At 53.1% G+C, this 104,961-nt stretch overlaps 2 protein-coding genes across 5 annotated transcripts; both read right to left on the reverse strand.

Annotated features, from left to right (window-relative positions):
* Positions 1 to 2,232: 2,232 nt before the first annotated feature.
* Positions 2,233 to 30,083, reverse strand: TEX264 (testis expressed 264, ER-phagy receptor). Of its 3 annotated transcripts, none has more exons than XM_080672749.1 (6): positions 29,968 to 30,083; positions 29,066 to 29,141; positions 26,268 to 26,559; positions 16,440 to 16,661; positions 5,941 to 6,109; positions 2,233 to 2,813 (listed from the first exon to the last, which is right to left on the reverse strand). In XM_080672749.1, the coding sequence occupies exons 3-6, from the start codon at positions 26,523 to 26,525 to the stop codon at positions 2,521 to 2,523; spliced, it is 942 nt and encodes a 313-aa protein (XP_080528875.1). In that variant the 5' UTR covers positions 26,526 to 26,559; positions 29,066 to 29,141; positions 29,968 to 30,083; the 3' UTR covers positions 2,233 to 2,520. The 3 variants fall into 3 exon arrangements, with proteins under 3 accessions (XP_080528875.1, XP_080528877.1, XP_080528876.1); XM_080672751.1 differs by having other exon boundaries at positions 29,749 to 30,044; XM_080672750.1 differs by having other exon boundaries at positions 29,623 to 29,993.
* A 6,567-nt stretch (positions 30,084 to 36,650) lies between these two features.
* Positions 36,651 to 91,154, reverse strand: RAD54L2 (RAD54 like 2). Of its 2 annotated transcripts, none has more exons than XM_080675332.1 (22): positions 90,985 to 91,154; positions 69,029 to 69,221; positions 56,867 to 57,068; positions 55,800 to 55,939; positions 55,245 to 55,361; positions 54,764 to 54,990; positions 53,819 to 54,001; positions 53,554 to 53,687; positions 52,019 to 52,215; positions 50,668 to 51,010; positions 49,871 to 50,048; positions 48,478 to 48,729; positions 48,161 to 48,279; positions 46,749 to 46,867; positions 44,958 to 45,057; positions 44,107 to 44,312; positions 43,552 to 43,724; positions 42,867 to 43,063; positions 41,589 to 41,788; positions 41,073 to 41,162; positions 39,391 to 39,483; positions 36,651 to 38,076 (listed from the first exon to the last, which is right to left on the reverse strand). In XM_080675332.1, the coding sequence occupies exons 2-22, from the start codon at positions 69,165 to 69,167 to the stop codon at positions 37,082 to 37,084; spliced, it is 4,404 nt and encodes a 1,467-aa protein (XP_080531458.1). In that variant the 5' UTR covers positions 69,168 to 69,221; positions 90,985 to 91,154; the 3' UTR covers positions 36,651 to 37,081. The 2 variants fall into 2 exon arrangements, with proteins under 2 accessions (XP_080531458.1, XP_080531459.1); XM_080675333.1 differs by having other exon boundaries at positions 37,624 to 38,076; positions 41,073 to 41,137.
* Positions 91,155 to 104,961: the final 13,807 nt, after the last annotated feature.

Below are 104,961 nucleotides of genomic sequence, written 5' to 3' on the forward strand. Positions count from 1 at the left end.
CAGCCTCATGTGAGAGCTGGGGCCTGAGTCACTCGGAGGAAGAGATGGGGGGGGGGGGCGGGTCAGAGGAGGATGGGGCCTCCTCTTCCTTCCTGCAGATGACCTTCAAGCTGCTACCTCCCCCCAACACACCCACCCCCCAGCCCTGACCCCCCACAGCAATCCTCACCCTCATGTGCAAAGGGGAAGGGGGTCTGTGGGCCAGGGACTAGGTCCCCCTGAGGGACACGCTGGGGCTGGCAGGGCATCTGGGAGGGAGAGGACTGGGGAAGAGGCTCCTGAAACAGGCGGCTCCGTGGGAGGGAACAGGGGCTGGCGCCGGAGCAGAGGGAGGACAGCGTCGAGATGCTCTGGACTCTCCTCCTGCCGCAGAAAGGGGAAGGCGGCCCAGGGTACCGGCCCAGGGCTGCGTGGGGGACAGGCTGCAGCGCCAGCCTGTGCTGAGGGACTTGGGAGGGGCCCGTGGACCTGCCCCAGCGAGCACACGCACACTAACACGTGCTGAGGAGCACGGCAGCCCCACACGCTGCCCGGGGGCTGCCCTTCCTTCCACAGGTGTCAGCAGAGGCCAGGCCAGCTCAGACACAAGCTAAGGAGCACATGCCAAGCCCAGGCCCTCAGGCACACGCATTTATGTGTGCGTGGCAGTTGGGGGCGGGGGGAGTGTTGGCACGGAAGGACAGGCTTTTGCCTGCACACGGAATCCCGATGCCCCACTGCTCTGGAAAGAGCACAGCTGTGAACACACAAACACATCAAACCCCAACAAACACTCCATGGCTGACGGGAGGCGATGGGGCAGCGGGTGCGGGTTCAGAGCTGTCAGACAGCTGGGGAGGGAGACAGGCTGTCTTCCCGCTCCCGCTGCTCTCACCTCACCTTGCAGGCTGGCTCAGGGACTGCTCCCTGGGGTGGGTGAGCCATGGGCCAGGCCTGAGCAGAGCCGTTGACAGCAGCAGGACGCTGAGGTGAGAGGAGCCGCTCACCAGGCAGCCTCACAGAAGACGCTGGGCGTTGAACACGGCGCCCGCCCCAAGGCAGGGCCTGCGGCAGCGGGCTGCATGCGCTGTACAGTCCCACGCAGCACACGGACATGCTGTTACACACCCAGCCCTACGGAGCTGCACATGTGGATGCGGTCATACGTAGCAATACATGGAAGCACAAACACTCAGCTGTACATGCAGACACGGCCATAGTACACAGCTTTATTTATTTTTAATATATTCTTACTGATTTCAGAGAGGAAGGGAGAGAGAGATAGAAACATCAATGATGAGAGAGAATCATGGATCGGCTGCCTCCTGCAGGCTCCCTACTGGGGATCGAGCCTGCAACTTGGGTTTGTGCCCTGATCCGGAATTGAACCGTGACCACCTGGTTCATAGGTTGATGCTCAACCATAGTGCCACGCCGGCTGGGCCATACATAATACACAGCTTTAAATGTGGACACACGTATAGCTGTACACATGGACACAAACATATGGCCATACAGCACGTCATGAATAATAGAGCCACCCCTGAGGCTCGTTCAAACTGCCCTCTGCCCTGTGTGGACACACAGAAAAAGACAACTGCACATGTGAACACACAACCACACACACAGCTGTCCAGACACAGCCACACACACAGAGCAGTGTGTGGAAAAAGCCCCCGGTGATGCTCCCCCCGCCAGCCTCACGCCCCGTCACACAGCATCCACACGAACACAGCCACCCCCAGCACATCACAGCCTCATGCCCACTTGGCGCAGCCTCCCCAGCAGACCCATCCAGGGTCACACACAGACTCTGAAGCGCGAGCACGTGCGCACGCACACAGGCACGCACACAGACGCGGGCGGGCACAGCAGGGACCCCTCACCTGCGGGGCAGATGCCAGCATGAAAACAGGCACACTCGAGCCACAGACACGAATGCATCCCTTGCAGGCAGGTGAAGGCAGGCCGTGAGCTCCCCACTTCTGAGCCTGGGGGCCCCTGTGCCCAGTCCCCACACCCCTCGTCCTGCTCTCCAGCAGCTGGGGGCCCTCTGGCACTGCTGCAAGGGAGGGGCAGTTGCACTGGGGCCGCAGAGCAGGGAGTGGAAGGCCTCCCGGAACCCTGTCTGCTCCCCACCCCAGGGTGCTGTCCCCCTTCCTCTTCTTGGGCTGGGGGTGCTCCTGCCCACTCCCCACCTATCTGCACAGGGCTCCCCAAGGTAGAACACACAAATGCACAGCACAATCCCAGTTGAAACAATAAAATCTTTTGCTTTATTCTGGTTCCTGGAAGCTCCAATGTGGATCTGAAAAAAGATGTAACAGAGGCAGCAGCCCGGGGCTGGGTGCAGGGAACAGTCCCTGCTCCTTTGCCCAGGGAGCCAAGAGGGCAGTGAGGACAGGGCTTGGCTAGAGGCCGGGGGTCGAAGTCAGGTCCCCTGAGACCCCTGGCCCTCGCCTGGGCCTGGAAGGTGGAGGAGGAGGCTGAAGAGTCTGGTCAGTTCCTCAGTGACTGTAGCACAGAGGATGGGGCCTCGGGCTACTCCTCGCCTTTTTCAGGGGTACTGAGCTCGCGGGGCCACTTGGGAGCTCCCAGAGGCTCAGTCTCAGGGCTCAGCCTGGGCTCCCCCAGGGGTCCCTCGCCCTCCAGGTCCAGCTCCTCAAAGGATGAGCCGCTGGCGCCCGACTCGCTGTAGCTGTGCTCACTGCGGGTGTCACTGTCGTCCCAGCTGCGGCTGCTCACCCCTGGGGACAGTGTGGCTGCCGACGTCTCCCGACTGCCAGGACCCACCTCCAGGCTCACAGAACTCCCATCGCTCAGCGTGTCAGCTCCTGGGCCAGGAAGAGAGAGCACAGGTTAGCCAGGACCCCGCCCCTCCTCCAGAGAGAGGTCAGAGCTCGCCCACCAGCTCAGCCACTCAGCCTACACTGCTCATGAATAATAAAGCCAGCCCAGGAGGCTCACTCCAGCTGCCCTCTGCCCTCTGCCCTGACCCACTGCACTGACAGGGCAGAGGGAGCAAGGAGGAAGGGGGGAGGGCAGCCTGCTGTGCACGCCTCTCCCTCCCCCGAATTAGCCTCAGCTCCCTGCACTCCCAAAAGCCTGCCCCCTCCCCGACAGTCCATTAAGGATCACGGCCCTGAGGTGAGAAGCCGAGGGTAGAACAAAGAGTCCCAATTGATGGCCCCCTCCACCCCCATTTCAGGCTTGGAGAGAGGTTTGTCCAGTGACTGAATGTTGCCCAGAAGGCGTGAGGACGGGAGACTGTCCCTCTCCTCCCATGGAGGGCCCCCAAGGAGCAGCCACATGTGGGAAGTCAGCTGGCCCCTGCTTCTGGCCCGGCTGAGCCTGACCGGAGGAGGAGGCCGGGCAGGAGAGCAATGGAGTCCTGCGGAACCCTCTCCTGGCTGTTTGAAGGAGGGTGCTGGGAGGAAGCTCCCCTATGCCCGGGTCACCCCAGGGGAGCCCTTACCTACCCCAACCACTGTGGTGACCTTACCTACCCCAACCACTGTGGTGACCTTACCTACCCCAACCACTGGTGGTGACCTTACCTACCCCAACCACTGGTGGCTCCTGAGCCACAAAGCAAGAGGGGACCGAGAGCACTGCTGGCAGCCGGGAGCCCGGGGCCAGTCCCCCCAGCCTGCTCCTTCACCCCCATGTGCTCCAGGCAAGCAGCCCTTCGTCTGCCCTGCTGAGGAGCACCCCTCAATTCATCTCCCAGATCAGAGGCACTGACAGCAGCTGGGGTGGCGAGGAGGGCAAGGCACAGGCCCACCTTGAGCGGGAGCGGGACTGAGAGGAAGCTGACAGGCCCTCTCCTATGTGAGGGGGGGGGGCGGCTGTCCAACATCACAGAAGGTGAGGGGGGCCAGCATCCCAGATCCTGTCTCCATGGTGATGGAGCCCAGAGCCAGGCGCAGCTGGGACGCCTGGCATTTGGACTTGGCCTGGAACTTTGATTAAGCCTCAGCTGGAATCGAAGGTGGGGTGGGGTGGGGTGGGAATTTGGGGTCTGCCCTCCTCGTCCCCTGGGCCCCAGGAAAATGTCCTCTGGGCCCATGGCAGAGGCGCAGTGAGCCCTGGAGGGACCAGGCTGCTGGCCCTGTGCCTTCTTGCTGGGACCCCAGTCATGGCTCCCCTCCTTGTGCAGGCATTCAAGAATGAGCCCAGGCCGCGCCCTGATTTAGGGGTGGTTCCCTCGTTAGCTCCTTAAATAGGGATCAGCGCCCCAGGGCTGCAGGCCTGAGAGGAGCAAGAGGCGGCCCATTCGATTCTCAGGACCTGGGCAGGAAAGCTCTCCTGCTCCTGGGCTGGGCGTGGTCAGGGAAGGAGCCCAGGGGAGCCTTCAGGCCTCCGAGGGCAGCCCTGGGAAGTGGGGACGCCTCTGGCAAAGGAGCACAAGGCAGGGAGTCAACACCCCATCTGCCTCCCCAGGGCTGCTGGGGCAGGGACGAAGCTGCCACCTTCACCCCAGGCCCCACCTCCTCCGCTGCCCACAGCCAACGCAAGGAGATCAAATACGCATCGCCTCTCTGGAGCTGAATAATACATCAATGTAATAACAGGCACAGGCAGCTAATCACCCCTTCCCCTCCCAGCCCAAGAGGGGCCCAGCAGGGAGGCAGGCGGGACAGGCCGAGCCTTGGGCGGCCAGGCTCCCAACATGCACTGCTATACAAGTGTCATGCACCTGGCAGGCAGACACCCAGAGCCGCCCCGGCCCCTGGCGTCAGGGCAGACCCTGTCAGAGGGGGGCAGACCCCACGGCCCCCACACCAGAGAGTGGGCGGGCAGGCTGGTGGGAGGACAGCCCAGGCGCTAGGGGCGTGGGCGCTGGCTGTAGCCAGCTGCAGCGGGTGCCAAGCAGTTCCTCAGTACCCTGGCAGGTGGTGTTTGGGAGGGAGGCTGGGTGGGTGGGCCAAAAAAGGGGGGAGGCAGCCGAGGGGGGTCGAAGGAAGGTCAAGGCAGTGCCCCTTCCTGCCCTGGGACTGCCTGGGCCCACTGACCTTGGGCCACATCCTGTGTGCACAGTCAGGCACTGGAGCGTCTGCCAGCACTACAGGAGGGTGGGAGTGGCGCCCCAGGGAGGTAATTAAGCAGCAGATGAAGCTAACTGTGCCGGACGCAGCCCCTAGGGAGTGGACTGCCGCTCACACCCCCACGACAGCACAGGCCTCTCCAGGTGACCTTGGCTGCTGAAGGGACTGACAGAGGGAGTCTTCTAAAGAAGCAGTGAAGAGGGACAGCCACTCTCCTCCCAGCCTGCACCACTCCCTCAGGGGCTGGACCTCCAGACCCACACGAGGCTCCACATTCATGGCCACGGGTCAGACCCCTGGGACCACTGGGATGTTCCCAGCAGGTCTCTTCACTCTTGGGGACAGTTCACGGTCTAAGAGGTCATGGCAGGAGGGAGAGCTGAGAACAGGCAGCAGCCTCTGGCCTGGACCTGGGTCTGAGGACTGGCCCTGGTGGGAGGGGCGGGGCACCGATCCCCTGGCCCCTTGCCCGCTTTCTGGCTGCTCCTCGGCAAGGAGAAAGCAGCTGGCTCTGGGCGGGGCCGTGGACTGGGGGCAGGAGAGCACCTGTTCCGCTGATCTGCCAGGTCCAGTGCCAACCTTACTTCCCGTGGAGCCCCGCCCTATGGCGCCTTTCCTGAGCGCCCCAGCCCCTCCCACGCGATCCAGCTGCCTGTGAGCTGTGTTTCCAAGGGTACCCCTGTGGCCCCGGAAGGGAATCAGGCAGAATCTTGTATCTGTGCTGCCAGGGTAACATGTATGAATCCACACCTACATGGCCTCACATGTCTGGGAATAGCCAACTCTGCCTGTGGGTCCCGGGTGGGCAGGTCTTCTTCCACCTCGGCCAAGCTTCACCTGGACACCCACAGGCAGCCCACGTGCCCAGAGTGAGGGCTCCAGGCAGGCCCACCTCGCGCCCCGGCCCTTGTACCTGTGCCATCCATTGGGGCATCACTGGCCTCCGCAGGCCCCCGGCCTCTGCGCTCGGTCTCCTTCACCTCAGGCACATAGAAGTCTCCCTGCCGGGCCAGCGGGCACATGAAATAGATCTGGTCTTGCTGGTAGATCTCCAGCCGAGGGTGGGCACACAGCTTCCGCTCCTTGCAGACAGGGACAAGAGGAGGAGTGAGCCCTGCATGCCTCTTGTCCCTGAGTGGTTACTGTGCGTTCCTTCCCAGGGCCGCTCTGCCTCGGGCCCCAATCTCCCGCAAGTTCCCAACCCCACACCCCGGGGGCAGTGGTCCAAGGACCCAGGAGTCCTTGAGGCAATACCCTGGGACAAGTGCTGCGAGAGCCCAGGAGCCTGTCCCTGTGAATCCTAGTGCAGGGCTGGGACCAAAGGCTGTTCCAGAAACACTGGTCTCAGCCACGCAGCCTCACGCCTCACACCAGACAGGGGCCCACAAACCACGGCCCGAGGCGCCCAAGCCAAGGTCTGACTTGCCAGACTTTCTATCCCAGGACCCCCTGCCCTGACCTCCTCTCCACCCTGGACAACACTGAGTGACCCACAGAGACCAGGAGGGGCCAGTGCCCTGTCCTTGCAGGCATGTTCCTGACAAACCCTGGACAGGGCTCCAGGCCAGCTGGGCCTAAGCTCCCCTTCCAGGCCTGTTGCCCTGCAAGTTCAAGTCCATGCCAGCCTCTGAAACTATCAGCTGTGGTTGGCTCCCAGGCCTTCCTGCATCCGGGCTCAGAGTTTTAGCCGAGGGGGAGGAGCCAGACCCTAGGCTGGAGGGGCAGGCAGGACAAGTAGATCTGACACCGGACATTACCCCAACTCTCCAAGGGGCCCCAAGTTTGAGACAGGCACTCGCCTCCCCTCTGCCTGGACCCAGGCCCAAGACTCCCTATCCCTCGGTGTGGGTGGAAGGGGCACAGACTGACGCCCGAGTGCCCTGAGGCGGGAACAGACCAGGACAGGGCCAAGTGCATCCTGCTCCTGAGCCCGCCCCCTCCTGCGATGGAGCACAATTACCACTGAGATGACCAGAGGCTCCTGCCCTGCCCCTGCTCACCCACCAGCCTTCACAACGTGGCTATTTATAGCGCCTGCCGGCTCTCGCCACAAGCTCTGAAATGAGCCTTCCACTCAGCAGTAATGAGAGACCCGGCGGCCGGCGGGCAAAAGCCACTCCAGGCCTCCACTTGTCCGCCTGCTGGCCGAGCCCAGGCTGAGGGGCCCCTCCATTAAAGCACGGGAAGAGGGGAGAGAGGGGGGGAGTGAGGCTGAAAGCACCCGGGAAGGCCTGTGTCCTGGTCCCCCTGTGCTCGAACGCAGAGTGGGACAGCCGAGCCCTGACTCCTCCAGGGACAGTGAAGGAAAGTCATTGTTTTTAATAGTTGGAGCCAATCTTTCTGCCAACCTGGGTGCCCTCTGGGCCATCTCACGGGCCATGCCCCGAGCTCCTCCCATCGCTGAGCACACGCATGGCTGCCTCGCTTCTCCTCCCGCCCACACACTCTGCCCTGGCCCCTCAGGAGGGGGCTGAGCAAGGACACTTCAGGCAGCAGGAGCCACCAGGCCTTGGGACCCTTCCAATACCAGCACTTGGGGTGGCACCTGCCAAACCTGAGCCCCCCTCAGTGAAATGGGCCGTCACCAAGGCCAGGGTGGCTCCTGAAGGAGGTCCCGGTCCCTTCCTGGCAGCCAGAGGGAAGCAAAGGGAAAAGGGCCCCCGGACCCAATCAGGACGTGGCCTTCCCCCGCAGCCCCATGCTCTGGGCATTCAAAGGGTCCACGGGGAATGCCTTAGTGGCCATCAGTCACCTGGCGGCCTGGTTTTGGGGATGCCCCTGGAACCAGAGCCTGTGCTCACCCAGAAACTCCAAGGATAGTGGAGCCCTACCCCTGCCTACACTCGAGCCCACTTAGCTTCCCTTCAGGAAGTAACGGGGATGTTAAGAGGGAAGAGTGCTCTTTCTACCCTCCTTTCTAAGCTGGGCACCAGGGTGGGCAGTGCCAGGCAGCCACCTTTGCCACCTGCTCTGCCATCCCCCTCATTGGCAGGCAAGAGGCAGCTCTGTGGCTGCTCTGCGCATCTGCCTCCTCCGGAGAGCCGGGCTCTGAAGTTGCCTGGCTGTGGACAGCCCTGTTGCCATGGAAACTGCATCCTCCATCCCTGCCGTCGCCTTCATCTCAAAGCCATTGGGGAGAACAGAGGAACCAGGGAGACAGAGGAGGGAGAGAAAACTGTGGCCTGGCCACACAGCCCCTCCTTCTCTGCCCAGCCCTCCCTCCCTCCTCGCAGCATCCTATATAGGACGCACCAACTGCCCAAGCCTGCCCCCAGGCCCAGCCCACCACCTGGAGACCCCTGGCACTCCCTGTTGGCAGGAGGTGCAAAGCTCCTTGAAACCTCACTGACAGCTCAGCCCCGAGTCATTTTAACACATGCTGGGCCCTGTCAACATCCAGACACAACGGCTTGAAGAAGGCAAAGGAACAAACTTCCAACCCAGGCCCACAGGCAAGGGTCGGGCTGAGAAATGTCCCCCAGCTCTCTGTCCACTGAGCAGCAGTGATCCAGGGGCGGCTGGGGATGGAGGGTGCGGGACAGGCTAGCCCTATGCCCTGTCCCTAAGTGATCAGGCAGAGGACGAGGCCCTTCCCTCCCAGCCTCTGAGGGAAGAGGGGCCGCTCTCAGGTCCTCGCGGCTCAGCAGGAGCTGTGGCCCAGGCAGCATGCCCACGAGCTGGTGACCATAGGAAAATCAGTGAAGGAAGGCAAGGGCAGCTGCCTCCCCCTCAGCCAGCCCCTGGGAGCCCTCGGAGACAGACTGCCAAGAGCCAAGGACACGAGGTCAGGGCCACGCTGGCTGGTACTGCTGGGCGAAGGGGCCTGAAGTCCTCCCTGCCTGGGCACCCCTTCCCACAGCCCGGACAGCCAGAGGCTGGAGGAAGCGACACTGGGACAGGGCGCCTGCTCTGGCCACTGGCCATCTGATCAGGCCACCACCCAGGGCAACTCACTCCCACACACGATCTCAAGGGGCCCCCGGGGTCCCCTCCAAGGTGGGGGAGATGCAGGCCGCCAGGTGCTCCCCAGCTAACAGAAAGCAGTCAGCCAATCTGGCCAGGGCGCCGCCAGGAGCTGCTGGAAACTGGACGTAGGCGTTCTAGTCCCTGAGACTCACCTCCAGGGTTCCCTCCCTCCTGGACTTCCCACAAGCAGAAACAAAGGGGGACATGGGACACGGGGGTTTCTAGGAGACCTCACTTCCCTGCACTCACACCGGCTCACTCACCAGGAGCACGGCAGACAAGGGAAAGAGCAGTGCACCCAGGCCGCCGCGGTGCCACTGCCCCGCTGCCTTGGGACACGCCACACTTCCTGGCCTCGGGGGGTGCTCACCTCCTGGTTGGGGCCAGGCATTCAGCCCACGCAGCTCAGGGCCCCTGCAAAGGGGCCAACCTGGCCCAGGACCCACAGTGCTCCCCTGGAGTCCTTACTGAATGAGGGGAGGGGAGGTTGCAGGGGAGAGAGAACTACCTGAACTGCCCTCATCGGATGTTCTACTTCAGCCAGGGTGGGGGCCGGGGAGGGAGATCCCACCCCCAGGCAACCTAGAAGCTAGGTCTGCTCAGAGCTAAGTGACCTCAAATCCCCCAAAGGACGAGGCACTGGGTGCAGGCCCAGGACTGGGTCACACATCTCCTACATGAGCTCTAGGCCCAGGAGGGGATGAGGTCTGCTCTTCCGGCTCCAGCCAATCACAGCCCCTTACCTCCTGCCTCAGTGGGGTGAGGGGCCCTGGCCCTCCCTGTTCATCCTGAGCTGCTCAGTCCTACCCGTCCATCCACACCAGGCCGGACAGCTGGGCAGCCACACAGCCAGCACACAGCTGTTGCATCGCACCTGAGGTGGTGGCATCTCTGCACTGGGTGAAGCGAGGCATGCTCATTTTTAATTACACAGACACCGACGCGCACCGCCTGCACGCAGCGGTCCCTGCAAGTGGGGGCTCCGGCCCAGGAGGCCCCTTAGGCAGCTGGTCTGAATCGCACATGCAAAGTGATGCAAAGGAGGGGGGAGGCGTAGCAGGGCTGCTGCTGGAATGTGACATGTTGTTATTATTCTGCCCGGGAACTTCTGTCAACTCCCCCCTCCCTCCCTCCCTCTCATCCCCATGGGGCCTCCCAGCAGCCTCTGGCCAAGAACCTAAACCTGTCTGTGGGGCTGGCCCTGACAGCAGGGAGAACCTGAGAAGCTGGTGAGCTCCCTCCCCTCTGCAGCAGGAGGGCCCAAGGCTCTGAAGATGACAGCAAAGGAGACAGGAGTGAGAGGGGCTGCCAGGGAGGGCAGAGAGAGGGCAGGGAGGGAGGGCAGAGAGAGGGCAGGGAGGGAGGGCAGGGAGAGGGCAAGAAGGGGCCGAGACGGTAGCAGGAGCTGGAGCCTTGGCCTAGCTACTGACAGATGGGTGGCTTCTCTCTGGATCAACCCCCCAACTGTAAGATAAAGAGATCCAAAGAGAGGATCTCAAAAGAAGTGAGGAATTGGGAAAGATGAATAAAACACCATTACTTAAAGATCAGGCAATTGTAGACTTGAAAACCCCCAAAAGAATCCATGGAGACACTGCCCCAAACACTAAGGCCAGTAAGTAACACAAGCACAGCGCCTTTTCTGGGCATTAGTCAGACAGAAAACATAATGGAGGGAAGAGCTGAAGGCTCTCTTGGGAAGGTCAGCCCCTGGGTGACCTAGAGCCTGGAGGACTGAGAAAGGGGAGTGTGAGGGAGCGGGGCGCTCACTGTGCCTACTGCTGCCACTGCCTGAGACTTTTCATTTTCACCTCAGAGCTGGCAGCGTGCCACGCAATTTACACCTCTGCTCATCTTCCTGCGCCCAGGTCCTGGCTTCCCGGGCGGGCGGCCCATGAGGAGGGCCTCGGGGGCGCTAGAGACCAGGGTGCGCTGGGGCACCGAGGAGCAGGGGAGGGTGATTTGCTCTGAGTAGGCTCAGGGACTCCAGCCCTTAAGCACCCCAGAGCCTGGGTGGGCTGGGAAGCCATCCCCAGGCCCCACACCTCAGCCCAGCTCTGGCCGGGGAGCCTGTGGGGGAGAGCCCCCTAGGGAGCTGGGGGCGCAGTCCTGGGACCCCACCACTCTCCCTTCCAAAGGTGCGAGGGCGCCAGGGCAGGCCCACAGCCCCCCAGGACAGCTGACAGCTGCTGGGGCGGGCCTGTGCAGTCAAGGACCTGGGCCCGCCCCACCGGGACAGGCCCACGGAACGCGGCTGACTGATTACCCAGCAGCAGGAAGGCTGCTCGGTGCCGACGGGCAGATGGAGCTGTGAAGCCAAGCACCTGGGAGCCAGAGGAACCAGAAAGTGCCAGAGAGCAAGGACAGGTGGGTGAGTGGGACGGAGAGGAGGGGAGGAGCGGGGGGGGAGGACTGGAGGCGGGGAGGAGGAGGCCCTGATGTCTCCTCTCCGGTGGCACCTCTGACCTCTGGCCCCTCGGGCAGCCCCTCCCCAGGAGGCCCTCTCCTGCCCCTCAGCAGACAGCGGGCTCTCCTGATCCGAGGGCTCTCTGAAGGGCAGAGCTGCTCGCTCTCGGGGGCCAGCCCAGCCTCCTTGTCGGAATCCCAAGCCTTCTGGCGGAGAGCACAGGATTTCTCCCAGGGCCATCTGCCTGGGGAAGAGGCTCCCTTGGATTGGTAGCCGCCCAGCCCACAGCACTCCCAGACGAGCCTCAGCCCCCAGGGTCCGGCGGGGCTGCCAAGCGCACAGACCCGAGTGGTATTTTGAGAGTGGTAGCTCCCACGCCCGCCCCAGCAAAGGCTGGCTTTGTGCTTTCGGTCCCGGGGTACGGGAGTGGGGAGGGGTGAAGCCAGAGAGGCTGGGGAGCAAGCTCCAGGCCTAGGCTGACAGGGCGGAGAGGCCTGGCCTCCTGTGGGTCCCCCCACATCTCAACATCCAGGGACATGGCAGGGGGTCTCCTCCTAGTTTGGGGGTGTCTGGGAGTTGAGTCACTGCTCCTCTCAGCTGACTCCTTACCCTCGGTCAGAGCTCGGCTGTGGCCTCTGGCCCCTCCTCCCCACCTTCCCATGTCCAGTCCTGTTCCCGAGGCTCATCTGCTCAGACGCCCGGACGCCACCCAGCCTCATCTCCTGGGCCCCAACTCTTGCTCCTCCTGACTCAAGCCACAACGGGTACACAGGCCATGCCCATGTCTGTGCCTCTGCCCACCTGCCATCTGGCTGGAGAATGCTACCTAGCCTTCCAGGCTCAGCCCAAAGGCCACCCCACCCCAAGGCTGCTCTGCTGTTCCCTGTGAAGCCGCCCGCCCATCGCTCTGCACCCACTCCTGCTAGGCGGGGCTAAGCCTGTGGCGGGGACTCCGGGGGAGAAAGAGCCCCAGGTCCTGGCGCTGCCGAGTGCCCCCCTCTCTGGGCTGGGCAGGCCGGTCAGCAGGTGGCAGCACTGGCAGGTGAGCCGGCCCTGGAGCTGCAGTGAGGGAGGGGGGGGTGGGACAGAGCTGCTTCCGCCTCACTCAAGGTGAGGACCCGAGGCTTTCTGGGCATGTCTGCTGCCAAGCCGCCCTTTGCCCTTCGTGGTGCCTGCTGGGGAGCGGGCTCTTCCTGCCCTTTGCTCCTGGCTCCCACCGCCTCCCAGACCACGGCCAGAACCCCCGTGGGGAGCAGCATGGCCCTGGCAGTGGGCATCCGGGTGAGGATGCCCCAACGCTGGGGTCACCTCTCTCCACGTCTGCCGCCTTTGCTGAGCTAACGTGGAAGGGCTCCAAGCTTTATTTTTAGTAAGGGAAGCCCTCTCCACACCCCAGCGCAGTCATTTTCTCCTCCAAACAAAAGCTCCCAAGGTCATCTGGCCTGAATACCAGGGGCAGAGCTACGCCCTCATCCCGGCGTCCAGCCAAGGGGCACCTCAGCTCAGCCTCTAGGCTCCCCAGAGCAGGCTGAGAACTGTGGTCGGGGGTCCCCGCCCACTTTCAACCCGTGGCAGGACAACTCATCAACCCAGCTGTCCCTTTTTTGTATTCATTTAACAAGCAGTTACTGAGCATCTTGCTGGGTGCAAGCTAAACTAGGACGAGGCATATAAAGAGCTGAGCAAAGTTGGTAGCATGTTGGAGGTGTTGGGTAAGTGGCTTTTTGCTCAACTGAAAACCTAATATGCAAATGAGGTCTGCTGGCGGCTACTGCACTCTCCAGTTCCTCTCCAGTTCTACGGAGAAAGAGCCAGTGTCTGACCTCCAGGGCCTGCTGACTTCCCAGCCCATCAGCCTCCCCTCGGACAATGGCCTGAGCCAGGCCCAGAGCTCAGGGACCTCTCCCACCACGGCCACACCCGGGGCCCGGCCGCTCAGTCCGGCTGCTCCACGTGCCTGACCTTCTCATGAAGGCGGCTCCACCCCGCGGTGGGTCTGGGCCTTTCCCAGTGCTCTGCGCTGACACCTGGGCCTCCTTTCCTCTGTGGCCCAGCCCCCTCTTACAGCTACCAGGTCCCCCTCCAGGGTCAGGGAGTGCTCTCTCCCGCCCTGGAGGCCACCTCCCTAGCCTTCCGTGGACAGAGCAGCCTGACAAAGCTGGCATCTTCCACAGACTGGCAGTCACGCTGCCCACAGCGCTCAACCGAGGCCCCAGTGGTTTCCTCAAAGAAAGGCTGTGCCCCAGCCCCTCCAGCCCCTCCAGCTTAGCCTGCCGGGCTGCCGGGCTGGGGAAGGCGGCCGGAGAGCCAGGGCTGCCACACGGACCACAAAGCTGCGACCCAGCCATCCTCCCGGAACCCCCCGAGACCTGACAAGTGATTCTCTCTGGGCTCCTCACAGTGACCCCCAGGACCCTCGCTGTCCCACGAGACCAATCCTGCCCAGGCTCAGCCCTCTGCGACGGCCAGGGCTTCTGAGACCTTCCCCGCCACCCTGCCTCCTCCTAAAACAGAAACCCCTGCCATTCCACGTGAAGCACCTCCACGACCCAGCCTTAGACCCAGAGAGAAGTCAGAGAGGCGGAGAACAAGGGCGTGTGCTTGCTCTCTCTCTCTCTCTCTCTCTCTCTCTCTCTCTCTCTGTCTTCTCTCTCTCTCTCTCTCTCTCTCTCTCTCTCTCTCTCTCTCTCTCTCTCTCACACACACACACACACACACACACACGCACACACGCACGATTACAGGCAGCCAGCTGTCAGGGCTGCGAGTCAGAAGAGCCAGAGTCTCATTAGCAGCCTCCTTTCCCTGGTCCCAGAGCAGCGGGACGAGGGCAGCGTGGGAGGGAGCCTTATACTCTTTCTCTTCTGCCTCCTGGGCTGAGAGACACAGGACCGCCCTGTCCACTGCGGGCTGAGACCAAAAGCAGAGCCAGCCCCTTCCTCATCTGTCACCTGGCTTTGTTCCCCAAGACACCAGGTCAGGCTAAACCAGAGGCAGAGGAGACCTCCGCCTCCAGAACCCAGCAGAGCACCTGGGCCGGCCACTCCTCCCCTGTGGGCAGCCTGGTATCTCTCCCGGCTGGTGGTCAGGCCCAGATGCCTCAGACATCCCTGGAGAAGCCCCCTGCTCCCCCTCTCCCCCGGCCTCCCTGTCCCGGGCAAGAAAGAGGATGGTACTGAGCCCCCCTCCAGCCCCACCCCAGGAAAACCAAACCCAGAGCACAGCGGACAGGCTCCCACGAGGGGAGGAGGGGGCGGCACTGGAGGAGGGAGGAGGAAGAGCTTTCATCGAAGAGGTGACGTCAAAACCAGGCAACCTGTGAAGCTGTCAGGGGCCGGGAAATTTGGACAAAGGCGTCTAAAAATAAACCCCGAACCAGGAAAAGGCTTTGGTGGAGGAGTTGCTCGCCACCTCGCCACATGCCACGCATCCTGCTCTGAGGTGGGGACCCAGGTGCGGCTCCAGACTGGCCCTGAGGTGGAGGGTGACACAGACAGAACTGGGAACACCACCACCAGCCTCCCTGGGCGGTCCCCACCCGGGAGACGTGCTGCGGCCTTGGGCACTGACCTCTCCCTTTCGGCCCTCACCGCCAGCCAGGCCCCCAGCTCCTGCCGCACCCTAACCCTCGGCCTCCGGCCCACCCCACAGGCAAGCCCACCCTCCCCAGCCCCTCGGCTGTCACCCCAGCTCCCAAAGGAAACCTGTGTGCTGCCCTCCTGCTGCTCCTCTTCTTGACCACCAAGGCCATGGCCGGTCGACCAGGCCCCATTCCCGGACTGCCCCCTCGGCCCGGCCGGTCTGAGCTTCCATTTCCATCACAGAGGCCCTGTCCCTCGGCCAAGCTGCTCTGGAGAACAAAGCCACCAGGTCCCTACAAACCCACTGAGTTCCCATTCCTGCTGACTCCTCCCACCCGCTCTCCTCCCCAACATCCCATTCACCCTGGGTCCCCCAGTTCTCCCCAAGGACAGTGAGCATCCGCCTCCTCTGCATCTCTAGGGCCACAGCCAGCCCAAGCCCGAGCCAGGACCGGTCCCTCCGGCCCAGCCCATGTTACTTTCCTGCTGGAACAGCAGCGACTCCCACAGCCCCTCTCCGCGCTCCCTCCCTGGGCTCAGAGCCCTCTTCTCCCTCCCCAAGGGCTCCTCTAGAATTGTGCCCAACGTTACTCCTCCGAGAGGCTGTCCCTGGCCACTTGGTCCACGCTGGTCCCATGGTTTTCTCACCGTTCTTGTCTGCTATGCCTCCCATTCTTGTCTGACACCTATCACTTATTACTATCTCCACACCTCTCTGTAAAGGCCTATCTCATGCACAGCATCTCCCATCGTGTCCAGCACAGCGCCTAACACACAGACATTCGATACACACAAGCTGGATGGGTGACTAAGCAATGGCTTCCAAGCCCAAACTGGGGTCGCTGCCCTAGCGCCCGAGTTCACAAAATGTTTTAGAGAAAGAAGGATGTGCAACAGGGAAAGTTAAAAAAACCCTCCTGGTGGCTGGCTCTCTGGCTTCCTCCTCTCAGACGGTCCGCCAGCATTGCCAACAAGCAGATGGGGAACTGAAGGAGGCGAGGCCGTCCTGGGCTCAGGAAACAGGGACATGATCCCATAAGAGGCAGGGCCAGAGTCAACACATGGACCCTGGCCTGCCAGCCACCGGGAGCCGCAGGCCTCCAGCACGATGGGGTCAGGTGGCCTGTCCATCCTTCCGAGTCTGGAGTGGGCGCTGAGCACTGAGGATGTCTCTGGTCCAAGCCACAACTGAACTGACCAGCCAGGTTTCTGCACGAGCTCGCTATGCTCCTACCAGACACTCCGGTGCCCACAAGGTCTTGGGCATCGAGAAGAGATGCCAGCAGCCTCTGCCCATCTTCCCGCCCCACAGGCACCTGCCCCACAGGACCCCAGGGTGCTGTCCTCCCAGTAATCCCTTTTCCTCCAAGCTGCCAAGTCCTCCCTGGCTTCCACCCAAAGTACTGGCTGCACCCCGCCCCCCCCCCCACACACACACACACTCCAGGCCTGTCTCACCTTGATGTAGGCATCCAGGGCAGGATGGACGCGGCGGGCAGCCAGCCAGATGGACAGGGCGGTGGTGTAGGGGAAGGTGGCTGTCACCACGTGGCTGGGTGCCGGGAAGGAGAACACCTTGAAGCCAAATTTCTGGTAGAGCTGGATGAGCTCCGAGGAGGGCGACTCCTCCCCTTCACTCAGAATGCTGCCCACTGCACAGCGGCACTTCTCGGGGGGCACCTGGGAGGGAGAGCAGGGGTGTCTGTGTTGAGCAAAGGAAGGAGGTCCTCAGACCTGGGTTCTGTGCCAGCTCAGGCCTGGCAGAACCACCAGCTCCAAGAGACCATGCAGCCCCAGACACCAGGATGGAGAGCGCTGCTTTCCTGCTGGGACCCGTTCATGGCCCCGGCCCATGGCATCCTGCTTCAGGACGCCCCAGCCCTTCAGTCATTCCTCCAGAAGTATGCCAGGCCCCGTGCTGGCTGTAGAGGGGCTGCAGGAAGCGAGAGCGTGTGGAACTGTGGGCTGATGAAACTGTGTGAGAGCCCTTCCCCGTTCCCTCGGGCCTCCAGGCCTCTTCTCAGCCCACACCTGGCCCGGGCCCTGCCCCTTCCTGGCTAGGCCAGAGTGGCTGATCCCTCCGAGTCTCTCTGGGCCCCTAGGACCAGCATTCCACTCTGCTCCCCCATCTCCCACCAACCCCACCAGGTGGGGTGCCTGTGTGATTCCCTGACACTTCCTAGGCCTGACTCCAGGCCTGCAAGGCCCAGAACTTGCTTCTCCTCCTGCCACCTGAGTCTGTCCCCGCCCTCGGGCTGAGCCCCCAGAGGCGTATGAGTTTCTGAATCAGACACTAACCACAGACTGCGTGCTCTCAATCCCGGGTGGTCCTTGGTCCCGGATGACAGGGCCCGCTGACCCCTACATTTAAACTCTACCCCCACTTGCTCCTCTCCCAGCCCACCTTCTCAGCACCGTGAAGTCACTGTCACCTGTTCTCGCCTCTGCCCTCCCCCCGGCCTTTCCAAGCCCTGTCAACGGCCCTGGGACCCCGCAGCTCTGCTCTCCTTTCTACTCTGGCCACCCCAGCCTGCCCTTGGCGGCTCACTTTGCCTGGCACTTGGGCACCGACTCCAGGCTCTCACCTCCATGCAGTCCCTGGGGGTCACTCCAGCTCCCTGCGGCTCCGGTTCCTTGCCGCCCTTGAATCCCAGGGCATTAAGCCTGGCTCAGGGCTTTAGTGGCAGGAAACATGGTACAGTGGTCAGGACCACACCTCTGGAAAGAGGCAGGCCTGGGCGTGAGTCCTGAGTCGTGTGATTCCGGACAAGTTCCTTGGTTTCCTGGAGCCCAGTCCCTTGATATCCACGTACAGAACTGTCATAGTAAAGCCTCTGCGTGAGGCCCGAGGCCGGGCCAGCACTCAGCAAATGCGCCATAACTGCTGTCGGTTATTAGCAGCTGTGACACAGGCCAAGTAAGTGACCCTTGGCCTAGAATGCCCATCCCCCCAAACCTCTGAACATGTTCCACCTCCCTGCCCATCCTTCAGGTCCAAACACCCTCCCAGGGAGCCTTAGGGAGGCTCAGTGGCACCCCACCTCCCACACCAACATTTTGCTGTAAACTCTTCCCCACATCAAGTCCGCTTAGCAGCAGTCACTTCTCTGGGCCTGAGGCTCCTCCCACCCACCCAGGCAGGGGTGCTGGAGATCATGCAGTTCCAACTCTTGTCTCTAGATGGTGCCACGGCCCCACTTCACACCCTAAGAAAGACCAGAGGTTCGGCAGGGTCCATGCCTGGGGAAAGCCCGCCTTCCCATTCCTGACCCTAGCAGCCCAGGCGGAACAAAAGAAAGATCCAACATGGACATCTGGACAGGAGGTCCCTTCATCTCGCGCAACCCCTGGCCTGCCTGGGTTTGGGTCCTAGGGTCTTGCCTGGGGTCACTTCAGCAGCTCAACATCCTCCTCAGTCCCCAAAAGGCACCAGAACATCTGCGATACCCCTGCTTCGTTAGAACTCTCACGGTTTCCAACTCACCTCCAGGAGACACTCGAGCCCAGCATGCAAGGCCACCTCAGTGGCCCACACGACACTGCCCAGAATTGCCCGCACACTCAACTGGCACCGTTCCTGCATCCTGAGATGCCCGCGGGGCCTAGAGCCCAGTTGGGCAGGTGCCCACTGCATGTCTGAGTAGCAGAAGGAGGGACAAACCCAGGCTCTGGCCCAGCTCGCCTTGCCAGCCTCCTCTCCCACCACACCCCCGCACAGGCCCACATAGCACTAGTATTTGCAACTCCCTAAACATGCCATGCCTCCCATGCTTCCTGCCTCTGCGTAAGCTACTTCCTCTGCCTGGAATGTCCTTCCTCGTCCTACTCTAGAGTCCCTTCTCCTGAAAAACTCCTGCTCATCCTTTAGCTCAGCTCTCCTCCTCAAAGCCTTCTATGGCTCCCGCCCAGCAGCCCCTCCTCTTGTCCCAGACGCCTGTGAGGGCCCTAGCCCAGTGTTCGGGAAACCGTGGCTCGCGAGCCACATGCGTCTCTTTGGCCCCTTGAGTGTGGCTCTTCCACAAAATACCACATGCGGGCGTGCACATACAGTGCGATTGAAACTTCGTGGCCCATGCGCAGAAGTCGGTTTTCGGCCTGGGCGAGTCTATTTTGAAGAAGTGGTTCTAACGCCGAGCCACATTCAAGGGGCCAAAGAGCCGCATGTGGCTCGCGAGCCGCAGTTTGCTGACCACTGCCCTAGCCGATTTAGCTCAGTGGATAGAGTGTCGGCCTGCGGAGTGAAGGGTCCCAGGTTCGATTCCGGTCAAGGGCACATGCCTGGGTTGCAGGCTCGATCCCCAGTAGGGGGCGTGCAGGAGGCAGCCGACCAATGATTCTCTCTCATCACTGATGTTTCTCTCTCTCCCCCTCTCCCTTCCGCTCTGAAACCAATAACAATAAATAAAACATAGCCAATGCCTGGGAGGGAGCAGGCCTTGTGTCGCACTGGACTGATGCTTCCCCATCTCCCCTCAACTCCAGGCCTCCAGGCAGCGGGCAGGACCCCGCAGACACAGAAGGCTCTTGGGGTGTGCTCAGGGGCAGCACATGCACACACAGACCCTGCACCATGAGCAGCCTCCTCCCCCTCCACCCTGAAGAAGGAGGAACTCCTGCCCTTGCCGGTTTGGCTCAGTGGACAGAGCGCTGGCCTGTGGACTGAAGGGTCCCGGTCAAGGGCACATGCCGGTTTGCAGGCTCGATCCCTGGTAGGGGGCGTGCAGGAGGCGGCCGATCAATGATTCTCCTCATCATCGATGTTTCTATCTCTCTCTCCCTCTCCCTTCCTCTCTGAAATCAATAAACGTATTTTTTCAAAAGAGAAAAGAAAAAGGAGGAACTCCTCTCACAGGTCAGTAAAGCAGCCAATAAGGAGACGAGGCTCCTGAAACCCTGGAGGTGTTTGGGGCACAGGTGCTCCCTGCCTGCCTGAGCATCCCCTCAGTTCCACAAGTGAGGACACTCACTGCCCGTCCCCTGCCCTGGCAGTGACTCAGAGGCTATTCAGCAAGCTCACCTCCTGCCAAGTAGCCCCATACTGAGCTGGGTCTGGGAGGAAGCTGAACCGGCACCAGCAAGGAGGTGAGACAGGCCCTAAGACCAGCAGGGGGGCTCCCTGGTCTCCCAGGCAACCAGGCCCGCCTCCAGGGGTATGGCCACTGGGGTGGAAAAGGGCTCAGAGGTGGGAATGTCCTGATGGACAGAAACCCCACCCACCTGAGGTAGCCTGGGCTTGCCAATCCCCCCTGTCTGCTCCCTTCCTCCCTATAACAGGCATTTCTCTGGGCACCTGGGCCAGAACTAGCACCGGCAAGGAACGCACCAGGGAGAGGGAGACAGGGTGGGGGACCCAGCACTTTGGGTGAAGGCAGGCCCATTCGGAACCTGCCCTGAAAGCAGGAATAGCAGAGCCTCTCCTCTGGGCAGTGAGGCCTCCCGAGTCCTCGTATGTGAGATGAGGCAAGGGGGTCCTGCCTGGAACCTAAAGCTTCCGGGTCTGGAGAGGCCTCACGGGACCCTGAGAGGCCAGAATGAAGAGAGGCTCCCTAGAGACCTCACTGCGTCTGGAAACTGGACAAGATCGATTATCTTCCAGGAACCAGGCAGGAAAATGGTGTCCTCTGGCTCAGACCAAACCCAGGCCCTGGGTTCAGCAGGAACGGCCAGCCCCAGGCCCACACCTGCATAACCTCACTGTCTGCCATTCCCAGGCCCAGGGGCTGCCTGACTCCTCCCTGGCTAGCCGACCCAGCCCAGAGCTGCCCCGGTAACAAGAGTAGGAGCCGTGCCCTTCACTGGCAGGGCGCCCCAGGGGAACAGAGCAGCCGCACCTGCCCAAGGCCGGAGCTGAACAGTGGACTCACTTACCCTCCCGCGTCCTACAGGCCAACACACCAGCCCCGCAGGTCCCACCGCCCTGGGCACTCGTCAGGAAGGACCTGGCCACGCAGACCCCCGGGCCGGAGGAGAGGACCTGAACTTCAGGCTGAGGGGAGCGGAGCCAGCAGGATGCCCATCGCCAGAGGGGGATCCAGGTGCCTTCTGGGCACTCCCACCGAGAAGTCTGCCAGGGCGTTGTTCACCCCCAAGCATAATCCTAACACCAGGTGTACCTGACAAGGTGCTCACCACCCGCCCCAGTGCTGTCTTCCACGCATCAGCTCCTTATCGAAAAAGCACTGTGTCGCCCTAGCCGGTGTGGCTCAGTGGACAGAGCGTCGGCCTGCGGACTGAAGGGTCCCAGGTTCAATTCCAGTCAAGAGCACATGCCCGGGTTGTGGGCTCGATCCCCAGTAGGGGGCGTGCAGGAGGCAGCTGGTCCATGATTCTCTCTCATCACTGATGTTTCTATCTCTCCCTCTCCCTTTGTCTCTGAAATCAATAAAAATATATAAAAATAAAATAAACAGCACTGGGCAGTAGACACTGTTACCAACGCTGTTTCTGAGACCCAGAGAGCAAAGCTGTTCAGCAGAGGTCACACAGCCAGGCAGCGATGGAGTCAGGATTCGCGCTCAGGCAGACCAACCCCGGACCTGTGCCAACCAAGCCACGGCCACTAGGGAGACGAGGAATAGGCCCAGGCTAGGCATGGCTTCTCCCTACGCTGCGCCTCCCCACAGGCACCAGCGGCCTGCAGGGGGCGAGGCCAGAGGAAAGTACAAAGTCCAGAGCACAGGCCCTCGGAGGCAGGGGCGGGTTCCAGGAGTGCTAGGCACCTACTAGGGGCTGCGGACAGGCCTTGTCCTTATTTAGTCCCCTAAAAACAGCCACCCTGAGGCAGGGATTCTCAGAGACCCAGGGGCTCGCCCGGTCACAGCTGGCAACGGGGAAGTCTTGATTCAGACCCAAGAGGACAAGCCCCAAGTCCGTGCCTGCTGAACCTCACCTCTCCCCTTCCAAAGGCAGCTCTGCCGCCCTCCCAGGCTGCCCACACCACTACCCAGCAGCGGAGCAAAGGCCTGGACGCCGTCTGACGAAAATCATCGCAGGGTAACTGGGTAGGGCATGGCCTGGGCCCTCAGGAAACGCCAGCCCAGCCCACACTCCCACTACCCTGGTTGAGGGGTCAAACCTGGGAAATCCCACACCCGCACCCCTTCTCAGGCTCCATGCGACCTCAGTGTCCCCTCCCCCCTCCACCTCCTACCCCACACGCAGAAGCTCTGCCGCCTCAGCTCCTGCAGACCCAGAGACGAGGCTGGCTCTCAGTGACCGGGAGAAGAACCTTCAGTGGCAGTCTAGCTACTAAAGGCAGAACCCAAGCGCAACCAGTTCCCCACCCACTCCATGCCTGGGGCAGGGGCAAGGGCAAGCACCCACTCCCAGGCCTTGGCCAAATACTGAGCCAGCCGCCCCACCTGCCTCAGCCAGGCTCCCACAAGGGCAGCAGGCAGGTTGCTTAAACCCTAAACATAGCAGTGAAGGTGACAGCAGCAAAGGGTGGGGCAGGAGGTGGACTGGAGGGCCAGGCTGGCGGACAGGACAGACCCATGGCCACAGTGACAGCAGCCCAGCCACTAGGGCCTGTCCACGGGTCAGAGCTGGGCAGGATCAAGTGAGGTGCTCGAGGTCCTCCCAGCTCCATCCCCCTCCTCTACACCAAGGCTCCCCAGAAAGGAGAGGGCCATCTATGAGACTGCCAGGGTCTCCCCACTTCTTGCCACGTGCTCCCTCTTTCCTCCCCCCACCTCCACCAAGACCCTCAGGGATGGAGAACGGAATATCCTTGCTCCTGCCCATAAGAACCACTGGCTCAGACCTTGCAGCCTCCTCCCATCTGGAACTCCAGGATCCAGGGCTGACTGATATGCATACATTAACCTATCTGCCTACCTATCCCCACCCACCTGCCTGCCCATCTCTAGGATGTATGTGCTCGAGCAGCCTCTGATAGGAATGTGTCCGCAGCCATCGCCATGATCTTGCCTTGACGGTGCCCTTTCCTGTGTGACTTCCTGGGCCCACAGCCAGACCAGGTGAGGCCTGTCTGGGAACCAGCCTCCCCGTGGCCAGCTGAGGCCTGGAAGGGGCGTGGCTAGGGAGCTGTCAGTCCCCACCTCGGGGTGGGCAGCACCCACAGCAGGTGGCCAGCTCTCCGCAGGTCGCTCACTGCCCAACTGACTGTCAGAGCCTGAAATAGTCTCCCTTCCTCCCCATGCTCACAGAGAAGCGGGTCTGGCGCCCACTGGGCTGAGCTGGGGAGGGAGAAAGAGGGGATGGGACCCTCAAACAGCTCAGCCGACAGTCCATCTCTTCCTTCCCTGAACCACAATATGCAGGGCCCCAAGCTGGCCATTGCTGGGCGGGGGGGCGGGGGGGGGCGCCTGGGAGCAGAAAGCTTGGATTCCTAGGCTCCCTCAGGACTGGATGGGGCCTCTCGTCCAGGCTCCCCTGACACCCTCCACCGAGAGGGTCTGAGGGCGGGGCTCCTTGGTCCCCATGGTGCCCCAGTGCCCAGCAGAGTGGCACAATGTTTGTTGGTTAGAAACAAAAGAGGATGGCCCTAATTGGTTTGGCTCAGAGGATAGAGCGTCGGCCTGCGGACTAAAGGGTCCCAGGTTCGATTCCGGTCAAGGGCATGTACCTGGGTTGCGGGCACATCCCCAGTAGGGGGCGTGCAGGAGGCAGCTGATCGATGTCTCTCTCTCATCGATGTTTCTAACTTTCTATCCCTCTCTCTTCCTCTCTGTAAGAAATCAATAAAATATATTTAAAAAAAAAAAAAAAAAAAAAAGAGGATGAGTGACCGGAGTGAGAGAAGTACCTCAACTCCTGCTACCTGCCCTGCAGTCTCCTCTAAGCACCGGCAGTGTGGGCCTGTGGCCTCGGGTCCTACGACAGCCATGAACTCCCAGAGGTCCGGGGTTCCCTGAAGCTTTTAGGATCTCTGCCAGCTCCGGGAGTAGGTGGGGCCTAAGCATCCCTGACACATCCAGGTGTCAGGATGTGACCCAACTCTGAGTGGGGACGCAGGTATCCTAGAGTGACCCAGGACTGGGAGGGACAGGACCAGAGGGGCCACTCTGACCTATACGTTCACCCTCCGTGCTGGCCAAATGTCCAGGCGGGCCATGGTTTAGGCCTGGATCACCAGGATTCAGCCTAACCGCTCAGCACTCCTTTTTATTGTTGCTGTTAAATATCTGTTGAGGGCCAGGTGCTGGGGTGAATGCCTCACCTGTGCCACTTAATTTACCCCTTGCCAGCCTACCTATGAAGGCAGGGATTTTAACACTCCTCTGCGGATGAGGAAATGGAGACTCAGAGAGGTTATGTAAATGCCCAAGCTCACCCAGGCCATATTCCCAGGCCATGGTCCCCAACCTGGCACCCAAGTCAGGCAGTACCCAGCTAACCCTGGTGGCCCACAGGGTCTACCACACTTCCGGGAGAGCTGTATGGTGGGCTGCCTGGAAGCAGTGGCTGGGTCAGGAGGCTATATGGAGAGTGCCACGTGCCAGGGTTCTCCTATCTCACTTTTCCCTGGACCAGCCTCGAGCACAGACCCAGGTAACCTGCTGCCTGGGCCACTTCCCCTCTTGGAATGAGCCCCTCCAACCCGAGGCACTGTGCTGCTTCGGGAACAGGTGGGCAAGCCCTTGAGGAAAGAGGAAGCCACAGGACGCTCCTCCCTCCCCCGGAGGCCTTACAGAGGGCTCTGACTGGGCCAGGTGTGGAAGGAGGGGCAGGGACTTACCCAAAAGAGGCTCCTGCAGGGCGGGGGGCGGGCACCCTGCCCAGGAGCTTTCCACGGGCCTGCCCCATCTCACTTGGGTCCCAGTGCTTTTGACTCCCACTTACTGCCGTCACCCAGCTGTGTGACCGCAAAACCTTAACGTCTACTCATCCCTCAACCAGGTGATGTCACCTCTCACCAGAGACCAGCCGGATACCCTCCATGGCCTCTCGGCCTCATCTCCTTCCTTCCTCCACCTGCCACCCAGTAGCTCCCTAAATCGCAGGTGGCAAATTGTGCTGCACCTTTCCTCCCCCTGCCTGGCCCGGCGAACCCTTCTACCTCTTTCTCCACTCCCCACCTGTGTCCTGCCTCGCTTCCCCGGTCACCCTATGTCTGCAGGCTCTGGCTGCTGCGGTTCCCTTAGCTACGAGGCCCTTCCCGGCAGAGCAAAATCCCACTCGGGCAGAAGGCCCGGCTGAAATCTAGCACCGCTCTGGGCCTCCCTGGCAGACGTGGGGCACCCTCCCCCAAACCCACAGCTCAAAGTTCTGTGGGCACTGAGCACAGTGCCTTGGTGGAGATTCATTTGTGTGAACCTGACTTGCCAACCGCAGGAAGCTTCCTGAGGGCGGGGCCACATCTGCTCATCTCCAGGGTGCGGGTGTGAGCAGAAGCAGGCACAGAGAGAGCCAGCACACCCTTGTTTTGACTGAGTGCCCCAGTGAGGCCTGGTCAGGAGACAATGGGTAGGCTGTGGGCCTTGCCCACGTGAGCTCTCCAGGCAAGGAAACCAGAGCCGGGGATTCCAAATGCCTGGTTTGCCAAGGCTCAGAGCTGGAGGCTGAAGAACCCTTCCCAGGGCTGCCAGCTGTGAGCACCGCCCCTGGCATTGCAGGAGGCCACATCGGTGAGCCCTGACTCACCGCAGGCTGTAAGTACAGCTGGACGCCCACAGGGTGCCCGTGATGCCGGCTTAGTCTCCGACCCCAGCATCTTAGACATTCTGGGCAGCTCGCTTGGCTCCACTTGCCCCCACGGCCCACTCCAAACCAGGCCGCTTGACATCCCAAGTGATGCCCTATAAACAGGTCAGGGGTCGCCAGAATGACAGGGGTGGAAAGTGGGATTCCAAGTCCCACGCCCAGAGCCTACCCCCTCGGCCCTTGAGAACCTGGCACCACAGCGGGAGAGCTGAAAAGGGGAAGGCACAGAAATACCACGACATGACCCCAAACGGAGGGCAGGGTCTGAAAGGCCTGGCCTTAGGGCACTGGCCCCAAACGGGGGTGAGAGAAGGGGGGACAACAAGGGAGGAGGCAGTGGACCACAGCCTGGCCAGGGCCTCCTAGTGGTATGGTCCCCTGCACCCCGAGGCCCATAGGTGGCCATGGGCCAGGGGGATGGGACCTGGGCAAGGGGAAACCAGCACACACTCCTAGAAGGGAACAGAAGTCCAGGCTAAATCTGGAGGGAGCTTTGAGCTCAGAGAAGAGGGGTTTGCAGGGCCAACTCGAAGATTTTCCCACCACTTCCTTAGACACTAAAATGCCCCTCCCCCAACAAGCCCTGCCCCATGCCCGTCCACAGGGCAGAAGGCTCCTTACCATGTGCGGGCTGTCATAGTAGACGGCGATGGAGCGGAGCCTGGGGCAGACACTGCAGCTCTCGGTGAAAAGCCGCCCCGTCTCGCTGTAGGGCCCCACGTGGAACTTGTAGGCCACGGTGACATTGCGGAAGGGGGGTGAGCCGGCACTCACTGCCACCCCAGCCAGCAGCCCTGAGTACCTGGCGAAGGCCAGCAGAGTCAGCAGCAGCAGCAGAGTCAGGCCCCCGATGAGGCCCAGCAGTAGCAGGTCCGACATGGCTCTGTGCCCCCGACGCCACACCCCAAGGCAGCTGCAAAGGAGACAGGAGAGAGAGGCTGGTCTCCTGCTCTGACCAGCGTGCCCACCTGCCCGCCAGCCTGTTCCGGCCCAACCCCAGCCCTGCCTGGGGTGCTCTGACCCAGGAGGAGGAGTGGCCAGAGGTGTTTACACATGGAGTGACCTAGAAGGGAGCTACAAATGATGACTGAAGCCACAAGCCTCCTTATTTCTTAACCACAATCACTGAGGCTCTCAGGGCTGCTTGTGCCCGTCAGCTGGCAGCCTTGGTCATACCTGGAGAGACTGAGTCACAGAGGGCCCAAGAGTGAGTCAGTCAGGGACATACTCCCAGCCCTGACCAGCCTCGCCTGAGATGGACCAGACCTCAGCCAGCCTGCCCTTCCCCCACATGGCCTCTTCCTTCCCCCAGCTAAGCCACACTACCTGCCCAGCCTCCCCAAGCCTCATGGACCACTGCCAGACAGAGGACAAGCAAGTGCCAGGGGCCAAACACTTATTAACACACGGAGAGACCATGAGGAACAAAGGAGGGGGTGTGCCACAGAAAGAGACTCTCCTAGGAAATTCTCCCTTGCTAAGCACATCTGGCCTGAGGAATCTTGCTATCCAGCAAGCTCACCCATCCAGAACCAGAGGACACCAGATCAAAACAACCAGAATCCAGGCTACGCTTCCCCGGCTTGAGCCGCCAGTGCTAACAAGCTTCAGCCCACTTCTTCAGCCCATAGATTAGAAACCGCGAACAGGAGGAGAAGCTGCTGGAAGGGGAGACCCACAACAGGGAGAAGCAACAGTTACTGGTCCCTGGCTGGAGCGGTTCATGCCATGGAGGAGGAGTGCTGGCCTGTGTGTGTGTGTAGGGGGGCGGGGGGGAGTCCACACCTGGGGTCCCTGTCCCTTCCCACCCCAACATCTCCAAGTGTTTAGAATTTAATGTTTACGGTTCTGATCTCCTGTACCAGGTAGTTCATAGAAAGACATATTGGGATGGGGTGTGTGTGTGGGGGGGGGGTCTTTTTTCCTTTTTGTGTGTGTCATTTATCTGACAATTCTCCCTCCACTGGCCTTTCCCCATGCCTCCTATTCCTCCAATACAAACAATCAAGACATTCATTTCAGGGGGAAACACACAGGAGGAGCAAACTATCCAGGAACAGGCCCAGGGGCACCCCAGAAGCTGGTGTGTGAGCCCTTCAAGGCAGACTGCCCAGCCCGCCACCCCGCTGGGGGCAGAGTCCTAACCCTCACGTTGAACTGAGTGGCCTGGGTAGGGGTGGGGGGTGGGGAAAAAATCACAGCACCGAAAAGACTGTTTAAAGAGGAAGGGAAGCATGTGACCCCACACATTTAAAATTTAAAAGTTTTGCCAAAACCGGTGTGGCTCAGTGGATAGAGCGTCGGCCTGCGGACTGAAGGGTCCCGGGTTCGATTCCAGTCAAGGGCATGTACCTTGGTTGCGGGCACATCCCCAGTGGGGGGTGTGCAGGAGGCAGCTGATCGATGTTTCTCTCTCATCGATGTTTCTAGCTCTCTATCCCTCTCCCTTCCTCTCTGTAAAATATCAATAAAATATATTTTAAAAATATATAAATAAATAAATAAAATTTAAAAGTTTCGGGCGCGCTGAAAGTCAACACTTCAACCCGATGGAAAACTTAGCTCTATGGAATCATCTGTTCCCTGTGGGTTCTGTGTGTCAAAAACCTTTGGCTGAAACACCGTCTTTGGAGTCCACGTGCACGCAGGACTTGCCTCACTCACAGAGAACTTCTAAGCCCCTGGAGTCGTGACGCTGCGGTGTCTCCCACTGGTGTTGGCACCCACCGGGGTCCTGCCCCCACAGCCGCACTGCCTTTGGGACGCCATTCCCTATCCTGCTCAACTGGCCCCCCGGCCAGTTTTGCTCCTCTGTTCTGTTCTCTTTGATGATGATGATGATGGACTGTCCACTAAGTGCTTAGCTAGATGCCAGGCATCGTCCAAAGGTTAAACGCAGCTACTTCCTTAGTCCTCCGAACAAGGCAGGGGCGGGTTAGGAAGTCAGCGCTTAGAGATGAAGAGACTTGCCCGAGGTCACACAGGCACCCAGCAGGCCTGGACCACAATGCAGGCAGAGGGCGGGCGGGCTGGCGGAAAGCCTCATTCCTCCTGTTCCACTTTCCCTCTCCTCCCTAGTGACGGGATTTCCAGAAAAGCCCAGGCGTTTCACCCTCACTGGGCATCTCTGAAGCCCAGGCTCTGGGCCCTGCGCTCTGTGTCTCCTCTCCCAGCTGCCCGGGGAGTGACCAGCCCCTGTCTGACCTCCCCTGGGAACTGTCCCCTCCAAACAACTTAGTTCCCACCTTTCTCTTCCTCTCGCCTCCTGAAGGCTCCGAAAGGGGGGAAATAAGCCTGAGGGCCCAGAGCTTCCATCAGCAGGGGAAGGGAAGGCGGGGGAGCAAAGTGAAGCCCCCGCCCCACCCCGGGGCAGGGGGCGAACCAGGAAGGGCAGGGATGGGGGGGGGGGGGCGGCTCACCTGGAAAGCCAGGCTCCCTTTTAGCAACTCATGGCATTCGGCGCGGCTGGGACCCAGCGCTCCAGGCGCTCCAGTGCTGGGGGCAGAGAGAAAAGGACCGCTGAGCCGGAAGGCAAGCCCACGGGGGCCTCCAGAAGAACCGCGCCCCTCATCACAAGGCTGCGACCTCACCCCCACGTCCCCTGGGGCAATGAGAAGCCCAACTCGGCCTCACGAAGTCCACTGCGCCGGGGCCCCTCCGGCTCCAGTTCTTGGAGAGCCGCCTTCTAGGAGGGCTCTGGCCCCGGAACAGTTCCTGCCGCTGACCCTGGGCAGGCTGGGCCCCGCCCGAGCCTCTGGGGTGGTCGCCTCGCCCGGTACCGCGGTGCCCAGGCGGCTGTGCCGCGCCGGCTTCCTGGAGCCGCTCACGTGCGGCGCGCCGGCCCTTAAAGGGCCCCGCCGTGGGCGCGGGCGGGCGGGCCGGGCTGCGAGGGCCTCCCGCTCCTGGCGCCCCCTCTGCCCCGCCCCTTTCTCCTCAGCCACGACCTCAGGGGACCCCAGGCACCTCCCTAACTTACGGGGCGCTAAAGTTTGCAGCCAAGCGGCGGACTCGGGAGACAGGGCGGAGTTCAAGTGCGGCTCCTGCCTCCGTCCCCCACCCCACCCCACCCCTCCGGCTCAGCTGCCTCGGGACGGGCCCGCACCGTAGCCGAGACCGGGCCGGCCGGGGTCGCAGGGCTGGCCCAAGGTCGCGTTCGGGCCCTCGGACCCGGCCGGGGCCAGTGGTCAGGGAGTCGAGGTGCAAAGAGCGGCCTGGGCCGCGGGGGTCACGGAGGGGGCCGCGCCCGGGCAGACGGCGGTCCCAGGCCCCCGGCGCGCGGGAGGCGGCCCGGCGGGAACGCGCTCCTCCGGCCCGGCCTCACCTCAGCGGCCACCCGCCGCGGACGCCGACGCGCAGGCGGCTCCGGGTTCGGTCGCGGAGCCTGCGCGCGCCCGCCTCGCACGCTCGCTCCGCCCCCTCTCGCGGCGGGACGTGGCCGTGGTCGTGGGCGCGTGCGCGCGGGGCCCGGAGGGCGGCGGCCTGCCCCTCCGCGTCTCCAAGGCAACGAGCGTGCGTCCGTCCTCAGGAGCTGTCAGGGGGCGGGGCGCACCGGCACCTTCTTGCCTCCCGCACACCGCGGGGTTGGCGAGGGTGCGGCGCGGGAAGCCCTCGGCCTCTGGGTTGGCGGGGGCACCATGACAGCGCGGCCCCAGGCGCGAAGGGAAGGCTGCCGGGTGGGCCGCGATGGGGAGCCAGGCTGGGGTCCGGGAAGCCGGCGCCGGAGAGGAGCGTTTGACGAGGTTTCCGGCTTCCGGCGTTTCTGCGGTCCGTGGTCCTGCCACTTTCTCTCACTGAGGCTTCGCGACAGACCTGGGACCAGAGCAAGGCAGGGCCACTTGCTCCCGGCTTAGAGCGGAGTAAACTGAGGCCCCATCTGAGCTCAAGGAAGTGGAGCCAAGCTCCGGACAGCACACCTATCAGCTTCCTGCCTCCAACTCCACGGCACTCCACCCGCCACCCAAAGCACAGGCGGGACCTGTCACCCAGCCAACATGCCAGGACAGTCCTAGGAGCTGAGGGTACCGAGGGAACAAAACACCAAGGCCCCATCCCCCGGGGAGCTCGCCAGGGCCACGCCCCCTCCTCAGGCTCCCCCCTCAGGCCCTGGATGCAGCTGGGGGAGACTGGTCTGCCCTCAGCTGAGCATGTCCCAGGTAACTCCCAGGCCAAGTGTAAGTCCTCGAAGCCAGGTCCAATCTTCAGCTCCTATTTCTAAGGACCTACAAGCCCTTTCAGGGCCCCAAAGGTAAAACCATAAAAGCCCTGCCCTCCTGAGAGGCCCAGTCTTGCAGTGGAAGCAAGTCTTGCTGGGCCAAGAGTCACCTTGATGCACCTGACACACAGGTTTGATGCTTGGGAAGGCACTCGCCTGATTGCAGAGCCCACTACCCCTGCTGCAGACTGGGCACACGGAGACTCTCATAGCCCTGGCTTCCCTTCCCCCAGCTTCACCCGCTCCCTCCTCGCCCACAGGGCCACGCCTGCCCCAGCCCTCTGGGCAGCCGGCCCCTTACCGGCACTTGGGGCTGGGCCAGTAGGGTCATGGCAATTGTCCTGCTTGTGAACACCAGGCACCTGGTCAAACCCTTTGGGCGAGGGGCTTACACACTTGGACGCATTTCCTGAGGCGAGGTGGGGCCTGTGCACTGGCCTGACAGCCGCTGGGTTCTGCTTCTCAGAAGCTTGTGGACTTCTCCCATGAAACCCTTGTCTGGAGCTGCCCTTTCCTCATCTGGTCCTTTCTGTTCACTTCTTTTTTAAAAAGAATATATTTTTATTGATTACAGAGAGGAAGGGAGAGGGAGACAGAAACATCAATGATGAGAGAGAATCATTGATCGGCTGCCTCCTGCACGCCCCTCACTGGGGATGGAGCCCGCAACCCGGCATGTGCCCTTGACTGGAATCGAACCCACGACCCTTCAGTCCGCAGGCCGACACTCTATCCACTGAGCCAAACCAACTAGGGCACTGCTCACTTCCTTTAGCCTGGTCGGGGAACTCCAGGGCCCCACGTCAGAATTCAGGGTGTGCCTTAGTTGCTTCAGCGCCACTGTCTGTCGGAAAGGAGTCTGCCTGTGACTGGGACTGCAAGCCATCAGCCTTCAAGACTTCCTCTCAGCGCAAGCCCCGCCCTTGGTAGGATTCCTGCAAGGCCTCCGCTGGCCACCAGGAGGCAGCAGCCAGGGCACTTTCCTGGGGGGCGGGGTGGGGGAGATGGGGGGACATAGCGTCTGAGCAGAGGCTCACCTAGCCATACCCCACCCATGCTCCACTCCTAGTGCTAAGTCCCAATAGCACATATTCTCCCTCATGAGCCCCGATTTGGCCTTTGTCTCCTTTCCTCTGTCCAAGGAATCCCCAGAGGCTCTAATTCTCCCTTAGTAAATTTCCAGAGAAAGTTTTCCCAGGGCTCCTCCCGTTAAACAGAAGGAAGGGTGGACACTCCCCTCCTCCCCCAGCTCCTCAGGTTCCAAAGCGCTGGCTAGTTCTCTGGGAGGCAGTGGTTCGGTCCTCTAACTCCTGACAAGGCTCCAGCCACTCACAGCCCCTGCAGGACTGAGGACCAGTAGCCTCAGGTCCCGAGGCAGCTTCACTGTGTCCTCTGGAAAGGCGGTCCTGTCAGGTGAGCACAGGCAGGAAGAGGCTAGTGAACTCCACTGCGCGATCACCTGCAGGGTCTGCATCTGCCCTCCCCCCCGACCCCCCACCGCCGCCGCCCATGCCATCCCTCTATGCTGTTATATCCCTTTCACCACTTCCCAAACAGCTGGGCAGACAATTCCTTGATCAAACAACATTGCCTTCTTGAGTTTAAATTTTATTTTACAAAAAGAGAAATAAAGAAAACTGACAGGCAGTTATACTGACTTACAATTGTTCTGTTTGCTTTAAAAAAGTGACATGAAACACAAGTAAAAATAAATACGTCATAGAAACAGCCAGTTGCCCAGTCTCTGGGGCAGGAGCACCTGCCCTGCGAGGAGGGAAGCCCATGACTACACCGGCAGAGCACCAGCCACAGGTGCTCCTCAAAGCCAGGTGCAATCCCAGGCCTCAGGGGGCGTCCTGAGGAAAGAAGACGGAAAACCAAAGCCAGGTGCCAGGTCCCTGGGGCCCCAACCCTCCCCCCCACTCCTGGCAGCAATGTGGCCTTAGTGGTTATCCACTGCGACCCCCTCAACCCACCTGGACCCCCTTCCCCGACCCCTCTGGAGAGGGCACAGGAAACACCAGTCTTGAGCGGGCTAAGGGGATTCTTCTGGTGAGTCCCCAGCCCACCCTGAGTAACACAACCAGACAAGTCAGTTTACACTCATGTGCACATGAGGTGTGTGCATGTGCACACCTACACTCACAGGCACACATGCACACACACACACATACACACACCTGGGCTGAGCTCTCTCCCAGAGGAGGGTCCTGGATCAGGTCACAGTATGAGGTCCCCCCTCTTCTAAATATCACCCCAGTAGTGGTAACAGAAAGTACCCAAATCTCTCCCAGCCTCTACCCCAAAGACTCTGCAGCCTGCCTGGCTACCTCTCCCAGACTCAGATGCACCTATTCCTCGGTCACGGGCCCGAGAGAGGAGAGAGGCAGGCTCAGTCCCTGAAGAGCGAAGAAGTTGGACATCGCCTGCTCAGGAAGCTCATCGTAAGACTTGGGTATTCATAAAAGGCCCAGGGCCAAGCTAGTGGCACAGACAGACATTTAGGGGTAACAGTGGAGTACACAGGGCAGAAGAGAAGCGCCAGTAGGAGGGGAATGGATGGGGAGGGTGATGGATGGAGGGCAAAGCACTCAGACAGGCCTGGAGGGGCAGGTTCCTGGGAACAGTGAGCAGAGGGCCACAAAGTCTCCTAGGGTCCACTGGGGAAAGGAGCCCCTCTCTCAGGAGCTTTGGTGGCAAAAGAGCCACTCAGCTGGGTGTACAGGAGGCCATGGTTCGGGAGACTGGTCTGAGGAATCACAGGGACTGGGAAACAGGAGGAAGGGGTCATGGCCAGGAACACTAGGAACAGGAATGTAAAGCCCCCAGACCTTCCACATGGGACGAGCACTCAGTTCCGGAGCAAGGCCAGGCTTGCAGACTGAAGCCGACGGCTTGCTCTGCTGATGGCTCTGGGAGTGACAGTCCCCCCTACGCCTAAGGTTTGGTTGACTGTTTCAACCCATCAGCAAAACTCCCCTAGCTTTGCTTCAGGCCCCGGAGCGGGAAATGTCGTTTAGTTGTGAATCACAAGTATATAAATTTCAGACACTAATTCCTAGGGGAGAGAGTTCCAAGGACCAGAGTCCTGAAGTCGGGAGATGACAGGACAGATGCTGAAGCACAACTCGAGACGGTGAGGACTCGGCCAAACCTAATCTGATCCAACAGGGTTCACTTACTTTCTTACTGAAGTGGCTACTCTGTCTCTGCTCAGTTTTTACCCACAAAGATACTAAGAAAAGGAAATCGCACATCACTGCACGTAGCAATCCTGAATCAAGTTGTACCACAGTCCCTCGGGGAGAACTCAGGCGGAACCAGCTGGATGGGGCTTCTGTGGGAGATGAGGGAGGGAAACGCCCAGGCCCATCTCCCCCTCCCTCATCCCCCCTCCCTCACGCAGGCCTGGAAGGCAGGTGGAAGCCACCAGCAGGGTCTCTATCGAAGCAGCTGTAGCACATGCTTCTTGGCCTCTGAGACAGTTCCTACTTCCCTCACACACATGCTCACTGCCTACCAGCACTCGGGAAGAGACAGCAGGCAAGTCAGAAGAGTTTTCACGGTCATTAAAAAAAACAACACACACATGGAACTGGTAGCACCCCAATTTCCCGTGACCCCACCCCACCTGCCTACACAGTATAAGCTGCACATATCAAACAAAGCCTCCTCCAGCCAGGTCTGCCTCCGAAGCTATGGCTTCTCTCCAGTTAAAGGAAGACCCAGCCCCTGGAAGCACTGGGTCGACAGCAGGCACGTGCTGCCTCTCAGAATACCCAATCACTTCCCGGTACCTCCAAAGCCCATCCCCCCAGTGACTGGTCTCAATTCCTTGCTGGAATCGTTTGTGGATTCTTGGAGCCTGCTGCTGTGATTTTTTACAGGTGCACACAGAATGACCCCTCCTTAGACACACACACGCACGCACGCATGCACGCACCCGCTCTGGGATCTCAGTGCTCAAGGGCCTTGGTGGTATCAACTGTGGCCCAGGGTGTGAGTGCGCTCAGCCAACTGGAGATCTGGGGTAGCTCACGCCCACGGCACCAACCTCAACCTGAAAGCCCACAACTGAGTACATGCACCACTCGCTCCTGGTGCACCTGACAGAGAAAGCACTGGCTGGAGGTGCTAGTTTTAAATTACTAAAATAATTTGCATAGCTAAGTTGTAGATCTAAGGCTTCTATGAGTAGGAGTTAAGAGTCTGGCAGGGTGCTTATGAAAACAGAGAAAAAGAGCGCCCGAAGTCCCACTCTTGGTGTAACCGGACAGCGCACACACACACACACTCGTACATGCACACCCCCATCAGCCATCTCCTTGTCTCTTCTCTGGAGACAACACCCCGAGTGTGTAAGGCCCCCAACAATGAAAACCAGCTGGAGGAAGAGTTGCAGAAGCAGCTACTGCTAGGGGTGACCTGACTCAACTGCCTCCAGGGCAGGGGCGGCAGGGGCAGCAGCTGCCCAGTGAGGAGGACCCACGGGGAGGGGTGCAGCTCTGAAGACAGAGACGGTGTGTCCATCACAAAGAACTGCCTGGAGCGGCCTCAGCAGCCAGGGAACGCCAAGCGGAAGACAGCCAGTGTTTACGCCTAAAGACTAGATGCCCCGCCCTGGCATTGGCAGCAAGAAAGAGTCGACCCAGAATGGCTGATGTCTTCTTTTAGGACAAAGCCAGGCTTAAGGCTCCTCCAGAGGAAGGGCTCCTCCATGTTCCTTCAGAGAGGATGGAGGTAGCAGACAGCAGGCCCACACTGACCATCTGATAGGCTGGGGAAGCCAACACATTTCCCAATAGGAAATCAATAGTCTGTTCCCTCAATGCAGCCACTATACACAGCACAGCGAGCCTGCCTCTAAGGTCACCAGAGGAGGATGCAACTCCAAACTTGGGGTCACTTACTTCCCAATAGCACACTCCATGTCCCCCCGTTTCCACTCTGTGGATCGAGTCTCATCCACCAGTTCGCCAGACATAGGGTTCCCTGGTCTTCCCGCAAACGTGGCTGTTTGGTGCACACCTTGGTCAAGCCTGGCTTTCCTTCCATGGCCAGTTCGCCGCCCTCGGGGATGTACTCACCGGCAGCTATGGGGTCTGGGGTATCTTAAAACTGCCTTTCCCATCTCCTACACTCTTCCCTACCCCAGCCTCCCCCTCCCACTACCAATAACAACAAAAAGACACATGAAAAGTCTAAATAATAAATAATTGCCCATAAGAAATAAATTAACTGAGCTCTCTACCAGGGAAGGCAGGGGCAGGAAAGGCCACTGGGACAGGCAGGGGGGCTCAGGTCCATCCCTGTGAAGCATGTCCTTCCAGCCATGATGCCATGACCTCGCCCCCACAGCACAGGGCTCCCCTCCCACCTCGCCGTTTCTCTCCCTGGAAAGGGCTGCTCCGAGGCAGCCCTGGGGAGAGGCAGAGAGGGGAGATGCCCATTTCTCCCGCTGTCTCCCCCAAACTCCACGCCCAATGTGGCTCTGAAAACCAGGACTCAGGTTACCTGGCTCCTCTTCACCCACGAGAAGGAAACTTGTGGCTTCCACGGCTCTCCTGGGCGCACCCTGACGTTCATTCTAACTGCCATAACCGCCACACTCTGATTTCCATTTTTAAAAAGATAAATTCATTTTTCCCCCTCATCCGTCCCTCCCTTCCTCCCCCCCACCTTCGTCCCTGCTGTTACATACACGTACGTACATAAACACACACACGCACAGCACACATACCTGGTCTGCTTCCTTCCCACCCCCTAAAAAGACTCCACTCCACGTGGAATCGCAGTCTGCTCTCCCTGCCCACACTCCTTCCTAACCCCCCTCGCTCCCCTCCCTTCTCCAGGCCAAGCTAAGTCACCCGGTAAGGCAGGTCTCTTGGGAGATAACATTCCCAAAGACAGAGATGGGATGTGAGCGCCTACACTCAGAGGGGCAAGCGGGCAAGCCGACAGCTAAGCAAGGCAGCGGGAAGAGGCGGGCTGCCCGGCCCTCCAGTCCTGTTTGGGTCCCTGATTTCCCGCGATTGCTGCTCTGCTGGAATTTTTTGCCTCTTTGTTGAGCTGCAGCAGAGCCCTGCCACTATGGTCACCCCCCTTCCTTGTCCTCTTCCTGCCCCTCCTGCCAAGTGCCCTACTCTCAGAAGCCCAGACGGCTGCCTTCCAGCGTGGTGGGCAACCTGCTGGGGCCCTGAGTGAGGTGGAGAGGCGCTGCCAGCTATTTCCCAGTAACCTCTATCACATCATCGTCCTTGTCCTCGTCGTCATTGGAGCTGAACCCCACCTCAGCCACCTCATGAGAGTCAAACGGAGGCACCTGGGACTGGAGGAGGCCGCCAGCTGGGTAGCCCGCGTGGGAGGACATGTAGCCTGGGTAGACCGACAGGCCCCGGGGAAGGTTGGTGGGCAAGACAGGGGTGGGGAAAGGCGCAAACATCCTCGGCTCGGACAGGAGTGGCTGTGAGAACGGGAGTGAGTAGCTGGGCAGCATCCCTGGAACAGAGGGGTTCAGCATGAAGGAGGGGGTGCTGGCAGTGACTGAGGTAGCCGTGGAAGAGGAACTGACGGGGCCTGCTGGCACCAGAGGGTCAGTAGTCACTGGAAACACCAGGCGGGCATCTGCCAGCAAATTGGACAGCTGGTAGTAGGAGGGGGTACTGCCCATAAACAGGGAGTTCTCCCCAGCCTGGGAGGTGAAGGGGGCGGTGAGGTTATGGTTTAAGGAGACGGGTGGCATGGCAAACCCGCCTGCAACTGGATACCCGTGTTCATACGGCTGCACGGGGGCTGGCAGATGGCCCTTCCTGGACCGCCGGCGGACTGACTCCTGGGCAACAGATGGTGTGACCAACTTCCGCTTGTGGCCCCTTAAATCCAAGACTGGGTGCCTGTCACCACAGGGCTGGCCGGTCACCAAGAGGGAACTGTTGAGGCAGTGGCTCCCAAGTCGAGGCTCCGTCCCGAGAGCGGTCCCAGGCACAGCACTGCCGTCCACCAGTTGGGCAGGGGGGCCAGGCAGGCCCGCGGCGGAGCTGGGGGAGCTCTGGCGGGACTCGCGGGCAGCGGCCACATCGGCGTACTGCTGCAGCTCGCTGAGGATCTCCGGGCTGTCGGGAGAGACGGGCCTGGCCAGACCCTCAGGGTCGGGGGCTTTGGGTGATGAGGCACTGGGTCTGCCGTTGCTCGTAGACTCGAGAGAAGGCCCCTGGGAACCTGGGGACAAAACGTAGGTGACTGAGAACCAAAATGGCCAGGGAGAGAAGGAAGATATAGGAGAAAGTTCCATGAAAGAACAAAACATTCTGTGTCCCCCCAAATTCAAATAGCTGATGTATAAAGTTACCCAGTTAATTTTCCCCTAGGAAACAGGTCTCTCCTTGCCCTGATTGTAAACCTCCACAAGGTGAAGCCACGAGGTCATGGACGTGAAATGCTAAGTCAGCAGTCTGACCCCGTCAGGCTGGCAGTGACCAGGACGGAAGAAAAGAGGGAAGTGCTTCTAACAAGCCACCATCCTGGCTGAAAACCACACCAAAGCCGTGGCCTGGAAGACGATGGGACGCCTGGAAAACCGGCTCTGGCCTGGACAGCGGCCCCATGGGGAGCTGGGAACTCAGTGTGACAACGGCGCTGGCTCGGAGGGGAATGCCCTTGCCCTTAGGCTCTGTGTGTGAAAATGTTTAGGGGTAAAAGCGACATGATGTCCTCGCTTTGCAAACAGTTCAGATAACGGGAAGGGAGAGCCCAAGCGAGTGCCTGCTGAAAGGAACAGTCATGGGTCTCGGCGCGGCTGGTGAGTGCTCACAGTGCTGCTCTATCGGCTCGGCTGGCTGTGTGCACACACATCTCCCCAGTGAGAGCTGGGAGCCGGCAGTCTGGCTCTCGTGCCTCCCGGAGGAAGGATGGAGGAGGACTCTCCCACAGAGGGGAGCCTGGCCAGAGCACCTCACTGTGAATGAGCCCACACACTCTGACCTGGCGACCCGCCCACGTCTGGGGATTCTGCTGCAGATACACCACGTGCCTGCGAGCCAGTTCTGCATGTGGAGCAAGCACTCTGAGCGCCCCAGGACAGGGGGCTTGGGACACACAGCGCTGTCCCACCCAACGGCACCCTGTGCACACCCTCAGGAGGCACAGCTACAGCAGATAAGGCAGCAGCCCTGGGCTACCTGGTGAGTGAGTGAAGGACTAACCAGTGTGTTATACAGTCAGTGAGCATTCATTTTAAAATACAAAGGAAAGTTATACACACGTTTTTTATCCCGACAGGCACACATGCTGTTTAGCCATAAAGACACACACATCCCTGTACTGTATTCAGAATATCTCTGAAAATGACAGATGAGAAATGACTGGGTAGAGGTATGGCGGGAGGAAAACTTACTTTTCACTTTACCCCTTTTTGTACATTTTGAATTGTGAACCATGTACAGATTGTTTACTAAAAAATTAATTACAAGTGAAACTCAACCAAAACCAAACACGTGTCCAGCGGTGAACGGGAGACAGAGCCGCACACTATACCTGAGGCAGCCATCCGACCATCTTCAGGGGCTTTGGGTTTGCCCGTCGCTCGAACAGCAAAGATCCGCCCGTCGCTGGTGCGGATGTACGTCCCTAAGAAGCACGAGGAAGCCTGTGAGCAGCCGGACATGCCCTCCTGCCAGCCCGTGGGCTGGGAAACAGCTGTAAAACTAGTCTCACACCCTCTCAGACCTCTGAAATGAGTGGTGAGGATGGAGCTGTGGCCCAATATTATCCCTTTTCCCCTCAAACACTGACTGCATCAGCACTGCCACAGGCCCTGCTCTAGAGCCTGGCCCTCTGGGGGAGATGGACAGGCACAGGAGAACACATCAGGAAAGGCCCATGCAGTGGAGGAAAGAAACGGGGGCCGTGGAGGACCACAAGCACCCAGGCCCACGCCTTCCTGCCTCAATACCCTCTCTCTGTTGGTGGGAACAATCCTAGAGCTGCGTTCTATTCCCACACACTGATCTACCATCCGTGTTTTTTATCAGTCTGGAAAATCTGGGCTGCTCCAGGCCGGAGATGGGCAAACTTTTTCTTAAAAGGCCAATTAGTAAGTAATTCTGGCTTTGGGAGCCATCAGATCTCTCTTGCAACTATTCGACTCTGTAACATAACAGCTAGGTGCCTCTATGGTCTAAAACTATTTATGGACACTGAAATGTGAATTTTGTGTAATTTCACATGTTACAAAATATTCTTCTTTTGATTCCCACCCCTGCTCCGAATCAACCGAGAACGTAGAGCCCTTTCTTGCTCACAGGTACAGGGAGAGGCAGTGGCTGGATGTGGCCGGTGCACGGCAGAGCTCTCCCTTTACCCCCCTGCTCTAGGCCCCCAGGAGCCCAGTAGGGGGCAGGTACAACCTCCTGTGTCCTGTACTTCACAGCAGCATCTCTTCCTTGAGCCTAAAGGTGCCGTGAGCCAACAGAGGCCGGGCGAGACCTCCTGACTAACGCCGAGCCTCAGGCTCACAGAGTGAAGGCTGCCTTCCCGGGAAGACAGGCGCTGACACTGTCCCGACAGTGTCCGCCCAGATTTCCTCCCAGCAGTCTCACCTCCCTTGTAAGGAGGCAGAGGCCGTGGATTTTCCCAGTGACCACACTTGGACCCTACTTTTCCCTCCTGTTCTAAATCCCACTCTTCTGTTTTAAATTCGCCAACAGAGAGTGAACCCACAAAGCCTAGCACCCCACTCTTGGACCCTAATAAAGGCAGAGACCCAGGTCCATGTTCTTTCTCTTTCTCCCCCATGACCTCCATGTGAGATCCTCAAGCATAATGTACTCCCCAGAACCTGTGAGTAATCCTCTTGTATCTACAACGTTCCCTGATGGCTGCTGTGTGTTGCAGTCATAATAGCACAAGAACTGGCTCTGGAGAAATGTCTATGGGGGTTCCAGGTGAGTCAGGCATTCCTAGCCAATAGCACCGCAATCAACAGGCTGAGACACAAAACAGTGTCTATCCAAACCCACCCCAAATTCTCCATAAAAACAATGTCAAAATACAGGGATGCGGGGACCCTAACTCCCTTCTCTTAAGCCACTGACAGATATCCTTGGGGCCCCGCCCACTCTCCTGAGCTCCTGGAAATGTCATTTCCTCATGCTGCCCCACACGTACGGACTCTGCTTCCCAGCCCGGACAGGGGACGGGCGGGCAGTCAGTCTCACCTTTCGTCCCGCGGATGATGTGGATGCTCTCCCCAGCATTAATTCTCGCCTGTACATCTGTGGAGCTGTTGAGTCCAGGAATAACAATATCTAGTGAAGACACAGACCTGAGATTTAGATCACACGGGGCCTGACTAAAGCAGGGAAGGAAACCAGTCCACATCCACCCCATTCCTCAGCGGCTTCTCTAAGGCCTCTCAGTGGGCAGAGGCCAGAGCCAGGACGGCAAGGCCCGCCCGCAGCCCTCTCACAGCTGTCTAATAGAGAATACTCTGAGAACCAGGAACTTTGGAGAAAACGGATCATCTTTTGGGGCAATTTCCCTGATTTAATTAAAATTTCATGGAGTTTCTGGTTTAGAAAAAGTTGGTTCAAATGGTTATTTCTCTGTATTTTTTCTCCTCTCTGAGTTATTTGCAAGCACCTGCTCCACACCACTTTAGGATGTTCGAGGTGTTTAATAAATACGAAAATTCCTGCGTGAACAAAGTGATTTGAAAAGGGACAGCACCCAACCTGTGGTGGTGACCACCTTCTGCACAAGGACGCCCGCGCGCTGCAGGTAGTTGATGGGGAAGTTCATAGCTGGGTTTGTGCTGGAGGCACAGCTTACGCCGCCTCCCAGGGGGACATGCCGGGGCATCATGGGGATGGGGGTGGACTGTACAGGACGGACACTGGCCACAGGCTTCTCATCGCTCTTCAGCGTTGGCTGCCTGTGAGAGAAGGACAATGCACTCAGAGAGATCGGCAGAACAGGCACCCTTCCCTCCTGCAGAGCCTGCGGAGCCCGTCAGACCCCCACCCACAGCCTCAGCTGCTGCAGAGGAGGGTCAGTAGGATCAACAGGGCACGGTCAGTTCAAAAGACAAGACGCAGGTCTGAGGCAGTGCAGGCAGAGGCAGCGAGGGATGACGCCTTTACGGGGATTCAGACGGTCCATCTACACACATCAGGCATTCGTCCTTGGAGGAAAGTTAGGGAGAGGCAACGATGCCCCAGGGAGGAAAAGTTCTTCAGAACCCAGTGCATGTGAGCGGAAGACAAATGGGTGGAACTTGCCCACTCACCAAGGAGAAAGGCCACGTGACGCCACATGTGCAGGTGAACTTGGGAGGCCACCTGTCCAACCTTAACGGTCTTTACTCTCCGAAACTTCAAGTATCAGTAAGTAATGCAGACACCCCTCTCCTCTGCGTTACTTTTCATTGGCTCCTCTGGGGCCACTCCCCAGGATAGCCCTCTAGTCACGACCACCACAAAGCAGCAGCAGCCAAAACACTGTGCCCAGCAGCCAGGCCTCTCTCTCCATTCAGCAACAGGCTTCTCCCCCGCTCATATTCTGAACCGTTCTAGAAGTTTGCTCAAGAAAAAGGTTTTTCACTCAGGACTGGGGCACAGCCACAGAATGCAGTCCCATGAGCAGCAGCGGAACGCACTGACGGCACTCCTAGGCCCAGAGAAACCTGGCCTTCACCCCTGCACTCAGCGCTTAGCGAGGTCTAGGACCAAAGTGCTACGGATAGGACAGGCTGTTCAGGAGGGCTGGGGCTCTGTGTTTGGGAACCTGCACCTCCCAGGAAAACAAATGGACTCTCCTGAGTCACAAGACCAGTAGCTCACTCTTCCCGCCAGAGCCACTTACTACCCCGGGGCTGCGGACTGCCTGGACACCTCCCCCAAGAGCAGAGCCCGTCAGTTCTCGGCAGCCAAAGAGCAAGTTTACACAACGCTGCAGGGGGAAGGTTTGGGCCTGGCTCTGCAGCAGACCTCCCTGCCCTTTCAGCGACTCACCAGTTTCTCTGACTGAAGGCGGGGATGCTGGTCAGGCTCTGGTCGCTGGCAGGGTAATACTGCGCGTATGACGGGCGGGTGTAGGGGACTGACGTGCGTTTATCTTCCTCATAGCTTTTCTTTGCTGCTTTTTTCTCCGCCTTGGTCAGCTTGTGATCCCTTCGGTTAAGGAGCAATGACTCATGCTCAAAAGGCTCCTGGGGACATAGGAGAATGTTGGTTTAATTATCAGTCTTTGTGCAAAATGATGGGTACACACTGAGCCTTGCTTTGACACCAAGGAAGGGCTGGCCGTCTCCAGCACTAGCGAAGAGGCTGCTCGCAGACACATGCAGGTTCGCTGTCCTGTCGAGAGTATGACTCACAAGTCTGACAGCACAGCGTCAGACCACCTTCATCCGCCTTCCACATCAAGAGGAGGGCAGAGGTCAGGGAATTAACAGGCTACGTTTTTAAAACGTGCCATCTCTGCCAGGAAAACACACTAGCAAATAACTCCCCATGGCTGAGCCCAGCGCTTGTAGGACCAGACCAGGGGCAGGAATTGCATGGGGCAAGGAAAAGAACCACGGCGTTCAAGCTGCCTGCGTGAAACAAAAGTTCGCACGAAGACAACAAGCTCGCCAGACGAGCCTCCGCTGCTGGGCGCTGCCGTACCGGGGCTGCGTGCACACCGGGCTCTGACCTTGGTGATGAGGTGAGGGTACTTCCGACAGGCAAGCTGCAGGACTGGCTCCTTGATGCCCTTTATGTCCAAAGATGCTTGGGGAGCCGGCTCCTTCTCAACGAAGTGCAGTAGGTTCTCCACCTCCTTCCGGGTAAAGTTCAGCATTGGATTGAGATCATCCACCACGCGATCTGGAAGAAGATGGGGACACAGTCGGTCAGTATGTGGCAAAGACGACTGCAAAGGCACAGCTACAGAGATCAGCAGAGAGGAGAGAGGCTGTGGGTGGCACAATTGGCACTATACCTGAGCCACCGGAGGCGGCCCTCCATATCTGAAAGTTAAAGACCAGGTCCGAGGCCTTGGTGAAATGGAAATATTATAACGAAACCTGCTAGTTCAGCTCTTATTGCTAAACCCACCTTCAACAGTTGAGGTCAGTCCCCTCTTAGGCAATTATTTGAGTCAGAATGAGATGGGAGGACCTGCTGGCTTTCCATACTGGGAAGCCTGCTCGTGTTCCCACAATCTCCCTGTCCCCGAACGCCTGGAGACAGTAGGACGGCGGCCCACCTGACATGCCCTGCTTGGAAATCTGACGGTCATAGATCTTCTTTTCGAGGGTGAAATCAGCCACAAGGCGGTAGATGTGGCAGGGCTTTTTCTGGCCGTAGCGGTACACCCGACACACTGCCTGGGCATCATGGCAAGGGTTCCAGGAAGCGTCAAACACCACCACTCGGTTGGCACCGATCAGATTCACGCCCAAGCACCCAGCCCTTTAAAACACAAACCAACAATCACAAGCCTTGCATTTTAAAGATAGTTTTCAAGTCAGTTTTACCCACCGCCACTCCTACCCAACACCCTCCTCTTTGTCCTGAGCCCAACATACTGAGATCCTGCTGATGGACAGTGCTATGTCCTCACCCACTCAAAAGTATGCCCTGAACGTGCGACACGCAAGTGCCTACCAGCGCAGAAAGCAGCCCGCTCTCCTCCCTGCTGAGTGTGATGTCACTTGGCGAGGGAAACTGCTAACAGCTCAGGAGAACGACTGGCTCATACCCTATCAAGGGCATTCTGCTTGGCATGAGACAAACAGGCCAGCAGCCCTTTACAGTTCTCTTGCACTTGCTACTTGTTAAAACACCCTTCCATTCTCCACATCACCTCAGCTTCAGAACATCCCAAGGGAAAAGCTAATTACAACCGTTGTTAATGAAGGTGTCAAAGAACTTAATGACCACGTCACCATCGCCCTTTAACACAACTTCCTTCTGGTGTCCCCTCTCTCACTTCAAAAACAAGTCACAGCCCTGAGCAGATCTCTGATGGAAACTGGATGAGCCTTTGGGGTGCCTACCCCTGTGGCCGGTTGCCCAGAACACGCCCTCTGGCCTGTCCTCCCAGGACCCACTCACCTTGTGGAGAGAAGGAACAGCCAGGTGGTGAGGTTGCTGGGATCATTGAACTGATTAATGAGCCGCTCCCTCTCAAAGGCAGGGGTGCTACCGTCGAGCCCTAGGACAGAAGGAAAGCCTCAGAAATGGACAGATGAGGGCAGGGGACACAGCAAAATCCTGGGGAAATGTGTTTTAAAAAGAAAGCGCACACACACTGCAGAGCTCTGGTCTACCCTGAGACCCAAGTTCCTATAACTTAAAAATACCCCCAGGGAGTTCCCATGCGCAACAAGGATTAGAAACTGTTTCTCCCTTTAATATCTTGTGTCGATTCTAAGGCCAAGGTTCCTAGACTTCAGAGTGCCAGAGAGTCACTCTATGTATGGAGGCTTGGTAGACACTGGCTCAGGTGGCCCTCTCCTCAGCCCTGCGAATCCTGACAGAGCACAGACGGACCGAGGGTTTGTTCTGACAGGGATGATGTTCCTCCACTGGGACCCTGCATTGTTAACAAGCTCCCAAGGCTGAGAACTTGCTACAGGGAGACACAGGAGGAACAGATAGGGAGCAGTGGGTGGGACATCGGAGTGAAATGGGGAAGCTCGGAAGGAGCAGTAAGTACCCTTCAGCTAGGAAGCATGAGTAAGGCCGGGAGGCTTCTGTTGTCACCTTGGGTAAAGCAGAGAAAAGGGCAAAGCTGAGGGCATGGACTTCCACGTGGAGAACGGAATTGCTACAGTTCAGTGTCACTGGCTAGTACTGGAGGCTCTCTCATCAGCACTCCAACCTACCTTTCCAACCCGAGTTCTCTCAAGTTCAAGCACAGCTCAGCACTGACTCGTTGGGCAAACCCAGGGACAATACAAAGCTCCAGACCAGACCATGTGCCGGGTCTCCTCGCACCCCTGAACCTCTGATGCTTCTCAACAAGCACCCTCCGCCCCACAGGAGACACCTGGCAGTGCCTAGAGACACTGTCGGTTGGCATAACTGAGTTGATGCTACTGCCATCTAGTGAACAGAGACCAGGGATGCTGCTCAACATCCTGCAGTGCACACGACTGCCCCAACAACACAGAATTATCTGGCCCAAATGTCAGTATCTGGTCAGTAAGGGCCTGAGGTCAATACTTCTCACCCTCTTAAGGAACCTTTTTATACATTTTTTTCCAGTCACCATGCCCCCATGTAATTTTAACACCACAGATCTATTGTATATGTTTACTTCCTATATGCATATTTGTGCTTTATTCTTCAAAAAGTTTAAGATTTTTTGCCCCAAGAACCAGTGTTCACTATTCTAGGGCTGCTATCTCCCCCACAGAGAATGCATGATCTAGACTTGTGTTCACTCTACTCCTTCCCCCTATGACCTCTGGGCCACACAAGCCCTGTTATCTGTCAAACCCTCTCCATGTTTGCAAGTCTAGTGCAAGCTTTGCCTCCTCCAGGAAGCCTTCTTTGACCATCCTTACTAGGACAATTCTGCCTTCCTTACAACCCAAGGATCTGTCCTCAAGTTGTCATGTCTCAGATGAAGATGAGGCCTATGCCTGCTACTTCTCTGTAACCTCCCACCCCATCTCGCCTGAGCTCCTCAGCCCCTAGGACAGCACCTCACACACAGCAGCTCACTCTCAGTCTCAGTCTCTCTCTGCTCCTTGGCTAATCTCTGTGCCTGGTCTCTAGGACTGTGGCTACAAACGAAATCTTTCATAGAAAGAATGGAGAAGAAGAGAAACTGAGAGAGAAAGTAAACCCTTAAGCAGACCTCGCCAAGGCTTCAGGAACAAGGCAGCATTAACTCACGGAAGTAGCTGACGTTTCGAACCCACTTCTGTACTCCTTGCCCCTCAGCACCAGGTAGGCAGGGCACGTCTCGTTTCCCTAGGAACTCCTCGATGAGAGCCAAGGTGGAAAGGCTCTGGCTGAAGGGAACAACACTTGGTTCAGAAGGCTGCCAGACCCACGGGCACCTTGCTCCCCGACAGGCCCACACTGTGTGCAGTCCTCTGGTGGTGGGAGCTCCCACAACCTACTCCCTGTACGAGGTAACCCCACAAAGAACCACCCAGGGTATTCTTTCTAGCTTACGGTGGGAGCAGTCATCCACACAATTACTGCCGGCACCGGCTAAAAACTCTCTACCCTGTGACTTGCTCAGCTGGGAAATTCTGGGGTTTCACTCAGTGCCTAGTATCCAATAGCATCAGCATTAAAAACCCACACTGCGGCCAGCCGGTGTGGCTCCGTGGTTGAGCAATGACCCAGGAGCCAAGAGGTCATTGGTTTGATTCCTGGTCAGGGCACATGCAGCCAATCGATGAAATTTCTCTCTCATCGATGTTTCTCTCTCTCTAAAATCAACAAGAACCTATTTTAAAAATAAAACAAAAACCCACACTACATGAGTAGACATCAGAGCCAACTACAGGCCACGGGCAGTATCACACGTCTCACTAGGGAGACGAGCACTCGGCTGCTTCTGAGTGTGCAGAGCCGGTCTCCTCAGGAGTGATCCATAAAAGCAGCTCCCCCGCCCCGTCAGAACCACCGCTGGCCTTGCAAACGCGTCCCACGCGGAACCCTCATTCGGAAGCTGCCAAGCCAGGTCGCTGCCACCGAGTTCTCACTGGAGCATCCTGGCCAGAACCAGGAGCAGCAGTCTACTCCGTGTCTGCTCCCTGAGGGGCCAGGCCTGAGGGGCTCAAGCTCTGGCCAGACTGAGAATGTGACTCTGGAACAAACTGCTTTACTTGGCCTTATATACAAAGCTGACTTACTTTAAAAAGGCCAAGAGAAAGAGAAGCAGATTAGACCTGCAAGTGTTTTCTGTAAAGAGCCAGACAGTGAATATTTTTAGGCTTTGCAGACCACAGTCTCAGCTGCATTTCCTTTTTCTTAAAACCCTTTTAAAATGTGAAATCTAGTTCTCAGGCTATACAATAACAGGCCACAGGCCATATTTGGCCTGGCCACAAGGAAGGGTTAGACTATGATCTACAATGTTAGCCTATGGTTTCAAATTGTTCTCTGAAGAGAATAGCATTGGACCAAAAAATTCCAAGAAAAAGACAAAATACAAGATCCCCCAAGAAGCACTGGCTTGCAGAGGCATGGAGAGTGGAAAGGGGGCTGGCCTGATCCCAGACGTCTCGCTCGGCAGGGATGTGTCGCTGTTCCCAGAGCCACACAGTGTCATTCGGAAAGTTCTCTCCTACCTGAACACGAGGATCTTGTCGCCAAGCTTCACGCTTTCCTCGATCAGGTGGAAAAGCAGTACCATCTTGGGAGAGTTCTCCAGGACCCCCGTCTGGTAATTAGTCAAAAGGTCCTTGGCCTGCGAGAGAGAAATGAGGCCGCCTGAGCAGGCCCACAGAGCTCTCCCCCTCCAAGACAGCAGCTCACGGCCGCCTCCATAGGTCCCTGCACAGACTGGGCAGCACGTGCACTGCGCACGCCACCCTCTCCCCACGTGGGCTTCGCACATCCCTTCTCAGCAGTGCTCTACGGCCACAGAAGGATCCGCCTGACTCACCCATTCATACGTGACAATATTGTTGCCTCGCTCCTGGAAAGGGTTGAAGCCGACCCCTTGTAGGAACTTGCTGTTGGCTGCCTCTCCCATCGAGGCGGCCAAGGCGCTGTCCTCCCCCTTCACTTTTGTTCCCTGTGACGGGCAGCGGGCACTAGTCCCCGCGGAGCCAAGCTCTTCCACGTCTAGGTCCTGCTCATTGGCCAGGTTCTCCTTCTGAAGGGCTTCATACAGCACGTCAGGGTGATTCCAGATCTGAGGGTCAAGTCAGAAAAAAGGTGGCACGGGGCTGAGAATAATGTAAAGCTGTTCCAAAGTCTGGAAACGTGTCCTTGCTCAAACACACACCTCCCACAGCACACAATCACCAAAAACATTAAATCTCCCAATGCCCTCGGGCCAAAGACCTGCACATTCATTGCCACTTACTGACTGATCACATGACACACAAACAGGAGAGGTCACACCAGGGGCAAGCCAGTGTGTTTGGTACATAAGCCTTGCATTCTATTCTTGTTCAGTAAGAATGCTCCTGGTTCACTGAGTGGCCACCATCAAGCACAGTATGAAGCAAGACCAAGTCTCCCTATGGACAAAGGTATCTGCCTTCTAGCTGACCAACCAGAAGTCATTTGAGGGGCTACTCCTGGACGGAGTTGAGAATGCCTGGGAGGAGAAGGGGTGGTAAGATGGGGCACTGGCACTGCAGCATGCTCCAGACCATGTCTGCCCCTGTCTCTAGGACTGTGGCTACAATCGAAATATTCTGAAATGCCATCTATCCCCAGCCACACCCCTTCAGCTCACGTATTAAAGCAGTGTCCAATCAGAAGTAATGCCCAGCAGGTCAGCTGAAAGCTGTCTAAGAAACAGGGCCCCCATGAGCTAACAGGGAGCCCTTGGCCAGGTCAAAGACAAGTGAGTGTTCATGGACTTGCTCACGAGGCTGAGTGCTAAAGATACATGGCCCTGCTGTCCCCAACCATCTGGAGCACTGGCAGGATGAAAGACACCCCAACCCGATGAAATACAGACGCCCATGGCAGGTGCCCCAACGACTAGGCTAAGCTACAGAGTTCTTGAGTCCCAATCATTAAGCAAGGACACTGCCCCACAATGTTCTACCATCACCCGCTCTTCCAAGTGAAAAAAACCAGTGAGAAAGGAAGTGGTTCCTCAAGTTTGGTGTAACAAGTTGTACAGCTGAGTTGCACAGCACAAGGGCACCAGGAGCTGTGCGCGTGCAGCCAACACCTCTCTCCCTAGACCCCCCAGTCGGCCAATGCAGAGGCGGCCCCTCTGCTCCTCCTTTATCAGGAACCCCCAGCAGGAGTAACTCCCGGGGGCCATGTACATTCTTGGCCTGTGTCTCAGTATGCCTGAGGCCTCCACGCACCTTGCAGCACACACAGAAAGCCTTCAGAGGGTTCAGCCCCAGCCAGCCACTGCTGCCGCAGTCCCGGAAGCGGTCCATGAACTGTGTGTACAGATCGCGCTGGATCTGGGAGAGCCGCACCAGGATCACATTCTCTTCCTTGGCAGGGAGGTGAATCTTCAGCACAGTGTGGCCTCTCCTAGAACGCAGACCAGAACTGACAAGGCGTTGTGGCCGGGGCGTCAGTGCAGGACAGAACAGACCTGCTTCCCGCCACACCCACCGCCCGAGGTTCACAGCAACCATCAAGACAAAACTCATTAACAGAAAAAAAAGGAAAAAAAGACAAAACTCATTTTAAGGATGAAAACGAAAGCAAGAGGCAGTGGCCTGCCCCAGGTCACTGACAGGGTGACAAAGACCAGGAATTCCAGGTTCTTACCCCGATTCGGGGCTGTTCCTCTACGCTTTCTCCACACAGGCCATGTTAACCAGGAAAAACAGGGGACTGCTGGGGACCAGCGCAGCTATGCGCACCAAGAGGATGGCCCAGGCAAGACCCACCCTTAGAACCACCCGTCCCCCTTCCACACGGGTCAGCAGAATGCCAGCTGTCTCTCTGCTCCTCGGCAGGTAAGGCAGGCGTCCATGGGAACCACAGACCAACTTTTGAGAGAAGCACTTCTAGGCCAGACTTCCAGAGGATTGAACAGTGGTACCCAGCCTCTGCCAGCGACTCAGGACATGCCCTCGAGTAAAAGGAAGTTGGACTCGTGGCCCTCCTGGAGTGCCGCCCACTCCTTCGGAGGACGGCTCACCTCTGCACGAAGCCCTCCAGGAGGCTGTGCAGGACGTGGCTCCGGTACCGCATGAGGCGGACGTCCTGGGGCGTGCTGTCGATACACTGCCCGTTCAGGATGGGGCGCTCGAACATGTTGCTGAACTCCTGCCGGGTGCCCAGGAAGTCCGGGCGCACGAAGTCCACCATGCACCAGTACTCGATGAGGTTGTTCTGCAGGGGGTACCCGGTCAGCACCACCCGACGGCGGGAGCGAATGCTCTTCAGGGCCTGCGAGGTGCTGGCCTGGCAGTTTTTGATGCGGTGGCCCTCGTCGCAGATCACCACATCAGGGCCAGGGCGACTCAAGGCCTTCTCAAACTCTAGGGAGGGAAGAGGATCCGGAGTCAGAGGGTGGGAGGGCCTGCTCTTAGTCAACAGTATGAGAAGTAGGGGTGCACCCTGGAGGAGACAGAAGAAATGAAGGAAGCAGGAAAGCAAGAGTCAGCCCCCATCGCTGAAAGGGAGCCAGCCATCCAAGCCCCTATGTGGCGTGTGACATGTGAGCCCGGCCTGTTGACTCTGAGTACATCTCTCTCCCCCTCCTTTTCCCCCCTTTATGCTCAGAGTAAAACCGACTCGCATTCCTAGGGCTTAGGCCAACTGGGCAGCAGAGCGCATGGCTTTACAGAGCACCCGCCGAGGACTAAACGTGAGTCTGGGTGAAACTGACAGGAGAGGTCCGGACACTTCAGCTGGCTCTCACCACTGTCAGCATCTCGGTGGCAGAGGGCTCGCTGGGGGAGCCGGCTAAGGGCAAGTCTTCCTGGACTCACTCCCCAGTCCTTGCTAGAAGGCCAACTCATCCCAGCTGTGTAACAGAAGCAGCCCTCAACCACATAACCTCAGGGTGAAGAGACCTATGAGACGAAAGGGCCTCTGAACCCTCAGGAAACTTTCTTCTCCAAAGGGACAAAGGCCCCTTGGAAGAGGGAGCAGAACTATGAGAGGAATGGCTTTCACTAAAAAACCGGGATAAATTTTGTTTTATAAATTCACAACCAATAATATTATTACTCGGTATATCTATGACTTAGGACTTTATAAACGTGTTCTTAATGCTGTCTCAGAACACCTCTAGGAGGTGGTAAAGGCAGCAGTTACTCTCCCACTTGCTCTGTGAGAGAAACGGGCCAGACGGGCTGGGGGCTCCCCTGAGCCAGTCGGGGGCCTGGTCTAACCACACATCCACGGCCTCCAAGAGCCAGGATTTCTGGTTCAAGGCAACACAACTCACATCAATAAAGCTTCACACTTGACGAGGCGCTACTGCAGACACTATTTCCTTTTCCTGAACAACCCCTAAGAAGACCCCAGGAGAGGCTGCCCACCTCTCCGAAACTCCTGTTGGCGATCTTCCTCATCCAGATCAATGATGACCGGGTGAGACCGTTTCTTGCTTCTCTTCGGTCTACCTGTGGCAAAGGATTTCTTCAGGGTGAGGAGTCTGTACATTTCGTACCCCATCAGCAGCACCCCACCCTCCGACACCCAATCAGCCATCACTTTAGCTCGAGCTGCCATTGTCCTGAAAGAGTGAACAGAGAGAAAACATTACTGTCCCACTGCTCCCAGGAAGAAGTGCTCACAAGCAAAGCTGCGCTGATGTACTCAGGACCCTGACTGCCAAAGGCCAGGGGAGCCGCACAGGGCTGGCCGCTGCCCAAGGACTTTTCCAGCATCCTAGAGATTGCAGCGAGGATGGACGGGGTCACTGATGATGGATAAATAGCAAAAAAAAAAACAACACAGAAATTCAAGGGCAGAAGGCAAGCAAAAGCGGCAACCTCCTTGGATGTACACGCTCATATGACTACAGTATCTGAGGGAGTTATTCCTACAGTAAACAGGAAGCACTAAAGCCAGGGCTGCCTCCTGCACTTCGGCTGCCCAGGTCCTGTGGCTGAAGAGCCAGGACGAGCAGGAGAGGAAGAGCAGCCAAGACCAAGGACACTCGGCACCGTCCCTCCTTCCTGAGCAGCGGAGCCCTGCTGCCCGGGGACTCAGTCCTGAAAGCTGAGCAAGAAGAGCAGGTGACAACCACCTGTGGGCCACGTCTCCTCACTTAGACGTGCATGACCACGCCTCGCAGGAGGCAGCCTCTACAGAAGACAAAGCCGGCCTTCTCGATACCCACGCCGAGAGGCAAGGGTAGCATAGAGGCAGGCCTGGACCAAGAAATACCTTCAGATTGTTGGGAATCAGGCTGAACATATGGAGAGGAAATACAATTTTATTGAAATCTGAAACAAAAAAAGGTTGGCACCTCAAAGCCTGGAAGTTGTACCATTAAAGGTCAACTGTAGCCCCGACTGGGTGGCTCAGGTGGTTGGCGCGTTGTCCCACACACCAAAAGGTTGCAGATTCAATCCCCAATCAGGGCATGTGCAGGAGGCAAACGATCGATGTTTCTCTCTCACACTGATGTTTCTCTCTTTCTTTCTCTCTCTCTCAAAAAAAAAAATCAATAAACATATCCTCGGGCGAGGGTTAAAAAAAAGGTCAACTATAGATCAATGGTGCGCTGCTTAAAAGAAGAGGCCGATGAGCTGCTAGGAAAAGAGAAAAGTGAAATGTAAAAGGTCAGGTGGAAAGTTTTATCATGTTGAATGGTATCCTGGTACACCTGGGAAATGCGACCCTGCCTCCCGAGTGTTCAGGTGTGATAGCAACCTCAAGAGGACACAAGAAGTTTCCCAGGCCACATAACTCGGCCTTTACTGAAAAGCCCGGTAGAGAAAAAATGAGTGGCAAGAAGAGGGACACATAAACCCAGAGGAGTCTGGAGGACAGGCACAGTCCCTGGACACCCAGGCCGCGGGAAGAAGTCTAAGAGGAAAGGGCAGCGGGAGGGCAGGCCACCTACTTGTGCTCATCATTCAGGATGTGAACTTTAAAGAAGCGAGGCTGGACCTCCTCTGGCTTGCTGTCGGCTGGCAGGGCTTCGGGAGCTGGGAGCCACATGTTGAACTCCGCCAGCCAGTTCTGAAGGGTATTAACCTGTCGGAGAGCCAGGCCAGAAAGAGCGCTTTGAGGAGCCAGCTCCGAGCTGAGCTCCTCCAGCTTTTCCGGGCCAGGAGGGGTTCCCCGAGTCTTCAGAGGGTGCTAGGTGGTGCCTCCTGAACTCTTACCGGCACAATGGCAAGGACAGTTTTGGCTGGCGTGTGGCGGAAGAGGACGTCGACGAAGGAGATCACTTGCAAAGTTTTCCCCAGCCCCATGCTGTGGGCCAGGATACAACCAAAGCCACTACTGGTCTTAAACCTCTCCAGGGACTCAACCAGGTTATCATACAGGAACCGGATCCCGCCAATCTGGCAAGGAACACACACAAATGTCAGAAGGGCTGGCAAAGACCAGGGCTCTGGGTTCCTCGCTCTGAATTAGTCACAAGTGAGAGAGCAGACGTGACACCAGGCAGCTGGTATGGACGCCTAAAGAAGTCTCCCTGTACCCTGCCCAGGCTATTGGCTGGCGACAAACTTGTTGGAGAAAATAGAAAAACCTTCAGCTGGCACCGTGGCCCATCCCAGGCAAGAAGCTGCAGTTCCTAGCTCCTGCAGCCGTGACCTGGCTGCTCACCTCCAGCAGCCCACTCCATGAGGAGCCGTTCTTACTGTTGGAGTTCTCATGTTGGGTCAACCTCTGTCCCTATGGAACTTTCGCTCACTAGTCCCGGTTCCAGGCTCTGGGTCAACACAACTCCTCTGCTCCCTCCCCTGAGAAAGGCCCTCAGACCTCTGCCTCTCACATCTCTTCTGGAGCCTCAGCTTCCTCATCAAAGCACTGCTCTCCAGAGAACATCTCAACCAGTCTCACAGGTCCCGGAGGGAGGCTCCAGATCATTAAGCCAAGAGATCCAGCATGTTCTACATGGCAGGGCGAACCTGGGGCATGTCCCTTCCCTTTCATCGGGAATCCTGAAGTATCAACTGCTAGGAAGAAGGACCAGGCCTTTCCAATAGCTGCTCGTGGTACCAACAGTACCTCCCGGCTGCGATGCCAACAAGCACCAGCAGGCAATGTCCACAGTGAGGAAGCTGGAAGGAAACGGAGAGAGTCAGGAGTTGCTGTACCTGATGGGGTTTCACTGCCCGAGCCAACTGTGGGGCCAGGAAGACATTTTCCTCCTCTGGAGGGTGGTTCAGGTTGACAAGGACGCGCCCCAGAGCATCGCGCTGGTTTAAGACGTCATTCACGTGGGTGCCACCCTTCTCCTCTTCCTCATCCTCCTCGCTGACAGACTCGCTGCTGTCCACAATGTGCAGAGTGTCCTCCTCGCCAGAGCTCAGTTCAATCACCTCTGAGACAGCCGACAAGACAAAACAAAGACAAACCCAGGGAGCAGGGTGACTTACTGCCCACGGTTAGAGTGACAGAGCATGGAAAGGAAGGCAGGACTTGTTATCACCTATGACGACTTCTCTCTCCAGCTTCAAGTTAAGACAAGGGGAGATTTACATTTACCAGGACGACTCAGGGACTCTGTCACAGTCAGACCTCAATGTGCATGAGGAAGGACTGAACTCTTCTATCAAAGTTCTGGCTTGATCTTACCATCTCGGCTGCTTTTTTCATCCTCGCTGCCACTGCTACTGTCCAAACAAATGACTTCCTGGGCCAAGACCCGAGGAGGCAGTTGGGGACCATCACTTGCTCTTAAGACAATTTCCTCTAAGAAAAGAAAGATGGAAGGGAACGTCAAACCACATGTGGCACAAGCGTTCTTTTCAAATATCCCCTCCTTGGTTGCTCTCACCAGGACTACCCCCAGGAGAGAAGCAGAAGGCATCTCGAAAACCTCAGCCCTCTTTCCAAATCCCCTTTTCTCGGCTGGTTCCTACTTCCTGATGCCACCTGAGCACTAGAACAGGTCCCAGTCCTTGGACATGTTAAGACCCAAAGTTAAGGGGGGAAGGGGGCAGAAATTTAAATAAGATCAGTTTGAGGAGCACACGTGCAGCCACCTGAACTTGGTAAACGAGATCCCTCTGCTCTAGTGCTCCCAAGAAGCGGGCGGACTCGAAAGGGTTCCTGAGAGACCGTGCCCTGCCTCCAGATCTGTCCGTGACCGCCATGGGCTCTCAGGCCTCTCCTGCCAGCACTGCTCACCGGGAAGGAACTCCAAGGGAACAGTGGGGATGGGAGCTGCGTAGTCCTTCCTCTGCTGCTCCAGGCGTTTCCTTCTTTCCAGCTCTTCTTGTTGTGCTGCTTTGGTAACTGGCTCCAACTGGTCCTCCCGGAGCAGCTTTCTAAACATCACAATGAGAGGGCGCTTGGGTTCACTTGCGATCTGAGCGATGCAATGTCAAGCTACAGGGGACTCAGCATTGCTGACCTCAGAGCACGGAGGTGAGAGGAGAAACATCAGTCTCACCAAACCCATGAAATGAGCAAGGTATAAAAAAAAGGGGACTTCAAGGCTCAGGTGTCCCTGGCCTTATATTTTATATATATATACATATTGGTCTCATATATTTTTTATAATATTATTTAGCTTCCTGACAGATGCCCCTGCCGACTCATCTCTGCACATAACAGAACAAGAGTAAAATAGAGTAATATGTGATTCATAGAGCAGAAAAGCCGATAAAAATAGAGTTGGCATATGGAAAGTAGCATTATGGATGATTCCATAACCTTATTTCCCAACCTCAGAGTAATATTTGTGAGTTGTCCTGATGCTAACGAAGAGGGCAGGAGGAGAAAGAGCATTTCTCTCTCTGGCAGACGGAGGGCTGTGGGGTTTGGGTTAGTGAAGGAAGTGCACGCTTGCTGATTTCTTAGCTCAAGGAAGAAGTCCTGCTTGGGACCAGACAGCCGCTCCCACTGAAGCTGAGTTCTAAGAAGATTAGAACTCAACTTGGTTTATCTCCTCTTGTTTCGAGACATAAGGAAAAAAATAATGGAAGAACCGGGGTCCAAGCAGAGCACCCTATATCATGCGTGGGGCCTCCAGAGTGGGACACTGCCCGGCAGAGCTCGAGTGCCATCCGTCTGCCCGCATCTGGCCCTGAGCGGCACCTTCACTATTCATCTGGGCACACGCTCAGACGTTTGTCCTTTGGAAAGAAGACTCTCCTGCTCAGACCAGTCCTCCTGCTATTGACAGCCTTCAAGTGAAGGAAGGTACCACCACCCCCCCCCAGCCCTCTCCTCTTACCCGGAGCACCGCTCACCGTATGTTCCTCCTCATGTGGGAGGGCTTCTGAGCTCTCTTCTTTTTGGGGTCGTCAGAGGCCAGGCTCTTGCCTTGGTGGCGCCTAAGCTGCTCTGAAGGCTCAGACTGAGATGAGGTAGTTGAAGTGCACCGCGGTGGCCGCTGCCCATCGTCCTCCGGCTGGGCACACTCAGTGCCGTACACGTCCTCCAGGGATGGGTCTGAGAAGATAGATACGGGGAAAGAGGTGCCAGGGACCAACTTTTACTGGGAAAACGAGTTCTGATGCCAGAAACACCTGAGCTCAAACTTCAACTCAGCAACTTATTAGCTGGTGATCTTAGGCAAGTTACCTCGGGACCTCAATGGACTTGTCTACCCAATGAGTATAATGATGCCCACACTTCAGAGCTACAGTGAGGACTAACCAGTGCCCATTCCTAGCACCAAGGCTGGCCCAGGGCAGGCTCACAAAAAAATGACAGCCATCATTCTTGCTATAATTTTGCGCTGTGGTCTGCGTAAGGAAGCTTCGTGGCCTCAGTCTGCTCAGAAAGGAACAGCTGGGTCCAAACACAGCTCACACTCACCTGTGTGACTCTAAGCACGTCTCATCTGCCCACAGGAAGAACAAGTGTCTTCAAGTGCTCACTTGTCCAATTCACCACCTACTTATGAGGGCGTACACCATGTAGGCACTGTCCTAGGTGTTTTAGGGACCATGTATAACACTCCTTCCCCTCAAAAAGTTTGTTTTCTAGACAATCTGATTAAAGAATGGGCAGAGGACCTGAACAGACACTTCTCCCTCCACAGGAGATACAGATTGCCAGTAGACATATGAAAAGATGCTCAACAGCACTAATTATCAGAGATGCAAATTAAAAACTATAATGAGATATCCCTCATGCCCATCAGAATGCTTATATCTATAAATCAACACACAACAAGTGCAGGCGAGGATGTGGAGAAAAGGGAGGCCTCGTGTACTACTGGTGGGAATGCAGATTGGTGCAGTCACTATGAAAAACAGTATGGAGTTAACTCAAATAATTAAAAATTATTTCCAATCCCATTTCTGGGTATTTATCCAAACAAATCCAAAACCCTAATTCAAAAAAATACCTGCATACCTATATTCACTGCAGCATTATTTACAATAACCAAGTGTCCACTAATAGACAATTGGATAAAGATGTGGTACACATATACAGTGGAATATTACTCAGCTATAAAAAAGAATGACCAGCCCTGGCCGGTTGCTCAGTGGTTAGAGCATTGGCCCACATACCAAGGGGGTTGTTGGTTCGATGCCTGGTCAAGGGCACGTATGGGGGGTCAAGGGCACGTACCTCTGTTGCGGACTAAATCCCCAGCCCTAGTTGGGTGCATGCGGGAGGCAACCAGCTGGTATGTCTCTCATATTGATGTTTCTCACCTCTCTCTCTCTCCCCCCCTCCTCTCTCCCTTCCACTCTCTCTAAAAATCAATGGGAAAATACCCTCAGGTGAGGATTAAAAAAGAAAAAAGAGTGATCATTTGCCACATCATGGATGGAGAGGATATTATGCTAAGTGAAATAAGTCTGACAGAGAAAAACAAATACATATGATTCCACTTATATGTGGAATCTGAAAAACAAAATAAATGAACAAATAAAACAGAAACAAACTCATAGATACAGAGAACAAACTGACAGTTGCCAGATGGGAAGAGGTTTAGGGGGCTGGGTGAAAAAGGTGGAGGGATGAAATACAAATTGGCAGTTACAAAACGGTCATGGGGATGTACAGCAGAGCTTAGGGGACACAGTAATATTGTAATAACTATGTATGGTGTCAGACAGTACTAGTCTTACTGGGGGAATTACTTCCTACATATATAAACATCTGCCCAACCACTATGCTGTACACCTGAAACTAATGTACTATTGAATGTCAAATTTAACTTGAAAAGTTTTTCAAAAAGCTTTAAAATAAAAAAACGAATTCTTTTAAAAGAGAATGACATGCAGAAACTGCATTTTGTTATTACAAACACACATCAACACCCCCCATGAGATTGCAGACCACCTCTTTATTCTAAACTTGCCATAAAGACTGCCACCAAACGGCCACTGTGGCCTCTCTGCACCTGCTTAGAGTTCAGCCTTACACACACTTGAGCATCTGCTACGTACAGGCCCTGGGCCAGAGCACAAAGGAACGGTTCACACAGGAAGCACATACACTATGAGGTGAGTGCCAAAGAGCCACACTTGGGGAAAGGACTCCTAAGCCAGGCTTGCTTAGGTCTGGGGATGAGGATGCTTCCTTGGGAAAGGTGAGGCCTGGGCTCAATGTAATAGAGTAGGTAGGAACCAGCTGGTAAAGGAGGAAGGAAAGAACATTCTGAGCAGATACAGGAGCATAAGCAAAAGGAATAGACTTTAAACAAGGAGGAAAGATTAAGAAAACGCAGGCAGTCCAATAGGGGCTCATTAAAAATGAGTGAGCAGCCCTAACCTGTTTGGCTCAGTGGATACAGTGTCGGCCTGCGGACTGAAGGGTCCCAGGTTTGATTCCGGATAAGGTTGCGGGCACATCCCCAGTAGGGAGTGTGAAGGAAGCGGCTAAATCGATGTTTCTCTCTCATTGATGTTTCTAACTCTCTATCCCTCTCCCTCTCCATTCCTATCTGTAAAAAAAAAATCAGTAAAATATATATTTTTTTAAAAATGAGTGAGCAAAGCAGCAGGAGGGCCTTCCCTCTCTCTTCCTAGGATCCCCTCTCCCAGGGCTGACTTAGGTGTAGAGCCAAGATCCTTCCTGGAGTCAGCACAGAAGTCAGCCCCTGTCCAGGAAGGACCACCCAAGGCCTCTTCTTCCTAGCACCTACTGGAATATTTCACTGCCTGGTGTTTGGGTGGAGAAGGGATGCTAACGTGGCCACTGTAAGAGTGGAGGGTGGCAGGGGATAGGTGGAGTGGAGCTGTGTGCGCGCATGCTCACATGCTAACAAGTGCACAGCCTGGGCGATTCACTCCTGTGCAGAGCCCTGGACGCATCTTCCTTGGCCTTCACACCGAGAGGCCGCTGGAGGCTTCGGGCAGACAGCCTGTGCTTCTGCAGAGCCAAGGGGAAATGGCGGAGGGAGGCACCAGACAAGGACTGTTCACGACGGGCCACCGCAGTGCCGTTAACATCACAGCGCCCTCTATTACCACCGAGTCTGCAGCCAGCCTTTCACAAAAGGCCTCCCAGAGATGGCGGAGTCTGGGTGGCAAGAAGCACCGGGAATGCGTCACAGGCGTAGGCTCAGGGGCAGGTCCCGCCTGCTGAGGAAGCAAGGTGCCCTGCTCCTGCGTCTAGCCAGCCAGGCGAACAGAGACGCTCCGAAGTGCGGCTGCCAGTCAGACTAACTGCCACCAAATTCACGACCCTCCTATACTGTCCTCTCCTGTTTCCACCTGAAGCACCACGGGAGGAAAGCTCAGCAAACTGTTTTCCTTAAGAACTATCATTCCTTCGGGCCCTTCACGCCTCCAGAGAGCTAATACCCCCAGGGTATGGTCACAGGACAGTACTGTCACCTTCTGCCTAACTCACAGCCCTGCGTTCTTTCCTCCCGGAAAACAAGGCCATCAAATCCCTCCTACCGAAGAACCGGGAGTGTGGACAGCAGACGCCCTAAGAGGGATAGTAAGAGGGATAGCTACTGCTAAACGGCCACTTTCACCAACATGCACCTTGGCCTACACACCAATTACACTTGGGGCTGGGTTGGCACACTTCAACTTAGTGTTTTTCTGGGTCCTCTGCACTAGTTTGGACAATGACCTTTGATGTTCTCCTGGCCTTAAGGCTTTTTGTTTTGTTTCTATTTCACAAGCAAATTTATTAAGTAACCATTCGGAGGAACAGTTGGAGGCGAGGTTGTTAGGGAGAAGGCAGATAAGACAGAGTCCAAGTACAGAGGGCAGGCCTTGAATAAGGCCAAGGGTCTGAACTTGATCTGCTGGGCAATGGGAACTTGTTGCCAACTGTTTATTTCTTCCTTCTGGTTTTAGCCTTGCAGAGTGAACTGTTCCTGGGGGGAGGAAGAACAGAACCTGACAGCCTTTCAATATCACAGACAAGTTCACTATCAAACATTTCAACTTGTGAGGCCTGGTTGTGAATTCCTGTCTGGCAGGGGGTGGATGTGGACATGTGCAGTAGGAATTTAAAATGATTAGACACAGCATATAAAATTCTCATGCACACTTGGTACAGACTCAGATTCCCCCTTTTCTTTATAAAGAGGAGACGGGTCTAAACCAGCTCTTACCACCCGGCATTCTTTGAACGAACCCTCAGCCTCTGGGTTCAACAACCACTGCTGGCTTGTCAGAGAGCTTCAGTTTACGGATGTGCTGATATTTAGTCTGTCACATAAGTCAGTGTTTTACAGTGCTTCATGGCTGCCTCACGCTTACTATGAAGTGTCTGGTTTCTACATAACATGACGCCACATCTTAAACTGTTCTTGCCCTGGCCCGGTGGATCAGTTGGTGGAGTGTCATCCTGTCCACCAAAAGGTTGTGAGTTTGATCCCCGACTTGGGGCGCATGCAGGAAGCAACAGACTGATGTTTCTCCCCATTCCCTTTCCCCCCCTCTAAAATCAATGAAAACGTATCCTCAGGTGAAGATTAAAAAAAGAAAACGAAGATCAACAAATTCCACATCCTACTGTGTGCCTCTTGGCATGATACAGTAGGATGCATGCACCACAACCCAGGACTCGTGTGCCAAAAAACTGAGCCTGCATCTGAACTCGCCTTGTTATCTCACTCCCAGTTTGCAAAACTACAGGGGACTAAGGACAATGTTAAACTTGGCAAACCATCCCACAGGGGTGCATGCATGCTATTTACAGATGAGGAAACTTGTCTCAAAGCTGTAAGTAGTAAAGACATGATTCAGAGTCAATCAGGTGGTCGATCTGGCTCCAGAGTTCATGCTCTTAGCCACCACATGGCACAGTCACTCCTCTACCCCATTTCCCAGAAGGTCATGTGGGGAAAAAATAAGAGTTCAGAGACAGAGCTACATATGTTCTCTGTCTTGGTTTACAACAAAGGTTATAGCAAAAATGCAGTACAGAGTGCTGGAGCCATCCATTAGAAAATCATATTAGGGGAGGAGAGCATGAACTTGACCCCTACCTCACGCCACACAAAAATCAACTCCAGATGGATCATAGAACTAAGTGCAGATAAAACATTAAAGCTTCTAGAAGATAACAGGAAAATAGCTTTATGACCTTGGGGGAGACAAAAATTTCTTAAATAAGGCATAAAAAGCACTAAATATAAAGGGGGAAATGATAAATTTGATTTCATTAAAATCTATTCATCACACTAGCTGGTTTGGCTTGGATAGAGCGTCAGCCTGCGGACTGAAGGGTCCAGGTTCAATTCCGGTCAAGGGCACATGCCCGGGTTGCGGGCTCGATTCTCAGTGGGGGGCGTGCAGGAGGCAGCCAATCAACGATTCTCTCTCATCATTTATGTTTCTCTCTCTCTCTTTCTTTCTCTATGAAATCAATAAAAATATACTTTTAAAAAATCTATTTATCGAAAATACAATAAAAAAAAAAACTGCAAAAAAAAAAACCACAAACCCCAATATTAAGAGGGTGAAAATCAATATAGAAGGGAAAGATATGTGTGTGTGTGTGTGTGTGTATTTAACTAATTCAGATATAAATAATGACTATAAATCAATAAGAGATGGATGGAAAAAAGAAAAGAGGTTAAAAAAATATGTTCATGCAGAGGCAAGATTTTTTTAAAGGAAAGAAATGGGGGAAAAAATAGATACAGAGGCAAAGAAGCATTGAACAGACTGTCAAACTACAGCGGGAAGGCAGGGGAGGTTGTGCGGGGGGGCGGGGGGGGGCTGTAAGAGATCAACCGAAGGACTTGTACACATGCATATAAGCATAACCAATGGATACAAGACACTGGGGGGGGGGGGCAGGTAAAGGCATGTACTGGGGGGTAGGGGAGGCCGGAGGGGGGAGGTCAATAGGGGGGGGGAAGGAAACATATGTACTACTATTAGTAATACTTCAAACAATAATAATAATAATAATAATAATAAAAAAGATCAGCATTTTACAAAACAGGTAAGTGAACATCATCAAATAAACACTGTTATAAAAAAATATATATGTTCAGCCCTAGACCGTTGTTTGGCTCAATGGATAGAGCGTCAACTTGCAGACTGAAGGATCCCAGGTTCGATTCCAGTCAAGGGCACATGCCCAGCTTGTGGGCTCAGATCTCATTGATGTTTCTATCTCTCTCTCCCTTTATCTCTGAAATCAATCAATAAAAAAATTTTTTTTCTTAAAATAAAATGTGTTCAGGCACTTTACAAAAGTACAAATGGTCATTACAAGCATATGGGAAAAGGCTCAACACCTTACATAATCAGGGAAATACAAAATTAAACCCACAGCCAGAAGCTCCCACTCCATGGATTACTGGGAAGAAGTGTTAAAGGTCCTACAAAGTCACTCTGAATAACTGAGTCAACACATGACATGCTTTTCTGAGGCAGATTTACAAAACAATCTTCTATCCCCAGCAGATTTCTGTCCTTTGTGTCTCTAAGCCTGGCACACAGAAAGGAAGGAAAGAAACTGGTATCAAAATTGGCACCACTTGCCCTAACCGGTTTGGCTCAGTGGACAGAGCATTGGCCTGCGGACTGAAAGGCCCCAGGTTCGATTCCGGTCAAGGGCATGTACCTTGGTTGCGGGCACATCCCCAGTAGGAGGTGTGCAGGAGGCAGCTGATCAATGTTTCTCTCTCATCGGTGTTTCTAACTCTCTATCCCTCTCCCTTCCTATCTGTAAAAAATCTATAAAATGTATTTTTTTTTTAATTGGCACCACTTAATTTCTAACAAGAGGTCACCCTAAACTCTGACTCAGGCTGTTTTGAAAAATCAGTCCAGTACTCACAGTGAGAGTCTGAAACAGCACCTGTTAGAACCCAAGTGAATAGACCCCAGGTTCCAGGTGTATCTCAAACCACCACCATGTAGGCCCCTGCCTGCCTCCGCCCCTTGCTCTCTATGCTCCAGCTGTCACGGCTTCTACCTTTCTGATTCTTAAACAGATTTGTTTCCACCGCAGGGCCTTTGCCCTGGCCCTCTGCCTAGAACATTTTACTCCTGATTTCTTTACATTGCAAGCAAAGAGGACGAGTAGAATGGGGTCAGAGAAAAGCAAACTTCCTGTAGGAGAGTTGGAGACCCAGTGGCTGACAAAGAGACCAGTTTTCCTTATCCAGTGGTCCAAGGCAGGCGGGGTCAGCCTGAAGCCAAAGTTGACATCAAGGAGGCTTGCTGTCAACAAGATGGCTGTGTAACGGTTACAGAAGGGCCTAAGCATGCCGTTATCTACCTGCAGTTCCAGGTTCCTACTATCCTGATACGCCACATAAAACAGACAAGAGTAAAATAAAATAAAGAAGGCCTAGGTGTTCTAAAACGAGGTACCCATCAAGCCAGTCTGTGTCCAGACCTTGGTTAGCTAACTTAAACCAGGGCTTCTCGGACTTCTCCACTGAGGGGTCCTACATGCCCAGCAAGAGATTAACCCTGAAACTGAGCCAGAAAAACCACTGCATAGGAAAGCTCATTCCAGAGGCACCAGGTTTGGAACCTTTGCCTCTAACAACAGACCCCAAAGATGCTGACACCCAACTGTGCCCATTTCAAAAGAATAGAGAAAGCCCGGTATACACATCAAGAGAAAAAAGCAAAAACCAAACCAAAACAAAAAACCCAGGGGAATGAAAAACCAAAGCCCAAAGTTCTCACACCACGCCATGGGGCCCTAACATGGTATAAAAAGAGCACATCTTCATCCCACTCTTCTTAAAGGCAAAGCCCCAGTGCTGTTCCCCAGTAGCCAAAGCCTCCCTGCTCTGGCAAGCCTGCTCTCAGACTAATGTCCTACCAGGCAACATTCAAAGGGCAAGGGGAAGACGACACCCAGTTTAATGCAGCAAAGCTAAAACTATGCTGAACTCCCCCATCCACTCCCTCCTATTCCTCCCACCTTGGCAAAGGTTTCATCCTCCTCCCAGGCTTTACTTATTCCGTTTTCAACCTGCCCCACACATCCAATAAGTCACCAAGTCTACAAAGATAATCAAGTAGGAGAAAATGTGACAAAGTGCTTGTGAAAGGACAGAGCTAGCACTTAGAGGGAAATTTATAGTTTTAAACTAGAGGCCCGGTGCACAAACTTGTGCACCAGTGGAGTCCCTCGGCCTGGCCTGCGGGATCAGGCCAAAACTGGCTCCCAACATCCCCCGAGGGGTCCCAGATTGCGAGAGAGTGCAGGCCAGGCTGTGGGACCCCACTGGTGCAGATCAGGGCAAGGGAGGAACGTGGGAGGTTGGCCAGCCAGGGAGGGACCAGAGGAGGGCTTCACAGCTGGACCCCAGCAGCAAGCTAACCTACTAGTCAGAGCAACTGTCCCCTGGTGGTCAGTGCATGTGATAGCGAGTGGTTCAGAGGCCTTAGCGTATCATTAGCATATTACGCTTTGATTGGTTGAACAGCCGACCGGATGTCCAGACACTTAGCATATTAGGTTTTGATTATATAGGATGCTTATATTAGGGGTGGGGGTAGCCTAAAATGAGCTAAGCATATTCTTACGAAGTTTGAAAGTAATGCAAAATAGGAGAGAAACAAATATGGCGGCATAGGTAAACACCTAAACTGCTGCCTCGCACAACAATATCAAAACTACAACTAAAAGACAAAATGGACACTATCCAGAACCACAGGAAAGCTGGCTGAGTGGAAATTCTACAACTAGAAGAAAAGAGGAAAGCACATTAAGACTCAGAGGAGCTGCAAAAGGCTGAGGTACAGAGACTTGCACACAGAGAGGACGGGTGGCTGTGTGCACGGGCGGCTGAGTGCGCGGCTGGGTTTCTAAAGTGGGAGGGAGAAGGAAGCTCCCAACTGCACTGACCTCCAGTCCCGGGCGAGATGCTGGGAAACCAGACTCGTTCGGGGGGAATCTGGACGGTCAGGAAAAAGAAAGCACAATGAGACTCGGGAGCTGCGGAAGGCAGAGGTCCGGAGGCACGCGCGCACAGAGGGGACTGACTGCTGAATGCACAGGAGGCTGAGTGCGCGGCTGGCTTTCTAAAGCGGGAGGGAGACGGAAGCTCCCGACTGCGCTGAACTCCAGTTCCGGGAAAGTTTCTGGGAACCCCGACTCATTCGGGGAGAAACTGGACTGTCTGGTAGCAGGCGAAACTCGAGGGCGGCTTTCTCTCAGAGGTGCTTGCAGCAATTACCGAGGGACACTGAGACCCAGGGGCCTCATAGGGCAGGGCTGACAGGAAACCAAGGCTGTCTGCTCCCCCCTGAAACTCCGCCCCATCCAAGCTGAACACAGAGGCTTTTGCAATTTTGCAAGTCTTGTCTCATAAGAGTGTCTCCAGCACAGAAGTTCTCCAGCGTAGACACAGCTGATCCTCACAGCCAATTGGCCTGGAGGTCAATTCCTCCCAGTGATACCAACAACAATCAAGACTTAACTACAACAAGGCTGAGCACACAGTCCACAAAGAGGTGCACCAAGAGTGTCCACCTCAGGTAACTGGGGAAGCTGAGCCACTGGGCCCTAGAGGACACCTACCACACAAAGCTACTCTACCAACTCAGGGAAGCAGTGAAAATGCGGAGACAAAGAAACAGATCACAAACGAAAGCAATGGAGGAAAATAAATGACTGGATAGAGAGTTCAAAACCACGGTTATAAGGTTTTTCAAGAATTTCCTAGAAAAGGCCCATAAATTTAGCGAGACCCTCAAGGGTATGAAAAAGGACCAACTAGAAATTAAACATACACTGACTGAAATAAAAAATATTATACAGAGACCTAACAGCAGACTAGAGGACCGCAAGAATCAAGTCAAAGAGTTGAAATACAAAGAAGCAAAAAACACTCAGCCGGAAAAGCAAAAAGAAAAAAGAATCCAAAAATTTGAAGGACAACCTCAAGCGTACCAACATCCGAATTATGGGGGTGCCAGAAGAAGAGAGAGAGCAAGATACTGAAAACCTATTTGAAGAAATAATGACTGAAAACTTCCCCCACCTGGTGAAAGAAATAGACTTACAAGTCCAGGAAGCGCACAGAACCCCAAACAAAAGGAATCCAAAGAGGACCACACCAAGACACATCATAATTAAAATGCCAAAGGCAAAAGACAAAGAGAGAATATTAAAAGCAGCAAGAGAAAAACAGTTAATTACCTACAAGGGAGCACCCATACGATTGTCAGCTGATTTCTCAACAGAAACTATGCAGGCCAGACAGGAGTGGCAATAAATATTCAAAGTGATGAATAGCGAGAACCTACAACCAAGATTACTCTACCCAGCAAAGCTATTATTCAGAATGGAAAGTCAGATAAAGAGCTTCACAGATAAGAAAAAGCTAAAGGAGTTCATCACCGCCAAACCAGTATTATATGAAATGCTGAAAGGTATTCTTTAAGAAGAGGAAGAAGAAAAAAAGTACAGATAAAAATTATGAACAAATACATGTCTATCAACAAGTGAATCTAAAAATCAAGTGAATAAAAAATCTGATTAACAGAATAAACTGGTGAATATAATAGAATCAGGGACATAGAAAGGGAGTGGACTGACAATTCTCGGGGGGAAAGGGGTGTGGGGGTATGGGAAGAGACTAGACAAAAAGCGTACACCTATGGATGAGGACAGTGCGGGGGAGGTAAGGGCAGAGGGTGGGGTGGGAACCAGGTGGAGGGGAGCTATGGGGGGAAAAAAGAGGAAAAATTGTAATAATCTGAACAATGAAGATTTATTAAGTTAAAAAAAAAAAGAAGGTAATGCAAAATAAATCCAAAAGAAGCAGAAAGAGGAATCTGTAAAGTAGACATTACAAAGGAAACAAATACAATAGAGCATTTCATATAATACTGGTTTGGCGGTCATGAACTCCTTTAGCTTTTGTTACTGTTAATGAATCGTAATGTAAATATCTGCGTTTTCCGATGGTCTTAGGCTCTACAGCAGCGGTTCTCAACCTGTGGGTCGCGACCCACAGGTTGAGAACCGCTAGCAGGGTCACCTAAGACCATCGGAAAACACATATTTACATTACGATTCATAACAGTAGCAAAATTACAGTTATGAAGTAGCAACGGAAATAATTTTATGGTTGGGGGTCACCACAACATGAGGAACTGTAAAAAGGGTCGCGGCATTAGAAAGGTTGAGAACCACTGCAATAGAGGAAACTTCAAATAAAAAGCGCTGAAGTAATAGTTTCCTTTTTGAAAGGGTTTCTCAAGCTCAGCGCTATTGACATTTTGGGCTGGGTAACTGCACATAGGAAGGGTTTTCCTGTGCGATGTAGGATGTTTAGCAGCATCCCTTCTTTCTCCCCACAGGGTGCCAGAAGTATCAACCCTCACTGCTCATGTCCACGCAGGCAGAATTGTGATGTAATTTGAGGAAACTCTAAGACCACTCACTGTGACCCCCATGCCTACTTGTGGCCACCTCATGGGTCCATGACACCAGACCACGAAGTGTGGTCACAGGGACTCTGCCACTGACTCCTCCATGACTTGGGCAAGCATGCTCCACTTCCAAATCCTCGGACCTGAGTCTGCATGCCAGTCAAAGACAAGCTGAATAAATGCTAACGGTCCTTCCAGCACTAAAGCAAGGCTTATGGCCCTGACCGGTTTGGCTCAGTGGATAGAGCATTGGCCTGCGGACTGAAGGGTCCCAGGTTCGATTCCAGTCAAGGGCATGTACCTTGGTTGCGGGCACATCCCCAGTGGGAAGTGTGCAGGAGGCAGCTGAATCGATGTTTCTCTATTATCGATGTTTCTAACTCTCTATCCCTCTCCTTTCCTCTCTGTAAAAAAATTAATAAGATATACTTAAAAAAAAACAACACAAAAAAGCAAGGCTTATGTAGAATAGCCCACTTCCTGGGAAGAAGCATGTGAGTTCATGGTTGCTGTGTTTCCAGTCTCTGTCTTTCATGATGGATGACCTAAGAAACCCAACTGGAAACAGCCAGCGAAGACTCCATTAGAAGGAAAGATAAGGCCACCTCCAGCACTCACCATCCAGCAGGTCCTCCTCATCATCCCTGCTGTGCTCTTCCACTGCCACCTCCTCCTCCTCCTCCTCCTCTTCCGCATCCTCCAGCTCCACGTCCGGGTCCAGGTCTGGATCGCTCCCTGAGGCGGATTCGTCTGACATGGCTCCCAGAGGTCCTCAGTGGGCATTACCGACTCATGGTGCACTGCAGGGGTCCTGGGAAGAGGACAAGAGGCAGCAGCATCAGCACGGGCTTTCCTGAGAGCATGATTCCTTCAAAGAGAAAATGCCATGAATTCCCTGGAGCTTTTCTAAGCAGGGCAAGGTAACATATCCAAACTCAACTTTGCCCACAAGTTCACTGGCCCTGCGCTATGTTTTGCTGACTCTCTGCCCACCTCAGAATCCCCACTTGTTCATTCCTTCATGCATAAACTGTTCCCTACGCACCAACTCTCCGTATCTATACATACCTATACATATCCACACATATGGCTACATAATCACAGGCACTATGCTAGGCTTTGGGGACACAGCACAAAGCAGAACAAAGCATGCTGGGAGGACTGCAGGAGGGTGTGTGCCAGAAGGAGCTGCTACTTTAGGGGGAGGGGGGACAGGGAAGTTTCCAATAACAGAGGCCAAAAGGAAGAGGCAGCCACTCAGCCATCTAGAGGGAGAATATTCTAGGCAAAGTGTGCAGCAAGGGCAGAGCCCTGGAGTGGGAGTTAACTGGAAGTGGGTCCTGCCTACAACAGGCCAGGGCCCTGCCGTGGAGCACAAAGATAGTCCACTCTCCAGCCACCCGAATGAAGGGCTTGCAGTGGGCAGCTGGCTATCCGCCAGTCACCCCTCCGAAACACGTGGCAGCCTCAGGCTGCCCATGGCGCAGAATGCCCCTGTGCCCATCTAAGCTCTCAGGCTCTGTTCTACCTCTTGGCCCCGTTCCAGCTCCATTTCTTCCAAAAAGCCTTTGTCAACTGTCCCAAACTTCTGGGATCATCTTCCCTCTTCTGAACTCCATTAGCCATAAGGGCCATGCAGACCTTCACGGAAGGCTTCATACGGGCTACCTGGCAAAGTGCTTTCTTACCTCCTCGCCCAACAGTAACCCTCTAAGGGCAGGGACTTCGCTGGGAACTGTTTCTTTGAGTCCTGGAGCTGGAAGCACGTCCTATTCAGATCATTCATTCATTCACATTCACTCGCTCATTTGCCAACCTGCTCTACTATGTCTAGTATGTGCAGGCTCTGTGCATGTCTGTCTGTTTCTCTCCCCACTTTACTATTAGCTGTAAAGCGGGGGGAAAAAAACAAGGTAAAAAGAAAGCTTTACCTTGCTTTGTGATAAAGCAAATATGTTAACATAAAGATTCACTGAGTTATTTCCATTTTTCCGCATATTTCCAATTTTTAATAATAAAATGTGGGGGAAGAACACAAGAGAAATAATCTTTTACAAGACAAGCTGCTGCAGACAACCACATCAACAATCAGGTCATCCTAAAATTCCTCCATCTCCCAAAATAAAAACTGAAACACAAGTCTCTAATTATTCAACACAAAATACTACTTCAAAGCTGATATCTCGTATTAAGGTGCAGACACAACTTGAAACAGAACTTCTATGTTCTCCTGAACAGAAAGAAACAAAATGAAGCAAGCTGGACCCTTCAGAGCTGTGGGAGACTAGAACTTAAGTTTAGACCGCTCAGTTTAAAGCCCCAGGAATTATGAATGTGTATATCCTGATGGGTCAGAAACTTAGCCTCTCAAAACAAGGAAGCAAAGAACAGCTGTGAAATGATTCAGTAACAAAATTTAAGTTTTAGCATTAATAACACACTTCCAAAAACACCCACAAAGGGCACTACGCTACAGGGAAGAGAAGTGGTCCACAAGTGCAAATCAATATAACTGATGCTGAGCTACCATCCACTAAGTGACAAAGCAGATTCCACATCTCTGAAGGAATGACTACTTATGTCTAAGTTCATTAGGTCGTAGAGAGGAAGTAGTATATCAGCTGCTTTGAAAATGAAATTTCTTTCTGAACATTAGTCTGATGAGAATTCATCAGTAACCACTCAGTGTTTGGAAGTCAGTGTTTGTAATCAGCATAACCCCTGCTCATCCTAGACTGCTTTGAGATAAGTGTTTTGCTTACAGTGTGCTTGGCTGATTATGGAGTGGCTTTTAGAGAACAGATTTTAATTAGCAAGTACGTTTAGGTCATCTGAATGCCTGTCATTTTAGAGAAGAAAAGGTGTGGTGGTGGTGAATGTCAATAGGTAGAGAAAAAAGGAAATCTTAATGTTTGCAATAGCATGGATGGACCTGGAGATATAATGCTAACCGAAAGAAGCCAATTAGAGAAAGACAAGTACCCCTTAATTTCACTTATATGTGGAATCTAATGAACAAAATAAACTAACAAAATAGAAAGACTAATCGATACAGAGACTAGACTGACGGCTGTCAGAGGGAAGGGGGGTTGGGTGGCTGGGTGAAAAAGCAAAAAAACAAAAAATCACAACTCACAGACACAGACACAGAGGGAAAGAGGGCTCGGGGGCAGCAGAAGAGAGTTAAAGGGAGGGAAAATGGTGATGGAAGGAGACTTGACTTGGGGTGGTGAACACACCATTCAATATACAGATGATGTATTATGGAACTGTCCACCTGAAACCTATTTAAAATTTTATTAATCAATGTCATCCCAATGAATTCAATAATAATGAAAAAAGCTGAAAGTACCAACTCACTGACACTGGAGCAAAGTCTCACACTTACGAAGTGTGTATGCCCCACACTGCAGTATGGAACAGGTGTTGTGTAGAAGGCATTCAGTAAACACACTGGATGACAGGAAGAAAGAAAGGAGAAAGGAGCTCCTGGTAGAACTCGATCCATGTGAACCCTGGTGCATCCCCAGTGAGGGGGGCTCTGCCTCCCGCTCAGAGAAACCAGGAGAGTGATCACGGCAGTGCTGCAGCTTAATGAGGACCTCTATTCCTACAAACAAATTCTAGGAAGCCAACTCTATCTTAATGGAACTGGAGACCTAGCTATTTAAAGGAACTCTAGAGAGAACCACTTTAAAAAGCAAACATTTAATCCCCAAGTAATATGTTAATATCTACAGCTTAATATAGTGGGTCCCTAAAAGAAGACTGTAATTATGAAGAAACCCACAGCCAATCCCAGTCCAGCCCCTTACAGCAATCTTGAGAGTGAAGGAAAAGGCTCTACTGCCCTAGATAAGTCCAAAGACAAGGACAACTGTCTATAGAGCGGTTCCTGCCCAGGAATCAGGGGAGTTAATCATGAGGGCACAGTCCTTAGACATACCCTAGGGGGGTGGGGATACACAGGAGAAACACACACACACACACTAGGGGGGTGGGGATACACAGGAGAAACACACACACACACACACACACACACACACTAGGGGGGTGGGGATACACAGGAGAAACACACACACACACACACACACACACACACACACACACACACACACACACACACACAGCCTGTGCTCACAAAGCAGACCATGCTTGGAGAGTCCCTACTGAAATCATAAAACTGCAGGCGCACCCGGCCTCTCCACAGCAGGGCAGCCCTTGCAATTTCAGAGATGTCTTTGTGGTCCTTGGCAGCATCTCGATCCTGCCTTTGATATAAAATAATCCATTCCAAATTGCCATGTCCTCATTGATTTTGTGACCTTCAGTAGTATATTGTTTCTTCAATCTCAAAGCAATTCCAACGGCAAGTGCCACTCACACTTTTTTTCATTAAGAATATAAACAGCCCAGCTGGTGTGGCTCAGTGGTTGAGTGTCAACCTATGAACCAGGAGGGCAAAGTTCAACTTCCAGTCAGGGCACATACCCGTGTTGCGGGCTTGATCCCCAGTAGGATCATGCAGGAGGCAGCCCATCAACAATTCTCTCTCATCATTGATGTTTCTTCCTCTCTGAAATCAATAGGGAAGGGGGGTTGGGTGGCTGAGTGAAAAAGCAAATATATATATATATATATATATATATATATATATATATATATATACATACACACACACTAGTGACCCGGTGCGTGAAATTTGTGCACATTAAAAGGGGATTGATTAGAGGAAATAATTTAATATTGCTATTTGCCCTTTCTCTATGATAGCAGTGTCAGAGATGAAAGAAAATGAGTAAAATGTATATGAAAACCTTTCTCCTGTCAGAGTCTGGGGCTCACCACGGGACCCAGAGTCAAGTCCCCACTCACCCATATGCACCTCAAAATTGCGTGAGACCCAGACCCGGCCAGCCCCCCCACATTGGGCTAGGTCCAGACCCGGCCAGTCCCACCCTTGTCAAGCCCTGCCGGGCAGGGGGCGTAGCCTCCGGTCCCCTGGCCTGGTGCCAGGATGGGGGGCGTGGCCTCATGTCCCGCGTCAAGCCCCGCCAAGTGGGGGGGCACAGCCTGAGGTCCCCTGTCAAGCCCCACAGGTGTGGGGGAGGGCATAGCCTCAGGTCCCTGCTGATTGCTCATTAAGGCTCCTTATGGGAACTTGGCCTCAGCTGTGGGTGCAGCCATCTTTGTGATGGAGTGATGGTCAATTAGCATATTCCCTCTTTATTAGATAGGATATAAACAAAACTATGCATTTATGCTAATTTATAAGGGGGGAAAGTCTTTTAAGAGCATGAAAACATTCAGTCCAAAACTTTAGGCAACACTCCTCTAAAAAACCCTTGAGTCAAAGATGTGGGGGGTTGAGGGGGAGTTCAGTCCATATATAGTACTCTCTGGGTACCCACAAGATCCTTCCAGTCTGTGAGATATCCACTGGGTTGGATCTTTGCTGTGCAAGACAAAGACCTGATGTGTACTTCAAACTTCCATGTAGCCCAAATGCCTTTTTAAAAAAATATATTTTATTGGTATTTTACAGAGAGGAAGGGAGAGAGGGATAGAGAGCTAGAAACATCGATGAGAGAGAAACATCGATCAGCTGCCTCCTGCACACCTCCCACTGGGGATGTGCCCGCAACCAAGGTACATGCCCTTGACCGGAATCGAACCCGGGACCCTTCAGTCCACAGGCCGATGCTCTATCCACTGAGCCAAACCGGTTTCAGCCCAAATGCCTTTTGATTATCAGTTACTTAAAAACACATTTTACACACACAAAGCTGCCACAGAACTCAACTCCCACAGCTCAAAATATTTGACTTGGAAATCTAATGAGACTTTCGGCAATTTGGAACTTAAGACAAAATAAGGAGGGAAAGGTAAACAAACACATTCAGGACTCTAAGGAGCCGGGCCACAGGAGACAACGCTCTCCAGTCTCCAGGTACCACAAAGAAAGAGAAAGTGGCATTTTAAAATGTAACAGAGAACCATGTTACATGAACATCAAAAAATATTTAAACAGTCCATGCCATACTCCAATAAAAAACTACAAGATCAATATAAAATAACTTATACACACGTGATTTTATAAATGTAATTAACCATCAAGGGCAAACTTTCTCTATGACTTAAGTTAATTCTACATTTGCAAAGTGAAATTTTTACTTTTCCCACTGGATCTTGGCCTTTAAAATGGCCAAGGGCTGAGGTTCCTTGCGTTCCCCCCTCAAAGATCCCTGGCTTAGGTCACTGGCCAGACATCCCACAGGGTCAGTCCCAGGGGGTTGAGTACGTAGGAGTAAAGCTCTAGAAGGCCACTACTAAGGGGGAGCAAATGAAAGACTCACTTCTTTCTCCATGGAATAAGCTGGAAAAAGGCGGGGGATGGTGTATGGGGAGAGGAACCGGGGGGGGGGGGGGAAGAGAATGAACAATTGAGCTGGGAAGATATGAGCTAACGCAGGGATGGTAGCTTTGGCTATGAGAAGCCACCATAGCCACTACTCCCCAGAGAAATCAGGGCTCTGAAAAATTCTCTCTCTCTCTCTCTACACACACACACACACACACACACACACACACTCTCTCTCTCTCTCTTGTACGTTAAAACATCAGCTCAGTGTAATCTGAGTGAGGGCGGTAAAAAGAGAAAGTTAAGGCTCCCAGATCTCTGAATACAGGGACTGAAACAAGAGTACAAGCAATGGGGTAAGTATGTTACCTCGCAGCTTGGGAGCCCTGTGCCTCTTTCCACACAGCTCCCGCTTCATACAGAGAGAAGGACCCACACAGCAGGGGCATGCATGGCCACTTCCTAGGCTTCCTGGAGCCCAAGCCAGCCCCGAGTTCAGAGCCGCCCAAAAGCAGGTCAGGTTTACCTGCTCGGTGGTAAGACTGAGGCTTGGAGAAAAGCCCAGTCATGCTCCAGTCCCAGCCCTCCGACGCCGTCCCCACCACTTCAGTCCCCACCACTTCAGCTCCCGGAGCTCACCGCCTCGTCCCAAAGCCCAGGCTGTGAGGCTCCTCCCCCTCCTCAGTGTCTTGTGGGCACAGAGCCACGGAGCTGGGTCTGGGTGCCTTCAAACCCAGACAAACACAAGCTGTGCACAGAGGGGATGGTGCCCTAATAACTCTGCGGTTAGCATGAACTTTGGTAAAGACTTCTCCGTATCTAGTCAACCTACTCACGAGACACAATCCTGAAAAGTTCTATGCAAATAGCATTTCAACAAATCAAAGCTTTTATAGTAGGGACCCCACGTGATGCTTCTGTAATACAACTCGGAACCACTAATTTTCTGAGTTGATGAGGATCACTTTAGATTTTCATTTTTTCTTTTAAAACAGCTATACCTCGAAGGCTGTATAGTGAGTATGGATGGTCCTTCCTAAATTGGATGACTACTCCTTTTGTGATATGTACTGTTATACTGTCAAATATTTTACAGGGAAATGTATCTACTAATGTAATTTTATTACATGGTTACCAAGTTTTTCACTTTGGCTTTGCCAGTGACTTGGACACTCTCTATATTTAGCTCCTTAAAGACATAGGTAAGCGCTGGCTCCACTTCTCCCAGTTCTAACATGAAAGGCAATGTGCAGCGTCCTTAAGATACCCAGGGTACAAGACACAAATATATTTGGTATCCCTCCTCCCCCCACCCTCTAAAAAATCAATTAAAAAAAGAAAATAAAAAAACAACACACACACACACACACACACACACACACACACACACACACACACAAAAACCAACACCACAATAACCTAGGATTAAAAAGGCTAATTAGCCTCCCAGCTCCCCCAGGCGCAGACAGGATGGCCTCTTGCTAGGGGGCAGGCCTCTCTCCCTCCTCCCCTGGGCCCGGGAACTGGAACCACCTGAGGCAAGTCTCATGGGCTCTCTGTGGAAGGCTCTAGGTCTGATCAATGTCATAAACAACAGCACCCCACAGGCAGGTGGAAATTAGACTCACCAGCTTGCCTTCCCTTCTTTGTGTAGATGTGGCCCAGTTCTGAACAGTCTTCTAAGGAGACTTACATAATCGATCCTAGATTACACGTTTCACTGGTATTTTATGGCCAAGGTTATCCAACCTGTGCCACGTTCGTAGGCTCTCTCACACACTGCAGCACGGTAGCAGGAAGGAGCTGAAGACTCAGACCACTGAACCAATCAGAGTTACTTAGGTAAACCTGCCCTGTAAGTCTCTACAGTCTAACACTAGACCTAAATACTGAAGAAAACAGTGCCATCAGAATATTAGCGAAGATAAGTGAGAAGGAAAGTGTGCCCTGACCTAAAGTCATTGCAGTGAAGGAGAAAAAGGCTGCTTCTTTCAAACTGATACCCCTACACTTTCTTTGCAAGTAAAAGGGGGACCTGCAGGAAAACCTCATTTCTGTAAACAGAAAATAATGGCTCTAACCCTTGGGAAGAAGGGCTATCTGTCAAAGACAGAAACATGGCCTGTGTGCATGCCACTGATAAATAAAGACGCTATTACTTGGAGACAAGGCCAAATTTCATTACACCAAATGGGAGGCCCAGAGAACATAAGAATTCACACAGGGACCTTATGGCCAGGAGTTGGTAGAGGGGATGAAGGGCAACGGCCTGAAGAAATATTTGAAAGGAAAGTCTCTCATAGTTATTTTGGTGCTCAAGGACACTCACTCACCCTAGTCCAGGAAGGGGTACAGTCTGGGGCTGCACCGTTTCTCTCTGACCGGGTGAGGCTGCACCCTGGAATTAAACTCCCAACCTCTGCCTCATCAGCACTCACTCTGCCAACTTACAACAGTTGGCGGCCACCATCCAAAACAGTCTAGCTGACTGACAGAGAAGAACAAAGCGGGGCACCTACAGACGACTGCAAACCCCAGTGACTGCTCTGCAGGCCAGCTTTTAAACAAGAAGGTTAATGAAGTTCCAATCTGGTCTTTCAGTCACAAGTAGTTACTGAACGTCTTAGGGCAGGGGTCCTCAAACTACGGCCCGCGGGCCACATGCGGCCCGCCGAGGACATTTATCCGGCCCGCCGGGTGTTTTTGCCGCTGCTGCCTGTCCTGCTTAGCAGCCGACTCGTCCCGGGCTCGCAGTGCGCATAGGAATTTGTTCATAGTTTGTTTTTGTTTTTAACTATAGTCCGGCCCTCCAACGGTCTGAGGGACAGTGAACTGGCCCCCTGTTTAAAAAGTCTGAGGACCCCTGTCTTAGGGCCTATTCTCAAGTGGACATGGTCGCAGCCCTGCAGCCAAAATAAAAGTGCCCCCAAGAGAGAAGCGCCCCTGCAGCCGCTCCGCGCCCTTCAGAAGGCTCCGCTCTATGCACACACTGACACCAGGACAGAGGTGCCACGCAAAGCCCTAAAAAACCCATGATGTAACTTTGCTTTCCAAAAGTTGTCTTTCTCTGGGCGGCCTCTAACCTGGACAGGAAGGAACTAACTTTTAAGTGAGATCTGAAAATAGCCACGGCACGTGGAGGGAATTATCTGGGAGGAACTTCAGTGAAAGGAAGGAGATCTCTTTTTTAAAAAATATATTTTTTATTAATTTTTCACAGAGAGGAAGGTAGAGGGAGAGAGAGTTAGAGACATCGATGAGAGAGACATATCGACCAGCTGTCTTCTGCACACCCCCCACTGGGGACGTGCCCGCAACCAAGGTACATCCCCTTGACCGGAAATGAACCTGGGACCCTCCAGTCCGCAGGCCGACGCTCTATCCACTGAGCCAAACCGGTTTCGGCGGGAAGGAGATCTTGATCTGTGGAGGACAAGCTGATACTCTGGGTACTCTACCAGCTGGTAACTAACCCCCCCGACACACACATCTGGGCCTTTTCCAGGGTCAGGGGAGTCAACATTTTCATTCCCTGCAGACTTAACAATGAGTTAAACAATCACAAAAAGTACTACCAAATGCTTCAGCCCAGAAAAGAGTTAAGAAGAAATACCCCTTCTCTGCAAAATGATAAAGCAGATGCTATGGTATCACTGCTACATTCTGATGATTTTTGATAAACGCAGTGGGGACAGAGCGGAGTGGGGGGGACAGAGGCAGGGGACATGGAGAACATGACTTATAACAAACCAAGAGGTTCTTTTACTAAAGTGCACACTCTCTGTGCCCTGGCATAAAGAGGCTCTGAGATCTTGGATCAGGCTGTTCTTGAAGCTTCAGAGAAGAACAGAAGTGATGACTGAGAACCAATACTTGGAAAGCTCTTACATTGTATGAAACCAGAACCATTACTTAAGGCTGCAGCCTCCTAGGGAACTAACTAGTCAACAAAGAACACTGAACGGCCGTAGAGGTCCATTTTTAAAAAGGAGGGAAAAGATGGTTCAGCACAGAGAGCGCCAACATTTCAAGTGCCAAAATCAGAAAAAAAAATTCAGGCTGTTTTTAATAAGTTACATCACTCACGTCAGAAATTGACTCATACCTACAAGTTATTAAAATTGACAAAACAGCTCATCACTGTGGAAGATTTGGTGGTCTCTGGAATGTCTCCATCTACTGGCAGAATCACAGCTCCAAATATTCAGCTCAACAAAAACTTAAGAAACAACTACCTTCTACTGAAGAGCAAACAGGTCAGGTCAGGCCAAGCATTAAGAGGAGTTCAGCCCTAGCTGGCTCAGTGGATGGAGTGCCAGCCTGTGGACTGAAAGGTCTCGGGTTCGATTCCGGTCAAGGCACATGTGCTGGTTGCAGGCTCGATCCCCAGCAGGGGGCATGCAGGAGACAGCCGATCAACAATTCTCTCTCATCAATGATGTTTCTCTCTCTCTCTCTCTCCCTTCCTCTCTGAAATCAATAAAAAAAGAGGAGTGCAGTCCAAAGTGAGTTCTGAAGAAAGAGTTGAACAGAGGTAATTGGCAGGGGGGATGATGACAGGAGACTAGCTGTGTGGACTGGGGAAGAGTTCGAAGACAGGGAACTCTATAAACAATGTTTCAGAGACAAGAAAGAGCAGAACATGTTCCAGGAACCCATGAAGCCTGTATTACTGCGGCCTAAAGGACAAGTGTAGTGGAGGAGAGGAAGATAAGCCTGGAGAAGTCAAGGCCAAGGTCAGAGAGCGCCCTGACACAAGCTGGGGGGGCTGGCCTTTATCCCCCGAGGAGGACCTGGAGTGACGCGGTCAGACCTGTCTTTCACAAAGAGCACGCACGCTGTACCACAGCTATACGCCGTTTCACACTGTAAACAGACTCCAGCTCCTTTTTCAATGTAACGTGGGCAAGTCACTTACCCTCTCCCAGCCAGCGTCCTCACCTGCAAAATGGAGGTCCCCTACCTTCTTCTATGAAGAGGAGCAGGTGTACGTGAGGAGAAGTGTAAACTGTACTAGGACGATACACAGCTCAGTGCTCAGCACGCTGTAAGTACTGAGAACACAGTCTGGAAGGAAAGCGTGCGATAAGGCATGAAGCAGGTGGGGTAAGAGGAGAAGGAAACAGCAGCCAGGTAACGAGCCAGAGGAAAGGCCGGGTTTGAGAACTTAGGCGGTAAAACACCAGGGCTAGTGAAGTGCTGCTCTCCTGGCGGCCACGAGGAAAAGACACGGGGTTTCTCTTCCAGGTGCCCCTGCAGGGCCTGGGGAGCTGCTGTCCCCTCCTGTCGCACTGCTGAGACAGCGGGTAGGTCACGAGTGGGAGCTCTTTGGCATCAGAGGGACCCAGGTGAAGGGCTCCACTTAACTGGAGCAAACGGCTTACCTCCTCCTCCTCTGGGCACTGACACCTACACTTCAGGGGTGGTGAGGGTTCACGCAACATAGGACCCGGCAACAGAATGAGCACTCAGTAACGTAGCACAACGCACACGAGTCCCACCTGGATGTGAAGCTTACTTTACAATGGCTCTCAGGAAAGCACTAAGCCTTCTCACAGCTCCAGCCCGTCTGGAACCTGGGAGCCGACACCCAGTACATCTGCACGCTCGCTCTCAGAGAGACAACTGAGGATCCGCTTAGGGAGAGCTTGTTTTTATTTCCACTATGTGTGTAACAACTTTCACCATAGTATGCGCTATCTGGTTTCTAAACAAATAAAACCGGTTTTGGGGAGCTCATCTCTGGAGACGGCAACTGGGATACTGTACAGTTTTACCCAAAAGTTAAGTAAAAACTTGGCCCCAAGCCCAGAAAACAGGCATTCCTCCCAGACAAAACTGGATAAACCAAGCCTACAAACAATGTGTGGAGAAAACAGTCCAGAGGCAAGAACCCACAGCCAGCCCACGCTGAAGGGCCTCCGGTAGTGCGGAAGGGAACCAAGTAGGGCTCTGGAACGGATCGGTTCAGATCTGAAGCAGTCGGGTGGGGCAGAAGTTAAGCGAGTGTAAGACGCCGAAGTTACTAAATGAAAAGTATCTGGGACATAGATATTCTCGTCTTACGCCAGAGATAAGGGTTATGGAAGCAATAAGAACCAAATGCTCTACCCACATTAAGATTCAGACTCATTATGAGCAAGGCAGCTGGGGACATAACCCGGGGAAGGAAGAAGATCAGCAGAGACAAAATTTAAACACATTAAATGTGGAAGAGTAACAGTTCCCACCTCAACAGGCTACTTTGTTGATGCTGCTGTTTCAGATTTGATTTCTCATAAGGAATGTATCATTAGGGTACTTCACAAGGCATTATCTGCTACTTTTACTTATGAAATAGCAAGAGAAGTGAATCTTCAAGGGACAAAAACTTGCTAAAATGCCCTTGAAATGGAATTGTTCTGTAAGATGCTGCCAGAGCACATGGTTTTGATTTTTTTTTAAAAAAAAAATCAAGCTTTTAAAAAACAAACCAAAAAATAAAAGAAATCAAGCTTTTAATACACAATCTGAAATAGCCACTGCAGAGTCAGTAGATGAACAGCAAGTCCCCAGACTCACAGACGAGACAAGGTCACAGTCTCTCACGAAGGAATCTGGGCTGAGAGCACCATTTGGGTCAATTGGTGAATTCAAATTTGCCCTAATCAGAGCATGCCAGACAAACCTGGTGACGTTCATGAACAAAGCTACCAACGTGGGAAACAGATGACTCTGCCAAGGAGGCTTCTGACCTACCAGAGAAGGAAGAGCCTTTCTGAGAACAGATACAGCAGAGCAAATTTCAGGGGAAGATTTTTTTCTTTAAAGAACTGAACACTTCAAAATGGTGAAATGTATGGTATGTGAATTATATTTCATAAGAAAGGAAAGAGAAAGTTAAACTAAGACTCTACGGGACAGAGAACATAATTTTGCCTGGAAAGGCTGGTGAAGGCTTCCCGGAGGCGGCGGCGGCAGACCTGACTGTTACAGGACAAACAGAGCTTCCCTTCAGGAGAGCGCAACGACGCCTTCAGGGAGAGGGAGGGTTCATGCGGAAGTCAGTTCTGTGGGACCAGAGGCCAGGGGAGTAAATGGGAAACCGACTGCAAGAGATGGGAAGTAGACGGGCCAGATCTTGATCCAGCAGTGCCCCGAGGACCTTGCTAAGGAGTCTGAGGACCTTGCTAGGGAGTCTGAACTTTGTTCTATACAAGGATTGGCAAATACGTGGCTGTTGGCACCACTTTTCCTGTCTGCCCGGCAGACATAACTATATGTCACTGAGCCCTTCTCTGCTGAGCTCAAGAGTTGACTCAATATCAGGTCCACGCAATCCTCCCACAGTCCACGTGCCCCCAACAGGAGGAATCGCTAAAGGATCACAGCAGGGACGTAGCACCAGAAACTTGTTTGGGGAGCAGAACGGTGCTGTGGTTCCACATGTGCTAGTAGGGCATTTCTGAAACCATCTTCTCACAGCTGGTAGGCATTTCAAGGGGCTCAGTTGGCTGGAGTGCTGTTCCATACACTAAAAGGTTTCGGGTTCAATTCGCGGTCAGGGGAGAGGTTGTAGAAAGGCGCATTTAGGAGGCAGGCAGAGAATCACCACAATGCAGAATCCTAGAAGTGAAGGTCAGTGTATCCTTGGTTTTTTGTTTGGTTGTTAATCCTCACCCGAGCACATTTTTCCATTGACTTTTTAAAAAAGATATATTTTTATTGATTTGAGAGAGGAAGGGAAAGGGAGAGAGACAGAAACATCAATGATGAAAGAGAATCACTGATATGCTGCCTCCTGCACGCCCCATACTTCAGATCAAGCTCACACCCAGGCATGTGCCCTGACCGAGAATCGAATTGTGACCTCCTGGTTCATAGGTCATCGCTCAATCACTGAGCCACACTGGCTGGGCTATTTTCTTATATATATATTTTTTAGAGTGGAAGGGAAGGGGAGAGACAGAGAAAAACATTTATGTGAGAGAGATACATTGATTAGTTGCCCCGCACGCACCTCACCCAGGGCTAGGGATTGAGCCTGCAACCAAGGCTGTCTTGATTGCCTCCTCTTTATCGAATACATACATGTTCAATAAATATCTGCTGGGTGGGTGGGTGGGTGGGTGGGTGGATGGATGGATGGATGGAGACAAAGACCCCAAAAAATGTTTGAGCCCCATTTAGGTGAACTACTTCACTAAGCACTTTATGTGAGAGTAAATAAGGTAGACTCACAACCCTACGAGGCAGCATTGCCATGACTCTCCTCCCTACATTTCAAGATGAGAAAACAAGTTTCTGAACTGCCCAAGTTAAAGAGCAGTATCAGAGCTAGGATTGCAAATCAAGTCCTCGCTCTTAAGGAAACACTGTTAATTTTTATTAGGGTAGAAAATAGCAAGGTAAATGTTTAAGAAAGAAAATGTTTTTATTAGAGACACACACTAAGTGACAATGGCTGAGGTTAGCCAATAAGAAATTTTTTTAATAAGTGGGGAGGATAATTGAAAGAAAAAAATTGGGGAAATGTTGATAATTGCGGAAACTGGGTACATGGGGCTCATGATACTATACTCCCTACTGTTGTATGTGTTTGAAATTGTCCATAATAATAAGTCTACTCATGTGCAGCTCCCCTCGCTGCAGAGATGGTAGGGAGTGGGGGGTTGGTCAAACCAAGGGAGAAAAAACATCAAGGAAAACAATCTTTGTCTGGGCAACAAGGAATTCACCTCAGAGACGGTGTGCAGGAGAAAAACAGGACCAGAAACCAGACCACAAAGAATCAAGAGACACAGCTAAAGCAGGTAAGAAAATGGCAGTAAAGGTGCATTTTAGATCAAAGAGACAGGGAGAGGAAGGAGGGGCTAGAGCAGCACAGGAGGCCCAGGGCCAGCAAAGTCACTATGGTTCCCCCTTGTATGGAGGTAAAAACAAAAAGGGGAGGGAAGGAGGATAGAAAGAAGCTAGAAGGATAAACTGATTAACAAACCAATTGATCAATCAGTTAATAATAGTATAGATGAAATAAACACATGACAAATGCTCATCCTCCTCAACGAGGAAATGTAAATTATTAGTTATCTGTGCTTCAAATTGGCAAAGATTAAAAATATTGATGCCGAAACCGGTTTGGCTCAGTGGATAGAGCGTCGGCCTGCGGACTGGAGGGTCCCAGGTTCAATTCTGGTCAAGGGCATGTACCTTGGTTGCGGGCACATCCCCATTGGGAGTTGTGCAGGAGGCAGCTGATCGATGTTTCTCTCTCATCGATGTTTCTAGCTCTCTATCCCTCTCCCTTCCTCTCTGTAAAATATCAATAAAATATATTTAAAAAAAATATTGATAATGTTCAGTGCTAGAGGAGAAATATAAATTGATACACTATTTATTGGGTAATATCTAGCAAAATTTTAAACCTGCTGTAGGAAATGGGAATCTGAGGGGCAGAGAGAGCTCAACTCAAGTGAGGCAGTGCAAACTGCTGGCAACCAAGACATCCCATTGTCCACAGCATAATCCTTGACACAGAAATTCCAGTTGCAGGATTTTATTCTAAGTATGTATACAAAGTGTAAAAATAGGTATACAATGTATACAAAGAGATATACAAAGATACATATCTTCAAGGATGCTTGTAACTACAAATAAAACAAATGTCTATCACTAGGGACTAAAAAAATGGATGCAAGCACACAATATAATACTATGTAACTATTAAAAGATATGATTTTTAAAAAAAGATATGATTGATATATGTCCTAAACTTGGGAAAATACTAAAGCATTAAATGGGGGGGGGGGGAGGAGGAAGCAAGTTACATAAGAGTAGATACAAGGTGATTCCCATTTCTGCAAAGAGGATTTCTCGCCCACACACGTTAGCATACACAATGGGAGGGCAATGTGGATAAATGCAGACCAAATTCTTAATAGTAGTTAACAATGAGACACTGAATTATGGATTATTTTCCTTATATATATATATCTGCTTATGTATAACTCTCATCGATGGTGCTCTAAAACCTTAACTGGGTGCTAATACCTCCAATGTGCCTAAGCTGACTCAAGTTGTCCATGTTTTTATTGCTTCTAATTTATACTGTAACAACTTCCTTCTCAACATCTCAACACTGCTTGCGAAAAGACTTCAGTTAACAGTTGCTTGCCACATTTAAAGTGCCTTACGCTTTGTCTCAGTGTCCTTTTATCTCATGTCAGTGTTTATCTTTAATGCAACTACAGTTACTGTCATGCTTTCCTCTCCTCAGCCTGTTACGTTTGTCATCTGCATGACGGAATACTCTATGTAGCTTTGTTAAGTTTCCTCACATCTGGCCTTCAGTGGAATTACTATGTGGTCTGTTCAACCATGAAATGAAATCAAAGTAATTTAGGTAGTATATTCTCTCAAGTTATTTACCACTAAGAACTGGCATAATTCCAGAACGTCTAGGTTAATAACTCAGAACACACAGCCTCCTAACAGAATATACCAGTTTCAGTGTTAGCACAATATTAGGCTGAGCAAAAAAACTAGTAATAAGTTCAAATTCCTAAATAAAGTTTGGGCAAATAATCTTATAGTACCCTGAATATGACGACAGTGAACTCAGCTGAGTCTCCAAAAGGTCCATCAGCCGACAAAAGTCGCAACATCCTAATGTTGAATCCACTACGCACTCCAGGGCTGGCCAGTGTTTGTCTGGAGACCTTGTGGCCCAAACTGACGTAGTCCCTCGTCTTCACACGAGGACGAAGTGCTCAGATTAGTAGGCGGTGGGAGATCTGGATAACGCCAATGAAGAACTGCTAGACCCAAAGGGAACTTCTGCAAGACCCAGAGGGCAAGAATAGCCCCTGGCCTCAAAACCATGGACATATGAAATGAGCAACACATTTTCACAGCAAATTGAAGATTCCTTTTAGCAACCTGGACATAGGAAGGCAGAGGAATGTTGTCTTTGGGAATACAAAGATCAGACACGGCCGTGAAATCAGAACTGTCATTAGACCACTAACTCCACAGGGATGACTTCCTGTCATTTCATGCGCTGCGGTCATTCATCTGTTCACTCAACCAGCATTCACTGAGCAGCTACTCTGCGTCAGAAGTGGTTAGGCACTGGATATGAAAATAAGTAAGACAAAGTCCTGACCTCAAGTAGGTCACAACCTAGGCATGGAAAACACAAAAATACTGCAAGTTAAGAGTACAGTGTGGTTATGAAAAAAAGCTGACTGACCACAAAGGCCACACAAAGGAGAGGTTTTCAGCTTAGTCTGGAAAGCAGCAAGGGAGGCTTTGAGGAGATGGTAGAGCCTGAAGTCCCGGTCAATTCAAGCCTGAGTCAGATGGGCACGCTGGGACCTTCCAGGAGTTTACTATGGAGCCTTAAGGGCCAGAGGAATTGTCGTGAGGAGGGACCAGACCAGAAGACACCCAAGAGGCCGGGTCATAAAGGTCCTTGTGAGATGCTGACCTAGAGCCACACGAGGAGCTAGATGTTCACAGTATGTCAAGGCCAGAGGAATATTATTTACTTTTAACTGGAGTTAAAGACCACCGAGCACAGAGGTGGATTTGACTAAGGAAGACTAGAAGAGATTTAGAGCCAGTTATTTTGAATCCCTTACTTATTTTTCTCTTGCCTTTTTCCCCCTCTCACAGGGAAAAAATAAAACCAAACAAGTCTATAACAAAACTGTGAACCTTCTGTTCATCAAAAATATTTCTGAACAGAGTGCTAGATTCTATCAAAGTAGCTCAAATTAGAGGAAGACGACATCTGGAGACTTTCCAACATCTGGCACCCTCCAGGCAAAAAGACTAAAGTCAAGTCTCTGATGGCAATAGAAGCTAGAGAAACATCCAAAACGGGCCGCACAGAACACCATGCTGCTTGGCATACCCTCACACTCTGCCAATGGGAATGCCCACTGTTCCCCAAACAAGGACATGCCAACAGTTACGTCTGGCTTTTCCATAGGAACTTCCAGGAAAAAAAAAACCCCAGTGCCAGGAATAACCCTGGACTTTATAGTGTGAACTCTTGCCCACCGTGTACCTTGACAATTCTCTCACCTGCCCAGGGTGCCAATGGGTGAACACAGTAGGCTGCCTCCCTCACCAGACAAGGAAACTGAGCCCCTCATCCATGCACAGAACTCAGCTACACTCCTACTACTAGTACCGCTGAGAACAGTGCCCCTGTCACTCACTGGCTACAGTAACTCCTAGCAGCAAGCCCTGACCCCCACAAAGGCCCAGACCAGGGGTGGGCAAACTTTTTGACTCGAGGGCCACAATGGGTTCTTAAACTGGACCGGAGGGTCGGAACAAAAGCATGGATGGAGTGTTTGTGTGAACTAATATAAATTCAAAGTAAAGGAGCGGAGGGGAGAGCAAGAGAACTGGATAGAACAGCCGAATCCGGCCCGCGGGCCGTAGTTTGCCCATGGCTGCCCCAGACCGTCATCTCCAGTCCTCACCACCACCTGCAGAGAAGGTTGTATTAGCCCCATTTCACAGATGGGAAAACAATGACTAAAAAACAAAGCTGACAGAGGTTACCAGCTTACCCAGGTCAAAAAGCAAGCACAAGTTGGAGGTAGATGACTCCAAAGACCATGCTCTTCCCACTGTACTACGCACCTTAGAAGTTTCCTAATAAAATAAAAACCCTAAGCCTTCTTTCAAAAAGTGTCTCAAGTTCATCCATTTGAGCAAGAGGTAGACAAATCATTTCCTTGAGCAATCACTTTGCCTTCAAAGCAATAAATAAATCAGTTTTTATTTTCTTAGAGATATTTCAAAGAATGTATTTTTTGCCCTGGCCAGTGTGGTTCAACTGGTTGAAAGCTGTCCCATGCACCCAGGGGTCGCCGGTTCAATTCCTGGTCAGGGCACATGCCAAGGTTGCAGGCTCAGTTCCCAGTAGGGGGCCTGTAGGAGGCAACCCGATCTATGTTTCTCTCTCATATCAATGTTTCTCTCTCTTCCCCCCTCTCCCTTCCTCTCTGTAAAATCAATAAAATCATATGTATTTTTTAAAGAATGTATTTATCTAATTGCTTTCATTTTAAATGTCTTCACTTATTTTTGGCCAAATATTGAGAGAGAGAGAGAAGAGAGCAAAGGACAAAATTCCATTTTACTAGATCAGAAAAGAGATTACAATTAAAGCAAAAAACTATTCAAATATAATTTACATTCTATTTTATGCAGTACAAATTAAGAGGCGATTTCAGTGTCTTACCTCAATCTTATTCTTCCTGTTCTAGGGGCCAGCACTCCAAGTGATCAGCAAACTCCCAGCCTACATACAGTGAACCAGACAATGGGGTGAGCAACGCCTTCGTGCTCCCAAAACCCCAGTGGGAAGGAAAGTGGGCCGGCTTCTTGGGGAACCTGAGCACACACACACAGCATCTGTGAATCATCCCCATCCAGACACCGAAACAAAATGTTTACCTTGTGGTCTGTCTACAGGAGCACTAAGTTCCCAGGTGGATTTAAATAAAACAATGCAAAAACAATCCCCTACCAAGTGAACACATTCTAGCTAATCTTTTTCTATGGAAATATATGAAGATAATCAATGTCACTCATCAAAATCAATCCTTTATAAAAACCTTATTCAACGGCTTTACTGATCAGAAGCTTGATATACCTGAATCGCTTCTTCCTTCTTAGACTTACCGCCACTTCTGAACTAAGAACTACTACTATTAAAATGTCAAAAATATCACCATTGTGAAGGTGCCCAACCCAGTGCCCGGCATAACTCAACAGATATTGGTTTATGAAAGAATGAATTTCTTAAGACAGAAAATTTCAGAGAGACAAAGAGAAAGAATACAATTGGCCCTAACCGGTTTAGCTCTGTGGATAGAGTGTCGGCCTGCGGACTGAAGGGTCCCAGGTTTGATTCCGGTCAAGGGCATGTACCTTGGTTGCGGGCACATCCCCAGTAGGGGGTGTGCAAGAGGCAGCTGAATCAATGTTTCTCTCTCATCAATGTTTCTAACTCTCTATCCCTCTCCCTTCCTCTCTGTAAAAAAAAATCAAAATATATTTTTTAAAAAAAGAATACAATTGAAGGAACATGCATTTTTTTTTAATTAAGGGGAAAACAATTCCCAGAACTATCAATGTAACTACAAACAAGTCAAAATTACCTCACACCTCCCCTGAGAATGTCCGAGTATACTAGACTCCAGCTAGCAGTACCTCCTAGCACTAACTAAGCTCGCAGGGCTGTGATTCTGATCCTGTTTTTCCACATGGGGGTGCCCTCTCCTCCATGCACAAGACACCAACTTCTGCATGAAGACTACCTCCAGAGCGCTGTGCACAGCTGCTGGCCTGCGAACTGGAGTTTGCCCACTCAGGGATGAAGAAGAGACACCCTTTACGGACTGAATTCACTGAAGACAGGTGACTCTTCCAGGGAGGATGAAGTCCTGTGAGAGCTGACAGTCAAGTCCTAACAGATTCGCCCGGCTGGTGTGGCTCAGTGGGTGAGTGCTGTCCCATGAACCAGGAGGCCACAGTTCCATTCCCAGACAGGGCACAGGCCGAGGTTTCCAGATCGATCCCCAGTAGGGGGCGTGCAGGAGGCGGCGGATCAATGATTCTCATCATGGATGTTTCTATTCCTCCCTCCTCCCTTCCTCTCTCTGAAATCAATTTGGAAAAAAAAAAAAAAAAGATCTAACAGATTCAACATAATGACTTCATAGCAGTAGGAAAAAGTAAAGTTCCATGAGTGTAGGGATATAAAGAATTAAAACTTTCTTATTAAATTCATTGGGCGACATCGGTGAATAAGACTACATAGTTTCAAGTGTCCAGGTCTGTAACGAATCAGCTGTCTGTTGCATGGTGTTCACCACGCCGTCAAGTCTCCTTCCGTCACCGCATATGGGACCCATACAAGAACTTTTAACAACATAAACCGCTAAAGTTCTCACATCCCTCTCCGGAGCTGCCCACATGTAGCCATGACACCGAAAGTAAGTGAAAACAAGCCTAGACTGAGATTTCTAAAGACTGGACTGAAAAAAAAAAAAAAACACAAAAAACTCCCTAGAATGTGCATATACTTGGGGGTCTACGTTTGCCTATCGTTACAAACAGCAGCCACAGGGCTGCAAAGCGAGTGTGAGTCACGATTCACACACAAAGGAGGACCAGACAGGCACGGAGGAGAGCTCTGAACCCACACGCCCCGAGGACGTGCTTGGCTCCGAACCCGTGCGCGATCGCTCCCATGCTGACCTGGGGTAACAAGGGGTGGGCCGCACGGGGCTCTCCTCGGGAGCAAACTCATTCAACCCCCCACACACACGCCCCTCGCAGCCCCTCGCCCAGCGCAGCCCGCCCCGCCCGCCAGCCGCACGGGCATGGAGGCTCACAGACCGGAGTCGCCCGCGCCCCCGCAGCCAGAGGTCAGCCTCCGTCGGAAGCCCCCTCGGCGCGCCTCCCTCGTGCCGCTCCCGGCCCCGCGCCGCCAGGGCCCACCCGGAGCCGAGGCTCCAATCTCAGCGGCCCCCCGCCCTCAGCCTCACCCTGACGCCCAGGGAGCCCACACGCCAGCGCCGGGGACCCTCCTGCGACACCCCCCGCCTGGGGACCGGGCAACGACCGCGGAGGGAGAATCCAGCACTTGGCTCAACCCCCGGGGCCCAGCCGGGCTCGGCCTTTCCAGGAACTAACCGCCGGTAACCTCGGGGAAGCTGAACTCTCCGCGCCTCTCCTCCCCGCACACCCGGCTCGGCCAAGTTTCCCGACCTCGGGGAGCGGGGGCGGGGGAGACGGACGCGCCGCACCGCGCCGCGCCTCGGGGTCCGCGCCCCCAGAGGCCCCCGGAATTCCGAACGCGAACCCCGCGTTCGCCCCACAATGGCCGGCCTCCAGGGCGTCTGCCCCGGGCGCTAGGAGCGAGCGCCGCCGGGGCTAAGCCTCCGCGCCCCTGTGCCTCCCTCCCCCGCTACAAACCCCCGAACATCCAGCCGCCGGGCCCGGGGCGAAGCTAAGGTCCCCCCAAGCCTCCGGCCCCTGAGTTTCCCGGGTCGGACCCAGCGCCCCAAGGCCCGGGTCGCCGGGACCGGCTGGCTGGCTGTCCCAGGCCGCCGAGCGCCGGGCCCGGGCCGGGTCTCCTCTGGGCCCCATTGTTGCGGGTCCCGGCGGCCGAGCGGGGAGCGGGACCGGCAGCGGCACTCACCTCCGGCGCCGCGGCTCCAGGCCGCGCCGGGCCGGGCAGGGCCTCGCGCCTCGCGTTCCGCGGCGCCCGCCTCGGCGGGGTCCGGGCGGCAGGGGCGGGGGTGGCGGCCGAGGCGGGAAGCAGCCGGCCAGGCCCGGACGCCGCGCACTGGCTCCGGCCGAGCGCCTGGCTTCTCTGGTGGCGGCGGCGCTCGCAGCCTCCGCTCGCGGTCCGCGCCTGAAAGCGTCCCCCCCCCGCGGCCCGCGCGCCCGGCTGCCCGGCCGGGAACACACGCCGCCGAGAGGAACGTTCCGCCGGGAGCGGGCGGCGGCCGTCCTACCCTCGCGCAGGGAAGGGTGCAAATTAGGTGATGAAATTGTAGAAGTGTGTGTTCCCCAACTGTGTCCACAAGACTAGATCTGCCGAGTGGCCGAGAGAAATCAGGCAAGAAAAAGAAAGAAAAGATCCAAACTGGAAAGGAAGACATAAAATGATTTCTGTTCCCGGGTGACATCATCTCTTACATGTAGAAAACTCTCAAGATTCCACACACGAAAAAAGGGAGAGCTAATAAATTAATTCAGCAAAGTTGCAGGATACACAACCAACACGCTTAGTTGCATTTCTACACACCGACCCTTGAGTGGAGCCGCGATCCCGCCCCGCACAGCGCTGTCTAAACCACAGATGCCCGTGTCGGGAGGACGGGCGGGCGGGCGGCGCACAATCCACGGCCGGGATCCCCCCGGGGATGGTCCAGGGCCGGTCCGACGGAAAGGGTTTGCACCCCGCCAGCCACCAGAGAGACGCGCTGGCCACTCGGTACTTCCGTGGAGCCTCGGTTCCTCCTCGTGCCTCCCTTGGGGGTAACCTTGAGGGCTCCTTAGGATTGAATGAGTTGATGGACGTGCCTGGCGCGGAGAAATGGGGCTCAGCGTTGGGGCAAGGCCATTGCTGATGCTACCAATGGTTATGGCCACCATCGCCTCCTGCAGAGGCCGGCACAGCCCTCGGGACCCCTGAAATGGGTGCGCACCACGTAACTCGGGTTTCCCACGCCCTGTCCCGTTTCCCCGTTGACTGAAGCTGTCTTCGGAATTCCCTGGAAAAGAAGCGGCACAAGAAAAGCTTTCTCGATCACTGACACTGAAGGGGAGACTAAGGGTGCAGGTTCTGCTTCCTCAAGTTGGCAATTGCTGCCACGTGGGCTCCAGGGAAAAAGAGCTTACTGTGTCTGCTTGTCTCCACCACCAGGCCAGGTCCTCCTCCCCCTCCTCCCCCTCCCCCTCCCCCTCCCCTCTCCCTCCCCCTCCTCCTCCTCCTCCCCCTCCTCCTCCTCCTCCCCCTCCTCCTCCTCCTCCCCCTCCTCCCCCTCCCCCTCCCCTCCCCTCCCCCTCCTCCTCCTCCTCCTCCTCCTCCTCCTCCTCGTGAACACTGGCCAGATGAAGAAAACATTCTGACAGCGGATTTTTTAAAAAAGGTTTTGCTTTCCTCATAAAATCAGTGGCTTAAAAAAAATTCCTTTCTTCTCCCCACCTCCCTTTTCTTCTGGGCCTTCACACCTCTAGACATCAGACATACCTAGCAAATCTATCCTATCTAATAAAGAGGGAATATGCTAATTGACCATCACTCCCTCACAAAGATGGCTGCACCCACAGCTGAGGCCAAGTTCCCATAAGGAGCCTTAATGAGCAATCAGCAGGGACTTGAGCAGGTGCCCTCAAACTACAGCCCGGCGAGGACATGTATCCGGCCCACCGGGTGCCGCTGCCTGTCCTGCTTAGCAGCCGACGCGTCCCGGGCCTGCAGTGCACATAGGAATTTGTTCATAGTTTTTTTTTTTAACTATAGTCCAGCCCTCCAACGGTCTGAGGGACAGTGAACTGGCCCCCTGTTTAAAAAGTTTGAGGACCCCTGGACATGAGGCTATGCCCTTCCCTGCCCCTGTGGGGCTTGACAGAGGACCTCAGGTTGCGCCCCCGCCCTGGCATCAGGCTGGGGGACCTCAGGCCAAACCCCCCACCCCAGTGCCAGGCCAGGGGACCTGAGGCCATACCCCCCGCCTGGCGGGGCTTGACAGGGGACCTCAAGGTGCACCCCCAGTGCTGGGTTGGGGGAACTCAGGCTGCGCCCCCGCCCAGCAAAGCTTGACAGGAGACCTGAAGCTGCGGCCCCCCCCTTCCTGGCAGGGCTTGACGGGGGAACCTCAGGCCATGCCCCCCACCAAGCAGGGCTTGACAGGGGATCTCAGGCCTGTCCCCCACCTGGTGGGGCTTGATGGAGGACCTCAAGGCATGCCCCCCTCCCTGTCCTGGGCTGGGGGACCTCAGGCCAGCCCCCTGTCCTAGCACTGGGCCAGGGGACCTGAGGCTACGCCCCCTGCCCAGCAGGGCTTGACAAGGGTGGGACTGGCTGGGTCTGGATCTAGCCCAATGTTGGGGGTGGGCGCGGCCAGGTCTGGGTCTTACGTGATTTTGATGTGCATGTGGGTGGGCGGGGACTTGACTCTAGGTCAGGGGTGGGCAAACTTTTTGACTCGAGGGCCACAATGGGTTCTTAAACTGGACCAGAGGGCCAGAACAAAAGCATGGATGGAGTGTTTGTGTGAACTAATATAAATTCAAAGTAAAGGAGCGGAGGGGAGAGCAAGAGAACCGGATAGAACAGCCGGATCCAGCCCGCGGGCCATAGTTTGCCCAAGGCTGCTCTAGGTCCCATGGTGTGCCCCAGACTCTGACAGGAGGAAGGTTTTCATATACATTTTACTAATTTTCTTTCATCTCTGACACTTCTATTTAAAGAAAGGACAAATAGCAATATTAAATTATTTCCTCTAATTAATCCCCTTTTAATGTGCACCGGGTCACTAGTTATATATAATCAGCTAACTGACCTGCCGTCCCGCCGACAGGCCGGTAGGTATGACGCACACTGACCACTAGGGGGCAGGTGCTCAACGCAGGAGCTGCCAAGGGACAGCAACTTTGCAGAGTGCCCTCTCGCACTCCGGGACCCCTGGGGGATGTCGCACTGTGGTTTTGGCCTGATCCCTGCAAGGCCAGGCAGAGGGACCCACCTGCCAAAGGGACCCCGCTCACTCTGCAGATGCCCCTTGAGCCCCAGCGCAGCCCCAGGTGCAGCTGGCCAGAGAGGGACCAAGGGAGACTGGCTCCAGGGAGTGTCCGGCCCATCTCGCCCAGTCCCACCCCGCTGGCCACCTTCTAATTGATTTCCTTTCAATGTGCGTGAATCCATGCACCGGGCCTCTGGTTAGGATATAAAAGGACAAGTGTTCCAAACGATCAATGGAAAGAGATCTGCACAAGGTGCTACCAAAAAGGGTCATAGCTTTAGGTGTTCTCAAATGTTCCATTCTCACGTAGTCCCTTGGTTCCTGAGCCTCGGGGGGTCTTAGCTTGCTCCCCAGTCTCACTGGTCTGAAAAGACTTCACAGAAAGGCTCGCTTCTGTCCGTCACTGTGTCTCACTCGTGGACGGCCGCGTGGATTGTCCTCTGGAAGTAAGGAATGGGCCCTGCCCAGCTATAGTCATTTTGGTAACCACCCAGAGATGGCAGGCTCACGGGTTAAAAAGCAGCGCGCCCAAAACCTCCAGAGGTTCTCTGCTCCCTCGGGCAAGGGACTTCATCTTATGCAACGGAACCAGTCTTGCTAAAGAAAGGCGTTTGAGGGTAAGGAGGCCTTGAAGCACAGAACAGCGTGGGAACGGCCAGGAATGTAGGGAAGAAAGAGGTAGTCCTCGCTGGGCCTCGGGGTTAGCTGGGAAGGCTGGGATGGGTCATTTCTGGCCTCTCACCGTAAGTCCTGAAAGGCCAGTCAGGGGCCACGCCTAGACCACTTGAGAGCCAAAGTCTGAATAGCTCAGGCTCCATTTAACCAACCCTGTTAGGGCTGGGTGGGAAATGTGAGGGGCCCTGGGCTCCAGGGCCATGACGATATGCACATGCTCCTTGCACATGGATCCTCCCAGAGGCAGGGTTGTCTTCTCTCCCCTTCCCCCCTCAGAGAGGAAGGGAAAGGGAGAGGGAGAGAGAGAGAAAAACATCAATGGTGAGAGAGAATCATTGATCAGCTGCCTCCTGCACGCCCCACACTGGGGATTGAGCCCGCAACCCGGGCATGTGTCCTTGACCGGAATTGAACCAGGGACCCTTCAGTCTGCAGGCCGACGCTCTATCCATTGAGCCAAATTGGCGAGGGCAGGGTTATCTTTCATGATAAAAACACTCAGCATGCCCTACGTGGTTTGGCCCAGTGGATAGAGCGTCAGGCCGAGCACTGAAGGGTCCCGGGTTCGATTCCGGTCAAGGACACATGCCCGGGTTGCGGGCTCAATCCCCAGTAGGGGGCGTGCAGGAGGCAGCCAATCAATGATTCTCTCTCATCATGGATGTTTCTCTCTCTCTCTTTCCCTCTCCTTTCTCTCTGAAATCAATAAAGATATATTTTTAAAAAAAACACACACAAAACAGCACACTAGAAAGAAAAGGAACCTCTTTAACATCATTAAAGGTTAACAAAAAAATCAACAACTAACATTGTACTCAATGGTGAAATATTGCAAGTTTTTTATTTTAAATATATTTTATTGATTTTTTACAGAGAGGAAGGGAGAGGGATAGAGAGCTAGAAACATCGATGAGAGAGAAACATCGATCAGCTGCCTCCTGCACACCTCCCACTGGGGATGTGCCCGCAACCACAGTACATGCCCTTGACTGGAATCGAACCTGGGACCCTTGAGTCCGCAGGCCGATGCTCTATCCACTGAGCCAAACCGGTTAGGGCAAAATATTGCAAGTTTTGAAAGCTTTCTCCTTAAGACCAGGAATGAGACCAAGATGCCTTTCACTACTGCTATTTAACATTTCCTTTCACTACCGCTATTTAACATTTCCTTTCACTACCGCTATTTAACATTTCCTTTCACTACCGCTATTTAACATTTCCTTTCACTACCGCTATTTAACATTTCCTTTCACTACTGCTACTTAACATTTCCTTTCACACTGCTACTTAACATTTCCTTTCACTACTGCTACTTAACATTTCCTTTCACTACTGCTATTTAACATTTCCTTTCACTACTGCTATTTAACATTTCCTTTCACTACTGCTATTTAACAGTTCCTTTCACTACTGCTATTTAACAGTTCCTTTCACTACTGCTGTTTAACATTTCCTTTCACTACTGCTATTTAACAGTTCCTTTCACTACTGCTGTTTAACATTTCCTTTCACTACTGCTATTTAACAGTTCCTTTCACTACTGCTATTTAACATTTCCTTTCACTACTGCTATTTAACATTTCCTTTCACTACTGCTATTTAACATTTCCTTTCACTACTGCTATTTAATATTTCCTTTCACTACTGCTATTAACAGTTCCTTTCACTACTGCTACTTAACATTTCCTTTCACTACTGCTACTTAACATTTCCTTTCACTACTGCTGTTTAACATTTCCTTTCACTACTGCTACTTAACATTTCCTTTCACTACTGCTATTTAACAGTTCCTTTCACTACTGCTATTTAACATTTCCTTTCACTACTGCTACTTAACATTTCCTTTCACTACTGCTATTTAACAGTTCCTTTCACTACTGCTATTTAACATTTCCTTTCACTACTGCTACTTAACATTTCCTTTCACTACTGTTATTTAACATTTCCTTTCACTACTGCAATTTAACAGTTCCTTTCACTACTGCAATTTAACATTTCCTTTCACTACTGCTATTTAACAGTTCCTTTCACTACTGCTATTTAACAGTTCCTTTCACTACTGCTATTTAACAGTTCCTTTCACTACTGCTATTTAACAGTTCCTTTCACTACTGCTATTAACAGTTCCTTTCACTACTGCTATTTAACATTTCCTTTCACTACTGCTATTTAACAGTTCCTTTCACTACTGCTATTTAACATTTCCTTTCACTACTGCTGTTTAACATTTCCTTTCACTACTGCTATTCTGCTATTTAACATTTCCTTTCACTACTGCTATTTAACATTTCCTTTCACTACTGCTATTAACAGTTCCTTTCACTACTGCTACTTAACATTTCCTTTCACTACTGCTATTTAACAGTTCCTTTCACTACTGCTACTTAACATTTCCTTTCACTACTGCTATTTAACATTTCCTTTCACTACTGCTATTTAACATTTCCTTTCACTACTGCTACTTAACATTTCCTTTCACTACTGCTATTTAACAGTTCCTTTCACTACTGCTATTAACAGTTCCTTTCACTACTGCTACTTAACATTTCCTTTCACTACTGCTATTTAACAGTTCCTTTCACTACTGCTATTTAACATTTCCTTTCACTACTGCTATTTAACAGTTCCTTTCACTACTGCTGTTTAACATTTCCTTTCACTACTGCTATTCTGCTATTTAACATTTCCTTTCACTACTGCTATTTAACATTTCCTTTCACTACTGCTATTAACAGTTCCTTTCACTACTGCTACTTAACATTTCCTTTCACTACTGCTATTTAACAGTTCCTTTCACTACTGCTACTTAACATTTCCTTTCACTACTGCTATTAACAGTTCCTTTCACTACTGCTACTTAACATTTCCTTTCACTACTGCTATTTAACAGTTCCTTTCACTACTGCTATTAACAGTTCCTTTCACTACTGCTATTTAACATTTCCTTTCACTACTGCTATTTAACATTTCCTTTCACTACTGCTATTTAACATTTCCTTTCACTACTGCAATTTAACATTTCCTTTCACTACTGCTATTAACAGTTCCTTTCACTACTGCAATTTAACAGTTCCTTTCACTACTGCTATTTAACATTTCCTTTCACTACTGCTATTTAACAGTTCCTTTCACTACTGCTATTTAACAGTTCCTTTCACTACTGCTATTTAACAGTTCCTTTCACTACTGCTATTAACAGTTCCTTTCACTACTGCTATTTAACATTTCCTTTCACTACTGCTATTAACAGTTCCTTTCACTACTGCTACTTAACATTTCCTTTCACTACTGCTACTTAACATTTCCTTTCACTACTACTATTTAACATTTCCTTTCACTACTGCTATTTAACAGTTCCTTTCACTACTGCTATTTAACAGTTCCTTTCACTACTGCTATTAACAGTTCCTTTCACTACTGCTATTTAACATTTCCTTTCACTACTGCTATTTAACAGTTCCTTTCACTACTGCTACTTAACATTTCCTTTCACTACTGCTACTTAACATTTCCTTTCACTACTGCTACTTAACATTTCCTTTCACTACTGCTACTTAACATTTCCTTTCACTACTGCTATTTAACAGTTCCTTTCACTACTGCTATTTAACAGTTCCTTTCACTACTGCAATTTAACATTTCCTTTCACTACTGCTATTTAACAGTTCCTTTCACTACTGCTATTTAACATTTCCTTTCACTACTGCTATTTAACAGTTCCTTTCACTACCACTATTTAACATTTCCTTTCACTACCGCTATTTAACATTTCCTTTCACTACTGCTATTTAACGTTTCCTTTCACTACTGCTATTTAACGTTTCCTTTCACTACTGCTATTTAACAGTTCCTTTCACTACTGCTATTTAACAGTTCCTTTCACTACTGCTATTTAACATTACACTGGACGTTCTAGCCAGAGCAATTAGGCAAGAAAACAATGAAAGGCAACCAGATTGGCCCTTTTGTGATAAAAACAAGACACTCAACAAAACTAGGAGACGGCTTCAACGTGATAAAGGCCCTCTAGGAGAAGCCATAGCTAACATCATGTTCCATGACGTGACAAAAACTGAAACGTTTTCCTCTAAGGTCAGGAGTAAGACCAGATATCCACCTTTACAATTCCATTCCACATGGAACTGAAAGTCCTAGCCAGAGAAATCAGGCAAGAAAAAGAAAAGATATCCAAATTGGAAAGGAAGAAGTAAAATGATTTTTGTTCACAGATGACATAGTCTTATATGTAGAAAACTCTAAAGATTCCACACACCGAATAAAGTTAGAGCTAATACATTAATCCAGCAAAGTTGCGGGATACAAAACCAACACAAAACTTAGTTGCGTTTCTATACACCAACACCGAGCAGTCTAAAAAGGAAATCAAGAGAATAATTTCATTTACACCAGCATCAAAAAGAATAAACTACTTAGGAATAAACTTAACCAAAGAGAAAAAATTACGTGCACACTGAAAACTAGAAAATGTTGCCAAAAGAAATTAAAAAGAGCTCTGACCAGTTTGGCTCAGTGGATAGAGTGTCGGCCTGCGGACTGAAAGGTCCCAGGTTCGATTCTGGTCAAGGGCATGTACCTTGGTTGTGGGTACATCCCCAGTAGGAGGTGTGCAGGAGGCAGCTGATCGATGTTTCTCTCTCATCCATATTTCTAACTCTCTATCCCTCTCCCTTCCTCTCTGTAAAAAATCAATAAAATATATTTTTAAAAAAGAAATTAAAAAGATACAAATAAGTGAAAAGTCATCTGTGTTGATGGATTAAGATGTCAATTCTGCACAAAGCAATAGGCAGGATTGATGCAATTCCTATCAAATCCCAATAACGTTTTTTGCCAAAGTATAAAAATCCACTCTAAAATTCATGTGGGATCTCAAGCGACCCCCAAAGAGTTAAAACAATCTTGAAAAAGAAGAACCAAGCTGTAGGACTCACACTTCCTGATTTCAAAACTTACAATGTTACCGTAATCAAAATAGTATTGTTCTGGCATAAAGACAGACATGTAAATCAATGGAACCAAACAGAGAGCCCGGAAATAAACCCTCACATGCATGGTCAAACGATTTCATTTTATTTTTTTTTTTAAATATATTTCACTGATTTTTTACAGAGAGAAAGGGAGAGGGATAGAGAGTTAGAAACATCGATGAGAAAGAAACATTGATCAGCTGCCTCCTGCACACCTCCCATTGGGGATGTGCCCGCAACCAAGGTACATGCCCCTGACTGGAATCGAACCTGGGACCCTTCAGTCCGCAGGCCGACTCTCCATCCACTATTTTTTAATTTTTTAAAATATGGAACACTTCATGAATTTGCGTGTCATCTTTGCACAGGGGCCATGCTGATCTTCTCTGCATCCTTCCAATTTTAGTATATGTGCTGCCGAAGTGAGCACCATAGTCAAATGATTTCAGACAAGGATGCGGAGGTCATTCAATGGGGAAAGGACTGTCCTTTCAACAAATGGTGCCGGGATAGACACGTGTTAAAAAAAAAGAAAGAAAGAAAAAGAAAAGAGCCTGGCCGGCGTGGCTCAGTGATTGAGCATCGACCTAGGAAGCAAGAGGTCACAGTTCAATTCCCGGTCAGAGCACATGCCCAGGTTGTGGGCTCATCCCGGTGGGAGGTGTGCAGGAGGCAGCCAATGAATGATTATCTCTCATCATTGATGTTTCTGTCTCTCTCTCCTTCTCCCTTCCTCTCTGAAATCAATAAAAAAATATTAAAAAAAAAAGAAACTAGACCCTTACCTTACACCATATACAAAATAAACTCAAATGTATCAAAGACATAAAGGTGAAACTCCAAACTATAAACTCTCAAAAGAAAACATAGGGCAAAGTTTCATGACATTGGATTTGGCAATGGTTTCTGGGATATGACACCGAAGACACAGGCAACAAAAGAAAAAAATAGACAAACCGGACTTCTTGAAAATTAAACACTGTTGTGCATCAATTGACACTACTGACAAAGTGAAATGGCAACCCACAGAATGGAAGAAATATTTGTAAATCATATATCTGATAAAAATATTAAAAAAAGAAAAGAAACTAGACCAGGGATTGATATCTGGAATAGATAAAGAACTCCCACAATTTAACAATAAAAAACTCCACAACCTGATTCAAAAAATGGGCAAAGGACTTGAATAGACATTTCCCCAAAGCAGATATACAAATGGCCAATAAGCACCTAAAGAGATGCTCAACATCACTAATCATTAGGAAAATGCAAATCCAAACCATAATGAGATACTACTTCATACCCATTAGGATGGCTATCCTATGTAATAAAAGGCTAATAGGCAAATTGACCGAACGGCAGAACGACCGGTCGCTATGATGTGCACTGACCACCAGGGGGCAGACGCTCAATGCAGGAGTGCTGCTCAGCCAGAAGCTGGGCTCACAACTGGTGAGGGCAGCGGCTGTGGCCTCTTAGCGTGGCCTCCGCGGCAGCACTAAGGATGTCCCACTGACGGGGGGAGCGGGCCTAAGCTGGCAGTCGGACATCCCCCAAGGGCTCCGGAACTGCGAGAGGGCGCAGGCCGGGCTGAGGGAACCCCCTCCAGTGCACGAATTTTGTGCACCAGGTCTTTAGTTATCAGTAATAATATAAAAGAAAAACAGAAAATTACAAGCGTTAGTGAGGACATGGAGAAACTGGAACCCTTGTATGTTGCTGATGGGAATGTAAACTGGTGGTTCCTCAAAAAGGTAAACAGAATTATGACGTGACCCAGCAATTTCACTCCCAGGTATATGACCAAAAGAATTGAAACCATGGGCTCAACAGATATTTGTACACCAATGTTCATTGTAGCATTATTCACAATGGTCAAAAGGTGAAAAAAACACACACATAAAACACCCCGTGTTCATCAAAAAATTAATGGATAAATAAAATGTGGTATTAGCCACACAATAAAATGTGGTATTTAGCCATTAAAAGGAATGAAGTCCTGATACGTATGGCAACATATAGCAACATAATGAAAACAATGTTAAGGGGGAAAAAGCCAGACACAAAATGTTCCAATTGGATGATGCCACTTATATGAAATATCTGGAATAGGCAAATCCATGGAGACAGAGAGCAGGTTGGTGGTTGCCAGGGGCTGAAGGAGGTGGGCGGTGGGCGTGGACAACAGAGAGTAATGGCTTCATGGTTTTATTTTGGGGTGATAAAAATGTTTTGCTTTCAACAATAAAAAATTTAAATTAAAAAAAAATGTTTTGGCCCTAGCCTGTTTGGCTCAGTGGATAGAGCGTCAGCCTGTGGACTGAAGGGTCCCAGGTTCAATTCTGGCCAAGGGCACATGCCTGAGTTATGGGCTCGATTCCCAGTCGGGGAGTGCAGGAGGCAGTTGATCAATGATTCTCTCTCATCATTCATGTTTCCATCTCTCTACCCCTCTCCCTTCCTCTCTAAAATCAATAAAAATATATTTCAAAAAATGTTTTGCAACTAGATAGATGTGGTAGTTGCATAACATTATAAATGTACCGTGAGGTGTTCAAATGGTTAATTTTATGTGAATTTTACTTCAATGTATAAAGAGAAACTAAAGCTCAGAGAGGTTGAGTTACATGAGATCTCACAGCCAGTACCTGTAGAGCCAGAATTTAAACCCAGATCGAAGAATTCAAAGACTGTGTGTGTGTGTGTGTGTGTGTATCTCACAGAAAAGTAGGAGTATTTACTTACTTCAGAGGTAAATGACTGTTATGCTGGTGATTTTCTGAGAGCAGGTTTCGTAAGGGACGAGGAATGATGACTTCCACATAGTAGGTGGTCAATACCTGTTTTCCTGAGCCGGGGCAGAAGAATGGTCTCCACTTACAGACTCTGGGATCGAGAGAGAACTTGGAGTGTCTGGGAGGGCCTGTAAATCCCTCCCAGGAGTGAAGGGTTCTTTCTCAGGGAGTGGGGTCGGGGGTGGAGGGGGGGCCAGCTCCTCTCACATGCTGTGTGACCTTGAGCAAATCACTTAACCTCCCTGAGGTGGCTTCTTCCTCTGTAAAATTGTAACAACCTGCTCGTAATGGTGAGGAAGAAATGGGAAAAGGGCTTAAACTCTGTCTGGAAGTCCTGAACATAGGGGCAGGTTTATTTAGTTCAGAGAAAAGGTGGCTAACACCTTTGCCATTTTAAGTCAACTCCGCCATCTCCTCCTGGAGAACATTGTAGGCTCTGATTCACCTCCACGTGAGCGTGGCTGGGATTCCCCAGACTCAGCTGCACCCCTGCCATTACCTCGGTCTCCACCAGAGCTGTGACCTGTGACCTGTGACCTGTGACCCACTGACTCCTCCAGGTGGGACCAGGTCGGTGCATCTCAGAGGCCTCACCATCTGGTACAGGCCTGAGCTCCGTGTGCCTGGGTTGGACGCAGTATTAGGGTTGTCCCCAACTGCCATTTGCTGTGAGGAGATTCAGTTTCATTCAAATGACCCTGAGGATCTGTTACACAAAGATGCAAGGGACACAGCCCGGGAGGCCCGGGAGGGCCACAGCACACACCCAATTCCAACGCAGCCTTAATCCCGCGTGAGCAAGCCACCAGGAGGGGGCAGAGGAGGAAATGCTTGGTTCGGAGGCTCCAGGAGTCTAGTCTCCCCTTGCGTTTCCAGGTCTTACCCTCCTCCCATAGCAGTCCCCCCTCCCCCATGGGTTGCGAAGCACTGGCTGCTGGGTAATGCATGGTTGGACCAGTTCAGGCCCCGGGGCCACCATTCCCTGCTCTGAGTTAGTCAGATCCTCCTGCCTTAAGGCCTGGCCCAGAGGTCATGCCTTCAGCGATGCCTCCCTGAACCTGACAGCCAGGCCTTCCCTGAGCGCTCTTGGCACTTCATCATGCGTAGTGATTGGGCACATGGCGTTTCGGCCCTGGAGACAACTTCCCTCTATCCCAAGAGCTTATGTCCCCTGGGGAGGCAGACCAGTGACAGGCAGTTACACCACAAGTGGGAGCACAGGGCAAGTACCCCAAGAGTCGCAGGAGACACCTTTGGGGTCTACATACCAGGGGTGGGCAAACTTTTTGACTCGAGGGCCACAACGGGTTCTTAAACTGGACCGGAGGGCCGGAACAAAAGCATGGATGGAGTGTTTGTGTGAACTAATATAAATTCAAAGTAAAGGAGCAGAGGGGAGAGCAAGAGAACCGGATAGAACAGCCGGATCCGGCCCGTGGGCCGTAGTTTGCCCAGGGCTGAGTCCTAGCCCATATTCTCCTTTCCTGTGACCGACTGACTCTCGGATGGGACCAGGAGCGAGGCCCAGAGAGTGTGTCCGTGCCTTGGGTCTCAGTCCCCTCGCTGCAGCCGATCGGCCCAGGGAGAATGCCAAATTGCAGATGGGCCACTGGATTCTATAACTCGAGATATAAACTTGGAGTCAAATTTCAGAGACGCAGAGAACTATGAAGCCAGCGTCAGAGAGCACAGCACGGGGCCGAGAGCCGCAGAGAAAGGAGGGAAGGGCCCTGGTGGGTAACTCATGGGGTAACTCAACCCCCTGTGCCACGGTTTCTGGTTTGGTCCCCAGCCAGGGCACATACAGGAATCAATTAATGAATGCATAAACAAGTGGGACGACAAATTTGATCTCTCTCTCTCTCTCTCTCTCTCTCTCTCTCTCTCTCTCAAAATCAATAAATAAAAATTTAAAAAAAAGAAAGAAGGGAAGGAAGGAAGGACTAAGATTCCTGGGGTGGATCCAAAAAGTTCCCCCTTCTCTCCTTACAATCAGTTCCTTGTTTTGCTTAAAGAATCTTTGGGGCGTGGGGAGGGGTTTGAATATTATCACCATGGCAGCAGCTAAGACGGGGGCTGGGGGGAAGGCAGGGGAGGGCAGGCAGGAGCAGGAAGGGGAAGGGGGAAGATGGAGAAGAGGGTGATGAGCAGGGGGAGCAGCAGAGACCAAGGCAAGAAGGGGGGGGACTGCGCTGGTAAAATGAAAAGAAACGAGGCTGGAGATGTGCACGGGGCCCTCGGAAAGCACGCTGACCTGACCGTCTAAAACAACTTGCATTTCAAGTGCTCCCAGGAGTGGGGGCTGGAAAGCAGCCCTGGGGTTCGGGGACTCTCCAGCGGTCCAAGCAGGAGAAGCTGGTGGGCTCAACTGAAGGGGGCACAGATGGAGTCAGAGCTGTTTAGGGAACGGCTGTGGGTCCCGGTAACTGGAAGTGGGGTTAAGGGAAGGGAGGAGTCAGGGTGA

The sequence above is a fragment of the Plecotus auritus genome, assembly GCF_963455305.1.
Source record: "Plecotus auritus genome assembly, chromosome: 6".
Classification (NCBI taxonomy): domain Eukaryota; kingdom Metazoa; phylum Chordata; class Mammalia; order Chiroptera; family Vespertilionidae; genus Plecotus; species Plecotus auritus.

What these genes read in the sequence shown, in the direction of transcription:
- TEX264 (XM_080672749.1), bottom strand. Translation starts at nt 26,525, where the DNA reads ATGTCGGACCTGCTACTGCTGGGCCTCATCGGGGGCCTGACTCTGCTG. An exon ending in ACTATGACAGCCCGCACATG is followed by an intron (nt 16,662 to 26,267) that starts GTAAGGAGCCTT and finishes TCTCCCTCCCAG; the next exon opens with GTGCCCCCCGAGAAGTGCCG. An exon ending in CCCTGGATGCCTACATCAAG is followed by an intron (nt 6,110 to 16,439) that starts GTGAGACAGGCC and finishes CCTGTCTGCAAG; the next exon opens with GAGCGGAAGCTGTGTGCCCA.
- RAD54L2 (XM_080675332.1), bottom strand. Translation starts at nt 69,167, where the DNA reads ATGTCAGACGAATCCGCCTCAGGGAGCGATCCAGACCTGGACCCGGAC. An exon ending in ATCCTGAATGATGAGCACAA is followed by an intron (nt 52,216 to 53,553) that starts GTAGGTGGCCTG and finishes TCACTCTTTCAG; the next exon opens with GACAATGGCAGCTCGAGCTA. An exon ending in ACCCTCACCTCATCACCAAG is followed by an intron (nt 43,064 to 43,551) that starts GTCAGAGCCCGG and finishes CTATGTCCCCAG; the next exon opens with GAGCCTTTTGAGCATGAGTC.